At 32.8% G+C, this 124636-nt stretch overlaps 1 protein-coding gene across 1 annotated transcript; it reads left to right on the top strand.

Annotated features, from left to right (window-relative positions):
• Positions 1-24985: 24985 nt before the first annotated feature.
• Positions 24986-111649, top strand: LOC135955508 (uncharacterized). The gene is made up of 4 exons (XM_065505858.1): positions 24986-25228; positions 25343-26082; positions 72280-72420; positions 111500-111649. Exons 1-4 carry the CDS (start codon positions 25102-25104, stop codon positions 111647-111649), a joined length of 1158 nt encoding a protein of 385 aa, XP_065361930.1. The 5' UTR covers positions 24986-25101.
• Positions 111650-124636: the final 12987 nt, after the last annotated feature.

The raw sequence follows: 124636 nt of genomic DNA, 5'->3' as shown, positions 1-124636 counted from the left end.
ACCGGACATTGTGGTTTTAAGTATCACCAATTTATGTTAGGTAATGTCGAGAATGAACAGTGTAGGTTTTGTGGACTTCATGCAGAAACCTCTGAACATGTTCTTTGCGACTGCCCAATGCTGGAAATACGCAGAACTAAATGGCTCGGAAGGGCCTTAATGTCTGTTAAGGATGAAAAACATAAGGCTGCACAAAAGATCTTATGGGTCGCAGTGCGTAGCGCCTCAATAATAATAATAATAAAAGCCTATATCAATGTTTATCTATGTTTTGAAGTATGAATTTCTATATGGTAAAACAATTGAGATATATGTAATTTAGTAAAGCAGCAAAATATTAAAAAACTTTAAGGAAAATATGATTCAAAATTGTTTGAACTTCTGGCGCTTCTGTCGAGAAAACGAAATGTCCAATTGAAAAACCCATTTGTATTGAGGAGAGCAGATTGTCAGTTTCCGAAAAAACTTCGTTTTTCCAAATTCTGAAGATACCGATTTTTATAATTTTGTCCACCCAGATTTTGATTTGGAACCACAGTGTGTTGGTACAAAATTCGACATTTTCGAAGCAAGAGAATAAATGACAGATATCTACCCTTCAAAATGGCATATATGTTATTGTAAATCCCTCATATTTAAGTCATACATCCAATATTCTTGTATAGGCCGACTGTATTAAAATATTCTTGCCTGACAATTCAATAAATATTAATAAAAACACTTACAAATTATAACTATAAAACATTTAAACAGGTGTTTGCTTCCAAAAAAATTCCCCAAACACATCTTTTAAACAGAAAAAAACTTCTGTTTAAATTTTATAAAATTCGTTACAAGGACCCGGAAATACAAACATATATTGAGTGTATATGAAGTGTCAATCAAAATGACTCGCAACACATAAATGCAAATGTCAAATGAAAGTGACATAATCCCACTTGGGAAGTAAACTAATCTCAGCTAAGCTGATGAAATTCCCAAAAACAAAACAAATAAAAAGCGTGAAGTAAATTCCTTAGAGAATTAAACACTATGACCGCACAAAGGAAAGAAACAAAAAAAAATACCATAAGGTTACCAAATAAGCGCTCAAGCAAACCCAACAAAAATCAGAAAAAAATATATTGAAAAGAAAAGAGGGTGAAATAAAAACAAAATTAAATCTCTGACACAAGGGTAAATCTCTATTAACATCAGCTTCCTCTACCCCTCACTATGACTATGCAAAGAGAGGCAACAAGGGCCGCAGCAGTAAATTGCATTAAACGGCTCTGGTTGTGCCATATTTTGATTATTTATTTATGATGGTTCATTGACACCACACTGCCTGCCGCAGCCTGTGCCAGCGATACCCAAAGAATATTGTTGTTTAATGTGTTGATAATGATGTTTAAATGTTTCTGCCAGGAGAAACACTCATATACTTATTTAGTTAAAGGACTTTATGTGTGGCTTTTGCATTCTATTCTATACAAAATTTAATAGATTTCAAATACATAACATGTGTGTAACAGATAGAGACAGAGGAGGGTGGGAGTTTGAAATAACAGATAAAGATTACGCTAAAGAGCCGTAAATTGAGTGTGGAAAATGTAACACCTGAGTCTAAAGATGTTGTTGCTGCTAATGTTTCCTCTAGTGTCATTAAAGTATTAAGACGAGCTGTGGCAGCAGCAGCAAAAACAACAAGTGTATCAAATAATTATTGGGGTTACAGATTATTGGATTTAATTTCGAAAATCGTCGTCTAGTATGGAAAAACATCATAAACAAATTAACAATGTTTGGAAACAAAAAAATTATACACAAAACACTTTAAGTCTTAACAGCAAATATTGTAATACAAATACTACTTAAATATATGTAGAAATAAATAAATAAATAAATAATGAATACAAATACATTTAGTTACAAATCCGTTCATAAATATTTAATTCTAATTTGATTTATAACCAAATATAAGTGAATGAATTTCAGTGTCTTTAAAGGAGATTGTGATAAAAATTACAGACATTTTCTTTTATTGGATTTTAAGTTGACATTTTAAATTGCTTAAATAGTCACACTTTTCATTTATGCAGTGTAATTGTGGAGTTGTAGTACCTTGAGATTTTAACACGTGATCTTAATTCCTCGTTTTATTCTTCTACGTCCTAAGACAATTGCCAATTATGCAGTGCCCAGTACACAGGAATACAGTGGCAGACATTTTTAGACTTTAAGCATTCATTGATCACATGACTTGATCATTTAATAGTCTAAATGACTGGTTGAAAGCAGAGAAGGGCAACAGAAAATCATTTCGAAATTATAAATTTTACTTATCAGGAATAGAAATGTTGGAATATTTAAACTGCTGGGATTTCATATACCCTGGGCAATTTACTTACTGGTCCACTGATCCTAGGAAAATTCCTGATCCCCATAAATGACTTTGTATTGCAGGAACCAGCTATTCGTACATTAGACTCTTGAATAATCGCAGTCAGTCAAGAAGATGTTCAGGAAACTATAAAAAACTATCAAAACCCAAAATAGTCACAGGCTATGATTTAGTAATACCATCAATGATTATAAACCTACCTAATATGGCAATTATTATGGTATTAGTAATGCGATCTTAAAACTAGACGTTTTTCCAAAAGATTGCTAAATTTCCCAAATTATAATGATACATTTTACAGTGCAAATCATGGCATTTAGAGAACTGTATAATTATCTCAGACGTGTGGAGACATGACAAAAAAACAGGATCAAAACCAGACTATCCCAAAGTCTGATCATGTCACATTCCTTGGCATACACTTGTATAAACAACTTACTTGGCTGCAAGCAATTCCTACATGATCAGTAACTGGAAGGTTTCAGATGATTGTTCCTTCTCAGTTCATCGTTATTAGGTTTTCTCGATCAAAAGGAAACCGGATAGGGTTGTATCCATTTTGAATAGAAAGAGGACAAGATGGGATGAGCATCAACGTATCCTATCGGAACTTCTTCCCCAACTCGTCTTGATAAATGATATTGAGGACATTGTAAGGGCTGTGAATAGACTTACAAATTCTATAAATGAAGCTACTACGCTTCCTCTGTCAGAAATAACGGACTACAGGACGAAATGTCGCAGACTCTTCAATGAGGCTAAGAGATCAGGAGACTGGTCAACCTATAAGTCATCATTGAATAAATTTAAAATTCTGGTCATAAACGCAAAACGGAAGACAAGGAGGCTACATCCAAAACCAAGACCGTAGATGGACCACCAGTGGACATGAGACACTTGAAGTGCTCATGGATACTCATTTTTCAGGAAGCCTGCCAGTTAATATGGCATGTGTATGATAGAATCTAATCCTCAATTGAGATTAACGAGGATAAGGTACTTTGGAATATTCGGAGCTTCGATTCATATAAATTTTCAGGCCCTGATGGTATCATACTGGATGACCTGCAAAACAATGAAGAATTAGTTACACCATGGCTGATGACAATCTTTCAAGTCCATCATGGTCCTACATACCGAATAATTGCACCAAATGCACCCGAAGGGTGGTAAAGCTTCACATACCAAGGTAAAGGACTTCAGGCAGATAAGTCTATCATCCTTTTTGCTAAAGACTCTGGAAAGAATCATCGACACTCATATTTGAATGTCAGTTGATCAGGGATTATTATCTACCTCTCAACATGACTATACCAAGGGAAAATCTGTTGAGACGGCACCTCACTCACTAGTGGGGTATATCGAAAAATCTATCGAATTCCGCAATTACACTCTCGTGGTCTTTCTGGATATAGAAGGAGCCTTCAATAATGTGAAATCTGCAATCATAATATCAGCCCCATATTCACTAGGACTCAATCCATCCGTAGTAAGGTTCATTAGGTACCTAAAATTGGAACGACTATGATCTCTAGATCTGCCAAAAGAGGCACTCCAAAGAGGGGTGTCCTATCTCCACTTTTGTGGAACCTGGCCTTAAATAGTCTGCTTAGGAAATTAGATTTCCAAAACTTTGAGACTTTTGCCTACGCGAATGTAATAGCGGTGGCAGTTTCTGGGATTCATCTGGGTACGATATCGGAAAGACTGGAGATGGCACTCGAAATATTAAATCGATGGAGTATCGATAGTGGTTTGAGTGTAAATCCCAGCAAAACTGAACTTGTACTGTTCTCATTATGGACTAAGATCCCTAACTTTACGTTACCCCGACTGAGCGGACAATGCAAAGAACCTGGGTATCATATTCGACAGGAAATTATCCTTGAAACTCAATACAGAGCAGCTAATGCCATGACGGCTATGTATGTCTGCAAAAAGGCTACAGGCACGAGATGGCGTATTAGACCATGGAATATGAACGGTTACTAAACCTATATTATTCTATGGGGTCTCTGTCTAGTGGAGAGCAATGGATAGGGCCTCCAATTGCATACTCTTTAAGAGTGTATTAAGAAGCATGTCAATCATGATAACAGAGGCATTGCGAACTATCTCGACAAAGGCGCTCTTCACTCTACTCAACTGGATTCCAGTAGATCTAATGGCCAGGAAATTGACACTAAACACGGCATAACGCCTGCAACTCAGGGAATTATATGTAGATCTTACGGACATGCTTGCACAATAGGAAGTATACAAAATCTTCCTGATCATATTGATTACTGCACTCCCAAACCCTTCTTCCTGAAAAACTTCGGTTTCTCAATCCCATCCAGTATGGAACCTGTTGATGGTCTCTCCGTTAATGCAATGATGCTATCCATCTATACGAATGGGTCCAAAAAGGAGGATAGAGTGGCAGTGGTGTATACATTCCAGAATTTGGAATAATAATGTCCTTTAGACTCCCAAATGGATGCAGTATTCTTTAAGTCGAGGTATCGGCCAGTAGAAGAGCGATCGACTGGTTCAGATATTACAGTTGAGATATCCGTATATATACTGACTGCAAAGCCGCCAGGACTGCCGGACATCCTTAAATGAAATGGCGAGAAATTCGACAGTTGTGGATACATGGACACGGTGACAATGAAGGCAATTATATTGCTGATTATTTGGCGGGAATAGGAGCCTTTATGTCGGAAGACAAAATAGACTTCCTTTGTGGAATTCCGTTGTCAACTTGCAAGAAACTGATACATGGCATATTACGAACTTTCTGAGAACTTACAATTTTCAGGGACATATGTAATTCAAATTTCTAGATTTAAAAAATGAACAAGACATAACGTACTATTAACAAATACAAAGCTACCATATTCAGTTCAGTAATTAACAAAACAAAAAACAAGTAAGAAAGTATATACTCATTAAAATGATTTTCGGAAGTGGGCATTATATGGGAGCTATGACTAATTATGGTCCGATCTTTATAAAATTTAGTGACATGACTTTTATATATACATATGTATATATATATATTAATTTTATTGGAATACCAACATTTTTAAGAGATTAATGCTAGTTAAAGTGAATTTCGGAAGTGGTTCTATATGGCAGCTATGACTAATTATGGAGTGATCCTCACTCCATATATGAAACCTATTTTTGCTGAATTTGGTTTGTATATCTATATAACTAAGATATTTAGCTTAACTATTTTCAGATGGGACAATCGTATGGGGGCTAGAAGAAATAATCTACCGATTCTAACCAAATTCAATAGGATTCGTCCTTTGGGCAATTGAACATTTTGTACCAAATTTTGTAGAATTATCTTTGAAATTCGACCTGTAGTTTGATTACAAGGTTTACATGGACAGACAGACGGACGGACATCGCTTAATCGACTTAGAAAGTGATTGGTATACTATAAGATCGGTGTTGGGGCAATATTTTTGCACGTTACAAACATTAGCACTAACCCAATATACCCTCCCCACTATGGTGGTTTAGGGTATAAAAACTACCATTAGGTTAATCTTGGTGTATTTTTACATAACTCTCAAAGATTTTAAATCTTGTGTATAACACAATTTCCGTATAACAGTATTTTTACAGATTTTTTGATCGTAGGACTTATGTTATACAGCATTATTGATCTATTGTTTTTAAATTTGTATCACATGATGATCGCTCCTGAAAACAAGTATAAAATTCCCACCAAAAAATCTACTTCAAAATAACCAAAGGCCCCCAAGATTTCTCACCTCCGTTTATTATTGCAATTATTTACAAAAACAAACGAAATAGCATCCTTTTAGAAACGAAAAAAATGATGATGATAACAAAAATGTACTCGTACTCATTTCTGGGTGCTACATGGACAATTGCCATTTCTCACCATTGATCATTTTTCTGTTCATTCGTTCGTTTGTTTTTTGTTTATTTGTTTGTGTTGTTGCTGTTTTTACCTTCTTATTGGCCAAACATGAAATTCAAACGTAGAGTTAAATGAAAAAATAAATCAAATATCAAAAGAGCGCCATTTTAAGACAAGCCGTTTAAACTTGTTGTATTTCGTTGTTGTTTTTGTTTCATTTTTTCTAGACTTTTAACTGAAGTTGGTGTTTTTTCCTTGATTTCTGCACTTAATTTGATTTGTTTCGTTACTATCAGGCGCCAGACCATGTTGTGATCTTTTTTTTTATTTTTTTTTTTTTTTGTTTCAGCTTTATCCATTTTAGTCCAGACTCTTTATACCTATATGTATTTTGTTTTGTTTTTAGTTGTTTTTTTTTTCTTTGACCAAACTGCAATTGTAACATGTCATAGAAATAATGAAGTATGCCCGCTACATTTTTGAAATTATTTAGTGTCTATTTTATAATGTTTTTTTTCTGGTTTTTTGTAATAGAAGAAAAAGGCGCCGAAAAAGGTTTTAACAATTTTGAAATTAAAAAAAATTTAATGGTGGAAATATGTTCATCATAAATTGGGCATTACTTGTGCTATTTACTTAAGTTATAACAAACTTATGTTATATCATGTTTCTTATATTTTTCTATTATAATATAAATAATCAAAATCGTTTTGAAAATATATAAGTTATTACAAATTCTTTCAAGCTTTATTAGTCTCAGAATAAAATCTCAAATACTAAACAACTTATTCACAGGCCAAATTACTGCACTTGAATGCCTTGAATATTCATTAATTCATTACACAAGTTTACAAATATTTTTTTTGGATTTCAGATCTCATAAAAATATGTTCGTTTAAATTATCGTAATATTTTTTTTAATTTTAAAAAGATCTGTTACATTTTTAATGAATAAAAATAAGTATAGTTTTTATGCAATTGAATAAAATACTACTGAAAATTTGAATGACAGATCTATCCCAATAAATTTATTAAAATTTGTAAAGAAATTTGAAAAAACTATATGCAACATTATTTTATTTAATGATAAATATTAGAATTTTGTTAAAAAAACACTATTTTCTAACACTGCCTGAAGTAGGGTGCACTTTTATATCGATTTAAAAATTTATTAAGGAACCATTATCATTTCACATATTCACAAACGCTTAAGAACAATGGAAACTTTGGACAGATAGAGTAACTTCGGGTAATGTGGACTACCGTTTTGTTTTTTCTAAATTTTGGCCACAATATATATGGATATTAAAAAAGTTGTGAAGCAATAAATTAGCTAATGTATTCTCTAATTGTTTTTGCAGTTGAAAATTGTTTACGTCAAAGGATAAAAAATGTATGTGAAAATATTGAAAGGAACCCAAAAACCAGCATTAAAAAAATTGGAGGGTAATATGGACCACTATATGAGGGTAATGTGGACTAGTATTTGATACATAAAATTCATGAATCAGCTGATCATGAATGATTAAAAAATTTAATTTTAATATATTATTATTAATACAAACTAAAAAGTCGCGTTCTTGGCTTAGATAGATGGCATACAAAGTACATAGTTATTGTCGGGTAATGTGGACCAGTAGTACATAATCAAGTAATTTAAGTGGTCCACATTACACGAACTTGGGCTACAGTGGTAAACAATTATTTTTACCTAATAATCTAAATGTGCTTAAATTCTTACCAAATATATGCAAAACTACGTGTCCACTTTAACTATATAAAACAACCAAACATTAAATTCTGCCAAGTAACTGTACCAAATTTTGTTTCTTACTTGAGCCGAAAAAAATGTTGAGCACGCGCATTAATTTCAATACAAGAATAAAAAGCCAATATATCAATTACTCATGAAAGCAGATGTGCAATTGTCGTTTCAAACAAATTGTAAAATGTACGACAAATCAGTTTTATCATACCTTCAATAGTTTCTGAAAAAAGACACTGGTCCACATTAGACGCATAGTCCACAATACCCGAAGTTACTCTAATATTACTCGTCGTTCAGTGGCGTCATTTGAGTTTTTTCGTTGCAAAAATCATAACTTTTGAACCAAATTTAAAAGGCATATGATGATAGATAACACAGGTGAACAGCAAAAAAGGCTTCACTAACAACTATATAGATTTCATGCATCATGGTTACCTAAATACAAAAATGGTAAATTTTTAAAATTCTATGGATAGATTTTTTTTAACATTTTTATACCCTTCACCATGAGTGGCAAGAGTATATATAAGTTTGTCATTCCGTTTGTAATTTCTACATTTCATTTCCGACCCTATAAAGTATATATATTCTGGATCGTTATAGATAGCGAAATCGATATAGCCATGTCCGTCTGTCCGTCTGTGTGTTGAAATCAACTTTCCGAAGCCCCCAAATAACTTACATTCACGATTCATACATCAATATCTCCGAAATTCTTCCGGCTCGGTCGCTATTTAAAATCGACCACAAATGGCTGAGATATAAGGAAAAAACTAGGACAACCTCAATTTTTTACCTATTTTTGACCTATATCTGGATTACTAAGTCATTAATATAGACAATATGGACGACATACAATGGTTCAAAATCGGAAAAAAATATTTTTTAACCCGAATTTTTTTTTCATCCAAAATTTTTTTTTTGTCATAAATTCTTTTTCCAAAAAAATTAATTAAATAAATAAATTAATTTAAAAAAAAAAATTGAAAAAACTTTTTTTAAAAAAAAATTAAAAAACAATTTGGAAAAAATTTTTTTTTTTTAAATTTTAAAACATTAAAAAGAAAATTTTGATTTTGTTTAAATAAAAATATTTTTAAGTATAATTTGGTGAAGGGCATATAAGATTCGACACAGCCGAATATAGCTCTCTTACTTGTTTTTTTCTAAAATTGTAAATTATTTTATATGTTTCTAAACATAATTTATGATAACTCTAAAAAGGTTAGTCCGATATTACTGAAGTAAATTTAGAAAAGTTGAAATCAAATATAACCTTTAATCTGTTTATAAATTTCGTTTTAATGGGCTCAGTAGTTTCCGAGTTATAATAACAAATTGAAGCAAAAACAAGTAAGAAAGTATGGTCGGTCAAGCCCGACCATATAATACCCTACACCAAGTAAATGAGTAAAAACAATTTTCTTTTAAAATTTCAATAATTTATATTTTTGAGTGATTTTCGGAAGTGGGCCTTATATGGGGGCTATGACCAATTATGGATCGATCACCATGAAATAAGGTCGTGTGATTTATGTCTATATGAAAGTTATTTATGGTGAATTTTGTGTGTATACCAACATTTTTAAGAGATTTATGCAAGTTAAAGTGATTTTCGGAAGCGGGTCTATATGGGAGCTATGACTAATTATGGACCGATCGTAACAAAATTTGGTGACATGAATTTTGTATATATAAAACTTATTTGGAGCGCAATTTGTGGAGATACATTTATAAATTAAACATTTATGACCGATAAAGACCAATTTCGGAAGGACATTTGTATGGGGGCTAGGTGAACTAATTGACCGATTTCAGCCAGTTTCAATAGGCTTGGTCCTTGGGCCGAAAAAATAATATGTACCAAATTTGTTCAAAATATCTTCAAAATTGCGACCTGTACTCTGCGCACAAGGTTTATATGGACAGCCAACCAGCCAACCAGACGGACGGACATCGTTTAATCGACTCAGAAAGTGATTCTAAGTCGATCGGTATACTTTAAGGTGGGTGTTAGACTAATATTTTTGGGCGTTACAAACATCTGCACAAACGCATAATACCCTCCCCACTATGGTGGTGTAGGGTATAAATATATTTTTTACGTGAAAATACCTAATTTTTCTGTTTTAAAAAACTCATGAGAAATTGAAAACGGCAGAACTTGTTCAGGTTTATTACTATGTCGCAAAGTCGCGTTATGTAAATTTGAAAATTTTTTAGTTTACTTCAATAATATCGCACTAACCGTTTTTGAGTTATCATAAATTATGTGGAGAAACATTTGACAAATTTCACAATTTTAGAAAAAACATTTTAAAAAAAAATCTATCCATAGAATTTTAAAATTTTACCATTTTTGTACTTCTGGAACCATAATATATCAAAATTGTGTAGGTGTTTAAAAAGCCTCCAAAATTTTTTTCCATTTTGTTGCCCTGTGTAATTGATCAGCCTATGAAATGAGTGTTTGAAAAAGGGTTCTACGCCTTTCAGTTGCCTACTTATGGGCTAGCAAAGTTGAAATTTGTGGAAAAATCAATTTTATGGGAAATAAAATAAAATATTTTTTTAAAATTTTTGATTTCTTTTTTTGATTTTTTGAAAAAAAAAATTTTTTGATTGGTTTTTCGCGGTTATATGTTATTTTTGTAACCAAGTCTTTTTTCAAAATTTTACCTCTAGCAAAAAATGGGTCATGAAAATTTTTGAATTCGTTAAAGGAATAATCAAAGAACTTTTTGAAAATATAGTAAATATAAAAATTTTTAGTTTTTTTTATTTTCCATCAAAGTTGAGAAATATTGAAAAAATGGATAGATGGTAAATATTGATTTACCTGGACAAATACAAAGCAAACAGTAAATACATCTATCAATAGAATAAAAAATAATGACCATCCGTTGCATACTTTTCGATATATTGTATCTGAAAGCGGACCAATTTACATAAAAATGGTCTGTTTTTTTTTTTTTGAAAACTGAAAATCAGTCAACTTTGAAGTGATATATCTTTTGAACCAAAAATCTGATTGTAATACGAGCAGCATATTTGAAATCGTTGGACATTTTACTGTACAATATGTTTATTCAATAATTTTAGGGGCACATGAAATTTTTTATTTTGGCAACCTCACTTGTTGTCGTTGTTGTAACAGCCGAAAAAATTTTGAATCTAGGGATTCAGTATGTAGGTCAAGTCCAAGGAATTTGTTATTTCATAAATTCACAAAGTGAAGTAATGTTGGCTGTACAGCAATTGTGCTACTGCAATAGGTATCCACCATAAATTGGCGCTACGAACAAACTCCCCAGTGAACAAAGTCCCCAAACCACAAATGAATTAAAACCCCAAAATTGGGGGCTTAATTGAATTAAAACCCAAAAGTTCTAAATAAAATAAATCCCCAACCAAAGGAACTAAATCCCCAACCAAAATGAAAAAAAAAACATCTTCGCATACTAAAAACTTTTTGCATTGCCGGCATTCGGCCGGGCCCAAAGGATTTCTCCTCTGGGCGAAGCCATTTTTTGATACACCCCAGAGGAGAAGACCTTTGCGCACGGCCAAAGGCCGGCAATGGAAAACAACAACAATTTTTGATACACCCCAGAGTAATTTCATTATGAATTAAATCCGCAATTTTAGAAATGAAATAAATCCCCAAAAAAATTAACTAAGTCCCTAAATTTCGTTGTTGGTGAGGGGACGATAATATTTAGTTTTTCCCGCGATCTATTTATTTTTTATTTCTTGTCCTCATTTACCAATATGAATCCTAGGATTATCAAGGCCGTTTGCGGATTGATGATTAGCAAAAATGAATCGAACGGCAGCTGGGGTAACAGTTTCATAAAACTTTGTCTTTGCATTGTGTTCCTTGAAAGATTATTGAATATGATGTCAGTAAATTCTCTGAATCCGTGCCAGTATGCTTCCAGTCTGATGTAAATTAGGCATTCATGGTTAATAATCAAGATCTATCCATTTATTTTCTGTTCTCATTTACTGTGTCACAATTCAGATGGGAGATCCTTGCGAAACGGAGCGCATTGAGCGATTTTCGATTGCTATAGATAGCAAAGTCGATATAGCCATATCCGTCTATTCGTCTGTATGTTGTAATTAACTTTCCGAAGCCCCCAATTAACTTACAAACATGCCCTCAAATGACTGAGATATTAGGAAAAAACCGGGACAACCTCGATTTTTGGCCTATTTTTTTATCTATATCTGCATTACTAAGTCATTAATATAGACAAAATGGATATCTAATGATAGATATTTCAAAGTCCTTTGCAAGATGTATATAAGGTTATAGTAATTTGGACCTAGAATTGGTCAAAATCGGGAAAAATATTTTTTAACCCGAATTTTTTATTTTACAAAAACAATTTATTTCAATAATAAATTTAAAAAAAAATTTGGAAAATAAAAAAAAATTAAAAACTTTTTTTTAAATTTTTGATTTTTTTTTTTAATTTTCAAAAACAATTTTTTTTTGTTGGAAATTTTGTATTTTAAAGTATTATTTGTTGAAGGGTATATAAGATTCGGTACAGCCGAATATAGCTCTCTTACTTGTTTTCTATATAATTAAGTAGGTCACTACAAAGCGACGATTGCTGCAAAGGTATCTGTAGTCGTGTAGCTGGAACAAAGAGAATCTATCTTTCTAACTTTATTTCAGTTTCAGTAATAGGTAGATTTAACTTCTGGTCTTTAAAACACAAATTAACAATATTTTAATTAATAAATTGTTCTAAAAAAAAAAACTTAAATTTTCACGTTACCAACGTTTATGCGTCTCAATTTTAAACAAGGTACAAACGAGTATTTATTTAAATGACAGAAAAGTAAAGAAATTGTTATTAAACAACAAAAACGAAGAAAAAAAATAAAAGATTTTTAAACATAGAATGTGTAGTACTCGTATTTATTTGTATGAGAATTGAAATTATTCTGCTAAGATGCAATAATTCATTTGCATACTTGGCTACTACCATTCATTCCATGCCATTTCAATCCAAACCATGTACGACTGAGTATAAAAACAGGATAAGAAGATTTGTCTCTGAGTTGTTAGTTGGTTGGTTTGTTCAATGTTTAGTTTGTTGCTAGAATGTCTGGTTGGTTAGTTGTTGTTATTGTGTTGTTGCTGCAGTTGCTTAATACGAGTATGTATTGTTGTCTGTCTCTCATATAGAGATGACGACGACAACACATGACATTTTGCAACAACTTGAAATGCAACTGAAAGATACAATCACAATCAATGAATGCAGAAGGCATAAACCAAATACATTCATACACACATCTTTAGATACATTTATACGAAACTTAAAAGATACATACACTCATATATCAAATACATAAATATGGTTGCAAACATCCAATTCAATATAAAATAGAAAAATTACAAGTTTTAGAATAAAATATCATCTGCACACATGTACACTACACTCGTATGTGATATATGCATTCGATAGTGTATGAGTAAATCTTGAGAAAACACCCTGCAGTTCATAGAACTAGTTGCTCTTTTACGAAATTATTAACCACTAAGAACTAATTACCTACAGATCTACTTGTAAGTTTTTTACACTGTCATAAAGTCAATAAAACAAGAATTAATTTAAGATCTGAAATATTAAAACTGCTTTAATTGGCAATATCGGATACTCTGTTCGATCGAAAGGCGGGTGTGGTAAAACTTCCCAAACGCTTCTTTCTAAATAGTTTTTAACATGTATTGCAACATGTGTTCATGATGGAATATTACAGTTTCATGCCTAGCCGCATATTCTGGGCGTCTTTCGGCCAATGCTCGCTTCAAACGGTTTCAGGTTTCCTGTGATGGTCTGGTCAGATTTCAGCAGCACATAATAGATAGACCAACCACAGAGAATTACCTTAGCGTCATGAATATTTGGCTTTGGTATCGATTCGGATGGTTGGCCGGGCTTCACATACGATTTCTTACACTTCGTTTTATCGTAATGGATCCATTTTTCATCGCAATTAATGGTTCGGTGCCAAAATGAATTCTTTTTATAGCGTTCAAGCATAATTTCGGACATGTAAAACCTTTTCAACTCGGTCGATGTCAGACGTAATCCTTACCTAATATCCAGGGGGTAGTTTCCCACAGCCTCCTACATTTTTCTTCGTACGCCACATCCATTAACCAGAAGGTGAAAAATATAAATTAGCTCTCTTCTCAACTACGCTGTCTCAGTATGAATCTCATTCATCAGACACACCTAAAGGCGATGTCTCCAAATGACCCAGAACAATAAACTCCGTTTCGAAACTGATCGGTTGCGAACAGTTGATCCTGATATCATCTCACCACACTTATAACCCCAACCATCAGATTCCGATGCATTATCCAATTTCTCAACCAAATAAAAAACAGACTGGTCGAAATAGATAATTTACCGACCGGATTTTCAGTGAACTTCCAAGAACCTTCCAGTAACTATCCCTCATATTCTTTAGAAGCAGAGAAAATCGCAGACATCCCAACCCTAAAGATCCAAGGATCTCCCATCTGAATTTTGACACATAGCATCAGACTGGTAAATGAGAACAGAAAATAAATGGATATTTATTTTCCATGAACACCGAATTTTCATCAATCAAAATAAAGCAGACTGTCACGGGTTCTTACATCATCTTCAATGATCTTCCGATTGCCCTCAAGGAACACGAAGCGGGGACGAAGTTTCATGAAACTGTTACACCAGCTGCCGCTCGCTTCATTTCTGATAATCGTCTATCCAGCATAATCGTCCAAACTATGACGACCAGCTTGGCAAATGATCACAAGAGAGAAAATATAGATAGACAACGTTAAAAACTTACGATTATCGTCTCTGAACTCAGAATTTACATCAACCAACAGAATGAAGACTGATACGAATTCAGAGAAATACATGAAGAGTACAGGAAGTGCCAACTGTCACCGCAAAATCCGCTTGTTTCATTTCTGCAGCAAGAGAAGAATCTTCCAGTTGAATTGTGATACATATCACCAGGTTTTTAAATGTGGAGAAGCTGGAACAATGGATAGATAAGTTGAACAACTGAAATTTGAGTTCAGGAGTTGGCAGTTCTGTTTCTCATCAAAATGACGAAGAATGATGATAAGGTCTCGATTAAATTTGCAGACACCGTCATATCTAATACTAAACAGCTCTTTCAAACGAATCTTGTTGGGCACCCCGATAGAGAAAAGGCTGAAGTCATCTAAGGCTATGACAAATACAGATTATTCATGCTGACATTTAAACAACGGTCTCAGTGAGGAGATTGATAGTAGCAAGCACCTGGAAAATGGGTTAAATAATCCAGTTGCTGAAACCCTGCTGAATTTTGGCACATAGCAGTAGGGAACAATCGTTTCCTTCATGTCACTCGTCATGAAGACACTCTAAGCTCTTTTTCCAACTGACAGCAGCTCGTCACTAGCATGAGTTTCGCAAGATGTATAATCAGCAGAGGCCTTGTGAACAGACCACTAAGTCCAACAGTACGAATTATCTGCCTTGATGTCAGTTGTTCTTGGTATTTACAGACAAATGCCTGAAACACTAAAGAGTTAAGCTAAAAGTCCATTTGGGTAGGTCCTGCTGATCACATATGCGGAGGGCTTAACTGTATGGTAAATGATTATCTCAACGAAATAAACAATTTCTTCAGTTATCTTACCCACCTAGAAGTAGGTGAATCTAAATATGCTTAATGGGACTGGTCCGCATTGACCATACCGTTCCCAAATTATACCCAGAATATGGTCAAAGTTCCCTTGACCTCAACCCTATTGTACTACGTTCAACCTCCTTGGGTCTTGTTTGGACATCTTATTGAAGTTCCAGGTTCCCTGGGTGAAGTTCCGGGGCCCTGAGGTGCACAGACTCATTCCTGGTAAGAATTTAATTTTTTTAAAATTCGCTGCTAACTAGAGTTCTTTATATAGTACAGTGGGTATCCAGTGAGTCCAAGCACTTTGTCTTGTATGGATCATTGGTGAGGTCACTTTTGTGAATACGCTGTGATTGTGGTTTAAAACCCAAAGCGGGAAGAAGATCGTTGGTTTAAAGACTGATATTTGTGTTCGTGTCAAATTTCGGGCTACCAATTGTAGCTTACTAGGTGCTGTTAGCCGAAGCAACATAGCCGTTGAAAGTAACAGATAGCAATTGGCGACGTGCTCAGGAAACATATTGGGGTGATGGCATTCGTGATATACTGATCGTTGGACTTGGTTCTTGGTCGAGGTCAAATGTGCGTGGTTTCAGAACACACACTTTGACTTTTATCGGCCGGAGCTTCCGAAGTCAGAGATCATATATCGGACAGGGTTATCAAGCCGGATGTTGGTGCTCTGATAATTGTCCTGGGCTTGCTAATTGACTAGGTTGCTATGGATGGCATTACGATTAGATAGCCCGAGCTCTCGAGCAAGGGGTTTGTGCATTAATCCGTACAGTCAATGTTCAAGAAGATGCCAATTGTGTGGTCCTTACAAGTCACACAATGGCGGTGTTAGACGCAATGATTCTATCCAGTGTTGAGAGCACTGTGAGGTTGGGCCATCATGACATGTACCCAATTAAATCTTAGACACATTGAACTACGTTCAGTGGATTTATGGTGGATAACTATTGTAGTAGCACAATTGCTGTACAGCCAACATTTCATCACTTTGTTCAGTGAGTTTATGAGATAGACAATTCCTTGGACTAGACCTCCATACTGAGTCCATAGATGCAACACTGTATCATCTGTTACAGCAACGAAGACGATTAATATTATCTGGCTATGTCCAAAGTTTCCATCGTTCTTAGGCATCTGTGAATCTGAGGAATGATAATGGGTCCTTCCAGCTCAATTTCAATTTCAATATGGGAGAATTTCATGACAAGTGAACCAACTTTTGAAATCCAACTTTTGAAATCGATGTCTTCCGATCGAAATTTGCGCCAAGGTTAGTTCTATTGGATAGTAATTCAGACGCAATTTTTCAACAAGATCGGTGGAGAACTCTCTAAGTTAGAGGGTAAAAATTTACATTTTGGCCAAATCCATGTAACTTATTACCTCTTGTTCTTAGCAAATTGTGTCCCAAATAGTTTAGATAGCTATTTCTTGAAATTTTCCAAAAAAAAAAATGTTTAATTTTTTTCCGAAATCATAAACTTTTTGAAATTGTTTCTAATCAAAATAAATCTTAGATATTTATCTTGAAGACCTGTTTGGTCGCAAAGTGGGATGCGAGTGAGATATCTATCAAAATAAATATTTTCTAACTCAAGACGTACAATTTTGACTTTTTTATTGGAAAATCAAAAACTTTGTGGAATTTTGTTTTGCTGAAAATAAAGCATAGGACTTTTCCTTGAAGACTTTTTTGGTCACTTAGACAAGATGAAAGCCCTGACCACTTCTTTCATGATCCTTTACCATACTATAAAACCCAAACTTTTGCTAACACTAATCGCTCTCCATTTTCATATTGCATTTTCTCAAAAACTTTGGAATGAGTTTGAAGAAATCTTTTGGTTTTGCAAAATCCAAAAACCAGATGAAGTATAACTGCAGCAGCAGAATTGCAAATGACTGCAATTGAGTGTTAGTTGAAAAGTATCTTTGTATCTAAGTAGCTACACAGTACACACCACTTTAAAACAAGCATTCATTCATTCGTATGTTATAATATTTGTTATTTGGTTTTAGATACATATTTGTGCAAATGATAAATGACGACATCTCAACAATTTTCACATTCATATTGAAAACAAACCAATTCAATTCTATAGACCAGTCATGCCCAAGCCCTATACTCTTGGTACTCTTTTGTTATTGTAATTGCTCTTAGCTATAGGCTGTGTGTTTTGTATACTCACTAGAGCACTCAGCATTAGCAATACAAAATACACAAACAACTTTGTCTTATTATTTTTTTTGTCGTTCTTCACTGAATACACGCATGTTGAAAGCAACAACACTTTCGTATGCTTGCTGGTAAACATTGACGACTGCGATCATCCATGTAGATTTTGTTTTTGTTTATCGTATGATATTTTAAAAATGTGTGTGTTGAAAGTGAGTTTTTTTTTTTCTTTTTTCTTTGTATGAATTGGTTTTAGCAACAACAAATATTGAATAAAAAGTAGATTTTCTTTAACTGTATTGGTGTTTACTCTTCCATAAGGAACTTGTGGGCACCCCTGCTATAGACACACAAGCACACATGTGGCAAATCGAAAATGAAATTAACACACAAGTTTCAAGATGATTTCAAAACCAAAATAAAATATTGAAAAAAAATAACAAGGGATTTTCTATTGTAGTGCATCTGTAAGTGACTTAAACTTCTAGAGCAGAGTATTTAAGCAATAGTGAGTGTATGGATGTAAATTGGGCTGCTGCTGATGATGATGGTGACAGTAGACACAACATTTTATATTTATTTAGATTTAGATACATATTTGGCAATGAGTGTGTGTGTGTGAGTTTGTATATCTAAATAAACAAATGTATCTAAAAGTTAGTTTATTATTATTTTATACTTTCATTTTATTTAAAACAAATTTATTTTGTTTCATGTTATTGACTGACTGCAGTTACAACACAAAATCGTATAAAAAAATAAAAAAGAAAAATGAATTTGAAAATTTGATTGTGATTAAAATGTTTGCAATTTGTAAATGTTTGTCAAGTGGAAAACCAAAATGCAATACATGCGAAATATTGAAATTTTACAATAGATGATACATCTGTATGCAAAAGATATACACAATTTATTGTATATAGACGATTTGTTGTTTATTCATGTTACAAAAGTAATTGGAAATGAAATTGAAAAGAACATATAGACATACATACATACGTACTGCATTTAAACAAGACAAGACAGTTTATTAAATACAAGTGAAATAAAATTTAGTTTTGAGAAAATTAAAAATTTCTAAAATATGTTCATGCGTATTTTTGGAATATCAATAAATTAGGAATAAAACTTTCGGAATATTGTTTATAGAGATCTCAAATTTGAACATACAAGTACGGTTTGGGGTTTCCCGGATATTTTCATTTCCCGGGAATCCCGGGAATTTTTTTGCAACTTGAAAAATAGTAAGTTATTTTATAAAAAAGTGTAATTTAAAAAAAAAAAAAAAAAAAAAACAACAATACATTACAATTTCATTGAATTAACAAATTAAACAATTGGTAAGAATATTTGGATAATAAAATATTATTTCATAGAAATAATGTTATATGTTCGTCAAAGATCTTTTTTTTTTTTAAAAATGTGTTTTCAAAATAACTAATGTTTTCAATAAGGCATCTGACATCCGATTTCTTATTTTAGTGGCAAAGTTTCCAGCCACCGATACACAGTGGGGCAAAATCGAAATTTTTTGGAAATAAATCTGACATGGGCGTAGCCAAGGAGCATTCGAGTTTAAGTTATTAAAATGGGCCATACAAATGCTCCAGGGGCGTCGATATGGTGGCTCAAAGTAGGGTACCTTCGACATGTAAAATTTTTAAACACGTGCCATTTTTTTGTTTCACATCCGATTTCAAAGATTTTAACATCTTTGAAAAGCGCTCAGCTAGGTCTTGAAATTTCGAGTTATAGGCATTTAAAAATTTAAATTTTAAAATTTGTCCATACCTTGGCCCGCTATTTTAAAAATATAGGGCGTAATTTTGGACCGAATGGACTCGAATTATTGTTAGTTAGACAACTAAATTAGCAATAATATACAAAAGATTTGAGGTCAATATCTATTATGGATCCAAACATAAACGATTTTCAATTTAAATATTAAAAAATAGTAGATTTTTGCTGTTTTTTGGGCGAAAAGGTGACTTAACTCTTTTTTTATTAAGAAAAAACTTTATTTAAGAACATATAACAATTTTATGTTTTTCTGTAAGGTATCTTCACGGAGAACATTTTGGTATAAAAAACATGTCAAATTTTTCAAATATGTCGCCCCTATGCCTTTCGGAATTTGACCTATTTTTTATCAAAAATTCAAATTTGTGCCACATGTTCTAAAATCCCAAAGCTGGGATCAAACCTTGATGTGTTCCCTATTTATCGCCAAAGTATTGTGGACCCTATAGGCAAAATTGTAAAAAATACCATTTTTGGGATTTTCGCTCCAATTTTTAGGAATTGCGGGATTCCCTTTGACCTTTTGACAAGTTTTTTTAAACCTTGACAAACTTAAAAATTGAGTTTCGTTAATAAATAAAGATTTTATTACATATTCACTGAGTTTCTCAAACTAAAATTTATATAAAAATTTTAAGCTAAATTTTTGTTTAGATAAGTTAATTTTTGGTGTTACAAAACAAATTTCAAGTCAATATCTCAATTAGATTCAAAAATATGCCACTTTAAAACTCCGTCCTTGAAAAATATTGCACTTTTTATACCCTTCACCTTCGTGAGAAGGGTATATATAAGTTTGTCATTCCGTTTGTAATTTCTACATTTTTCATTTCCAACCCTCATCATCAAAAAATTTTTTTGTCATGCATTTTTTTTCCAAAAAAAAAAATTTTAAAAAACTTTTTTTAAAAAAAAATTAATTTTTGTTTACCTAAAAATATTAAAAAAAAAAAAATTATTTTAAAGTATAATTTGGTGAAGGGTATATAAGATTCGGCACAGCCGAATATAGCTCTCTTACTTGTTCATACAAAATTTTTTTTTATAAATTTTCTTAAGTCATTAGTTCTGACTCAGCACATTAAGAAAATTTTTTAATATGAAAAATTGCAATATTTTTGAAGGACGCAGTTTTAAAGTGGCATATTTTTGGCTTGGCTACGTTCACTTAAAATTTTATCCCGATCGGATCAGCGTTTAGAAATGTCAGATTTATTTCCAAAAAATTTTGATTCTGCCCCACTGTGCGATATAACTATTTCGCTTTCGACTGATATTGGCTTTATCATTAGTAAAGCATTATAAACAGAATCAACGATTGCTACTTGATTCAAATATAGCTAACTCCCGTCTAAAAAAACTTTCGCCAATTGATTTTTAGGGTCTAGGGTTTCCTTTGGCAATATACATTGCATATTCTAATTTGTTTTTAAAATTTTGCTCCATTTGTATTTCGGAAACATTATCATCATCGCTTTGAACAGATGAGGGAACATTGTGGTCAAATAGGCGTTCATACATTTGCTGTCCATACATTTGTATGCCCTTCACCTTCGTGAGAAGGGTATATATAAGATTGTCATTCCGTTTGTAATTTCCACAATATAATTTTTCGACCCTATAAAGTATATACATTCTGGATCGTCGATTAAGCCATGTCCGTCTGTCTGTCTGTTGAAATCAATTTTCTGAAGACCCCAAATATCTTCGGGATCTAAATCTTCAATAATTCTCTCAGACATGCTTTCGAGAAGTTTCCTACTTAAAATCAGCAAAATCGGTCCACAAATGGCTGAGATATGAGGAAAACACCAGGACAATCTAGATTTTTGACCTATATCTGGATTACTAGGTCTTTAATATAGACAATTTGGAGATCTAATGATAGATATTTCAAAGGCCTTTGCAATGACGTATATAAGACCATTGGACTTACAATGGGTCAAAAACGGAAAAATATTTTTAACCCGAATTCTTTTATTCACCAAAAAAAATTAAAAAACCCAAAAATTTTTAAATTTAAAAAAAAAATTTAAGATTTAAAAAAAAAAATTTAAAATAACAATTACAAAAAATGTTTTTTCCAAAAAATGAAAAAAACAACTTTGAAAAAAAAATAAATTTTGTTTACCTAAAAATATTAAAAATTTTTATTTTGAAGTATAATTTGGTGAAGGGTATATAAGATTCGGCACAGCCGAATATAGCTCTATTACTTGTTTTTCTATACCACTGTGTGTCGCTAACGATAAAATTCGTTTACAGTAAAATGTAAACATTGACTTACGATAAAATTTTACCCCTATAATTTTCAAGTTACTAACAATTTGATATTCTGTCGGACATCAGTCGGTCCATAAAATTTTAGTTTCTGCAATAAAAAAAAATTGAAAATGTCGCTTACGATAATTTGGCGCTAAGGGCTCGATATGTTCACATCATGAACAAAAACCTTGCAAACTTATGTTAATTTATTAAATTATTATTTAATTCTGTTCTTTCCTTTACCTTGGATTTTATACATTTCAAACTCAACATTTTATATTAAAATTGTCAAAATTTTAAAAGTTCTTTGGATTTTTAAGTTAAAAAAAAAAACAGAATAAAGTCAAAAGTTTTAATTTCCAAAATTGAAAGTTGTACTAATTGCACTACAAAACGTTAAAGTTGGTTTTCCCGGTTGTGATCAGACCAGTAGTTTTAAAATTTATAGGTTATGCCTGAATAAAGTTTAATACAATTTATTTTATTTTAAAACTTATAATTTTTCATAACATTTTTTACCGTTTTTTTTTATTTTTATAAATATCTCCAAACACGTGCATCATATTCGAAATATATTCCCCCCTTTTTTGCATTATTTCCTAAGAATTTTGTTTAATTTGTCACAAACGTGATAAATTTGTATGAATTTTGTTTTATAAAGCTGAAAATTAATATCATTACAATAATTTAACACACGTAAATATGCATGATTTGCTGTATACTATCAATTTTTTATACATTTTTTTCCTGCTGGCAATTTTAATGCCAAAAGATTTTGAGTCGAACATCGTCATACTATTATAGTACCCTTAATTGAAAATGTGTGTGGCAAAAATGATAGCTATTTTTAAAGTGGATCCGCTATGTCTCTGTAGCTCATAATGAGTTTGACTGTGACAAAATAAATAATGAATATATTTACATTGAAAAATTAAGTAATTTACAAGAAGATTTACATGTTTTCTGCTGTTTTCTCTAATTATGATAAATTGTTAGGAGGGGTTTAGGGAGAGGAGAATACATATATAAGGGAAAATTCTTAAATGCTGGTAGAACATTGGAAATTGGGAGAAAATATTTATATTTGAAAATTGAATCGAACAATTGAAGAAATTATGAAATTATTACAGCAGTCAGTTTAACGTTTGTCAATAACAACTTATCAATGAGAAATGTAGGATTTTGAGGTTTTCGGAAAAAACTCAACATTAGGACAATATATTTTAATCTAGATCATTTACAACAAATCATGCGATTTCAGAAATAAAACCTGATTAAAATAGTTCTAATCTGTATTTAACCCATATTTTACTTGTCAAATATACGCGAAAACATTAATTTTATTTTTATTATAAAAAAACACTCTGACACAAAAAAATATTGACTTTTGTGAAAACTGATAAAACTATATGAAAGAATATAGTGATTTTTGGAAATTGGTCCCTCCTTTTGGTATTTTTTTTACAAAAATATTTAAAACAAGAGATCTATATTCGGCTGTGCCGAATCTTATGTACCCTTCACCAAATTATACTTCAAAATAAAAATTTTAAATATTTTTAGGCAAACAAAATTTATTTTTTTTCCGGTTGTTTTTTTACTTTTTTGGAAAAAAAATTTTCGAATTGTTTTTTTAAAATTTAAATTTTTTTTTTTTAAATTTAAAACATTTTTTTTGTGAAAAAAAAATTCGGGTTATAAAATATTTTTTCCAATTTTGAACTATTGTAGGTCCAACTTACTATGGCCTTATATACGTCGTTGCAAAGGTCTTGGAAATATCTATCATTAGATATCCATATTGTGTATATTAATGACTTAGTCATCCAGATATAGGTCAAAAATCGAGGTTGTCCTGGTTTTTTCCTCATATCTCAGCCATTTGTGGACCGATTTTGTTGATTTTAAATAGAATACTTCTCGAAAGCATGTCTGACAGAATTATTGAAGATTTGGATACCGAAGATATCTGAGGTCTTCAGAAAATTGATTTCAACAGACAGACAGATGGACATGGCTTAATCGACTCCGCTATCTATAAGTATCCAGAATATATGTATATACTTTATAGGGTCTGAAAATTATATTGTGGAAATTACAAACGGAATGACAAATTTATATACCTTCTCACATAGGTGAAGGGTATAAAAATATGTTTTTTTCTACCGAGGTACAAAAAATGTAACAAAACGCGTCAATTACGCATAGTGTGGTACTTTTTGAAACATAATGGTTCCTGGACTAATTTTTCTTATTAATTCGTAAATGGATTTTCTTAAACTGACAAAACTTGTATTTTTTTAACTAAAAAAAACAAACTATTTTCTTTTTTTATCGTAGTAGCACACGTAGGGTGACCTAATTTAAATATACCAAATTATTTTAAGATATGACTTGGTAAATAACGGCTGAGCGTCCCCTTTTACGATAATCCATTTTCCCCGTTTTAGGAATTTCGGTATTTAAATAAAGTCATTGTCAAAAGTTATCAACACATTGATTAAAATATTTTTCACTCTATATATGTAAGTTCCAAACTTTTATTCGAATTTCTAATTTTTCTTTACGAAAAATTATTACATCATAGAATTTCAAGTTTTCGTAGTAAATTTTATTTTAAAAAGTAATTGGAAAGAGTTTTTCTTTAAAATCTTAATCCTGAAGTTCTAAAGTATTCCATAATATCAACAATTTATATTTATTTATTTATTAATATATAATAATTATCTAATTTTATATAGAATTCTTATTTATTTTTACTCAATAATATAATTTTTAATACAAAAATTATTTTTATTCAACAACTAATCTCAAAGTTCACTTTTCATACATATTTTATTTGCACATCCACTTTATCATAAAATAACACACCTCGCTGTTTGCTTTTCTCGTTATTTCACCATTCTGCATATCTACTCGTTACTTTTTCTCATACTCTCGCTGTTTTTCATACAATTTGACAGTTCGCTCAGCTGTTTCATTTGTTTGGTTTTGTGTTGTTACTCGAAAAAAAAACAATTGTGTGTAATTTTGTTAAATTCTGTGATTTATTTGTGTGTGAAATTATTTGTGATTAAAAAAAAACAATAAACTATTGCAAAATGGAAGGACCCAAAGAGTTATCAATGAGTGAAATTCGTAAATACATGCTGGAAAATGGTTGTAAAGTAACAAATCATGCCTTAGTGAAGCATTTCAAACGTTTCCTTACACATCCCGAGACACAAAGTGAGTCATGTTTTTGTTGTTGTTTTTATCAAACAAATACAATATAAACAAACTAACTTGTTGAATATGAATGAAAAAATAAAGAAATTTAAATGGAATTTTTTTTTATTCCAGATGAAGCTCGCAAAGAATTTAAAACGTATGTGAATATATTGGCCACCATTAAAAACGAAAACAATCAGAAATATTTAATTTTGCGCAAGAAATACTTGAATGAATGTCCGTCTGAGGAGGTGGTGCAACGTGCTGTTTCACAGGCGGGTGGCTCTGATTCAGTGCCCAGTAGCCCCGGTGGAGTTTCACTCACTTCAGATGTAGCTGCTGGTTCGCCCTATCGTCAACCACCACCCTATAAGCCACCTCCAGAGGTGTTTTCGTCTCCCCTTGCTAAACTTTCCCAGCCACCAGTTGCCGCCACTGGTGTTGCTGTCCACACGGAAAATGTTGATAACTATCGTGAGTGTGTTAATGAATTTACCACGGCCATGTCACGCATTGACCCCAAACGTCTAGAGCGCCAAACTTCGGACAATGAACCTCAGACCCCTACACCGCCACAGGCTGAGGATAATAAACGCAAAGAATTGGAAGAAAAAGCTAATCGCGAAAAAAGTGTTTCAAGAGCTAATTCTGTCGATGAGTCGGGCGGTAATAAGGAGAATATACCACGTTTTTCTTTTTCGTCGGGTTCTTCGGGTACTTCAACTGAAGGTAGTGGCGAGAAATCTTCGGGACCCGATGTGGATACTGAAAATCCGATGAGTGTTAAAGAAGCTACGCGCAAATTTAATCGCATGGCTTCGGAAGAAGAAGCGAAAATTATTTCACCACCATCGAAAAAGAAGCCAGAAAAGGTGAGTGGTTATTATTTTTTATTTTTATTGGTGGGGAGGGTTTGATAAGATTATTTTAGAAGTGGAAATATTGAATGAAAAAAAGTGATGAATTAAAATGCCATTTTGGTTTTGTGAAATTAGATTGTTTATTATTTTCACTAAAATGTTATTTTTCAGTACTATTCAGATTTACAAAACTATTTCATTTAAAACTTTGAAATCTGAAGAATGGTTTAAAAAGTTAATCTTTTTATATAGAATATTAAATCAAAATCATGAAGGAATCGTGTGACTTTATACATAATTTTTATTCATAATCGTGGCACATTTTATACGGTTTTTTTATTCGGAATCATGATTCATTTTATTATTAATTGTGGTTCTTTATACAAAATTTATATTAAAAATATTAATCGAAATTTTGGGACTTTTTGTAAGGAATTTGTAATCCGAATAGTTTGTCGTTTTATACAAAATTTTGATTTAGAATCGTGGCTAGTTTTATATAGAATTTTTATTCGGAATCCTGGCTCATTTTATACAAAATTTTTAATCAAAATTATTAGTTTTATATAGAATTTTTATTCGGAATCGTGTGTCGTTTTATACAGAATTTTTGTTTGAAATCGTGGCTGTTCTACTGAAATTTTATTCAAAATCATGTTTCGTTTTATACAGAATTTTTATTCGTAATTGTGGTTCTTTTTATACAGAATTTTTATTGGTAATTGTGGGAAGTTTTGTTGGGAATCGTGGTTCTTCTTATACAGAATGTTTAATCACAATCGTGGCTTTTTTATACAGAATTTTTATTCGGAATCGTGGCCAGTTTTATACAGATTTTTTATTTGGAATTATGGCCAGTTTTATAAGGATTTTTTTATACAGAAGTTTTATTGGGAATCGCGGCTCTTTTTATACAGAAGTTTTATTGGTTTTTCTTATACAGAATCGTGACGAGTTTTATTCTGAATTGTGGTCAGTTTTATACAGAAGTGTTGTTGGTAATCATGGCACTTTTTATACAGAATTTTTATGCAGATTCGTGGCCAGTTTTATACAGAATTTGTATTCGGAATCGTGGCTCTTTTTATACAGAATTTTAATTCAGATTCGTGGGAAGTTTTATACAGAATTTTTATGCAGATTCGTGGGCAGTTTTATACTGAATTTTTATTTGAAATCGTGGCTCTTTTTATACAGAACTTTTGTTGAGAATCGTGGCTCTTTTTATACAGAATCATGCCAAGTTTTATAGAGAATTTTTAATGTGAATTGTGGCCAGTTTTATACAGAATTTTTATAATTCTGAATCGAGGACAGTTTTATACAGATTTTTTATTTGGAATTATGGTCAGTTTTATACATATTTTTATTCGGAATCGTGACTCTTTTTATGCAGGATATTTATTCAGATTCGTAAGCAGTTTTATATAGAATTTTTATTGTGAATTGTGGCCAGTTTTATACAAAATATTTATTCAGATTCTTGTCCAGTTTTATAAAGAATTTTTATTCTGAATTGTGGCCAGTTGTATACAGAATTTTTATTCGGAATCGTTGCCAGTTTTACACTGAATTTTTATTTGTAATCGTATCTCTTTTTATGCAGAATTTGTATTCAGAATCAGGGCCAGTTTTACGCAGAATTTTTATTCGGCATCGTGTTTCTTTTGGTATAGAATACTCTTCCGCAATCGTGGCTAAGAATTTACATTTATTTGGAATTTGGGTTTTCTGAAGAATTTTTATTTGAAATAGTGACTCGTACTAAAATGTTATTTACATTTAATTTCCATTATTTAAATACTGTAAAAATCTAAATTTTAATAAATTAAATTTGTTTAATTTATCTATATTTCAAACAATTTCTAAGCTGTTTTTTTTTTGCTTCAAAATCCACCAGCATTTATCTTTAGAATGTTTAGTTTATAACGCTGAAAGTTTCCTCTTCCAAAATGCCAAAGAAAAATGCTGCTGGTCTAAAGACTTAAGACGATATTATTTTTGGTCATATATCTTTCTATCCCTGATGTAGATTGTAAGTCGTCTGGTTGGTTATTTTAGCTGTGGTTCTTTGTGTTTTTTGGCTGATTTAACTATGAGTACTTGTAAACTGTCACTTGATGTCACGTAACAATTTGAAATTGTTTAGCTTTTATTATTACCACACATTTTCATCTTTCAACTGTTGCCCTTTTCATGCATAAGTCCCCTCTTCCTTTATACTTGCTTCTATTTTTTTTATCATGTGTCTTTTTGTTTAGTTTATTTTAGCAAACTTTAGCCAACATAAGAAAAGAAAAACCAGCAGTTTTTCTTCTTTTTTGGTGGAAATTGTCACCATTTATTATATGGTTGTGTGTTTGTTTTGTAGCTTAAACGTGAATGTATTAAATAAATCCATTTATTTTATTAGCAGACAATAAAAATAATGTTCTTACATACACTTTAACATAAACACTACTATTGCAGATACTGATATACATCCACAGTTAGATACTTAGTTACAAACATAAATAAATATGTGCTGACTATCCATAGCTGTATGTTTTTGAGCCAATACAAGTTGGTATGGATTTGTTAAGAAGACTAATTTACAAGTGCATTCAATGTCTTACTATAAGCATAAATATTATAATGTTTTATTTCTGTAGTTTTTTCCTATACACTGAGCGGCAAATATATTTTTGAAACCTGCAACTGACAAATATATCGACCTAATTTTCAAACTGAATTGTAATTCTTTTTTATACCCTTCACTTTCATACCTGATGCATAAATCAATATATTGGGAAATCTTTCGGTTCTGTTAATATTTAAAATCGAGTCAATCGGCCCACAAGTGGCTGAGACAACCTCGAGTTTTGTCCTATTTTTGATCTATATCTGGATTATTAAGTCATTAATATGGACAATATGGATATCCAATAATATACATATATTTCAAATACCTTTGCAAGGGCGTATATAAGGTCAAAGTAAGTCGGACCTACAATGGGTCAAAATCGGGAAAAATAGTTTTTACCCCGAATTTTTTATTCACCAAAAAATTTTTTTCACAAATAAATTTAAATTAAAAAAAAAAATTAAAAATCAAAAAAAAAAAACAATTTTAGCTATAACATTTTGTTCAGTAAGAAAATAAAAAAAAAAAAAATTTTACAAATTTTTTTTTAAATTTTGTTTACCTAAAAATATTTAAATCTTTTATTATAAAGTATAATTTGGTGAAGGTGATATAAGATACGGCATAGCCGAATATAGGTCCCTTACTTGTTTTATATTGAATTTTTAACCCAAATCGTTTCTCTTTTAATACAGAATTTTCATCCTGAATCCTTACACTAAATTTACAGAATTTTTTTATAGAATTTTTACACAGAATCATGGATCTTTTTATACTGGGTTATTAACCAGAATAGTGGCTCTTTTTATACTGAATATTTAAACTTAATCGTGGCTCTTCATATACTGAATTTTTAAACTTAATCGTGGCTCCTTTTATACTGAATTTTTAAACTTAATCCTGGCTCCTCTTATACTGAATTCTTAAACTTAATCGTGGCTCCTCTTATACTGAATTCTTAAACTTAATCGTGGTTCTTTTTATACTGAATTCTTAAACTTAATCGTTGCTCCTTTTAATACTGAATTTTTAAACTTAATCGTGGCTCTTTTTATTCTGAATTTTTAAACTTAATCGTGGCTCCTTTTATACTGAATTTTTAAACCTAATCGTGGCTCTTTTCATACTGAATTTTTAAACTTAATCGTGGCTCTTTTAATACTGAATTTTTAAACTTAATCGTAGCTCCTTTTATACTGAATTTTTAAACTTAATCGTGGCTCTTTTAATACTGAATTTTTAAACTTAATCGTGGCTCCTTTTATACTGAATTTTTAAACTTAATCGTTGCTCCTTTTATACTGAATTTTTAAACTTAATCGTGGATCCTATTATACTGAATTTTTAAACTTAATCGTGGCTCCTTTTATACTGAATTTTTAAACTTAATCATGGCTCCTTTTATACTGAATTTTTAAACTTAATCGTTGCTCCTTTTATATTGAATTTTTAAACTTAATCGTGGATCCTATTATACTGAATTTTTAAACTTAATCGTGGATCCTATTATACTGAATTTTTAAACATAATCGTGGCTCCTTTTATACTGAATTTTTAAACTTAATCGTTGCTCCTTTTATACTGAATTTTTAAACTTAATCGTGGATCCTATTATACTGAATTTTTAAACTTAATCGTGGCTCTTTTAATACTGAATTTTTAAACTTAATCGTGGCTACTTTTATACTGAATTTTTAAACTTAATCGTGGCTCCTTTTAATACTGAATTTTTAAACTTAATCGTGGCTCCTTTTATACTGAATTTTTAAACTTAATCGTGGCTCGTTTTATACTGAATTTTTAAACTTAATCGTGGCTCGTTTTATACTGAATTTTTAAACTTAATCGTTGCTCGTTTTATACTGAATTTTTAAACTTAATCGTTGCTCCTTCTATACTGAATTTTTAAACTTAATCGTGGCTCTTTTAATACTGAATTTTTAAACTTAATCGTGGCTCCTTTTATACTGAATTTTTAAACTTAATCGTGGCTCTTTTAATACTGAATTTTTAAACTTAATCGTGGCTCCTTTTATACTGAATTTTTAAACTTAATCGTTGCTATTTTTAAACTGATATTTAAGTTTAATCTTGACTTTTTTTAATACTGAATTTTTAAATTCAATCGTGGCTCCTTTTATACTGAATATTTAACTTAATCGTGGATCTTATTATACTGAATTTTTAAACTTAATCGTGGCTCCTTCTGTACTGAATTTTTAAACTCAATCGTGGCTCCTTTTATACTGAATATTTAACTTAATCGTGGCTCCTTTTATACTGAATATTTATACTTAATCGTGGATCTTTTTAAAATTAATCGTTGCTCTTTTTATACTGAATTTTTACACAGAATCATGGATCTTTTTATACTGGGTTATTAACCAGAATAGTGGATCTTTTTATTAATCGTGGCTCTTTTTATACTGAATTTTTATACTTAATCGTGGATCTTTTTAAAATTAATCGTTGCTCTTTTTATACTGAATTTTTAAACTCCTTTTATACTGAATTTTTAAACTTAATGGAGGCTCCTTTTATACTGAAATTTTAAACTCCTTTTATACTGAAATTTTAAACTCCTTTTATACTGAAATTTTTTAACCGGATTCTTTCTGGTCGTTTTAAAAATTATTGTTTGTCATTGAGTGTACAAGACACGAGCATAATTTAGGAGGGGGCAGCCCAACTAAAACGTAAAAGTTTAGTTAGTTTAAGAAGGGGAAAGAGAAGTTCGTAGACCATAAAATATTTACATGATGATGTTGATGATGATGATGATGATGGTAGGAAGTTTAATGTATGAGCATGAAATCCAACGTACGTTTTTTTTATTTGTTCTGCTTTTCTAAAGATTTGTTACTTTTTGGAGTTGGCCTAATTCAATGAGAAAAGAAAAGATACGGCTACAAACAAACAAACAACAACATTGTTGTATGTACATTAATGCTAAGTAGTGTTGTTGTTATTTCTTTTTTTTATTTTTATTATTACTCTTACAGTTGTTGTTGTCATCGTTGTTTATTGTAATGTTTGAAATGTTGTTGTATTAGTTGTTTATTTACAGCAACAACAAGTTGAAATTACAAAAAATAAAAAAACACATCTAATCACTTGTTATACACTCACTTGCTCACTCTAGATGCCAGACTCAGCTAAGAGGAAGAGTAGTTTCCCTGGATGGCTGGCTGGTTGTAACAAAACTAAAAATCTTATTTGGTTGGTTGATTCACGTACTCTATTTAAATGTCTAGGAGTAGAAATGAATGTTTAGTTGGTGTCTTTTTTTTTGGAAATTTATTTGTTTTATTTTATTACGGTGATGGTGGTCCCACCAATATGCCAACATGAGTTACTGCAGCAGCCTTGAGTATCAGCCAAAACAAAAAATATAAAAAAACACCAACAAACATAAATAAACAACTACAATAACATTTACATTGTTGTAATGTTATGTTAAGTACATTATTTTCGCACTTTTAACATTTTGTGCCATTTTTTGCTGCCCCAGTCCCTGTCCCAGTCTCTCTATTTTATTGGGCTGATTTCTGTTGTTGGTGTTGTTGTTTGTTTGTATTCCTGTTTGTTGTAAATTGTTAATTTGTGTTTTTTAGCTGTTTTACATGATGTACGTGTAGTTTGTCTACTATTATTTTATTTTATACTTTTTTTTTCCTTTCAGTTTGTTGTAATTGTAGTTTCTGTTGTTGTTATTCATTTCATATGTTGTTGGTTTCAATGTTTAGGTTGTAGTTAAACATGTTGTCGTCGGTTGGCTGGTGGTGTTGTTGTTAAATTTTGTTAATAAGTTTGTTTATACAACACAATTTACACACATTTTTTTCGGGAACTTTAATTTGTTTGTTACACAATTGGCGCAATTACATGATGTCAATTTGATAAGTAGTTCAGAGAGTTTAACACTTTGAAACATTTTGTTTAAATTTTAGTAGTAGAACGAACATAGATTATAAATTGTTGTTACATTGCAGAGAGATCATGGTTGAAAAGGTGTTTAAGAAATAGGTATTCAAGTGGGAAAATGCAATTTTTTTAAGGTTTATCGTTGCTGTTTTCATATTTAATTTTTATTCTGAATCGTTTATTGTTTTATGTTGGATTTTCTATAAGAATTTTTGATCCTTTTATACTGAGTTTTCAACCAGAATAGTGGCTCTTTTTATACTGAATTTTTAAACTGAATCGTTGCTCTTTTTATTCAGAGCTTTCAACCAAAAAAGTGGCTCTTTTTATACTGAATTTTTAAATTTAATCATAGCTATTTTTATACTCAACTTTAAACTTAATCGTCTCATTATATACTACATTTTTCAACATTTTATACTGAAATTTTTAACTTAATGGTGGCTTTTTTTATACTGAATTTTTAATCGGAATCGTTGTTATTTTTAAGTTTAATCGTGACTTTTTTTATACTAAATTTTTAAACTGAATCGGGGTTCCTTTTATACTGAATTTTTAAACTTAATCGTGGCTCTTTTTATACTGAATTTTAAACTTAATAGTGGCTCCTTTATACTGAATTTTTAAATTGAATAGTGGCTCCTTTTGTACTGAATTTTAAACTTAATCGTGTCTCTTTTTATACTGAATTTTTAAACTTAATCGTGGCTCCTTCATACTGAATTTTTAAATTGAATCGTGGCTCCTTTTGTACTGAATTTTAAACTTAATCGTTTGTTTTTATACTGAATTTTTAAACTGAATTGGGGTTCCTTTTATACTGAATTTTTAAACTGAATCGGGGTTCCTTTTATACTGAATTTTTAAACTGAATCGTGGGTCTTTTTAACCAGAAAATAGTCTCTTTTTATACTGAATTTTCCAACTGAATCGGTGCTCTTTTTATGCTGAATTTTAAACTTAATCGTGACTCCTTATATACTGAATTTTTAAATTGAATCGTGGCTGTTTTTATACTAAGTTATCAACCAGAAAAGTGTATCTTTTTATACTGAATTTTTAAACATAATCGTGGCTCCTTTTATACTGAATTTTTAATCTCAATCGGGGTTCATTTTATACTGAATTTTAAACCTAATCGTGGCTCTTTTTATACTGAATTTTAAACTAAATCGTGGCTCCTTCAATACTAATTTTTCTACTAAATTTTTAAACAAAAGAAACTTCTTAATGTACTTTTTTGGTACTCGAGGATTTTTGTAATTGTAAAGTAGCTCTTAAGCTTCCATCGAAGGTCTTTATAAAGTCTTCGTTTAGCTTCAATCGTAAGTCTTTATATAGAATTGGCTGAGTCTTAGTAGAGCTGCAATCTAAGGTCTTTCTGATGTCTTAACTTAGCTTCAATTAAAGGTTTCTATAAAGTCTTAGTCTAACTTCAATCGAAGGTCTTTACAAAGTCTTAGTTTAGCTTCAATCGATGGTCTTTATAAAGTCTCACCAAAAATTGGAGGTATTACTCCATGAATATTGTTGTAGAACTCAACAAGAGCTTGTAAAATCATTGGAAGCTACTGAAGCAGCAATGTCAAAACATTTTCCAGCAGCAGGATTCATCTAAAAGCACAGAATTTCGGTACCATACAAATGGAAGCCGAGAAACCTTGAAAGACGATTTTGTATGTCTGAAATTCAGCTTAAAGCTATAAAAGAAAATAATTTTTCCACCGAATCATTACTTGCGATGAAAAATGGATCCATTACGTTAATCCGAAGCGTAAGAGATCGTATGTGAAGCCCAGCCATCCAGTCGAATCGACACCAAATCAAAATATCCATGGCGCTAAGGTAATGCTCTGTATTTGGTGGAAGCAAAAGGGTCCTATCTATTATAAGTCTGATCAGGCAATCACAGGGAACTGCACCGAACGCAATTAATTCATTTGAAGCGAGCATTGGTCGAAAAACACCCAGAATATGCGGCCGGATATGAAACCGTAATATTCCATCACGAAATCGCTCGGTCATATGTTGTAATAGCTGTTAAAAAGTATTTAGAATGAAGTGGTTGGGAAGTTTTGCCTCACCCGCTTTATAGTCTAGACAGTGCCCTCCCGACTACTATTTCTTTCGATCGATGCAGAACGTTCTCTCTGGGATACGCTTCACTTTGGAATATAGTATCCAAAATTGGCGTGATTCGCTCTTGCCCTCAAAAGATGAGCAGTTCTTTTGGCTCGGAATCCATATGTTGCCCGAAGCTTAAGAGATCGTATGTGAAGCCCAGCCAACCAGACCAATCGACACCAAAGCCAAATATCCATGGCGCTAAGGTAATGCTCTGTATTTGGTGGGAGCAAAAGGCTACTATCTATTATGAGCTGCTGAAATCTGGCCAGACCATCACAGGGAACCTGTACCGAAAGCAATTGATTCATTTGAAGCGAGCAAAAGGTCAGACATGGAACCGTAATATTCCATCATGAAAACGCTGTCACATGTTGCAATACCTGTTAAAAAGTATTTAGAATGAAGTGGTTGGGAAGTTTTGACTCATACGCTTTATAGTCCAGACAGTGCCCCCTCCGACTACTATTTGTTTCGATCAATGCAGAACATTCTATCTGGGATACGCTTCACTTTGGAATAGAGTATTCGAAATTGGCTTAATTTGTTCTTGGCCTCAAAATATCAGCACTTCTTATGGCTCGGAATCCATATGTTGCCAGAAAAATGGGCTCTAACAATAAAGTATTAAAGAAAAATCTTTATTTAAACTTTAACTAAAAAAACTCTAGTTTTTCCTAAACTTCCTTTCACTTAACCATAAAGAAATAACAAATAAAAAGCCAACTAATTTACGAGACCTCTATTTGCAAAATTAAAAAAAGGAAAAAACAAATAAAACATTAAAATACTTCACAAATAAATTCCAAGTATTTTCGCTAATTAATCAACATGTTTTTTAAAGCACTTTTTTGCTCTTGGCTCTTGTTTTTCTTTTACGATTTTAGTCTTCATTATATTATAGCTGAGTCTACTATACAGCTCTTGTCATCAGTGTCTTATATGGGGAAAATAAAATAAAAACTGCTATGAAGTTTATGATTTACTAAACAAATGGCAAAAGGAAAGGAAGATGGGTGAAGAAAACTATTTTGCATTAGAAAACAGCTACAAATCAACGGTAAATGACACAAGAGACAGACGATTTTCTCCCACACATTTATGTTTTATTAAGGAAAATAAATATTTTTAGAAGCAGCGGAAAATAATGATAGTTGTGTCAATATTGAGAAGATTTTTTTTAAATTTCTTTTAAGACATTTTTATGCAGTGTATGATGGTTGTAAAAAGTGGCAATTAACTTTAGTTGGTTTACATTTTACAATGACAAACAGAGCAGCAAAACCTTTTCTTTAATGAGAAATATAAAGTTTAGGTAGCCCTGTGGAACAATTCGAAATTTGCATATTTCCTCTGTTTATTTCTTTATTTACTTAAAGTTGGCCTAAATACTGTCAAGTACTGTAAGTGTTTTAGAGTTTCTTTTAAGATGAGGGTTCTTTGTTTTAGCAAATCCTCTACGTATTTATGCAGGCTGCATTCATTGCCCAGTTTTTATAAACAAATTTTCTTGGGAAAAATACAATACAGTTTATGACATTAACTATTGACCTTCTAAACTACTTACTTACATTTAATACTTATTTTCCCCGGCTGTCACATAACAATTTCCTTTTAAACAGTTTTTGAAAGAAAATGATGGAAATTGCAGCAAATCAGCCACAAATGCAACATGAAAAAAACATCAATACATCAACAAAAATAAAAGCATATTTATAGTTTTCTGTTGCATAGTGAATGGCCCAATTACAATCTTCCTTATCATTTCACTTTATTATTTGTCATCTGTTTTATGGAAAAAAAAATCGAAATGAAAATCAAAAGCTGTATTTTGATGTATTTAAACGAGAACATGTTTCAAAAAATTTGTCAAGCGTTACGAGAAAATCGTTTCAGATCAGTGTTAAATGAAATACACGAAAAAAGATACGAAAAAAAAAAACGGAAATGTGGATAGTAGCGGTATAAATGGAAATGCATCAAAAGTGTAAATTGCTGTTCATCATGTTTGTGTTTGTTTGTCAGTCTGTCTGTCTGTTTGCCCATTATGCCCAATGTTGTGAATTGTCAAACAATTGTCAACCACTCAGAGCTGTCAATCAAATGAGTAACAAATAACAACAACAAGAACACCAGCAAAAGCAACATCAAAATAAAAGATACATGAGACTAAAAACACAAATGTATCGCACAAAACTAAAAGACCAAATTCGTAGAGTGAGTGGAACAAGAATTAAAAAGACAAAGTGTAATAAATGGGAAATAAATCACAATTCTACAAACATCAAAGTGTTACAATGTACAAAAGGCCAGATATTTAAAGGTTGTTTTTATGGATTTGGATTTTTGCATTTAAAGATTTAATTTCCGTAACTCGTAAGTTTCACATTAAAATTTGGAACTTTTTCGATTCTAGAATCTTATGAAATTCACAAGAATGAATATTTTCTTAAAACCAGCTGTTAAACCATTCCAGGTTTTATTTCTTTACACGCTAACCCAATAACTTACAGAATTTTGTACAAAATATTGGGGCCAACGCTCAATGTTCTTCGATCTTCCAAAACTTTTGAACAGACGATTTCTGTTTACAGATGCTTGGCTAAATACGCGAAAGTTAAACAATGGAGTTGAATCAATAGAATGGAATTCAATGCTCTTTGAGCAATCCACCTGTAAGGGAAGTCTGCTTATAATATCCAAAACCATTAGGTTTTTTAATGGTCCAGTGTGTTAACATAAAGAGATAGTTTCAATCTCTGTACGCACCATTGAAACAGTGGGTGCTTCTGAGAAAGCTTTAAATATTCGGATTTGATAAATCCAAAAATCTAATTGAATTAGGATCTTTCGTTGTCCGGATAAAAAATTTGTTTAAATCTACTGTAGAAATCAGGGTAATAACACCCATGTGGAGTGCAACTATCAAAACCTAGATTTTTTTTGAAAATGTTATCATTTCTAAAAGATCAATCTGATATATTTTTTGTTGTAACAGATCTGTTGTTGTAGAAAGTTCTTCCCTGAGAATGAAACGTTCGGTCGTAGATTTGAAAATGCTTAGACGAGTGTAACTCATTTCCACAGAAGATCCAAGTGTCTTTGGGATGATGTCGATCTAGCAGTTAACGCATTCAAAATACAGAGACCTCAAGGTTTCATAGATCTCGTAGTACTTGACATTAATAGCATTATTTTTGGGCATTCTTAAGCCCAAAAATGGCAAACAATGTTTAAAGACCTTTGCTTTCCAACTTTTTTAAAACTTAAGTCATTCTGAGTCTTTGTTCTCCCGAACGGATCAATGATCTAACAAAAAACTTGAATGTTCCAAAAGCTTACTTCATTTGTGATGGAGCAGAACCCACTAGACTCGTAAATGATTTATCCCACGATCATCGCTTTGTTGAATCCCATATCCCATATGGTAAGGGATGACTAAGGAAAATCTGAAATTTGAAAACTGAAATTATTTAAAAATCTAAAATTTCTGAATGAATGAGTTGGTCAGATATATCTCTATAATCTAACGAAATGGTCGGAGAAGGTCTTTATTTTATTCAGCATCCAGAGAGAGAGATATATGTGGCGCAGGAAAGGTTGTTTATTCCCTAACCCAATGAAATGGTTGGAAAAGTATACGCCGTCAATGTATTGAGCATTCGTATAGAGTTCGTAACCAACAAAACGATACAGAGCTTCTAATATAATCAATCCCCCAGTGTCTAACACACAAGATGATGTTAATTTAAAAAAAAACATTTGCATTTTGAAAGCAATTGTTGTCGAATATCCATGCAACTAGCACTCTTCACATTCTACACCAGTTGCGCGAATTAGATAAAGCGTCGTTAGTGGATGGGGACCGAATTCCTTAGAAATTGTGATGCTCAACTTTTGACAGCCTCTTAATCTCTTCAGTCCATGTCTGTGTAACCACGCACAAATTTCGAAGTAGAAACAAGGTTCGGAAAAGGGATCAAAGGCTTGAAGCGCTAGCCAGCATCACATGGAACATGAATAAAGAAACCTGGTTGTCCATCTGCAAGAGGATTGTTCAGTCAGTGTTCAAAACATTGCATTCAAACAACATTGTCTAAGCTGCCAAAATAGATCTTTAAGGACAGTAACAGGCTGCAAGTAAATTATCTCAGAATATCATATACGCAAGAAAACGAAGGTTTTGACAGTAATAGAGCAGCCATAGCAGTTTCTCTGGGAACATTGTATTTACGCCCTTAACTTAGGTATGTTCAGGATACATTGGATCAGAGCTCTTACTCGGCGGCTTTGAACGACATAAGAAACTTTCGTATGTACGAGGAGAACATACGGAGGTAAATCCAGGATTAATTGAATGGGAGCTTTAAATGACATTAAGATAAGTCATCAATTGCGCGGTCACAGGATAACGTAGCAAAATCTTGGTCTTGACCTCAAAAATTGTATAGTTTTAGTTGTTATAATAACAATTATCCATGCTGGTATTAAAAGACCTCATAGAGAAGTGTACAATGCCTGCAAAAGCAGGAAACGTTGGAGAAAATCGGGAAAAATTGAAAACTGATTGCTAAATGTCTCAACTGACAAAGTCAATAGATGCACTTTTCTTCATTGAACTAGAACTAAATAAAATAATCACAATGCTGAAACGTGTTCCCTATTCACTCGATGTTCTTCTAAATTAAGCAGCCTTGCAACAGTTCATTATCAATATGAACCGTAACATCCCAATAATAATTCCCAGGTCTCACAAATCGCAGACAATCGCTTTCCGTAAAATAAATCTTTAAAGAGCAGGAGTGATTCCAGTACTTCAGAGATTAAAATTTTTTAACAACTTTTAGTTCCGTGCCTACAGAATCCGTGGATTGAAAATAGAATACGTCCAATAGCCAAAAGAATACCAAAGTACATAGACATTTAAATCATTTGCAAAAACCAAACAAATTTAGTATTTTTGAGTAATCCAATACATCGTTCCAGCATAAAACCAAATGACATTTGAATGATGAAGTTTTGCTTTACTTGCGATAGTTTGTTCGGCTCAGAAGTGGTGATTTTGACACTGAAGACAAAGATCGCGCAGGCCACCCAAAAAAGTTTGTAGATCAAGAATTGGAGGCATTACTCAATGAAGATTGTTGTAAAACACAACAATAACTTGCAAAATCATTGGGAGCAGCAATTTCAAAATGTTTGCGAGCAACAGGATTCATCCAAAATCAGGGAAATTGGGTACCATACGAATTGAAGCCGAGAACTTCAAACACGCTATAGAAGAAAATAATTTTTGCACCGAATCATTACTTGCGTTGAAAAATGGATACATTACCATCACCAGAATCGTAAGAGATCCTACGTGAAGCCCGTCCAATCAGCCGAATCGACACCAAAGCCAAATATCCACGATGTCAAGATAATTATCTGTATTTGGTGCACTGAGGGAAAAACGACGTTGCAAAATCGACAACGGTTGGTGTCATTTTGGCACCATACGGTGTCACTTATTTTCGACACCGTACGTTTACAATTTGTAAACAAATGGGTACGAATCGACAACGCAATGTTGTTAAATTAAACGCCGACGCATCTTAACGTGAGTTGCTGACAAGTTATTGTCAAAGTGTTGCGGCGAAACTTTTTGCTCTGCTTTGTTTTTATAAGTGAGTTTTAAATTTTATTTACATTAAAAAAGTTAAAATATTTACAAATGAAAATATGTATAAAAGAAAGTGTAATTGTGTTTAATAGTGAATTTGTGTTGATGCAGATGAAGATCCAGGCAGTGCAAGAAATGAGAAGATCACCGAATCCACTGACGACATACAACTTCAAAAATTCCTGGAAACAATAAACATACATTTTTTGTACATTTAAAAGGAAAGTAGAGCTATATATATAATTATCAGCAATGTAGAATACAATAAGTATTTGTTTTATTTTTTAGAATGATGACCTGTGGAAGCAGTGCCACAATTAGGGATGCTATTTGAAATTTCACATACAGGAACTCCGACAATTGCCACCAATGTTTTGCCAAATTTAAACATGAAATTTATATGTATTTTATATTTAAGTATTTATTCGTATTGTATTTAAAAATAAATGTAAAACATAAAGGAATTATTATTTATGTATTTCAATTACCAAATCGTAAACGAACGGTATCAAATCCACAACATATGGTTTCAAATTGACAACGGTGCGGTATCAAATTGACAACGGTCTGGTGTCAAATCGTACACGAACGGTGTCAAATCGACAACGGATGGTGTCAATTCGGCAACTGAATGGTGTCATTTTTTCGTTGTCAAATTGACACCGTTCGTGTACAATTTGTGCACATACGGTGTTGATACACTATTGACACCGAATGGTGTCAAGATGTGTTCATTTTTTCTCTAGGTGTGGGAGCAACATGGTCTTATCTATTATGAGCTGCTGAAATCTGACCTGTACCGAACGCAACTGTTTCATTTGAAGCTAGCATTGGTCGAAAAACGTCCAAAATATGCGGCCAGACATGAAACCGTAATATTCCATAATGACAGCGCTCGGCCACATGTTGAAATACCTGTTAAAAACTATTTAGATAGAAGTGGTTGCTAAGTTTTGCTTCACCAGCCTTATAGTCTAGGCCTTGCCCCGTCCGATTGACGTAGAACGCTCTCTGGAATACACTTCACTTTGGAACAAAGTATCCGAAATTTGCTTCATGCTTTCTTGGCCTCAAAATATGAGCAGTTCTTTTGGCACGGAATCCATATGTTGCCAGAAAGATGGGGTAAGGTCATAGCTAAATTTATGTTGTACAAGAAAATTTTGAAAAATCTCGCAACCCAATAGCATTTATTTACAAACATTATAAAAAAAATAGGAAAAATCTCACTCCTTTAAACTGCTGTGCGCTCTAGGTAGTTAGGAACTTTCAAAAATATCTATTTATGATTTGTATTCTACTTTTCTTGTCACTATCTCTCTAGCTATCTCTTTCTAAAAGAGGAAAAACCGACTGAAAAAAAAACATTCGTGTAAGTCTCACATAAAAAGGGGCATAGAATGTAGGAATGTGTCAAAGTCAACTTGTCAACTGTATGTCAAATTGTTAAAATTGCCAAAAACAACAACAGAACAACAGCAGCAACATCAACGACCACTACCAATACTACAAAGAACATGGCATGGATTGGATTGGTATTTATCCAATGATCTATACAATTACACCAACAACAACAACAGAATAAAATGCCGACAAAAGGACTTAAGCGATTACAAAAACAAAACAATGTTATTCAAACATAAACAAAAAAACAGCAACCGATTTGATTTTATTAGTTAAAATATATAGAAAAAACATTTCAAATACTTTATACAGTTATACAGTTATATTCATTGATACTTTAGTTGTTGTTGTTTTTATTGTTATTGTTAGTTGTTGTTATACCTACCCACACATGCTAACACATGAATGACACCGTATTTAATTTTCCAGCAACAATGTATCTGTTGAACTTACAACTAATTTGAAAATTCTCACGTTTTTCATGTTTTTCTTTTTTTGTTTGGATTTGGTTTTGTTTGCTGTGGATTTATTTTTCGATAAAATTACACAGAAAAAGCATTTAAATGTGATCAAATGAGTCCACAAATTGTCGATGTGTTTAACATAAAAATAACGCGTGCCATTTCCTGTCATTATGTGTTAAATGTACTCGTTCTTTAATGTGTTACTTGTAGCTGGGTCTGAGTTTTTTTTTTTGTTTTAAATAACATGATTGTGAATGATAGTGTTTAGCTGGACCGAATCGTGTCAATGTTTCGATAGAATAGCAATGATATAATATCATAATTTTGCTCTAGTGTTTCAGTATTTACAATGATTTGAGCACTGTTTGCTGCTAAAACTTTCTGAAGCTTCCCGAAGACTTCTTATACTTACCATGCTTCTAACAGCGCCTGATTTTTCATTTCAATCAGATCAGGATGAAAGATCTTCCTTGCATGGACAGGGTTATACAAATCAGGCTTAATGCCAAATATATATATAACAATTCTAATGATTTGTTTGCCCAATCTTTATAATTGCACAATATTTATCATAAAATGATCACCTTAGTTGGCCAATAATTGCAAATTGTCTCCAAGATAACTAGAAATGTTGTTTGCAGGAATAAAGCAATTAATGATTCAGGAAGGGTTTGGAAATAGCTTAATTCGAATGTCCGAAGAAGGTTAGGTTAAATTAACTGTCCAAAGAACGAAACTTCCCTGTCATTTCAATTGTAGTAAACTTTTTGATCTAATAAAGAATAAATTTGTATTTGGTATCCTAATACCATTGGCCTTTTGTCAAAATCATATAGAGTTTTTCGCAGTATTCTCCTTCTCCATATTGTTAAAGTTTCTGCAGAGGTCAGAGCCCAAGAGCCATGCCGAGTCAATTCTTCAAGAATGAAACCAGAAACCATTTTAGTCCGAGTGTGGGTGAAAAAGTCCGTGCCTTTTTAAATGAAACACAGGGTTTTGGATAAAAAAATATTTGATTTTATTGTCCAACGTTTCTCCATTTTTTTTTTATCACTTGCCAAAATAAGTGAAATGTTTTCATCGTTGAAGTCAAATCTCTTTCCGCCGAGAAATTTCTTCAGGTTTGGAAACAAGAAATAGTCACTCGGTCTAAATCCGGAGAATAGGGGCATATCGTAGCATAATTCATGGATTTTTTTCCATGGAAACTGCAAAGAAATAGTCACTCGGTCTAAATCCGGAGAATAGGGGCATATCGTAGCATAATTCATGGATTTTTTTCCATGGAAACTGCATATGTGTACCCTTTTGTGCACTCGATTGTTAGCAACCGCGGCAGCCATCTTGGGGAAACCTTTCTCATACGCAAGTAATAACTCAAAATCTCGCACTTTCAATCTGCGATCGCCCAACCATATTGTGATTTTTTCTATTGTTTTGAGTGAAGAGAACTTTCGGCGTCTTCCACTTTTTTACCATTGAAATTGATGGTGCAGAGTTCCCATAGTATTTATCAAACCTAGCCTTTATTTGATGAGCAGACGAGATTCACTTTTTTCCAATTTCTCCTTAAATCACAAAGTAGGCTGACATCAATGGCTGTCAAACACAAACTAAAGGACGCTGCTTGTTCAAATTTTGACAGGAGTCAATATCGACATAAATCTAAAAAAAATGTATGGTATTTCAAATTCGTAGTTCTTTTCAAAACGTTTCAATATGTAACTCTTCAAGGTAAATGAAGTAAATTATGCCTCTTAAATTAGAAAATACAGGTGAAAGTTAATTTACTAAAACCAACGGTCCTTTGTTCCTTGGTCTCTGATGTGTACCTTGGTCCACAGTTCTATGTTTCTTTGTTTTTTTTCCTGCGATAATTAAAGTAAGCTTTACGTATTAATCTTAAGACATTTTTGCCGATATAACGAACAGTATCCTAAGATGAGATATATGGATGCCTGGACACAGTAACAATCACGGTAACTGTATAGCAGATTGGGCAGACGGAGTGTGACGATGGATGAAGAGGCGATTGACGCATTTTTTGGTATTCCTCTAGCAAACTGAAAAGTAATGCTCCAGAAGGAACTGTTTGTGTTTACACAGACCTGATGGTCCAATAAATCCCTTTATGCGTCATTAGGTGGATCTGCAAGGACGAATTTACTTATTGGAGGTTAATAATATCAACTACTACAAGAAACTGCTTCATTGGAATGTAAGCTATGAGACTAAGTCGAATGTTTATCGACTACCGTAGAAGCTGTTATACTGAAGAGTCTGTGTTTCACTTATTCTGGCCTCTGGCACTATGAGGCTGCGTATATTTTGTAACCCCATTCTGTCATGATTGGAGGAGCTGTACAGAATCTGTTTATGGAAACAACATCGCCACATATGGTCGGTTATCTTTGAAAAACGTTTGAAACGGTGCAATAGTTTACAATTACACTTATTTCTCTCATCCACCAAGGACGTGAGACCCTACAGTATGCACAAATGATCTATGTAACAATCTCTTTCCTATAGAATAGGAGATTTTATCGTAATCTGAGAAAGTTAAGCATTTACGAGCTAGCTAAAAATCAACCATAAAAATGGAATGGTTTTACGATAAAAAGCCTGAACACAGCTTACAAAAGACAGGAATAGTTCACGTACTATTCTACATCAGACTGAAATATACCCTCAGTTGTAATTGCCATACATAATATGTAAAGTATTTCGCCCTTGAAAGTTTTCCTTTGTCATTGTAAAACTTATGCTTTTATCTTTTCCCATTGTTCCTTGATTCCTATTGTGTGCTATTAAATTCATATTATATCTACATTATCTTTTATTCTAAATAGTCTACAAGGGCAGCAAGATCTTTCGGTTAGCTTAACTATCTTATATAACTTTTCGGTCATTTAGAACTATGAAATGAAAGTCACAAAAGTTGTTATATCCCAGGAATAAACTTTACTGATTGGGACGAAGGAAGAATTGGTACAGCATCGATTTTGCTTTCAAACTGCTTCCAATACAGCTTTTCCCAATATTTAGCATACAAATATTATGAAATAAAGTAGTTAACTAAGGTCAACACCTGCCTACTGCTAACTGGAAGCACGAAGGCAGATCCTCTAGGCGACGAAACTTGTATAAAAATCATATACTACGAAGGTGGGTCAACATCCATCAAAAGCAGACTACCTCATGTCTTGAGGAGAAATTGGAAAAAAATTAATTTCTTCTGCTCTTAAAAAGCTTTATTTTTTACGGAAAAAATCATCACTCAAATAAAGGCTAAGCTTGATAAATCCTATGGGAATTCTCCACCATCAATTTCAATGGTAAAAAAGTGGGTTAATGAATATTGTTGTGGCCGTACAATCACGGAAGATGCCGAAAGTTCTGGGGTCTCGAAACCCGAAACCATTGAAAAATAATTATAGGATCTTGGCCTATCGGAGATTGAAAGTGCGAGTGATTGAGGAAGCCATTTGCATCTCACATGAGAAAGCTTTCCGCAAAGTGGCTGCCGCATTTGCTTACAATCGGATGCACGATTGGGTACCCATATGCGCAGTTTACATGACAAAAATCCATGAATTATGCTACGAAATGCTCCCTCTTCCACCCTATTCACCTAGAGACTATTTCTTATTTCCAAACCTGAAGAAATGTCTCGGCGGAAAGAGATTTGACTCCAACGATAAAATCATCTCACAAAAAATACCTATTTTGATGACCTCGATAAATCTTATTTGGAAGGGATATAAAAAATTGGTGAAACTTTAGAGAAAGTAGAACTCAAAAAATAAAATAATTTTTTATCCAAAAATGTGTTTCATTCACCTTGTAATGCATTACAAGCGGGATTGCTTCTCAAGAAGAGTGTTCAAGATTCGCCTAGAGGTTCTGGGATTCAGGGATTCCAAGAAACAACTGGATTTGTTCACCATTACTTTAAAATAATATGAGAAGCTATATTGGCAGCTGTAAGAAAGGAACATAAATGCAGCTTCCACATTCAGAATAATTTCTGCTGGGTATCTTGCAATTGCTCAAACACATTTAAAGTTATGTTATGTACTTCATTAAACACAACTTCGATTTCTAACGGAATCTTTTTGTATCAAATTCAAGGCTTTGTGATATCACTAAAAAATTGGTGATAATCTGAATCTCTAATAAAAACTTACTCTAAATCATAGCAAATATCCTGAAAATGTTAATATTTCAACCATTTAAATATTAGCTGAATAATACACACAAATAGCTTAAACTGATTTCCAACATTTACAGCCTCAGGTAGGGTATAGTAGTGTAAAATAAACTTGTCATCCGTAAAATGTTGAGTTTAATTTTTGTTTTAACTTATTAGCATCACATCGTACCATAAAGTCCATGTTAATTAGCATTTAAATGTATGAATAAATGTATCCATGCATCCACTAGATATTTTCCTGTTTGTTAGTATCTAAATTAGCGCGTGACTGTGTGTGTATTTTGCTATACACTCACTGGTTATTTTTAGATTTTATAAAATTTGAAATTTATTTGAATTGTGTCTGTGTCTAATGTGTCCACAAATAACATTGACCAACCACATAAGTACATGTCATGTCTAACATGCGATAGATACAAATTTCAAAAAAAATACAAATAAAAACACGACTAAAACAAAATCAGCAAAATAACTAAAAAAAAAACGAAAAAAAACTCATTACCAGTATCTATGGATGTGAGTACACAAACTGCCCTGCCCTCCACACAACAGCGCTAAAATCTCCCCCTCTCCCTAACTCAACATATGTATTTAGATTGGGAGTGTGTTTGTGTTATAAGGATAGAGTTAAATATTTATTTATAAAATAACAACAAAAAAGTCACACATACAAAATCTATGCCAATATTTTAGTAAAACAATGTATGTTGTTGCTTTAGTTGTTGTTGGTGTTTTTTTGTCGCATAATAATATTGTTGTTGTTTTTGTTGTTGTTGGATTTGCTGTAGTTGTAGTTGTATTATTGACCAATAAACCAAACCCAAACTAACCAAAAACAACCAACCGACCGCCACCTCGCGTCATGTAACCAATTTGTACGACATTAATTTGCTGTTGTCAATTCATATAATAGCAGCAACAACAACGACTACTACTACAACGGTAACAACAACTATGGATAATAATATCGACATCAACAACAGAAATAGCAGGCAGCAACAGCAGCAGCAACAATGTCAACATTAACGACAATGACAACAACAAGAACAACTACAACAACCACTACTGGTAATACTTACTTACACTTACGTGTAAATATAATAGTTCTTAATATTGTTGTTGTTGCTGTTGTTGTTGCTATTGCTGTTTTCGTTTTAATGGGTTGTTGTGATAATTTTGCAACAATAACAAAATTTAACAAATAATAAGAGTATTTTAATTGTATTTACCCGGTGTGTTTTTGGATATTAAACGAATATTTGAGTGCCCTTTATAAGGGTAATTAGTGGAATTCATTTTACTTCGGGGGGACAAGTGATGGATGCAAAGATACAATGTAATAGTAGACAAAAACTCATACTACAATTGCGAAAATCTTGAAATAATATGGATTCTAAGCCATCATGGCATAATCGGAAACTAAAAGCAGACAAGTTATCCAAAATGGTATAATGTGTTGTCACCTAGGTTTGACGATGAACTAAAGGTGTGTGCCAAAACCAAAACTAAAGAGAACTACAGAGATTCTGATTATAAATAGGTCAACACTTAGAATATTAGTAAATGTGTTAACTGGACATTAGGGTGGCCCTTAATAAACGAAAGTTGGATTTTGGCCATTCTCACCCCCCAGTTTGGTGAACATTAGTAAAAAAATCATCCTGAAAAAATTTTAGGTAAATCGGTGTTATATTTTTGTTAAATTTCATCAAAATCGGCCCAAAAATATACAACATTTCGAACATTTCGAAATCTTTCCAAGAGAAATTCCAAATATTGAAATATTGGACCTTTGACCTTCACGATTTAAGGGTTTACGTTTTCCGATTTTAGTAAAAGTTTCAGAGTATATTTAGAATTATCTGGACTATAATATTCTGAATAAGGTTTGCTTAAAATTCATAAGAGTAAGGAAATAGAGCTCATTTGACTAAAAATTGCCAAATAAGTGGTTTTTCTCGAAAATTTCAAAATTTAAATCGCAGGTACGGAAAAACTATAAGAGATATTTTCATAATTTTTTCACATTTTTATTCCCTATTATATTCTTAATAAATCCCATGATGATCAAAAAATTCTGAAATTTGTTTAACAAAATTTTTAAAAATTTGAAAATAGAGTATTGAAACTGCCGTTAAAAAAATTTAATTTTCCTGGTCATACCTGCGAATAAGTTAACGGTATCCTACGAAGACAATAACTCATATACAAGTAAATATGGACATATTTTAAGTAAAAATGACCTTTTATTTTAATATTTCTCAAAATATGTTAATTTTGTTCCTACATTTCTTGTTCTAGTGGCCTGAGACACGTTAATGGCCTGGCGAATTTTTAATAACTTTAACATTTTTTGACCGATTTCTGTTTTTTATGTCTCATTAGAACGACAATTACGTACACATTTCTATTATTTTAAATTAAATTACAAAAGTAATTTTTTAATGGCAAAATTTTTACAAAAACTGAAAAAAATGCATTTTTTCCCCTTGTAAATGCATCGCAAAACTTCAGAGGGCTTGCGGCACGTCTTAACCCCAACCGATTTACCTAAAATTTTTTCAGGATGATTTTTTTACTAATGTTCACCAAACTGGGGGGGTGAGAATGGCCAAAATCCAACTTTCGTTTATTAAGGGCCACCCTAAGAACCATGTATGGCAGACCGAATATATTCAAAACAACTAGGATGTAACCAAGTTCGTATTATGCTGAACTTTATACATAAGTGATTTCATAATGAATATTAATACCTCAATTGTCAAATAGCTATAGATAGTTTCCTTAAGTTTTAATTATGAGGTCGAACATGTCGAAACCTGACTTACGCGATCGGAGAGTTCAGATCATTTTGCGATGGATAGCTGTATTTAAAGCGTTGACTCTAAGTTACTAATAAACTCTAAGAAATGATTCCTTTCCAGTTTTTAATTTTTTTTTTTAACTTTCTTGTTAAATATAGGGGATTTATATAGTCGGACTTAATCGTTTTGAAAACTGTATTAAATACTTCTTAAAATTGCAATTTTGTAATGCCCACCACCTTCATAAAAAATATCAAATTTCTTTTTAATTTTTTTTACTTATTAAAACTTTAACAAAATAATCAGTTGTGATTGCGATTTGCTTTAAGAAGCAACGAGTGAGCAAAAAATATTGTATTAAATAATAAGTTGCAATAAAAAAGCGGTTAAAAAAATAAACAGAAAAACAAAATAAAAACATTAAAATTAAATTAAAACCTATGTTCGTCAGCAATTTTGTATTTAATGGAAAAATTAAATAAAGAAAATAATAACAATGGAAATAACAAGAATAATAATGAAAATAATACTAATAATAATAATAAGATAGTTGTAAGTCATAAACTGTAAACATTAAAAACAGTTAAACAAACTCACGCAACCTCCAACTCAATCCACACAGTCAGTCAGTCAGCCAACCCATCATCCATCCATCCATCTCACTATTTTTTATTTTTTTTAATTTAAATTCAAATTTGTATGAGTGTTTTTTTTTCTTCTAATAAAATCGTAATAAAATTTACTAAATCATGCAATGATCATCACAATAATCAACAAAATGAAAATTTTAACAAAACTAATACTCATTCCCCCCATCACAGACACAGTCTAGGAGGGATGGACTTACAAACATGTTCAATGTTTGTAATATTTTGAATGCTCCTGTCTGAGAAAATCTTTGCTGGAAAGAGTGAGAGAGTAAATGTTTGAAATTAGCTTGGCGCCATCTCAGCGAAAAGTCGATCAATTAAATTCGTTATGATCGTTTGTAATTAATTCGATGATTTGCGATTTGTTAGTTTTCAATGTTTCTTGGAGGTTTTTTTATACTTTTCAAATAAAGAAACAATGGAATTAAAAAAAAAACTAAAATATTTATAAATTTTTTACAATGATTGATTAGTTTTTTATAAAAAAAAACAAGGTTAAATTGTATTGAAATTTAAAGAAGCATGAAAAATATTATAAGAAGTAAAAGTGCTAGAGTGGCCAAGACGAATCTAAGTTTATTTATGAGAATAACTGAAGGACTTAGATCTCTAAAACTAGGTTATGATCCACTATGATCTACTTGCTTTGTATTTAAAATTCGCTCTGTGAATTTTTATGACGTCATTATTTGTTTTTTCCTCCTGCCTTCTGTTAATCTCAACTATTTTAAATATTTCTTTTCATCATTGGTGGTCTTTAAATCATAGTTTATCTATCAAGTTTTAAAAACACCTTAAAAAAACCTTTTAAATTCATGTGTACTTTAATTCGAAAATTGGATATTGAATGAAAAAAATGAAAAAAAAAATTCAATCTATTATTGGGTGTTAAATTCCATAAATCAAAATCGTTTTTATGTGAGTCTGTCTACATTCATGTTGTTTATATGGTCAATCATATTTAGACCTTCACAAAGTTGTTAATTTGTTTTTTTTCTCTCCTCTTCTTCCATCATTTACAATTTCATAAAATAAACAGTTTTTTGTTCTTTTAACTTTGTTCCAATAGTTTGTTATGGAGTTGCTGGTGGTTGTAGTTTAAAAAGAAAAAAAATCTGCTGAGATAACAAGATTTTGACATTTTTGTTTAGTCCAAAAATAAATGATGGATTGTTTAAATATTGATGAAGTAGTTGTCTATCTACCGGCAATTGCTCACTCATATTCATTCATTTCTCATTTTGAGTTTTTAGTTGTTTTTGGCTTTTGGAAATTTTATTAAATATTAAAGGTTTTAGGTAACGAAACTGTGGCAATTTAATGCCAGTAATTTTCTTCCAATTTTGCAAAATGAATAATGAAATTCAATGTTTATGCAGAAAATTTGAACAATGTTTGTTTTGTGTTGTTGAAAAGCTTTAAATCTGGTGCTAAAATGGCTTATAATTTATACAATTCACCATGAGTTTGTCATTCAGTTTGTAATTTCTACATGTATATATATTCTGGATCGTTATATATAGCTGAGTCGATAGATCCATCAACTTTCCGTAGCTACACAGAGAAAACAGATTCGTGATAGCAACCGAATTTGTTGCCAATCGAATGATTCGGTTGCACACATATAATTTTTCGGTTCTATCAACAGAAAGTTAGTTCATAAAGAAGAATTTTGGTTGAAGCAACACAATAATTGTTACCCCTTCTAAAATATTGTAACCACAACTGTAAAATTTGGTTACTAAGGTAGAATCATTCGATTGGCAACAAATTCGGTTGCTATCACGCATCTGTTTTCTCTGTGCACCCAATAGGTTAGGTTAAGTTCCATGGGTAGCCACTCTTCAAGCAGCTCACTTGGGTCCATTCAAAACTGATCCCATTGTGATACCCAAGGGGCAAACATCCGTGCATTCATTATATGTCCGTTGTTTCCAGGCTAAACCAACCAGATTCTCTGATGAAAGAGTAGATTCGTCTAAGACTCATCCTTGATAGCTCCTCTAAGCATGATATGAATGGTATTCCGATAATGCGTTCCCTCAGGTTTATCAGAGCCGGGCATTGGCAGAATAGGTGTGACACCGTCTCATCCTCTTCCTCATTATGACAGCTCCTACAGTAGTCATTGCACCGTAGGCCCAATCTCCTAGCATGTGTCCCAATTATACAGTGTCCTGTAATGAAGGAGACAATTAGTCTTATTTGCTCACGACGAAATTCCATAAGTAGATTCGTCCTGCTGGCATCATATACGGTCCAAGTAGACCTCGTTATAACACAGGAAGACTCATTGGTCCACCTGCTTTGTGCAGATTCATATAGTGTCCGCTGAATAGCCATCTTGCATTTAACAAGGGAAATACCAGAAAACTGGTCGATCTCCTCATCATTCATCATCGCGCCCCTTTTGGCAAGTTCGTCTGCTATACAATTATCCTGATTTCCATTGTGACCAGGGACCCATATAAGCGTTATCCTAGAATGTCTCGCTATCTCATAAAGGGATACCCGGCATTCCTCGGTTAATCTAGATGCCGTGAAGACACCCACTATTCCGTTAACGGCAGCCTTGCTATCAGTAAATATACAGATATCACCAGATATTCGATAAAACCTCAGCCAGTTGGATGCACGTTTAATGGCCGTAACTTCCACCTGAAGAGCCATACAAAAGTTAGGTAGCCTAAAGTAGGATTTAATCCCATAGTTATCAATAAAGAAACTATCACCGACCCTACTGCCTTATGACATCGTCCGGGGGTAAGAGTCCGCGCTGGCATAAATCCCTATTCGGGATATTGATATGGAAATGCCTATCGAAAAAAGGTTTTGCAATGCAGTAATCGACATTACTATGTAAGTGCCCATAGTAGTTCAGTATCTTAGAGTGCCCATGATCTTTGCCAGACCACGAACATCCAGCATTCAGTCATTCAGCCACCCAATAACTTACATATATGATTCATACATCAATCTATCTGATATAGTCCCGGTTCGGTTGCTATTTAAAATCGAGAATATCGGCTCACAAATGTCTGAGGCATCAGGAAAGCTTGATTAAAAATCAATTTATGATAGAGAAGAAACAAGTTTAAAAGATAAGGCAAAGCAAATGACCATCGTTTTAAAAGTGCACAGGACAATCCTGTCAGAAAAGTTTCAGATCTCTGAGAAATGTTAGACAAAAAAAATAAAATGATTAAAGACAAATGCAATTTGAGTGAAGAAAATATTTTATGAATTAATAAATGAATACTAATAAAATAAAACCCTTTGAATGAAGCTAAATAATTTGTTTTGTTTGTAATGGATTTTTGATCTTTTCCCATTTTTCTGGCAACATATGGATTCCGCGCCAAAAGAAGCGCTCATCAATCAAGCCAATATCGGATACTCTGTTCCAAAGTGAAGCGTATCCCAGAGATGGAGTTATGCATCGATCGAAACAAATAATAGTCGGATTGGGCACGGTCTGGACTATAAAGCGGGAGAGCTAAAACTTCCCAAACACTTCTTACTCCTTTGGTTCCACTGAATACACAGTAATTCTCCTTAGCGTCATGGATATTTGGTGTCGAATCGGCTAGTTGGCCGGGCTTCAGATACGATCTCTTACTCTTCGGGTTATCGTAGTGGATCCATTTTTTATCGCAAGTAATTAATCGCTTCAAAAATGATTTTTTTTATAGCGTTCAAGCATAATTTCGGACAAGCAAAATCGTCTTTCAAGGTATTTCGGCTTTAATTCGTATGGTAGCCAATTTCCCTGATTTTTGGATTAATCCTACTGCTTTGAAATTTGACGCTTGAGTAGCTCCCAATGATTTTGCAAGCTCTATTCGTTTCTATATTTGTTAAACAAATGTCGATGCTTTTAGATTTTTTTTTCCACAATTGCAAATTGAAAAAACTTCTTAAAGAATTTAACAGTAATATAAAAATTGTAAGCCACAAACTGTGAATTGTGCCAGGAAGCGTTGACTACATAGAGAGTTTCTCGTTATGTGGTCTTAAGATGTTTATTGTAATTGGTTATTAATTATGTCGAAATGTTAAACATTCATCTTAAAATTGTACCAAGTGTTAAGCCAAAGTATCCATCGCCAAAGCTGATACTTAACATCAAGAATATTTCCATTATTTTATTGCTGTTCCTTCTTTTAGGTCCCCTTTTAAGACTGACATGATTATGGGGAAATGAAAATTATCAAGCGATACAATTTGTTGGTCGTACTTCGTGTCCAGTTGGATTATCTTGACAGGGGGCATTTCATGTCAAGTCAACAAAGTTTTTGATTTTGCAAAAAAAAAATAAAAAAATCGCATCCCACTAGGCGACCAAATAGGTCTTCAAGGAAAATATTTAAGCTTTATTTTAAGAAAAACAAAAACAGGACCCATTTTAAAAAAAGTCAAAAAAAGTTTTTGATTTCAGAAAAAAAAAATTAAAATTTTTTATTTTTTTTCGAAAGATTGAAGAATTAGCTATTTAAACTATTTGGGACACATTTTGCTAAGAACAATAGGTATAAGTTACATGGATAAGAAAAAACACCTTCTTGGCCAAAATGTCAAATTTTGACCCCCTCTAACTTAGACAGTTCTCGACCGATCTTGTTGAAAAATTGTGTCTGAATAACTATCCAATAAAACTAACATTGGTGCAAATGTCATCCCGATCGGAAGACATCGATTTCAAAAATTGGTTCACTTGACATGAAATCCTCCATATTCTTAAAACCCAATTATGAAACTAGTTTAACATGTAAAAATTATGTCTATCGTCTACCCTGATTAAAATAAAGGGATACATTAAATTAAATGATTTATAATTTGTTGTGTGCTGATCGGTGTTTTGATTAAGGTGCGTTGCATTCGCTGAGTTCTCATCTGAGTTAAGTGTTTAAATCAATGTGAGTGTATAAAACCTATAACCAGTGGTGCCGTTTGGTTACATTTGTTACATTTTTCGTATCTTTTCAACCCTCTACGTAACATGTACAATTTTCTTGTTTTGGACCTTATTTTCGTAACTTTTCAGACCTGCGTCTAAATAAAGTACAATATGAAAAACTAGTCATCATTTTTAGTACTTTAAATTCATGCAACAGATGTTTCTAAAACTTATTTGTAAATTATTACCAACTAGGTTTATACCATTTTGAGACAGACTCTGGAAATGCGAATGATCATTGTAATGTACTCTTGAGCTGTCTAATATCCAATTTTGAGCATTTGGAAAATTTCGCCAGATACAAAAATTTTAACTCTGTTTTTAGACACTTAAAGAAGTCTGTGGAAAATATCGTATGTAATTAATGGCCTTAAAATTATGCTAGAAGTTAGAAAAATAAAATGGATGTATGATGTGAAATATCGCGGTATATTTTTGTTGAAACTCAAAAATCTATATATATAAAAGAGTAACGTTACTGACTGACTGACTGACTGACTGACTGATTCATCATCGCACAGCCCAAACGGCTGAAGCTAGAATCACGAAATTTTAACTGTGGGTTCCTCCCTCCCCAAAACGATCCGATAAGAAGGGATTTTTGGAAATTCGAACGTTTAGGGGGTAAAAAAGGGTAAAAACGGGTAAATTCGGTAACCTTATATCTTCAAAACTAATAAAGATACAAAAAAACTTAAAATAGCATGTTACTCCATTTAAAAAATAAGCTGACAGGTGTTTCGTACTTTTTGGAAATTCGAAACTTTTAGGGGAGAAAACGGGTAAAAACTGTATTTTGGTACTTTTTTTGCACCCTATGTATCTTTTAAACCAATAAACATAGAAACAAATTTTAAATCGTATTCTTTAATTAACAAAAAATAAAAAATATAAGTTTGGTACTTTTTGGAAATTCGAACCTTTAAGGGATAAAAATTGTGTTAATTTTTGGTACTTTTTCATAAAATATGTTTTTCTATAATTTGACATAGACATACGAATATTTTATTATGAGCTCCCACTACGTTACAGAAATTTATTTGAATGAAATTGTACCACCTCAATGGGGATAAAAAAGGTACCAAAAAGGGGATAAAATCGGGAAAATACATTATATTTGAAATTATTAAGCCAATTTTGATAATTTTTTTTAACGTTGGTTCCTGGATTCATACAAAAATTAACTAACAGCGTGTTATTTGGAACTCGAGTACCAAGGTGTATATTGGGCCAAATCCGGGTAAACAGTTTGGTACTTTCTTTAAAACATATTTATTCTTGGGCACATTAACACAGATTTTAATATTTTGATACATGCCTATAGCATAAACAATTTTGGCAAAATGGAATATTTTTAAATTTCAAACTTGAGGGGTGTTCAAGTAAGAAAATGGAAATTGGTACTTTTCTCCTAATGGTACTTTTTTAAAATTTTAAATTATTTCAGTTATCGACATTAAAGTTAGCTGATATTTATTTGAGTGAAGTTAGTGTTAGGAATAGGGGATAATATTTAGGTACCAAAATGTGTGAACTGTACTATAGGTACTTTTTTGTTCATCTAATGGTACTTTTTTGAAATTTCTATAATAATGGACTTAGAAACATGAAATTAAACATATATGGTCCTAAGTGAGTGAGAATTCTAGCGGGAGACTTTTTGGTACTTTTTCTTTATTGGAATGGTACTTTTTGTAATTTCTTCACCAATGAACCTAGAAACATGAAATAAAGCTTATATATAAACCGAGTGAGTGGTAAACCACAAGTGTGGGTTTTTTGGTACTTTTTCTATATTCTAATGGTACTTTTTTGAATTTTCTATAACTATGGACTTAGAAACATGAAATTAAGCATATATGGTCCTAAGTAAGTGATAATTCTAGGGGGAGACTTTTTGGTACTTTTTCTTTATTCGATTGGTACTTTTTGTAATTTCTTCACCAATGAACCTAGAAACATGAAATAAAGCTTATATGGAACCGAGTGAGTGGGAAACCACAAGTGTGGGCTTTTTCTATATTCTAATGGTACTTTTTTGAATTTTCTATAACAATGGACTTAGAGACATGAAATTAAGCATATATGGTCCTAAGTGAGTGAGAATTCTAGGGGGAGACTTTTTGGTACTTTTTCTTTATTCGAATGGTACTTTTTGTAATTTCTTCACCAATGAACCTAAAAACATGAAATTAAGACCGGAGTGAGTGGGAATCTACAAGTGACTGCTTTTTGGTACTTTTTCTATATTCTAATGGTACTTTTTTGAATTTTCTATAACAGTGGACTTAGAGACATGAAATTAAGCATACATGGTCCTAAGTGAGTGAGAATTCTAGGGGGAGACTTTTTGGTACTTTTTCTTTATTCTAATGGTACTTTTTGAATTTTCTATAACTATGGACTTAGAAACATGAAATTAAGCATATATGATCCTAAGTAAGTGATAATTCTAGGGGGAGACTTTGTGGTACTTTTTCTTTATTCGATTGGTACTTTTTGTAATTTCTTCACCAATCTACCTAGAAACATGAAATAAAGCTTATATGGAACCGAGTGAGTGGGAAACTACAAGTGGGTGCTTTTTGGTACTTTTTCTGTATTCTAATGGTACTTTTTGAATTTTCTATAATATAATGGACCTAAATATGAAACTAAATTCAAGCGGATACCTCATGGTACCTTTTGTTTATTCTAATGGTACTTTTTTTTAATTTTCTATAGCAATGGACTTAAAAACATGAAATTAAGCATACATGGTCCTAAGTGAGTTAGAATTCTAGGGAGACTTTTTGGTACCTTTTCTTTATTCGAATGGTACTTTTTGTAATTTCTTCACCAATGAACCTTGAAATATAAAATAAAGGTTATATGGACCAGAGTGAGTGGGAATCCGCAAGTGGCTGCTTTTTGGTACTTTTTCTATATTCTAATGGTACTTTTTTGAATTTTCTATAACAATGGACTTATAAACATGAAATTAAGCATATATGGTCCTAAGTGAGTGAGAATTCTAAGGGGAGACTTTTTGGTACTTTTTCTTTATTCGAATGGTACTTTTTGTAATTTCTTCACCAATGAACCTAGAATCATGAAATAAAGCTTATATGAACCCGAGTGACTGGAAAACCACAAGTGTATACTTTTTAGTACTTTTTCTATATTATAATGGTACTTTTTTGAATTTTCTATTACAATGGACTTAGAAACATGAAATTAAACATATATGGTCCTAAGTGAGTGAGAAGTCTAGGGGGAGAATTTTTGGTACTTATTCTTTATTCAAATGGTACTTTTTGTAATTTCTTCACCAATGAACCTAGAAACATTAAATAAAGGTTATACGGACCCGAGTGGGTGAGCAACTACAAGTGGGTGCTTTTTGGTACTTTTTCTATATTCTAATGGTACTTTTTGAATTTTCTATAACATAATGGACCTAGAAATATGAAATTAAGCGTATATGGTCCTAAGTGATTGAAAATTCAAGCGGATACCTCATGGTACCTTTTGTTTATTCTAATGGTACTTTTTTTTAATTTTCTATAGCAATGGACTTAAAAACATGAAATTAAGCATACATGGTCCTAAGTGAGTTAGAATTCTAGGGGAGACTTTTTGGTACTTTTTCTTTATTCGAATGGTACTTTTTGTAATTTCTACACCAATGAACCTAAAGCCATGAAAACAAGTGGGGGATTTTTGGTACTTTTTATATATTCTAATGGTACTTTTTTTGAATTTCCTATAATAATGGACCTAGACTTTCCAAAAAATCGAAGAATTTCAAAACCGCGGTTTCGGTTTTAAAAAATTAAAAACCGATCGGTTTCGGTTTTGTGATAATTTATTAAATCTTAAGTATTATAGAAACAAAATTAGTTGATAATATAGGAAATGATATACAAATCTAAAATTCAAGCTTGACGGGTTATGGTTTAGTGAATGCGAATTTAAAAGTGATAATCAATGGTACTATTTCCTTATTGCAATGGTACTTTTTGAATATTTTATAATAATAAACATAAAAATTTAAAATTAGGAACACATTTTGCATTTTCTATAATAATGGACCCGGAAATATGAAATTAGACATTTACAATTAGATTCACAAAGTGAGACTTGATAGTACTATTTCTTTCTTCTAATTGGGGTGGCGAAGCGCACCGGGTCAGCTAGTGTTATATAAATTTCAAAATACCAACATTTCTTTTAATTCGACAAACATAAAAGTTTAAGATATCTTTCATTTAAAACAAGTGTAGACGAAACTCTAGAGTCTAGAGCAACACACAGATTTAAAGGAATATTTGCGCTGAAAATCCCTACTGTCTCGAAGAATGGATTGTTCAAACATCGGCATAACAAAAATTTATTTGTTCGTTTCATACACGATTTATAATAAAATTTACTATATTTCTAGTTCGATATCGAATGCCATAATCTCGAATAAGAAAATTACTATCAGTTTTACTCGATATCGAATGCGTTAATTCGGACAAAATTATTATTGTTAGTTATATTTTATTAAACCTAATTGTACATACATATATAGTATTTATTTGGGAAAACTCGTAAATGTAACTTTTTATGAAAAAATTTAACTTTTAATAAGAAAAGTTGTAACTTTTTCCAAGCTACCCTTGGCAAAACTGCCTAGGGTAGTTTACTAGATCTGCCTAAATCCGCTAATGAGCAGATTATCTGCTTGAACGCATGTTATTGGAGAAACAATTACACATGTTGATAAAATGTAATGATATATTTATTCGAACGAATTGAGATAAATTTAAGTAACATTTAAAAATCCATGAAACAATATTCAATAAAATTCCGAAATAGAGATGAAAGACACACAAAGACCATATTTGTGTTGGATAAATTTGGAATTTTTAATTACACATGCTTTCAATTACATTTCAACTACTGATCCACGTTAAAAAAATTACACAGATTTTGTAATCGTACCTTTATAAATAATTGGCATCAAAACTGTCACAATGTACGTTTCGTTATTCGCCACACAATATTACACTTAAATTTGTTAGAAGATCTTAAAAGGCACTCAAAAGGCTTTAAATGTCCAACTCTTCAAGATACTTTGTGTTCGGGATTATTCTAAAGAGATGCTCATTAATTTTGCCTTTACATTATATGTCTTGCCCTTTTTGCCTCTTGATCCTGGTTTTTGGCCAAGTCTTTTTGATTATGTTCTGATTTAAGGATTCAAAACAATTTAACGATTTTACTGTTTCAAATCCTTGAAAAGCTTATATTTCCTTTAAGACGATAATTTTATTTTAATGTCCATTATTTGTAATAAATCTTGCTAAGGCTCCTTTATTTTGTATTCAAACAATACCTGAAATTAAGATTTCCCAAGGAAAGTATTTAAAATACAGTTTAGAAATTTATTTAACTTTTTATCATGTTTTCCTTTTCATTTTTTTTCTTCCTTCTTTTTATTTTGTTGTTTGTATAAAGAAGGGGAAAGCTCAAAAATATTATTCCCCAAACTCTTGTAATAACAACCAATAAGTTTATAGCTTTAGAAATACATGTAAACCTCCTGTATAATGTCACATTGTGTCCTTTTTATGTTTTTCTGTGTTCTTTATTTTTGTCCATTTTTTTTTGTTCCTTATTTATGTTAAACAACCACAAAGGACCCAATTAGAAATGTTCGAGTTAACAAAACCAACAAAAGAATGGAGAAAAAAATATGTTTGTAGAAAAACCTTTCACTTGTTGTTGTTAAAAAAAGAGGGGAAAAATATCCTTGATGTTTGTTGGCTGTCTTTTAGGTAGCAAGTGAGTGTGTCCCGAAGCGGTTAATTCTGACAAGTAAAAAAAAACAACATTTATGTACAACAAAAAAACAACAAAAACTACAATAACAATATGACTTAACATTAATTCATTCATAAGGCCAACATAAGACAGCTACTGCTTTTTTCTAAACAAAATTGTGGGATTTTCTTTGTATTATTTTGTCAATAGCATGAATTTCATCAAAGATTAAAGAAATAACACACGTTTTTAACCTTGGGTCTTCCGATTTTTAATGAATATAACAAATAACATTAAAGCAGAGCTTAATTCAGAATTCAAAACGTTAGTCATTCATTCTATAAATCCATTCCCAACATCTAATTCTTTAGCTTCATTCAAAAGCTTTTATTTCAGGGACCGTTGTTATTTACGGTCATAAAAAACTCATTTGAGGAGTTTTATTTTTCCCGTCATAAAAAAAACAAATTTGAGGAGTTTTATTTTTTCCGTCATAAAATAAAACTCTTTTCGTTTATTTTCTACTTTTTTATATTTTTAGGGTGCCCCGATAGACCAGTCGATAGTGCGCTGGACTATTAATCTGAGGGTTGCGGGTTCCATTCCCGTCATAAACTCTGGGAGTATCTGCAGACAAGCGAAACGCTTCGCAGTTTGTGTTTGTTTTTTAAAAAAAAAACTTTTTTTCAGTACCTTTCTCTATTGAGTCTATCCGATATAATGTGTGACTGGAAAAATAAAACTCCTCAAATGAGTTTTTTTTCTGACGAGAAAAATAAAACTCCTCAAATTAATTTATTTAATAATTCTTTCAAACCTTTGCATTAAAAGCAAATTTAATGCAAGAAAAATGGCCAATAAATATATCCGCAAAATCAATATAAACTCCATTTTTTTGGTGGTGGTTAAACAAAATGTAGACAAAGGTAAAGAGAGTTTTGTGCCAACATAGTTTGCTTGAATACTTTTATAAATGTAATAAAAATTCTACTAATGGAATTTGTTTTTAACAACATCAACACTATTACAAGAATTTCCTTATACATTTTGTTTCTATTTTATTTCCTTTGGTTTGTTAAAGGCTTAATGAAATTTAAATGTTTTTTTTTTCTTTACCATGTTTTTTGATTCTGGCCAACTGTCGCTGGTTAAGAGCTTCTGTTAGTGTTATTTTAAAGGGGTTGTTTTTGTTGTTGTTTCGTCATTTGAATGGCAGCAAGAATATTTGCAATTTCGTACTCGTACAATAGCAGCAGTAGTAGCAACATTGAATGGGCTTTTTCGTTAGAAAGACAATCTCGTAAAATGTTGTAGTTACACTGGCTTTTGTTCACCATTAACATGGCCATTTTGCCAAAAGGGTTTGGTTAAATACAACACACACACTCTCTCATTTGTATTGTAGAATAATTTTAACATGTACTACTTCAATTTTATTTGAATTTTTCATTTTCCAATTTTACCTTCTTCATGCTGCATTTTCTGTAGAAGAATTGTTTGCAAATGTATTCAATACAACAATAATTTTCTCATTTATTTTGGTATTGAATCAATGTTTTAATGTTTTTATTTGTTCTGATGTTGCTGTGTGTGGACTTTACGAATTTCGACTGGTATTTGGGCTATTGTTTCTGCAAAAGTCAGTGGGACAAATATTAATGCATACAAGAATAGTAGTAAAATTCAGCGTTTTGCTTTGATCACAACAAATAGTAGTCGGAAGGGGCTAGGTATGGACTTCCCAACCACTTCATTCCAAATATTTTTTAACACGTATTACAACACGTGTGCGAGTGTTGTTATGATGGAATATTACGGCTTCATGTTTGGGCGTTTTTCGGCCAATGCTCGCTTGAAACGAATCAGTTGCGTTCGGTCCTGTATTGGTCTGGCCAGGTTTCAGCAGATATGACCGTTTTGAGACCAAGAACAGAGCATTACTTTAGCGACATGGATATTTGTCATTGGTGTCGATTCGGCTGATTGGCCTGTCTTAACATACGATCTCTTACGCTTCGGGTTATCGTAAACCTAGTTATCGAATATAGTGTAAATAACAAAGTTTTTTTTCTTCGAAAATATCGAACTTTGTACCAACGAAAGTTTAGCTTTACTTCTTTAATTTGAAAAAAAAGTGTAGCTGACGAACACCGATTGCTCACCAAAGCTTATGGTGAATGTGTTCTATCGGTTTCAACGTGCGAGAGATGGTTTGTGTGGTTCAGAAGTTTTGATTTTGACACAGAAGACATAGATCGCCCAGGGCAAACAAAACAAAAAAAAAACAAGTTTGAAGACCAAGAATTGGCGGCATTACTCCATGATGATTGTTGTCAAACTTAACAAGAGCTTGCAAAATAATTGGGAGCTATTCAATTAGCAATTTCGTAATCTAGTTCTCTACACTCGTTCCTTTATTCGTTTGTCACACTGTTGAATTTTTGCGATTGTTGTTAAAATGTTACAGTAACAATAATACTAAACAAGTTGTTGCCATTTTGTAAACGCATTGTTATAATGTTCTGGTCGAAATTTGTGTAAAAATCATCTTATTGAAATTGTAAAGATTTAAAGCATGTTTCAATTAATTAATTATTTTTAATACGATTCATATGAAATGTAATTAGAGCTCTTGTAACGAAATTAATACTTTTGTTTAAATACATACATAATAGTATTTTAAATAATTTATTTAAGAAGTTTTACAATTTATTAAAAATTTTTAAATTAAAGAAAAATTCATGCAATTTACGATAAAAAGATGTGTCAGTAGCTACTGAAGGAACCTGAAATACCTCTAAATTTCAATTAAGCAATCTTGGCTGATTTTTTTCGTCTTGTTACTTGAGTTTCTCTTACTAATTTATCAATAGAAAATCAATGCCAATGATAAACTTCCTATAGAAAATAAATGATACATTTTCTATAGAAAATCAATCTTATAGAAAATTTTCCTATAGAAACTAGCAGTTATCGATACATTTTTTATAAAAAATCAATGTTATCGTTATATATTCTATAGAAAATCAATGTTATTGATCAATTTCCTATAGAAAAAGCAAGTTATCGATATATTTTCTATAAAAAAACCAATGTTATCGATGAATTTTTAATAGTAAATCAATGTCAACGATAACTTTTCTATAGATAAATAAAAGCTTCTATAGCAAATCAATGTTATCAATAAATGTTTCCAAATGTTAGCGAAACAACATCAGTAGTTTGTCAATAGTACTTCGGAACTAAGTTCGAGTTTTTTTTTTTATCGCAGCTCCATAAATATAATAATATAAATCTGCGGGTTGTCAATAGTAACGATTTGTTATAAAATGCAAATGTAATGTTTCGTTACTATCGACCACCAGCTGATTCTTGATAACACTGTTCAACAAATTGAGACTTTTTGATTGGAACAGAACAGCAATAATTCTGAAAGGGCATGTTGAGTAGATCATTTTTGTAGAATAAACTTATAGTCTAGCTGGTCTGAATTTTTTTTTTGCAGTGGGTCAAAGTTTTAATTTTTTGATCGAAGGTAGCATTATACTAACTGAAAAAAATGTTGTAAGTTAATATCTGAGAGAATTCTTTTTGTCAGAGTTATATTGTGGATTTTTATGGGGATCGTTTTTGTGGAAGGTCTTAACCCCCTATCACCTACCTTTAGGGGTTCGAGAAAATCGAAAAAAATCCTTTCAAAGACGACATTTAAGGATTAAGATATTCTACGAAACTTTTTGCCGTAAAATTTCACTGGGCGGTCACCAAAGACACAAAAGTTGTAACACCATACGTTTAGTTAAATTCCAATATAGAAAAAGTTGACCAAAATTAAAAAAAAAAACATATCGATATAACGAATTTTTCAATTTAACGAATGGGCCTGACAACTTATTGTTCGTTATACTGGGATTTGCCTGTATGATCCGAATGAGCTGAAATTTAAAATATTTAAATCAAATCAAAATATATGAAAATTATGTAAGTTATCTCTTTTAGTTAACGAGATATTTAGGTTTATTTAGTTATTTTTTTTTTATTTCTGTTCGATCTTTTTTTGGTTTTTTTAGATATGGCGGGCCTACGAAGGTTCGATTTTTTTTTTAAATATTATCTATATTTGCTATAAAATTTCGAAAACAATAAAAATAACATGCTAACAGTTATCTCATCCCTATAAAAAGTTACACGCATCCAAAGTTGAAACATGAAAAATGGCCATATTTTTTAAGTTTTTTCCCAAAAAAGTCCCTATATTTTTTCTTTTGTAGAAAAACATTTTCTTCGGGACTATATAACATTTGTATATGACCCGAAAAGAGAACCTAATGCAAAAGCGTGTAAAGTAAAACTTGGCTCACTTAAGTGGACCTGATCGCCTCCAGACTTTTACCATTTAAAAAAAAAATTGGTTTCAGTAAAAAATTATAAAAAGGCTTATATAGCCCGATATATTACTCAAATATGTGCAAAGTTATTTTGCCATCACACGGTAAATAACATGGCAGTAGGGTATTTTCTAAAAAACTTAGTTTTTGGAATACATTTTTCCCGTTTTAGGAATTTTGGTATTTTAAAATAAAAAGTGTCAAAAATTGTAACGCCATTGATTTAAGGACACAATTTCCAAATTTTTATGTATTATCTTTAACCGTTGAAATTTTAAATTAATTCAAACTTTATATTTTTTGTTCATGAAAAATCCCTATATTATAATTTTTTAGTTTCTAAGGTAAATGGCGTCCGAAAAATTCATAAAATTATTTCACTTCACCAATCTATTAAGGTTAAAGTCCTAAGGTTTTCAACAATACTAACCACTTATACAAAAAGCTTATATTTATTCAACAGGATCTCCACAAACCTTGCTCCCTTTTGAAAAATTTTAATTTTTTTTTTATACATTCCATGCAAAATATGTTTTTGAAAAACCGTAAAAAATATGGCGTGTAACTTTTTATAAGGATGAGATAACTGTTAGCTTGTTAATTTTATTGTTTTCGAAATTTTATAGCAAATATAGATAATATTTTAACAAAAAATTTCATACCTTCGTGGGCCAAAAAACCAAAAAAAGATCGAGCCGAATTAAAAAAACCTAAATATCTCTTGAACTAAAAGAGATAACTTACATACATATATTTTGTAGATCTCCTTATGGACTATTTACATTTCAATTTGACCCCTAAAGAGAGATCCACAAAAATGATCCACATAAAATTCCACAATATAACTCTGACAAAAAGAATTCTCTCAGATATTAACATACTAAATTTTTTTCAGATCAAAAAATTAAAACTTTGACCCACTGTAAAAAAAAATTCAGACCAGCTGTACTATAAGTTTATTCTACAAAAATTATCTACTCAACATGCCCTTTCAAAATTATAGGGACGCTAGTCTGTTCCAAAAATGCTGTTGGACAGTGTAATTAATATTTAGAATTACAAATAGTTTGTTTTATAAAATCTAAACGCAGGAGACCAGGAACTAATCAAGCAAATTTTGGATACTCTGTTCCAGAGAGAGCGTTCTGCATCGATCGTAACAAATAGTATTCGGACGGATCAAGGTCTGAACTATAAAGCGGGTGAGGTAAAACTTCCCACCCACTTCTTTCTAAATACTTTTTAAAAGGTATTTCAACATGTGACCGAGTGTTGTCATGATGGAGTATTACGGTTTCTTTTCTGGCTGCTTACTCAGGGCGTTATTCGGCCAATGATCGCTGCAAACGAATCAATTGCATGCTTTACAGGTTCCCTCTGATGGTCTGGTCAGATTTTAGCAAAAATCAGATCAAAATAGATAGGACCCTTTAGCTCCCACCAAATACAGAGCATTACCTTAGCACCTTGGATATTTGGCTTTGGTGTCGATTCGGCTGGTTGGCCGGGCTTCACATACGATTTCTTACTCGGTGCAAAAATTATTTTCTTTCGAAATTGCTGCTTGTGTAACTCTCAATGATTTTGCAAGCTCTTGTTGAGATTCACAACAATCTTCATGGAGTAATGCCTCCAATTCTTGGTCTTTAAACTTTTTTGGCAGGCCTGAGCGATGTTTGTCTTCCGTGACAAAATCAGCACTTCTGAACGGAACAAACCATATCTCGCACGTTGAAACTGATAGAACACATTCGCCATAAGTTTTGCTGACCAATCGGAGTGATTTAGCTGCACTTTTTTCCAAATTAAAGAAGTAAAGCAAAACTTCCCGCATATGACGATTCATTGGTACAAAAATTCGGAAAAAAATACTTTGTTGCTTACACTATAATGTTCAATAAATAAGTGAGAATAAATGACATATATGTACCCTTCAAAATCAGTCATACACCCAATACTTTCATGTTTCCAAGAAATATTTCCATGACTTGATTGATGAAATTCAAATAATAATTTTACGTTTTTTTTAACCACTTTGCCGTTATTAATTTGTTTGCTAATAATTGTTCTCACACTCCAAATTATTAAATTTTTTTTAAATTTTTTGAAAACTCCCAAGCTTATTACCAAAATATTGATATGAACTCTTATTGTTATTTCATGGTTTTTGATTAAATTTACCCGGAAGCCGCTACTGCAAATGTCAAGTGGCGTAAATTTCCGCACGTGCTAAACAGGGTACTATGGATAAAATCGCTAATTCATATAACAATGATGAACATTATTTCTTTTTATAACTTATTTTTCCCTCAGCAGCAGCAGCAGTCGTTGGTCGTCAACAACGCTTTCGTTGTAAATAGTAGTAAACAGCACGTGTAACATCTTACTATTTTGTATTTGCCATTGTTTATGTTCGTTTACTATTTTACTGCACTGTATTACAAGTAGAACACACTCGCATTGTAGTACTGTATAATCTATTGTAGTAGAGAACACAAAAACTTACATGTTTTAATCTCATATAAATATTATTTATTAGAGCGCTAATTGTTGTTGTTAAAAAAAATAGTATACACACACTCTCAGATACATACAATGGCTAAAAACAACACACAGCCATACAATTATTAACATCCTCATGCACCGTGTGTAAATACCGCTAAAAGGTGTTACAATTATTTATAACCAAAGCTGCATGTAGTATGGAAGTGTGCGTATCTATGTGATGAGAATGTATGAATGTATTTTCGCTTAATAGAGGGTTAATATTTGTATCTTGTGTTCGTTCCCATTGTTTTCTTAAGAACACATTCTATAACATTGTGCCGAAATAATTAGTTGCCCCTCTACCCAAAAAAAAAGAAACAAAATAATATTTTTTTTATCATAAATAAAAAAGCACACATGTTTTTCAAAAAAAAAAAGGAACACAAAGGAAAAAATAGCTGAAATTAACAAGATTTTTGTCGTAATAAGGAAGTAGTGAAATTATGGTTCATTAAACTTGACTTATTTAAGCCCTAAATACATGACTGTAACTGTGTAATTAAAATGTTTTTATAAGAAATAATCACCATACAGAATTATGTTTTCTGTTTAAAAATTATTTAAGCTTTTGAAATATGTCCAGGTTGAATTAATTCTGAATTTCTTTAACAAGTTCTTATTTATGAGAGTATATATATATATCAGTCATTACCAAACTAATTCTAAGTAATACATATCGTAGTTAATGGAATGTAAGTTGGTTAATAGTTGCATGTCATTACACAGAAAAAAACTATTTTTTAAATCGTTTCAATTCAAATATTTGTCACATATTGAACTGGTTTCAATTATTTCATAATTAAATCAAGTATTCATTTGCTCAAAAACAAAATTTCTTGATATTTTCTATTGAATTTAGAGTTTGGAATTTGATTATTTTGACAATTGAATATACAATTTTCGTTATTGGTTGAATTTCAAATACAAAAATTATTTGAGCAAATGAATACTTGATTTAATTATGAAATAAATGAAACCAGTTCAATATGTGACAAATATTTGAATTGAAACGGTTTAAGAAATAGTTTTTTCTGTGTAGCCATTTTGGTCCAATTGACTTCTTCCTGTTGACCAATGACTTTCCGGAAGTATTCAATCACCCCTATCGCGAATCAAAATTTCACATGAAGTATGTTCCCATTTCCCATTTTTCGTTCATAAACTTTGTTCACGTGAAAAAATTCCCCATGTTGTGAAATTTTTAGATGAAATTTTGTAAACAATAAACAGCTGCTACGAACAAAATCAACTATTGTGAATGAAAAGTTTAGGGAAATATAACGTTAGCAATTTTCCCTTCGAGGGAAATGAATATTTCATGGGAACATAAATTTCACATGTTTTTCACGATAGTGGTGGATTTTTACAACATTCTAATGTTTGCGGATGATGTTAAAATCTTTTGGAGCTTCTCTCAATATGTCGATCATTTATATCTCCAATCCGATCTCAACAATTTATTTTTCTGGAGCAGTCAAAACTTAATTTTAAAAAATGTAAACTTATGCAATTTTCTAGAAGTAATTATATAATTATATATTAACTATACTTTGGGTAATTAACAGCTTAAATCTGTTGAAAATTTCCTTGATCTCGGAATTTTACTATATCATAAATTGAAATTACTTTTCAATAACTATTGGGTGTATGACTTACATATGCAAATTTTTAGTTTTTATTTTGAAAAAATAAGGATTCCGTGCCAAAAGTTCTGCTCATATTTTGAGGGCAAGAAAAAATCAAGCCAATATCGTATACTCTGTTCCAAAGAGAAGCGTATCTTCATCGATCGAAACAAATAGAAGTCGGGCAGGGCAATGTATCTACTATAAGGCGGGTGAAGCAAAACTTCCCAACCACTTCTTTTTAAATAATTTATAACAAGTATTGCAACATGTGGTGGAGCGATGTCATGCTGAATTATTACGTTTTCATGTCTGGCTGGATATTCTAGGCCTTTTTCGGCCAATGCTCGCTTCAAACGAATCAGTTGCGATCTGTCCCTTGTACTGGTCTGGTCAGATTTCACCAGCTTATAGTAGATAGGACCCGTTTGCTCCCACCAATACAGATCATTACCTCAGCGCCATGAATATTTGACCTTGGTGTCGATTTGGGTGGAGGGCCTGGCTTCACATACGATATTTTACTGTTCGTGCTATCGTAATTGATCCATTTTTTTATCGTAAGTAATGATTCGGTGCAAAAATTATTTTCTTTTATAGCGTTCAAGCATATTTTGGGCATGCAAAACGTTCTTCAAGGTCTCTTGGATAAATCTTGCTCGCCGCAAATGTTTTGAAATGGCTGCTTGAGTAGCTCCCAATGATATTGCAAGCTCTTGGCTGCCCTGGGCGATCTTTGTCTTCCTTGTCAAAATCACCACTTCTGTACCGAATAAACCTTCTCTCGCACGTTGAAACCGATGAATTACATTCACCATAAGATTCGGTGTGCAATCGCTGTGCTTCAGCTGCACTTTTTTATACCCTTCACCTTCGTGAGAAGGGTATACATAAGTTTGTCATTCCGTTTGTAATTTCTACATTTTTCATTTCCGACCCTATAAAGTATATATATTCTGGATCCTTATAGATAGCGGAGTCGATTAAGCCATGTCCGTGCGTCTATCTGTCTGTTGAAATCAATTTTCTGAAGACCCCTGATATCTTCGGGATCCAAATCTTCAATAATTCTGTCAGACATGCTTTCGAGAAGTTCGCTATTTAAAATCAGCAAAATCGGTCCACAAATGGCTGAGATATGAGGAAAAAACCAGGACAACCTCGATTTTTGACCTATATCTGGATTATAGACAATATGGATATCTAATGATAGATATTTCAAAGACCTTTGCAACGACGTATATAAGACCATAGTAAGTTCGACCTACAATGGGTCGAAATCGAAAAAAATATTTTTTAACCCGAATTTTTTTTAAACAAAAAAAGAAAATTTTAAAATTGAATAAAAATTGTTTTTAAATTTAAAAAAAAAAATCAAAAACAATTAAAAAAAAAAATTTTTCCAAAAAATTAAAAAACTCCAAAAAAAAATTAATTTTGTTCACCTAAAAATATTTAAAATTTTTATTTTGAAGTATAAATTATATAAATTAAAGAAGTAAAGCTAAACTTCCCGCATAAAAAAAACTTTGTTGTTTACACTATAATGTTAAGTAGCTACGTGAGAATTGCTGTAATAAAAAATACATAAATGCGTCGATGAGTACTTTACGTCTTTACTGGTTTTGGCTCTCGATTATTCAAAGTTCCAAATTCCCCTGGAACCGATTTTTTTTCTTGATAAAAGATTACTTAGAGGATAGTGGCAGCAAAATAGATCATTTGCTGCTAAGTAGAGGCTGTCTACCAGAACCAGAAGATGATCGCAGAAATATAACTTACATTGAAAGTTTGACAAATACAAATAGTTTGACATAAAAATGTTCAGCTAACTGGCAAATTGTCCAGATTATTATGAACCTAAGCCAGGAATGGATTTGACAGTACAGTCTTCCTAAAGAGCTATTAGCCTATTACTTTATATGTCCGAGTTATTTGAGAAAATGTTTCAGGGACAAATTTTACCGTACTTAGCTGATCGATATATATTACCCCAGCCTACCAATGTGAACATCATGGAACTATAGAACAAGATAATCGTTTAACTGGAGAGATAGGAAATACTTTTCAGCTACTTTTTTTCCTGTACAGTCGGTAGCTATTTATTATACCCTTCACCTTCGTGATTACTAAGTCATTAATATAGACAATATGGATATCTAATGATAGATATTTCAATTTATATATAGGAATGATTTTCTATAGAAAATTTCTCAATAACTATTATTTTCTTTGGAAAATATATCCATGACAATAATTTCCTATAGAAAATATATCAATAGCAATGATTTCCTGTAATGATTTATCGATAGCAATTATTTTCTTTAGAAAATCTATCTATAATCGTTATTTTCTGTATAAAATCTAACAGTAGCAATGATTTCCTATAGAAAATGTATCGAAAGCAATCATTTTTCTTTAAAGAATTTAATTTTTTGTTCTCGGTGACAAATTTTGTTTGTAACCAAATTTTCGATAGAATTTAAGTAGAGTACAAAAAAGTAACAACTAAAAACATATACTTGCTTTATTAAGTAAAACTCACTACAAAGAATTATGTTTACCCAAAAAAAGAAAAACAACTTTATTAAGGATTTTTTTTCTACAAGGGAAATATCTTTAGAATGTGTTCACTATTAAATTAAGAATATACAGACATATGTATGTATGTAAATGTAACTATGTATGAATGCAGCTTGTTCTATTAAAGAAAAATACACGAAAAATCTTTACGTGTAAGGGTTGCTTTCCACATCCTTTAACTCATTTAAATAAGAGATTTCATATGTGGCCCCTTAAATCTACTCATATGGCGGGATTCATGTTAATAGAAGTTGTGTTTCCTTTTACTTTAGAGGCCTAATAAATTAAAATTATTTAAATAAAAAAAATAAGAGTAGTTACAAATGCAAGATAATTATAAAAATACGCTAATGTGTTGAGACAATGTTATAAAATACTCTTGGGTTTTTTTTTAAATTATATTAATGATTTATTATAATCTTGTTTTTTCCATCTTTTGTCTTACTTTCAGCAGTTAATTGAGGAGAAAGAGTTGCCCGAAGTTAATTTGTCTCATCCCAAAGCCAAAGAATGGATTGTTTCTATGGCTAAGGCCAGTTATCAAGAATTAGCCAAGTTGGCTAATGAATATCCGGAATTGGTGAAATTGCATGTAAGTTTGAGAATTTTTTTTATTTTTTATTTAAAATGCTACAAATGATTGAATTTCTCTAGGAAATGTTGGTTATCTATAAGTTTTCTTTAGGATATCATTGATATCGATCAGTTTTCTATAGAAATGTATTGATATCGCTCCGTTTTCTTGCTATCGACTAATTTTCAATAGGTCATTATTGATAACCATAATTTTTTTCATGAAAATTATAGTTATCGATACATTTTCTGTATAAATTTAAATTTTCTATAGAAAATCAATGTTATCGATGAATTGTTTATAGAATTTATAGTTATCGATAATTTTTCTTTAGAAAAATATTATCTATAACTTTATTATCGAAAATTATTGCGATCGATAACTTTTGTATTAAAAATTATTGTTATCGAAAAATTTTTTATAGAAATAATTTTCTATAGAAAATTTTATCGAATTTTATTGTATAAAAATATAAGTTATCGATAAATTTTCTTTAAAAATTTATTGTTATCGATAATGTTTTTCAGACATTTGTAGTTATCGATAAACTTTCTATAGAAAATTATTGTTATCGATACAAATTCTATAAAAATATAAGTTATTGATCAGTTTTCTTTACAAATTTATTGTTATCGATAATTTTTTTCAGACAGTTATAATTATCGATAAACTTGCTATAGAAATTTATTGTTATTGATAAATTTTCTATAAAAATATTGTTATCGATCAATTTTCTTTAGAAATTTTTTGTTATCGATTATGTTTTTCAGACATGTATAGTTATCGATAAATTTTCTATAGAAATTTATTGTTATCGATAAATTTTCTATAAAAAATTATTGTTATCGATAAATTTTCTTTAGAAATTTATTGTTATCGATCATTTTTGTCAGACAGTTATATTTATCGATAAACTTGTTATAGAAATTTATTGTTATCGATAAATTGTCTCTAAAAAATATTGTTATCGATCAATTTTCTTTACAAATTTATTGTTATCGATCATTTTTGTCAGACAGTTATATTTATCGATAAACTTGTTATAGAAATTTATTGTTATCGATAAATTTTCTAGAAAAAATTATTGTTATCGATCAATTTTCTTTACAAATTTATTGTTATCGATAATTTTTTTCAGGCAGTTATATTTATAGATAATTTTTTTACAGAAATTTATTTTTATCGATAAATTTTCTATAAAAAAATTAATGTTATCGATAAATTTTCTTTAGAAAATTATTGTTATCAATCAAATTTTTTACAAATTTATTGTTATCGATAATTTTTTTAAGACGGTTATAGTTTTCGATAAATTTTCTATAGAAATTTATTGCTATCGATAAATTATATTGGGTGTGTGACGTAAAAATGAGGGATTTTTTTTCACAGTTTTAGCATTTAGTTTGAAACAATAGTACAATATAAATTAATTGATAGTATTGGTCATTGTTAGCTATGACCCTTTCCCATCTTTCTGGCAACATATGGATTTCGCGCCAAAATAACTGCTCTTCTTTTGAGGCCAAGAACGAACCAAGCCAATTTCGGATACTCTGTTCTGAAGTGAAGCGTATCCCAGAGAGATCGAAGCAGAACGATCGAAACAAGTAGTATTCTGACGGGGTATGGTCTGGACTATAAGGCGGATGAAGCAAAACTTCCCAACCACTTCTTTCTAAACAGTTTTTAACAGGTTTTGCAACATGTGGCCGAGCGTTGTCATGATGAAATATTACGGTTTCATGTCTGGTCGCATATTCTGGCCGTTTTTCGTGATGGTTCCGTATGATGGTCTGTACAGATTTCAGCAGCTCATAATAAATAGAACCTTTTGCTCCCACCAAAAACAGAGCATTATCTAAGCGCCATGGATATTTGGCTTTGTTGTTGATTCGTCTGGTTGGCCGGGCTTCACATACGATCTCTTACGCTTCGGGTTATTGCAATGAATCCATTTTTCATCGCAAGTAATGATTCGGTGCTAAACTGATTTCCTTTTATAGCGTTCAAGCTGCATTTCAGACACACAAAATCTTCTTTCAAGGCATCTCAGTATCAATTCGTATGGTACCCTATTTTGGATGAATCCTGTTACTTGCAAACGTTTTGAAATTGCAGATTTAGTAGCTTCCAATGAGTTTGCAAGCTCATGGAGTAATGCCTCCAATTCTTGGTCTTCAAACTTTTTTGGCTGGCCTGTGCGATCTTCGTCTTCCGTGTCAAAATCACTACTTCTGAACCGCACACACTATCTCATGCACGTTGAAACACATTCACCATGAGCTTCGGTGAGCAATCGGTGTGCTTCAGCGGCACTTTTTTTCAAATTAAAGAAGTAAAGCAAAACTTCCCGCATATGACGCTTTGTTGGCAAAAAATTCGACATTTTCGAAGCAAAAAAGATCTTTGTTATTTACACTATAATATTCAATAATTAAGTGAGATTAAATGGCCCTTCAAAATGACATATAAGTTATTGAAAGCAAAAACCGAGTTCAAAAGATACGCTCTCTATTGTAAATCCTGCATTTTTAAGTCATAAATACACCCAATATTTATATATTTGGTCAATTCACAAGGTCTCTTATCAGTCATATTGTCATAATGTCCTAATATATCACGACTCGGCAGCTCGGCATGACCGACTCCTAGGCATTCGGCGCAGGTTGGTTACGTTAACACAATAAACATCGCATACAGAGTAGTATTATTTTAGGACATTTTCTGCTTGAAAAGCAATAAAAACCATTGTGAAATATTAGGACATTACGACAATAACACATGATAAGAGACCTTGTGACCTCAAAAGTGAGTAAACACCAGTGATTTTTTTAATTCTTTTAAGATCATAATTGTCCGACTTTCATCTTTTTTTCAGAACCGAATCTATTACTCATCCGAATCTCCAACAAACCGAAACTTTAAAGTTTTTATCGGTGGATTAAAATGTGTGGTGTTTACTCACTTTTGAGGCTGTGTGAATTTCTTATAGATAACTATTTTTATCGAGAACTTTTCGATAGCAAATCAATGTTATCGGTTAATTTTTTACTGAAAATTAATGTTGAATTTTCATAATAATTTATAATTTTTCTGTCGCCTTGTTTTTCCCTTATTATTCTCTTATATTACCTTCTAAGGCAATAAATAATATTCGAGTCTCCTAAAATATCCATAAAAACATCAAATTTATTTCAGCTTTCAATATTTATTATTTAATTAGTAAATAATTCTTAATGGCTTTATTGAATATGCTTCCAAATATTCATTTAAAAAACACCACCTTTTTTAATGTTTTTATATTGTATATTTTTTTATTATAAAATAACTTAATATTTTTTCCAGCTATTTTTTAAATATCTTAAATGTCTATAAATCTTTTTACACATACATAAAGTGTCATAATAATGTAACCTCGCCTCTTAAATTTATTAAACAAAATCAAAAAATCTCTATATAAATTTACACACATTGATGTGCCCTGCAATCCAAACGATCCCAACAGACTGCTACATACTCACCACACACTGGAAAATATTGTCTCTCAATTATAATTTTGAGATTTAAAAACTGTGCGCTTTAACAAGCGCATAATTCATTTTTTTATGCCCACATTTCAATCGTCATCATTTTTTTTTTGTCTTCTTTTGGGTTGTTGTGGTGGTCGCCCTTAAACTATCTCTGGGATGCTCAATACCCTATTGTGGTTGTTGGTTGGTGTTTTTTTTGTTCTTGGTGGCTGGTAGTCATCATGATTTATAGCTCTTTAGTACTGATCTTTAAGGAATTTTTGGTGGATCGTTGGTTGTATTTTAGTTGGTTGCTGCTGCTAAGAATGAATCTCTTATGTGGGAAATTAGTTAATCACATAAACTAATTGGATCGTATTATTATTTTCACTTGATCGTTTTTGTCCGTCTTGGCTGTGTTCCCGGAAATATTTCGTTGTGTCTTAAGGCATTCTCATTCGCAGCATATGTGGCATGATTGCGCTGTAATTAATTTGTATTTTCCAAATAATTTCTCTCTTTCACTTGAAGTAGTAGAGTAATGGTTGGTGGAGTTGTGATGCAAATTATGCACCCACTTATTTGGCGCTTGCAAATTCATCGTTTCATTTGAATTTGCAACGAAACGGAAATGTATATAAATCACATCACATAATAACATCATACATCGAGGCATGCCGTTGAAATTGTGGCAAGTACATATACGTTTGTTCGTATGAATGTGAGCCTTGATGGGGCGTTCGTTAGTGCAGTTAATTCTTTGGAGTTGCCAACATAAATTCCTGTCACATAGTCTTCGGTTTATTTTTTTGTTGCTCTTGTCTTGATCACATTAAGGCTATGGTGATTCTGTTCCAAGATTATTATTAAAATTTGTTATATGTCAGAGAACTGTTAAACAGATTGATATACTTGTTCAGGGAAAAAATCACACAGGATTATTAATGGTGACAAAATTGTAAAAACATAATAATGTGTTTTAAATGTTTGAATTCCAGGAAATTGTTATCGAGTATGAGTACTTATGTGTTAGATTTATAAATACAGCAAACAAGAAATAAATGAAATAAAATTATTCTCAATTTAGGTACATAGATGTTCAATTATATCACTGGAGTTTAAATGTTAACTGGTGTGTATTATACAACTCTCTGATTTCCACTATTGCTTTGAATCTGGCTGGCTGTCCATGTAAACCTTGTGCGCAGAGTACAGGTCGCAATTTTGAAGATACAGTGGTTGACAAAACAATGGAAACTTTTCCAAATATTTCATTAGTGGCCTAAAATCTGAAATAATTTTTTAAAAAATTTTAACATTTTTGTAGTATTTTATTTGTATGCTTTTATTAACTTAATTTAACAAAAAACAAAGGACATAATTAATTAAATTCTAAAAATGAGAAAACAAAATTAAAAGATTTCTTTATTACGGCATTGACAAAACAATGGAAACTTGGGTATTATTTTAACAAATATGGTTTAAACTTTGCAATAACTCAATATTTTGTTGGGTATCCCTTATTTTTTATAACTGCTACACATCGACAATGCATTGAACCCATTAAAGAGTCAATGGTCTCCTTTGAAATATTTTGTCATTCCCTTATAACCGCCTCCGATAAATCTTTCTTCCTGGTGTAATTTTGGGTCCTTATTTTACGATCTACAATTTCCCATAGATTTTCTATGGAATTGAGATCTGGCGATTGGCCAGGCCATTTAAAACACGTACCTCGTCGGATTGTAACCACTCGGTTACAACCCTAGAGGTGTGTTTCGGGTCGTTGTCGTGTTGGAATCTCCAAACTAGGGGCATATTTTCCTAAGCGTATGGATACATAACATCGTTTAATATGGTTCTGTATCCTATACCTGTCATGGTATCTTTTATAATATGAATTGGGCCCATACCTTGTCCCATACCATAATATTGCCACCGCCAAACTTTACAGTTTTACTAGTATATCCCGGTGCACTTCGCTACCCCTATCCTAGTAAAATTAAACTACATACAATGGTATGAAAATAACACATGCAAAATATTGAGAATCTCTCAATTACTGTTTACTTGATATTCAAACATTAACTAATTTGGTATGGGAGATATTACTTCACTGTTCTGATCCCACCCATTTGTATGTATTTTATGTAAAAAAAATAACTCATATTAAGCTTCACTTTAACTTTCCTTTATATGGGAGGCGTCATTCCAACTAAGCCGATCATGTTTAGCTAAACTTTGTAAAAGGATCAAGAATAAATTCGTTTTTAATATGGAAATAAATTGATTGATATACATTTTAAATACTTTTAGAATTATAGTTCTCCAGATATTCGAAATTAATTATTTACTTTGTATGAGAGGTGCCACCACTAATGCAATCCCGACCATTTTCAGCCAATCTCTGTAAAATGGTAATAGAGCTATGCGGACAAAGTTTGAAAAATCATGTAATTATAACTTTGTATGGGAGGTGACTCACATCCTTTTCCGACCCTCCCCATTTTGGTTCCCCAGACATTCGAAATTAATATTTACTTTGTATGGGAGGTGCTACGTCCTCTAATCTAATTTCGCCTATTTTCAGCTAACTCCGCACAGTAATAAGAAATTAATTCGTAAAAAGCTTAAACACTTTTATAATTGTAATAGTTCTCCAGATATTCGAAATTAAATATTTACTTTGTATAGGGTGTGCCACGCCCACTATTCAAATCCCGAAAATTTTCAGCGAAACTATGCAAAATGATAAAAGACAAAGTTTGAAAAATCTTGAAATTATAGTTCACAAAATATTTAAAAATAACTATTTACTTTGTATGGGAGGTGACTCGCCACCTATTCCGATCCATCTCATTTTTGGTTAAACTTCATGCAGTGATAATAAATTGATTCGTATATAGTTTAAATCCCGTCACAATTATAGTTCGGCAGATATTATAAAATAACTATTTACTCACAATTACATATTGAGAAAATAAAAAAAAACCTTCAAAATATTTCTTTCAAGCGACTTTAAATTATTAAAATATTCTTCTTCATTGTTTTCTATAACAACTCTCACATAAAACAGAGCGAAATCAACTGTCTTATTTATTTACAACAACAACCACACGAATTGCTTTGTTTACTTTTTAGCTTAAGGTTCACATGTACACGTTTTTGCATATGTGTTAGTAACATCTTTAAACCCGTATAACTCCTAAAAAACTAAACCGATTTCAATAAACATATATTCTGCACTTCTGTGAATAAATCCCTTTAAAATGGTTATTTCTTTCCCAAATTGAATGTATAATGTGAACGTAAAAGGGGTCTAAAGAAATCGACTTGCCTATTAATATTATGATTTGTTTTTTTTTTGGATCTAATCTTTTTCCCTTTGGTCGTCTTACTAATGTTCTCCCATCACTGCCTCTTAAATTGTATTTGGATTCGTTGGAAAAGAGGACAGTATTCCATTTCTGTATTGACAAGTTTAAATGATCCCTGGCAAATTGTAGAAGAGCAGAACGGTTCTTTTTAGAAATGAGTGGTTTTTTCACTGGACGATAGCAACCAAGACCAGCCTCATTTGCCCTGCGACTAACTGTTCGGGTACTTATTTCTAATTTTAAGCTATTAACAACCTCTCGAGGAGTTATTTTTGGGAATTTCTTGAACTCTCTCGCTATTAAATTATCTTGTCTAGGAGTAGTCTTACGAGGTCTTCCATCTAAATGTTGAGTTTTTACAGAACCGGTCTCACGAAATTTCTTTATAATTTTTGAAACTGCTGATTTATTTATTGAATATTTGTCACAGATACTTATTTGTTTTAAACCAGCTTTAAAATCGTTAATTATTTTATTTTTTAAGTCTTCACAAATCTTAACTTTAGCCATTTTCGTTAACTTTGAAAAAAAAGCAATTATGCGAAAAACTTAGAAAAAGAAATTGTGAAAAATTACCAGAATTTAAAAATAAAATAAAATAACTGTAAACAGGATGCTTTTTACATCGTTCTTTTAATTATTACTAGGATCGCCCGGTGGCCGAAATTCGACCACTTTTATGGAAAGAATTTTTAAATTATGTTCTGCAAATCTAGAGAAAATAACCTTTTAAACCATATATGTTTCATCAATATTGGTGGACAATAACATACTTAAAAGTGTACCACAAAAAAACGTGTGGCCTATTTATATATAAGATTTTCGTTTTACACTTCTTTCTTGCTGAAGTTTAAAAGTTTCCATTGTTTTGTCAGTAGCGAAATAGTGAATATTTTTAATTTTGTTCCCTTTTTTCAGAATATAATTAATTATGTTGTTTGTTTTTCAGTTAATTTATATAAATAAAACTATACAAGTAAAATACTAAAAAAAAAAAAAAAATTATTTTAAAAAAATATTTTAAATTTTGGGCTACATATCGAATATTTGGAAAAGTTCTTCCGAAATTGGACCTTATCGGTCATAAATGTTTAATTTATATATGTATCTCCACAAATTCCTCTTCAAATAAGTTTTATATATACAAAATTCATGCCACCAAATTTTGTTACGATCGGCCCATAATTAGTCATAGCTCCCATATAGACCCGCTTCCGAAAATCACTTTAACGTACAAAATCATTAAAAAATATAAAATATTGAAATTTTAAAAGAAAAATGTTTTTGCTCTTTTACTTAGTGTAGGGTATTATATGGTCGGGCTTGACCGACCATACTTTCTTACTTGTTTTTTGTTAAAATTAAACGATACATTTACCTTTTCAAAACATTAATCGCCCATTAACTCAATTTTGGATTTTTTTGTTGCTTGACTGGTTTTTGAAATAAACGATTCAATTATGGACCATAATGTAGATATAAAAGTAGATATTTTTGAAGTTTCTTTAAATATATTGCAGATAATACATTACAATTTTGCACACATTATTTCTATTTATAAAATAACAATTTCTGTTGAAAATTTCTTCCCGGAATATGGCTCTATGATTCATTAATGTCTATTGAATATTGGTATCCATAAAAAATTTGCCATTGAAAATGGGCAAAATATGATAAAAATAAATGTTTTTTATACGAAATCGTTGACAGTATTATATTGGTGATGGGTATATAAAATTCGGTACAACCGAGTATAACACTTTTATTTGTGTCTGTTTGTTATTTCTTTTCAAATATCTACATCCTTTGGATACATCCATGTGGATGATCCTTTGTTATGGATTGTTTCAAAAATACGGTCTGGTATTGATTCCACTGATTTTTTATGCTGATTGGAATCAATTTCCTCCCAGACTTGTTTAATTCTTAGTTTCAGCTCTGTTACAGTCATTATGCTTTCATTCTGGGTATTATTTGCATAAACTTTATGGGCCATGTTTCCCCACAAGTTCTCCATCGGGTTTAAGTCCGGACTACAAGCCGGCCAGTCCAACAGAGGAATGCTATGTTCATTAAACCAAGATTTCGATTGCTTAGAAACATGGATTGCAGCATTATCTTGTTGGAATATGCAATCTTCATCCATAAATGAGAGAAGAGCATCTTCCAACAGTTCGTTATAAATCGCACTATTCATTTTTGTCGGAACAAAACATATTTTCGACTTGCCAACTGCATAAAACGCTTCCCAAACCATAACACGCCACCACCGAAATTACGTTTTGACATCCGACCATCGTTTTATCTCAGATCGTGCCAATAGCATGAGTATTCGTCAGAGAAAATTACTTTTTTCCACTCATCTGTCCATTTCATATATTTTCTTGCGAATTTTAGACGATTTTCTTTATGGTGCTTTTTTAGCATTGGTTTTACATTTCGGCTTTTTCCATTTTATGTTGTCATCGTTTCGTAAAATTTGTGCAACGTGTTTGGAAGTCACTGGAAGATTCAATTTATTCTTTATTTGTGTGGAATTCAATTTGTTGCGGGTTGCTTCTTGTTTTATTAGATTAAGTTGTCTTCTTGTTAGTTTTGTATTTCCCTTTGTCGGTTTACGAACTCCATAATTTTGACCTTTCTTCAATAAATTTCGCACCACACATTCCGAACGATCGATTTTACGTACAATTTTTCTATTGGAACATCCTTGGTCGTGAAAAAATTTAATTTGAATGTTTTCTTGATCGGACAAAAAAATTCCCTTGGGTATCTTTAAAAGTTATGAAATTTATTGATTCAAATAGAAAAAGTTGCAGTAAATTGAGATGTTACTGTTAGAAACGTACCTTCGGTTGAAAAATCTAAAATTGATAATATTTTATTTTTGGTAACTTAAAAACAAATTTCAAGTCTGCGTTTATACGAATCTTCCACTTAAAATAGCACCAAGAACATTTGATCGCATAATTAAGGCAAACAACAAGAATAAGAAAAAAACTTGTTTACTTTCAAAAAGTACCGTTATGTTGTCTCTCATTAAATAAGTTAAATTATGCTTTTGGATGAGAACAACAAAGATATAACAAAAATACAGAAAAAAATTAAGTGCGTTTATAGCAATATCCACCAGTGTATATTTATTTAAAAAAGTCTTAAGTTATCTAGAAAATCTTTTTGGCTTTGAAGTATTATAGATTTAAAATAATTTGCTCATTTCAAACCCACTTAGATTTTTATATTTAATATTAAAAAAAAAACAAACAAACAAAATACTCGTACACTAAAGTTTATGACAAATTAAGTACAATATTCATGTTTTTCGCAATGTTTAACATCTAAGAAAATTATGTTTTAACAAGAATTAACAAACGAATAACAAGATAATAAACATCTAACACAAAACGTATAAATAATAATGACAATAAAAATACTTGGCAAAAATATCTTGATGACGTCTTCCGAATGCTTTACGAACAGTACAAATATTTAAAAGAACTTTTTTATCTATAAATAGTTTGATAATCCTAAATTTTCCTCATTAATTGTAAAATAAATGAAAATTTAAATTTGTCTTTGAAAAGTATTTTTTTATTGAATGATTATTTAATTGTTAAACAATCATATCATTAAAACATTAAAATTGTTTTTTGGTTTTTTAGAAATTTCTACCCATTTCATTTTTACTATTTTTATACTTACCATTAAAAAAGATAAAATTAAAATTATGAAGATTAAGACGATCTAGCTATGTCCGTCTGCTTGTCTTTTGAAAACACGATAGGGCTAGCTGGCAGAAATGTTCCCTGTTTGGTATTGGAAATGAGCAATATCGGTCGAGAGAGTATTTGTGGAAAATGTCAGACAGCTAGCTCCTTTCATTTGCTCCCTAACGTGTTTTCAAGTCAAATCGAATTAAAAATTTTATTGTTAAAAATATTTGTATGTACAAGGTGGCGCAAAAGTAAACTTCCGATGTTTTTTGGCTGTAATTAAAAAAAAATGAAAAACTTTGATTCTTCTTGTGGATTATTTTTATTTGGTCTTTTAATTTTTTTAACATCAAGTCGAGAATATGATGTCATGTAAATGGCCGCCGCCACAGTTGTTTGCCATTTGAGCCCTTTTTATGGCATTTTCCATCACTTTGGCCAAAACTTCCGGCGATAGGTCCTCACATTCTTGACGGATATTGTCTTTAAGATCTGCAAGAGTCTGAGGCTTGTTGACATAAACCCGCGGCTTCAAAAAGCCCCACAAAAAGAAGTCTGGAGCGGTCAAATCAGGCGATCTTGCTGGCCAGTGCAGATCGCCAAAACGGGAGATTAGGCGCCTGGGAAATGCATCCTTCAGCATATCGGTTGGGGCACGTGCAGTGTGTGCCGTTACACCGTCCTGTTGGAACCACATGTTTTCCAATCCCAATTCATCAAGTTGCGGCAAAAAGAACTAGTTGATCATTGCTCTGTAGCGCTCACCATTCACAGTAACCGTTTGGCCCGCGACGTCTTCGAAGAAAAAAGGTCCGATGACTCCTCCAGCGAAAACAGCACACCATACAGTGACTTTGAGGGGGTGTAATGGGTCATCGTGGGTTACACGCGGATTTTCAGTGCCCCAGAAGCGTAAATTTTGCTTATTTACGTACCCGCTAAGATGGAAATGGGCCTCATCACTCATGATTATTTTTGATGAAAAAACCGACCGATTATTGGTCAAATAAATAGTCAGCAATATTCCGCGTTCTGGAGCAGTGTAGCGTAACATTGTTTATTAACGTGTATTTCGCATGTGTTTACTACACAAATGTCAAAACAGAACTGACATTAGGGGCCAATCGCAAAATTTATAGCATTTTCTGATAGGAGGATCACTTTTACACCACCTTGTATTACATAAATTGCTTAAGGTAAAGTAACATCCTGCATTTTGTGGGAGTCATGGAACCTGCTACCCGTTTTGGCCACCTAGAATATCAAATTTCTAAAAACGTACCAGAAACCTGTCGGCTCTTTTTTTGATTAAAGGCGGACACCCTTAGCGTTCGAATTTCCAAAAATCCCTTCTTAGTGGATATAAATGATGTAGAAGGAACCTATTACCCGAATTTCAAGTTTCTAGCTTTAGATGTTTGGGCTGGGTGTTGATAAGTCAGTGAGGGAGTGAGTCAGTCCTGACTTTTTTTAAAACAAAACTCAATCCATTTGAGATATGTATTTCCAACACATGGATCGACTTTGTTGGACGCAATTTTCGATGACTCAGTCACACATTTCGGCCGTAACGACATAGCCCCAAATGAAAAAGTCTAGAGGCGTTGAATCGCACGAACGAGGCGGCCAATTGATTGGACAATTCTTGAGATAATACGCTCACCAAAGTTACTCTTCAATAAGTCGATTGTAACGTGTGCTGTGTGATTTGTGGCACCTTCCTGTTGAAACCACATGTCGTCCAAGTCCATGTTTTCCAATTCGTTCCAAAAATAAACGGTAATCATGGCGCAATAACGATCGCCATTCACAGTAACGTGACGATCGTTATTGTCGACGAAAAATATGGCCCAATGACGCTGCCGGCATGCAAACCTCACCAAAAACAGTTATTTTTTGTGGATGAAGTTGTGATTCATGAAGCACATGTGGATTTTCACCAAATCAATAACGCATATTTTGCTAATTGACGAACCCATTGAGCCAAAAATTAGCTTCGTCACTGAAGATGATTTTGCGATGAAATTCATCATCTTGGCGCATCTTCTCCAGAGCCCAATCGGAGAACGTACGTCGCGTCAAATGGTCCATCGGCTTCAATTCTTGAGTCAGCTTGATCTTGTATGGGTGTAAACCAAGATCCTTACGCTAAATTCGCTAAAGTGGTCTTGAGAACGCTGCGGAATCGACTGATTTGGATCGTTTCCTACGGACGTCTGAACGGCAGCGATATTTTCGTCACTTCCACCAACCCGTTGTCTCACTGGCATGGCAGCATCACACAATGACTCAAATTGTTCACTAAACTTGTTATTGTTTGTCTACTAGGGCGAGAATAACTACCGAAAATTGCAGTTAACGCTCTTAAAGTAGCGTTCACCGACTCCGAAATAGTGCGTTCACAAATTAAATTCAAAATTGTCAAGTACCTATTGGAAAACCCTTTATATGGGGGATTTTATGTCAAGTGAACCAACTTTTGAAATCGATGTCTTTCGAAGAAAAAGTAAAAAAAAGTTTTTGATTTCGGAAAATAATTTAAAAAAAACGTATCGATCGTTTTAAAATGTTTTAAAACCGAATCCACGGTCAGTCAGAAAGTCGTAGCTATTATTGAATACTAGTTAACAGCCCCGGCTTTGCGTGGTAGCACTCACTAATGTTAGTTCTTCAAGTTTCACCAAACCGCATCCTGCCTGTTCTTATTTATTTGCAAATAAAATATCTAAATTTGTACTGCATACTTTAGGGAGTTTTTTTTATTATAGTTGACTGGACTCAAGAAAAAAATCCGAGTTTTACCCGAAATTTTTTAATTTTTTTTTCTTTACAAACCATCTCCTGAAAATTTCGAAACGAATAAAAAAAATCAGCCAAATCGCTCCAGCCGTTCTCACGTGATGACATTATATACATGGATCATTTCATTTTTATATATATAGATAAGCCATCATTACATATCTGGGGATCTATTTTACTTCAAATTTGTTGTTGTAACGCAGTTGTGAGAAGGGTATATATAAGTTTGTCATTCCGTTTGAATTTCTACATTTTTCATTTCCGACCCTATAAAGTATACATATACTATACATATATTCTGGATCCTTATAGATGTCCGTCTGTGTGTCCGTCTGCCTGATTGTTGAAATGAACTTTCCGAAGTCCCTAAATAACTTACATCAATATCTCCGGAATTCTTCCTGCTCGGTTGCTATTTAAAATCGAGAAAATCTGTCCACAAATGGCTGAGATATAAGGAAAAAACCAGGAAAACCTCGATTTTGACCTATATCTGAAAATATCTCAATTATGGACAATATGGATATCTAATGATAGATATTTCAAGGAATGGGTCAGAATCGCAAAAATTTTTTTTTTCACAAAAAGTTTTTTTTTCGCTAAATATTAAAAAAAGTTTGAAAAAACAAAAAAAAAAAAAATTTAAATTTAAAAAAAAAAAAAATTAAAAAACAATTTGAAATTTTTTTTTCCCAAAAAATGTAAAAGCAACTTTAGCAAAAAAATGTTGTTTACCTAAAAATATTTAAAATTTTTATTTGAAGTATAACTTGTTTTTCTTGTAGGGTGTATCATTATACCCTACACCACCATAGTGGGGAGGGTATTATGCGTTTGTGCAGATGTTTGTAACGCCCAAAAATATTGGTCTAACACACACCTTAAAGTATACCGATCGACTTAGAATCACTTTCTGAGTCGATTAAACGATGTCCGTCCGTCTGGTTGGCTGGCTGGCTGTCCATGTAAACCTTGTGCGCAGAGTACAGGTCGCAATTTTGAAGATATTTCGATCAAATTTGGTACATATTACTTTTTCGGCCCAAGGACCAAGCCTATTGAAACTGGCTGAAATCGGTCCATTATTTCACCTAGCCCCCATACAAATGTCCCCTCGAAATTGGACTTTATCGGTCATAAATGTTTAATTTATCTATGTATCTACACAAATTTCGCTCCAAATAAGTTTTATATATACAAAATTCATGTCACCAAATTTTGTTACGATCGGTCCATAATTAGTCATAGCTCCCATATAGACCCGCTTCCGAAAATCACTTTAACGTGCATAAATCACTTAAAAATGTTGGTATACACACAAAATTCAACATAAATAACTTTCATATAGACGTAAATCACACGACCTAATTTTATGGTGATCGGTCCATAATTGATCATAGCTCCCATATAAGGCCCCTTCGAAAAATCACTCAAAAATATAAATTATTGATATTTTAAAAGAAAAATATTTTTACTCATTTACTTGGTGTAGGGTATTATATGGTCGGGCTTGACCGACCATACTTTCTTACTTGTTTTATTATGTAGTTTGTCTAAATTGTTAAATCGGATCATGGATTTAAAAATTTATGTTCAAAATATTTTTTTTTTATTATTATTATTGAATCTTTCTTTTGAGAAATTTACAATAAGTATTAAAATCTTAACCTAAACTAAAACTAAAGTTTTTATTGCCGCTGCAATGTCCAACATGAGTGCTCGTTCAAAATCTTGAATACTTTTCATTTATTTCCTAAAATGACAGCAAGTGGGTGGTAACTTATTTCGAGTTTTTTTATTTTGTTTAAAAATTAAAGAAAAACAAAAGACAACTACATTTGATTACTCATGGGGCCCATTTATTGGCGTTTTTTTTAATTATTTGCCGCGTTCACATACAATTGCCCCGGCAACAAAATGTCCATAAATTAAATTAATTGAAAACTTTGTTTTGTTTGCCTACAGAAAGAAACAAAGATACGGTGGCAATTAAGACAGTATTTATGCATCAGTATGAGGCAGTATGTGGTCGAGTAATGGTGATTCAGTCAATAATTGAATCAGTCACTCATACAGTACCCATGGCTGTCTGTCTATCTGTCTGTCTATCTGTCTCTCTATCTTTTTGTGTGAATGACTGTTAGAACATGTGTTTACTATTTGTTGCAATAAAAATTCAACATGCAATACTAATGTTTTCAGTTTTTCCTACTGATCCTCATTATTTAGCAACAATTTTTAATTTTTTTTTGTTGCTGCTGCTGGCTTCTAGTTAGTAGTGTTACTTACTTGTAAATAGATCTAGTTGTTATTTAGGAGTCAAATATTTTGAAAAACCATACAAAGACACGTGTCTTTAATACACGTTTTATTTATTTTTTTTTATTTATTTTTTGTGTTGTTTCATTCCGACATTTACTCTCTTGTTTAACATTTTGTTTTACATTTTGTCTCCCACAATTGTAAAAAAAAAAAATTGTTCTACTAAAATCAACCTACAAAATCCAACATTTAAATAAATAAACAAACAGACACAGGAATTAACAACAACAAAATGAAGGAATAAAAAAATTTACAATTAAACAAAATGAAAAACACATGTTTTACATTGCGATTGTATTGTATTGTATTTTGTTCGTTTTTTTTTTTGTGGTGGCACAACAATTTTCCTCTTTGTTAAAGGAACCTTAAAAAACAAACAAACCGAAAGTATTCATCTACATACAACGTACATACATGAATTTGAATTTTATTTAAACAACAAAAAAATAACACAAAAAAACAAGCTACAAAAGTGTACTTGCCGCATAAAGTATCTCTAAGTACTTGAAAATATGTTGGGATGCGGTTGGTATAAAATGGATCGTTTTAATTTGTGTACGACTGACTGTTTGGTTTTCTATTTGTATTTAAGAATCAAATTATTTCATCAGAGTGGGCGTGTTTCTTCTTATTTTTGTGAAAATTGATGATACCGCCAGGTAACGCCCCCTGACATGTGTAAAAGGAAACTTAAATACAGACGTTTTATGATGTATTGCCAGTATTTTTAGACGACTGTTAGTTTTTTTTTACATTAATTTAAAAGACATTTTTTATTTTCAGTCTTTTTTATGATTTTACTTCCTTCATTAAAAGAATTTGTTTGTTATTAGGGGAATGCTAAATATGTTTATTAGACTGCTTTGGAATTTGACGAAGGAAATAACTTATTGCTGTAATCCATATATCTTCTATATATATTAAAGAAGAGTAACGTTACTGAGTGACTTACTGATTCATCATCGTCCAGCCCAAACGCCAAAAGGTAGAGACATGAAATTTGGACTACATGTTCCATTATGCCTATGTAGATACACTATGAAAGGATTTTTGGAAATTCTAAGGTTTACGGGGGTAAAATCGGTAACCTTATATCTTCTAAAATATTACAGATACCAAAAAACATGCATCTTTATCAAATTAAAACATAAGCAGACAGGTGTCTAGTACTTTTTTGAAATTCGAAGGGGAGAAAAGTACTTTTTTGGCTCCCTATGTATCCTTCAAACCAATAAGAATATAAATACATTTATATTATATTATTTACTTTGCAAAATATACTAAATATAAATTTGGTACTTTTTGGGAATTCAAATCCATTAGGGTTAAAAACGGGAAAATTAATTTTATTCAAAATTATTAATTCAAATTTGATAAAATTTTAACCATTTATTCCTATAGTTATACAAAAATTAACTACCATTATTTTATTGTGAACTCGAGAGTGTAGGTTCCGAGAGGGTCATATCCGGATAAACAGTTTGGTACTTTTTATACCCTACACCACCATAGTGGGGAGGGTATTATGCGTTTGTGCAGATGTGTGTAATATTGGTCTAACACCCACCTTAAAGTATACCGATCGACTTAGAATCACTTTCTGAGTCGATTAAACGATGTCCGTCCGTCCGTCTGGCTGGCTGGCTGTCCATGTAAACCTTGTGCGCAGAGTACAGGTGAAGATATCTCGATCAAATTTGGTACATATTATTTTTTCGGCTCAAGGACCAAGCCTATTAAAACTGGCTGAAATCGGTCCACTATTTCACCTAGCCCCCATACGAATGTCCTCCCGAAATTGGACTTTATCGGTCATAAATGTTTAATTTATATATGTATCTCCACAAATTCCGCTCCAAATAAGTTTTATATACACAAAAATCATGTCACCAAATTTTGTTACGATCGGTCCATAATTAGTCATAGCTCCCATATAGACCCGCTTCCGAAAATCACTTTAACGTGCATAAATCGCTTAAAAATGTTGGTAAACACACAAAATTCAACATAGTTAACTTTAATATAGACATAAATCACACGAACTTATTTCAGGGTGATCGGTCCATAATTGGTCATAGCCCCCATATAAGGCCCACTTCCGAAAATCACTCAAAAATACAAATTATTGAAATTTTAAAAGAAAAATGTTTTTACTCTTTTACTTAGTGTAGGGTATTATATGGTCGGGCTTGGCCGACCATACTTTCTTACTTGTTCTTTCTATATTATAAAGAATTTAGAAATGAATTGGATTCACACAATACTGCGCGGCGGTTTAAGAAATATTTATGGTATCAACATCAAATATAACCGCCGGAAATCTTAATTAACTTCACAATAGGGTATCCTTAATACCAGCTACATCAGGCCTGGCACTGTGGAAGAAATAGGTACTGACACGAACATCGAAAATCAACTTGCTACTAGAATAATTGTCAAAAATAATTTATTTGAATTTTAAGGATTTCGGAAAAAACGCGATTTTTGTTAATAATATCGTCAATATACATAATTTCTTTATACTGTTTTGCGCAGTTTTAATAAAACCAATTCATAATAGTACTACCCAGTGCATGGAAAATAAATACTGAAGGTTTTATTGAAATAAAAAACATTAATCTATTCCTATTGAATGTAGTTAAACGTTTTCAAAATTCCATTTCAAACTTCTTAAAATTTGTTAAACAAATTTTGAAAAATTAGTAATTTTACTTTATGATTTAATTAAGGATTTATGTGAGAATAAAAGCCAAACAGAATTAGCTCAGTACTTCACAGAATATATCAGAGCTTTTCTGAATTCAATAATTCAATCTGATATAAATTTTCGTCTAACTTTGACTGCCCATTTCCATCAGTGGCCGAAGAAGTTCAAAGTTCTCCAAATCCATTTCCAATTTTTTATTTTTTTTTTTTTAAAAACCGTTGTTAGCTATGACCTTTTCCCCATCTCTCTGGCAACATATGGATTCCGTGCCAAAAGGACCTGCTCTTTTTTGAGGCCAAGAACGAATCAAACCAATTTTGAATACTCTCTTCTGTAATAAAGCGTATCCCAGATAGAGCGTTCTGCATCGATCGAAACAAATAATAGTCGAACGGGGCAAGGTTTGGGCTATGGCGGGTTAGGCAAAACTTCCCAACCTCTTCATTCTAAATACCTTTTAACAAGTATTGCAACATGTGGCCGAGCGTTGCACATTGGTTGAAGTTCATACAACGAGCGGCTAAAAATAGAAGAAGTTGTCCAAGGACAATGAATCTTGGCACATAGGCATTTTTTGTTTGAATCAAGAAAAAAATTAAAAATCAAAATGATCCGCCTGCTTTTACGCCCACCTCCCATACAAAGTGAAAATTAAATTTTGACCTACGGCATTGATTTTTGGCACATAGCATTTTTAAGCACTCAGAATCATTTGTGTGAAATTTAAAAAATATCCGCCCACTTTTACGCCCACTTCCCATACAAATTGTATTGAAAAAGCTTCATAACTCCCTTGATTTTTAATGCATCAACACAATTTTCTCAAAAAAGAAATATTATAATTGTAGAATGGGCTCCTGAAAATATATACCTGATCCGCCCACTTTTACGCCTATCTCCCATAGAAAAAACATGAATAAGTATTTTTTTTAAATAATAAAAAGTAATATTAAAAAGGACTTATTAAGACTTTTATAGTCCGATTTGTCCCTCTAAACAAATAAATAAATAAAAATTATTACCCTGATTTGACGTTGATCGACGGCTTCTGTTTACATAATAATTTAAGTATAAAAAATAACAAAACACCCAGGAAAGGAGATAAATTTCTCCTTCCTATAACTAAAGAATTATGGCAACAACAACATGCATGAACGAAAATTCATGTTTTGTTACTTTATCACTATTTCACTTTATAGTCTTTACTGTTTTTTTTTTGAAAAGGAGCAGGTAGGAGCAGCTGAATCTTTTTTTAACTTTTAGCTGAGACTTCAAGCTGTAATTTGACATCTTTCGTTAAACAGCGCTCCACAGCGCTAAAAAGATGCAGTCCACTGAAGTTGATGAACATTGAAATTTTGATGTTGTTTATATTTTGTTCTACGAAATTTTTTATATGGCACTTTTTCCAACTTTTTTTAATGCAAATCTCATCTATGGCAATTGTCATTTACGAAAATATACAACAAAGTCAAATGATAAGTTTACTGTGATTGTACCAAAAAACTGAATATACAGTAAATTTGCATGCCATTTTAAACAAGCGAACATATATGAACTTCGATCGTGTCTGTCCAAACAAATAATAAATATATTAGCCTAATATTACGGAATCATAAAATTTTGATATCTGACAACAAATTACCAAAAAATTATCCAAATCGGCGAACATGAAAAAAATGAATTTCGGCCACTCTTCAACCATTGTGCGTTGTCGTGATGGAATATTACGGTTCCATGTCTGGCCGCATATTCTGGGACTTTTTCGAGCAAGGTTTCCTTTGATGGTCTGGCCAGATATCAGCAGCTATTAATATATAGGACCCTTTTGCTGCCACCAAATACAGAGCATTACCTTAGCGTCATGGATATTTGGCTTTGGTGTCGATTCGGCTGGTTGTACGGGCTTCCCGTACGATCTCTTATACTTCGGGTTATCGTAATGGATCAATTTTTCATGGAAAGTAATGATTCGGTGCTTTTATAGCGTTCAAGCATAATTTTGGACATGCAAAAACATCTCTCGCAAACATCTCTCGCACGTTGAAACTGATGGAACGCATTCACCATAAGCTTAGGTGAGCAATAGATGTGCTTCAGCCGCAATTTTTTTTTTTCAAATTAAAGAAGTAAAGCAAAACTTCTCGCATATGACGCTTTGTTGGTACAAAATTCGTCAATTTCGAAGCAAAATAACTTTGTTGTTTACACTATAATTTTCATCAATAAGTAAGTAAGAATAAATGACAGATATGTACCGTTCAAAATTACATATAAGTTATTTAAAACAAAAACAACATTCAAAAGACACGCCATCTATTGTAAATCCCGAATTTTTAGGTCAGAGACCCAATACATTTCACACGGATGCACAGTGGGTCATCAAAATATTTTGGACATATATGAGCCATTTCTATTTGGCTATTCCGATTGACATACAATTTCACATGGGCGTAGCGGTGGAGTATTCAAGATTAAGATTAAGCGGCACTGTGGGTCTTTAAGTGAGGTGTCTCAGATATGTAAAATTGTTAAAAGCTTGGCAGTTTTTCTAGTATCGGTCGATTCCGAATATATATTATGAATATTCTTATTGAGGACTTAACATGCTTAAGCTTCTATTTGGACGTACTTGAGCATAATAACATTTATAATAGATTTCTTGATTTTTGATCAGGACTGCGCGGGTTGAATGAAATACTAGGATCCTAGATAAAAGCATGAATTACCTTTTTGCCTCGCCTTTAGGTCTCTTTCAGCATTGACAACTCTATTTTCATACTTTCTTTCGATTTACAAAGGTACATTCAAGTTTTTTATAAGTTTTCTTTTAGTGAGATATGATAATCAAACTTTTTTCGTTTTCCCATAGAATGCCGACGGATTTTTTTTTATTTTTACTTAAAACTAAATTTAATTTAAACCTCAATATTTTTAATATTAACAACAATTTATATTAACAAATTTTAAATTCTAAACAAATAAGCTGCCAGTATTTTGAACAACAAACTACTTTTTTTCTTTTTCTATTTATGAAAATGTGTGAAAAACATTTGTCGTCTTCGAAAATACTAAATAGACAAATGTAAGAATTAACAATTTAACACAATGAACGATGTCAACAACTGCAAATGCAGACGAGACAACAAATTTCTTGACAAGATTTCGTTATTATGTTGAGATTTTTCTCAAAATCAAATCTAAAGAAAGACACTACCTAAAGCCAAGCAGCAGTTGTAGTTTTCTATTGTGATGTTTGGTTGGTTGGTAACACATTTAATTGTGATTAATTTCATAATTTCGAAAACAAAAATACACACAAACTATGACTGACTGACACTTTCTGATTTTGAATAAATTTGATTTTAAGTGTTTAAGACAACAGATGATTGACAAATGAAATTTCTATGTAAAAAGAAAATTTTTGTTTTGAGGGATTTATTAAGTTAGTATATAAAGGGGTGTAAAATGGAGTAACTTAGGGAGATTGTGTTTTTAAATAATAGAAATCATTGCTTTTCATAATTCTTTATTTGAAAAACGGCAAAAGTAGGGAATTTTAAATATCGAATCTCTAGGAGAGCGACATAAGATAGTCCATTGAGAATATTTCCTCGACTTCAAGTGTAACTCGCTGTCTATACTTGGCAAATATTTATCATAACAATTAATGGCGTTTGTTGTCAAAACAAAGTTGTCTGAGCAAAAGCACTAACAATTTTGTCATAACGAAGCAATAATACAAATAAATGGAGATTATACCTATCTTGACGACCATTTTAACGTTTATCATTACAAAAATTGATCAGGATAGGGAGGTTCTAAATAGTTAAAGGTCTTAATTGCCTACTTGATTAATTAAAATAAAATTTACGATTTGTGCAGGCTCTTCATCGTATATCAATAGATAGATATTGTGTACATGTAAATAGCCGAACTCTCTTCGCAGCTGGAGGCTATAAGAACCGACTACTGACTTGAATACCAGTTCTATTTGCTCTCTTTATTATCTTGAATCAATACACTCGATCTTTGTTAAGGAATTAATTGGATTACAAACAATCTTACCAGACATTTATTTCATAAAATAATATTTGGTTTTAGATTAATTGAATATTAAAGTTATTTAAATATTTGTACAAAATTTGAAAATTTACAGAACCCATAACGTTTTTTTTTTATTCATTTTATACTCCTTTTTTATTTTTAAAATTCCAATCAGTCGCCACAAAAAACATAAAACATTCATCATATTCATGTTTTCTGTAATAATTCGAGACTTTTATTTATATGTTTTTTAGTTGTTTTGTTTTGGATAGAAAATGGTTTAATTAAGTTTTTACATAACATGGCGACAACATCAGCCAAACAGTCTAACATACTCAAACAATTATTCATCTGTCAAATGCAATTCTGTGTCTGCAGGTGGGCAGGCTTAACCATCAAACACACATAGATAAAAATAGCCAATTGAAATATGAAAATCGAATGTATAAAAAATGTTGCATTCTTAAATATTTAAACAATTTAACTTTGACCTCTACAGTTAAATGAGTTAAAGCTTGAAATACTGGACATTTCAGTAATGACAATCGCTGTTAATACTGCAATGAACACAGGAATTATGGACATGCTTAAATTATTTATAAATTGAATCCAGGTATAAAGGGAATACCCGAATAAAGATACCGAGTAGATGGGAATGACATATACAAAACGCAGAAAGACATCAACATTTTCACCGACGGCTCGAGATTAGCCCAGCTTATTTTGAAATTGTTTTCTACCAGATCACTTTAATATAAGTGATGTCTATAAGCACTGGCCCGAAATAAGGAAATATTGGGTAAATGACTTAAAAATTCGGGATTTAAAATAGATGACGTATATTTTGAACGCGGTTTTTGTTGCTAATAACTTGTATGCGATTTTGACGGATGCATATCTTTAATAGTGTAAACAAAAAAGTTTTATTTTGCTTCGAAAATGTCGAATTGTGTGCCATCAAAGCGTCATATGCGGGAAGTTATGCTTTACTTCTTTAATTCGAATAAAGTGCCGCTAAAGCACACCGATTGCTACCCAAAGCTTATGGGGTCTGTGTTCCATTGATTTCAACGTGCGAGAGATGGTTCGTGCGGTTCAGAAGTAGTTATTTTGAAACGGATGACAAATATTGCCCAGGCCAGCTAAAAAAGTTTGAAGAATTGGAGGCTTTACTCCATGAATATTGTTGTCAAACTCATCAAGAGCTTGCAAAATCATTGGTAGCTACTTAGTCAGCAATTTCAAAATGTTTGTAAGCAGTAGGATTTATCCATAAGCAGGGAAATTGGGCATTACAATGACTCGAAGCGTAAATAACGTATGTGAAGCTCGGCCAAACAACGAATCGGTACCAAATCCAAATATCCATGGCGCTAAGGTAATGCCATGTATTTGGTGGGACGATAAAGGTTCTATCTATTATGATCTAACCAGACCATCACAATTGATTCGTTTGAAGCGAGCATTGACCGAAAAACGCCCAGAATATGCTTCCAATATTCCATCATGACAATGCTCTGCCACATGTTGTAATACCCGTTGAAATTTATTTAAAATAAAGTGTTTGGGAAATTTTTGCTTCACCCGCCTAATAGTCCAGACCTTGCCCCGTCTGAATACTATTTGTTTCGATCGAAGCAGAACGCTCGCTCTGGGATACGCTTCACTTTTGAACAGAGTAGTCGATATTGGCTTGATTCGTTCTTGGCCTCAAAAGATGAGCAGTTCTTTTGGTTCGGAATCCGTATGTTACCAGAAAGATGGGAAAAGGTCACAAATAACAATGGCCAATACTTTGAACAAATTTATATTATACAAATGTTTGAAAATAAAAGCTAATAATTTGAAAAAATCCCGCATTTTTGGGTCAATATCAGGCAGGGATTAATTCATCTTTACCAATTGTAAGACAGCAATTAAATTTCTAAAGTACATGGAATATGTTTACGAATGTCGGAAGGTCCTTTGAGAAGATATCAAGGGATTCGTCGGTCATCTTTATCTGGATACCTGGACATATTGAAGCTTATTGTCTGTCTGGTTGGATTGTGAAGGCAGGAATTAAACTGGATCTCATTGAGAGAAGTTGCCACATACCTTTATCTACCCATTAGGGTGAACTGATTGATAATGGCTTAGAATCTCTCATTGCCAATTTAAGATGGGAGAAAAACCCCCTTGCATCGTAAATATGGCCCCGTATGAATGAACAATGAATGAGAATTGTGACTAAACTGTCAAGACTCCATTCAGAGAACTTAAAAGCTACAGAAGTTATTATAGCGAGTAGGAGGACTTGGACAACGAAACGCCTACTAATTCTCCACTAGTAATTTGAAATTATCCACTAGTTCACTAACTCGACAGGTTGGTTACACAATCTGACACTCGTTCGAAGACAGCATTGCTTCAGGCGGCAGCTAAATCAACCCATCCTAGTTAACATTACAAAGGGTCATTTACTCAGTCTATTTTCACTGGGAGACATCTAATGGTTTGAAACAATTTAGAGGCGAAATACACCAAAGGTATCCAATTGTCTGCCATAAAGCCAATTTATTCCCCTGATACTGCAAAATACATCGTTATTACGACCGATATATTAAATGTATCATGGAATTGTGAACCCAGCCACAGTATATATCTCATATTTGCCCCACACGCAAGTCAAGTCCTACCACTATTTGGGCAATGATCTGCTTGGACAATGATCTGGTACCTGCCATGTTCTATTTGGGCCACAAAGCTCTTGAGACTCTGCCCATCCATGAGTGGTTAGGTTATGTACAGCTCACGTGGGTCCATTTGATTGTTCACTTTGTGTTATCTGAAAAAGAGAAGTAAAAGAAGAGGGAGGCGATAAGTTAATAAGATAATAATTTAAAAAAAGAAATTTAAGGTAGAAGATAAGATTTAGAAAAACTAGAAAAGAGAATTCCAAGAGCGAAAACCATCTCAGAGTGGTCCCGCATATGTCACATGATCTTAGTAATCACCAGCTTCTCCTAATAAAGGCATATAAAGGAGCGTTTCCCTAAAAGCCTGGCACGCAGATCACCTAATCCCGGACAGTTGCAAAAGAAGTATAAAATGTTTTCTTCCTCCTACTCGTTTTGACAACTCCTACAGAAATCAAAGTAAGCCAGCCCAAGTTTTGCAGCATGGGTACCAAAAGTTTAATTCCCGGTGATCATCGCCGTCATATTGCTAAGTCGTATTCGTTGTATACCATATAGATACGATGTACGTTTACAGTCCATATCATCTTTGTAATAACACAAGTGGATTCATTTCCCCACCTTCTCTTGCGGGATTTTCTCGAATATTACCCTTTGGTTCAGGTCTCTCATACAGTCATATACATACTAGCTTGAATTTGACCCCGTTACTCTCCAGAGCATTTAATTTCGCGTGGATATGAACGTAGAAAGTCACGCAAAGTGACATTTCCTAACACATGATCTGAAGCCAGAAATTCCACAAAGGCAGTACATTCGACTTCCCAGTGTTCGTCTCCACTAGTTAGATAACACGTCGGTGCGTTTTTCTCATCAGTGAATACCTCATTGTGTAAAGCTTTCCTTTATCATGCAATCCGAGTAAACGGATTTCCGGAAATCCATGTGCGAAAACCTACAAGATCATCATATGACCCGTTTCCATTTCTCGAAAGTCTGAGTAAGACTATTGTTATTCCCTGCTTTGGACTATGGCCAGTACATCCGTAAGTTAAGTAGATCCAGTTCACTACATTCGGTCGCAATGTCCAAGTTGTATATATAGAATTTCTGGAGGAGTAGTTGGCGTTAAGTCCCAATTTAAATCTCTCCTTTCAGTATAATTTACTGTCCAAGAAAAGTACTAATCACTAGCTAGTGTAGGTTGATATCGTCATACCTCATCAGCGTAAGTAATTGTCTACCGGTCATTCCATTTTGCCATTCTACAATCGAATCACATTTAATGATTGTAACTCTCCCTAAAGTATGATGTAAAATGTGATTGTGTAATAAGTTTTTATCGTGAAACACATAAAGTAGAACTTGAATTAACAATTCCGAAAGAATTACGGGCCTTATTTCTAACCAATTTTACACTTTTCCCAACTTAGTTAAAGCAGCTTTTCCTGAAAAAAAAACTTTCTCCTATTGTATACATCTTAAAGATCACCGTTGAAGGCAGAATTGATAAAATTTTAAAATTAATTTTTGTCCAGCACAAAAACAGGAACAAAGAAAAGCGATATACTCAGCCACTCACAAGCACTTGATCATGAATTGATCACATCATTATCATCTGTCGATCAATTTGAAACATAAATTATGCGCATATTCTCGCTTTGAATATGGCACAAAAAAGGCAATAACTCCAATAAGTCCATGTAGACAGACGGCAGTCACAAGCAGATCATCAACCATCCGTCCATCCATCCATTCATTCCTGCGATCACAACAATAAAATGCAAAAATAAACAAAACGAAATAATAATAATATTCTCACAAAAACAGTCACCAACAAAAAGTAGGAAGGAAGATCTTTTGTTTTATTGTTTTGTTTTTTTGTTTATTTAACGATTTGAACTCAATTTAGCGCCATCGTTTTGCACTCGTTTCAGCCAAAATAAAAAAAGCATTTGGCGCTCAAAACAATCATTCAAACAGAAGATACAGAAGCCGGAGTTTCAAAAAAATAAAACAAACAATTGGCAATCAGACGCCACAAAATTCATCTTCTCGTCAGCATAAACCGCCTGAACGAACGAACATCTTTAGATGGTCGCAGAAATAAATGTTTGCACTGACTGACTGGTTGGCTGACTGACTGACTGGATGACTGATGGATGAATGTTTGCGGACGAAGTCAGGAAGGCAGGTAATCTACTGTTTAACATGGCGCCTTTGTGTGTCGTTTAGGGAATTGTCACCACAACTTTTTTCCGTTCCTAAAACGTTCACGTGTTTGAGGCTGTGTGGATTGTTTTCTAGTTGCAGTTGGAAACAGAAAACACGTCCAAGTGACTTGACTTTAAGTTGTTCGTTCGCATACGAAATGCAGAAAAGGCCTGACTGATACTTTAAGCCATTGTGTTTTATTGGTTTAAGTTGATTTTGGTTGGCCGCAAAAAAATGTCAATTTCCAGAGCATGGCATGTCAATCATGTGCACATCAATTGTCTTTTTAAATCTGAATGATTTCCGCGCATGATTGTGAAATGATATTTTAAAGGATTTTGCGTTGCTTTACGTTGACAAAGAGCCACAGAAACAAACCAAACAAAAAAAAAAGTTAAAGGGTTTTTTGTCTTATTTATTTTATGCATTTTTACGATTTTCCATCAGTAACTAAACAAGTAGCAGTATGAGTGCGAGCAGAAAAGGCATAAGAGAAGATAATTGTTTTTAAACCAACGATTTTTGGGTGATCAAGCACGCGCAAAACAATTCAATTGGACATGTGAATAAATCACTTTAAAAAATTGGTGCTGATAACGACCATTATTTGATGGAGTTGGGGGAATCTGAGAATTTCCAACCAAAAAAAAATATTGAATTTTATGAAATGAAATTATTCTGGACACAATTAGATCAATGTGTATGGGAATTTTTATGTATGAGCATTTTGAGCAAATGATTTTGCTGGTGCATTTTCTGATTCATTCATTTGATGGGAAGGAAGTATGCATTTTTATGCGAAATAATGGAATTGTTTTTTTTAGTTAATTGTTTCACAAAGTTTATTGGAAGTTTTCTTCCTCACCACACCATCTGTAAATATCATCCATGTACAGTGGAATCTTGATTGGCAAATATCTAAGATCATTATGTCCTCTTGCTTAACGAGTAAACCTTTAATGTTCTGTTGCCCATAATCAAATGGCTTTAAAGTGTTTAGATCTCGGAGAATAATTCCACAGTGTGTCTGCATCAAGTCGAAATTGGTATTTTGCCGTCTTATGAACAAAGTTAAGTCCACAATCGTATAGATCACAATCGATCTGTATCAAGATCCGCACCGGTGCGTGTTAATTCATCCGCAGTTTCCAACCACAATCCAACAACGTCTGACTACTCGCGATCTAATAAATTAATTACCAATTAATCACCTTTATAGCAGCCTGATTGTTTATGAGTATGATGATGTTGACTGACCCAATGTATATTAGCCTAGCTGCTTTAGACATGGAAAATATTTCAGCTCGGAAAATGCTGAATGAGTTCGTCAGTTTATTCATGTATATTCCTCTACTTTTCACAGAAAACTCCACTTCCCGTGCCATATTCTTTCTTTGTACGGTTAGTAAATACTTCAATAGCTTCAGTGTTATGATTGAAGGGTTCCCAGCTTTCCTTTGAGGGATGTTTGTGCTGATAACCTTTTTCAAATGTTCTGCAAACGATATTTGTATTGGGCGTATGACTTCAGCATTTTTAGATTTTATTTTGAAACATTAGTACAAAATTTATTCAAAGTATTGGCCATTGTTAGCTATTACCTTTTACCATCTTTCTGGCAACATATGGATTCCGAGCCAAAAGAACTGCTCATATTTTGAGGCCAAGAACGAATCAAGCTAATTTCGGATACTCTGTTCCAAAACAGAGCGTTCTGCATCGATCGAAACAAATAGTAGTCGGACGGGGCATGGTCTGAACTACTTCCCAACCACTTCATTCTAAACACTTTTTAACAGGTATGGCAATATCTGGCCGAGTGTTGTTATGATGGAATATTACGGTTTCATGTCTGGCCGCATATTCAGGGAGTTTTTCGGTCAGGTTCCCTGTGATGTTCTGGTCAGATTTCAGTAGCTCATAATAGATATGAGCCTTTTGCTCCCACCTAATGTAACCAAATTTGGCTTTGCTGTCGATTCGGCTGGTTGGCCGGGCTTCACATGCGATCTTTTATACTTCGAGTTATTCGGTTGGAAAATGATTTTCTTTTATAGCGTAATCGTTTTTCAAGATCTCTCGGCTTCAATTCGTATGGTACCCAATTTCTCTGCTTTTGAATGAATCCTGCTGCTCGCAAACGTTTTTAACTTCCTGCTTGAGTTTCTCCCAATGATTTTGCAAAGCTCTTGTTGAGTTTTACAACAATCTTCATGTAGTATTGCCTCCAATTCTTGGTCTTCAAACTTTTTTTCGCTGGCCTGGGCGATCTTTTCCTTCCCTGTCAAAATCACCACTACCGAAACGAACAAACTAACTCTCGCGCGTTGAAACTGATGGAAAACATGCTTCGGCGGCAGTTTTTTTTTTTAAATTGACCAAACTTCTCGCATATGACGTATTGTATAAATGTGTAAAACATAACTGCGATTATAAAATGCAATCCCTAAGCCCCAGAAGTTGTCCTGACTGTTTGTTGGTTGTGGTACCTTTGGGGAGCACGTAAGATCTCTGGTTTAAACCCAAAATCGCGCGAAGAAGATTGTGCGTTAAATGGCTGATTCTTGTGCTAGTGACAAATTTGGCAATTGGCTTGGTACTTGATGAATGTTTTTCGGAAACAGAGTCTGTGGAGTCTTGTTTCGATAATTGTCTCAGGATTTGCTGATTGACTAAGGACTATGGACGGCATAGATTAGATATATCAAGCTCTTAAGCAAGGTGCTTGTACATTGATTCATTCTGTTATGAACGAAGAATTGCTAATTTTATATTATTTGCAAGTCCAAAGCGGTGTTTCTACCTGATGTTAAAAGCACCCTGAGTTTAGGCCTACGCGGCAGGTACTCAATATTCCATAGAGAGTATCCGGAAATTACCAACAATCCATTCGTTTACAACCAGAAGTGCTGAGTATTTTTACATTTTATTAAGGCTTTATTCAGAAACCTTCTGTATCCATGAAACATGCCAGTGTATATTCTACATGAGGCATATATTTACTTAGAAATAATACTTTGGTATTGATTTGGAGAGAAAATCATTTGTTGCTCCAAGTTTTCAAGTGTAAAGAAAATTATACTGATCGGTCTGTAGTTGATTTTTTGCAACTTTCGGAAGTTGAACCTACCATATTCTCTGATGAAGGAATAGATGCGTCTCAGATTCACCCTTAATAACTCATTTAAACATGAGAAGAAGGGGTTTCCAAGAATACGTTCCCTCAAGTTTGTTAGAGCCGGACAATGGCAGAATAGGTGGGATACAGTCTCTTCTTCGTTTCGACTGCTTCTACAGTAGTCGTTAAACCCTAGTCCACCTGCTCCGTGCATTCTCATATAGTCTCTGCTGTACAACCATTGTTATCCTAGAACGTCTCGCTATCGCATTTAGTGATACCCTGCATTCCTCGGTTAACCTAGATGTCGTGAAGACACTGGCGGATTAAGATCACGTGAAAGAGTTGAATGTGGTAGAATTCGGACCAGTTGAATTTAAGACCTTAGTTTGCCAGATATTGGTGGCGTAGGTTTAGGTTACGTGGGTTGCTCGCAAGTTAACGAGTTCACTCGGAGGCCCTGTGGCCCATTGTGGTACCCTTAGAAATACTATTCCCTTAAGCTGAAAATTCATACATAAAGTGAGAATAGTTTCCCTCCCTAATTTCGTTGACTATGAGATTCCTGTGGTCCCCGTGGTAACCAGCCGGTACTTCTAATAAATCTGATCATATTTACTAGTGACACATCTCTGAGACAGTCCAGATCATGGAAAAGAGCTCTACAAAGATGTAGTAGAAGGTGCTGTACCGATTCCTCCTCCTCTTTATCTAAACTCTACAATAGCTATAACGTATGTAACCCATACGTTCCGACTTATGTCCAATCATACAGTGCCCAGTAATTATACCCGTAAGAAGCCTAATCGAATTCCTACTAAGAAACAAAAGTTCTAGTTCTATCGTCTGTCAGATTGGGCCAGAGCATTCTGGATATTCTACAAATAATGATATTTGACCACCTGAGTTCCGTCTCGCTCAAAGCCCATTCATCTATCAATTTCAATACTGTCACCAAGAGAATGTGAATATCCCTTTGCGCAAAAGATACGTCCAGGGACGACCCGTTGGTTGGGCACTCATCAAATACTTCATCTTCCCGAATGCCCTCATGTCCTGGAACCAATATCAACTCGACGTGATGTTGTGTCAGATGTGCCAGTGATTTGATACAATTGAGAAGACATTTCGACCTAATCACGTTGGAGTTAAGAGCCTTGATTGATGCAAGGCTGTCCAAGTAGATTTGTATAGTCGAATTTTCCAGATTCAGTTCCCGGATTCTTCTCGCGGCTGTATCGATGGCAAAATCTCTGCCTGGAAAAACGTGCAGGTATCGGGTAATCGAAGAGACATCAAAAGGACCAGCTCATGTGAGAAGATTCCCGAGCCCGTGCCTCTTTCTGTCTTTGAACCATCAGTGTAGATTGAGATCACGTCATCCCTTAGGACAGAGTTCGTGGCCCAATCATACCTCGTCGGTATTCTGATCTTAAATGTTCTATCAAAATTCGGTGTAGGTATTATGTAGCCCGTTTCCCGCCCTATGATTGGCCTGCCTATCTTTTGTAGGATCAATCGTTGGCGTAAATTATACCTAAAATTATTAGTATCTAGGGATATAGAGCAGGAAAATCCACATATTTACCGATAGCAAAACGGCAATTAGATCTGTGTGAATAGAAAATGTGTATATAACATCGAAAATTGTTTCTCGGGCCGATTCCGTCCAAGTGCCAACAAATCATTGGCATTATTAAAAATTGATTACAGTAAATTCTTATAACTTAAACATAAATATGATTGAAATAGTATAATTAAATAGAACAATCCATTTCAAATACCATAAGCTGCCGGTTTTCCTAAATTTTTCCAGTTTTTCTCTTGCAACAAAACAAATTCATTAATTAAAAATTCACTAACTTCAAAACCCTCTTTTTTGTTACACGATTATCAATAAAATTGTGTCAAGTCATGTTAAACTTATTAAACAATTAATAATAGTACTTGTTTTCTTGTGTTTTCAAACCTTAAATTAATTATTCAACACAAAAATTGTAATGAAAACAAAAAATTCAATTTAGATGCATGTTGAACAAGTCTACGCCTAATCCCAAAAAAAAAAAAACAAATTTTAAAATATACAAATATGGGAAAAAACTACAACACTGATGGATGGATGGATGAATATGTAGATGGTTTCATAACGTGATGGCTAGATTTAATACCAAAAAACTAGAATAAAAAAAAACAAACTAAAATGAAATAAATGGACACAACCTTAAAACAATATAAAATGTAAAATAAAGTTAAAAATACACACTCTCTCTATCTCTTTTTATATTGATGTAAAAACAACTCAATGTTAAATTAATATTTTACTTTACATACAAATGAAATGAAAGATGGATACAATTTTGTGTACATTTTTTGATCAAAAAATTTAAAATAAAACATAAAAAATACACAAATATGAGAATTGTAAACAAATAGAAAACATGAAAATTGTTAAAAGTTTTAATTAATACTAGAGTTTTATGTTGTCGTTGTTGGTGTTACACTGTTGTTGACGTTATGTAAATTGGAAATTACTTGTGATGAGAGTAAGAGGACATTTGAATGAGCAGCAATAAAAAAATGGTATTTATTACAAAATTGTTGTTATATGTGGAGTAGGTACAACAGGGAAGTACAGTTGGAAATATGCATTAAAATAAACTATTATCTATAAATCATATAAAACTTTCAATTAAATATAGCAATCAGGTTCTGCTCTTCTCTAATTAAAACTTTGGAAAGAATCATTGATGTCTATATTAGATTATCTCTCAAACCAGGTATCTACTTGAATCTTAATAACAATACTCTGCTAAAGACCACGACAAAAACTTATTGCATTACAATGTCTTACGCGAACTAAATGGCGGCCATAGATCCTATGGCCAAAAATTATAAAATACTCGCAGAAATACTGGAATCTACCCCAATATTATTATGAAAATGGACTCAGGCTGACTGGGTGTTAATGCAACTTAAACAGAACTGTTACTATTCGCTAGGCTAAACAAAATCCCTCAATTTGTCACTAATATTATCCGACAATAGCAAATATCTTGGACTAATTCTGGGTAAAAAACTATAGTGGAACCTGCATACACAGTCCCGGCCATTTTCCTACACTTCAAAAACAATTCTAAAAAACACATAAAGGCTATACGATTTTGTTATCAAACCAATTCTATTATACTGACCAGCAGTTTGGTGGGATTTTTTTTAAATTTTTAGCTTTTATTTTGTAACATTTGTTTAATAAATTTATTCAAATTGGATATTGTCAGTTGTGACCTTTTCCCATCATTCTGGTAACATATGGATTACGAGCCAAAATAACTGTTCATCTTTTGAGGTCATGAACGAATCAATCCAATTTCGGATAGTCTGTTCCAAAGTAAAGAATATCCCAGAGAGAGCGTTCTGTATCGGTCGAAAGAAATAGTAGCCAGATGGTGCATGGTCTGGACTATAAGGCGGGTGAGGCAAAAACTTCCCCACCACTTCATTCTAAATAGTTTGTAACAGGCATTGTAACGTGGCCGAGCGTTGTCATGATGGAATATTATAGGTTCATTGGGCGTTTTCGACCAATGCTCGCTTTAAACGAATCAGCTTCATTCCGTACAGGTTCCCTGTGATGGTCTGGTCAGCTCATAATAGATAGGACCCTTTTGGTTCCACCAAATACGGAGCATTACCATGACGCCATGGATATTTGGCTTTGGAGTCGTTTCGGCTGGTTGGCCGAGCTATTACGCTTCGGGTTATCTTAATGGATCCATTTTTCATCGAAAGTAATGATTCGGTTGAAAAATTATTTTCGTTTATAGCGTTCAAGCAGCATTTCAGACATTCAAAATTGTATTTTAAGGTCTCTCAGCTTCAACTCGTATGGTACCCTATTCATACTTTTGTATGAATCCAGCTGCTTGCAAACGTTTTGAAATTGCTGATTGAGTAGCTGCCAATGATTTTGCAAGCTCTTGTTGAGTTTGACAACAATTTTCGTGCAATATGTCTCTAATTCTGGTCTTCAAACTTTTTTGACTGGCCTGGGCGATATTTGTTTTCCGATGCAAGGCGTTCTAATGCCGAAGATCTGGTTCAGAGAAAATCTAGGTATATGGCTGCCTTGAGTGCCTACAAGGACAGAATCGTGTGTTTGAAGGCGTACTTTTATACAGGACAACAGGGAGGACCCCTGGGGTAAGGTTTACCGTATGCAATGCACGGACGCCTTGCTTGAGACTTTCTTGCCGGGGGCGAAATCGGCTGATCGTCTTCCCTATGAATAGATTGTTTGTCCTCCTTCACTGGAGAGAATGGAAGTTGATGATAGCATATACCGCTTCAAAAGTAGGATATCTCCGGGTATTGATTGTATGACTGGAGAGATGTGTAAAAGCATCTGGAAGGCCATACCGTAATATCTGGAGTCAGTATTTGGGAGGTGTATTAGTGCGAGCTATTTACCAGGATAAAGTTGTTGTGCTCTGATGTCGGCCGATAAAGTGAGGACTGATCCTCGCACCTTCCGGTACTTGAAAGGATGATGGTGTATAGACTGCGAGAGTCCTACAATGAGGTGGCTTCTGAATTTCAGTTCGGATTTAAGGAAGGGAAATCCGTCGAGGACGCGTGATGTTGCTTTTAAGGGTGAGTTTGATTATATGTCTTGGAGAGAGGTTCTCGATAGACTACGATTAGATGGCTGTCATGAGCTAACCCTATGGAGTAGTTACTTCAGCGGTAGGAAAGTTTAATATTTGCAGGAATGTTGCCAGGGGCTGCCCTCAGGGGTCTATCTGTGATCTATTTATTTGAAACCTATTGATGAATCCCTTGTTGAGGTCTCTGGCGGCTTCCTGCCGACTCTGTGTGTACGCGGATGACTTGCTCATCTTAATCGAAGGTCATTCTCGTGCTGAACTGGAGAGAAAATGTGGGCAGGCCATGCGTGAAGTCATTGAGAGGGGGAACAGTGTCGGTGTTGTGGTATCGAGGGATAAGACTGTGATGATGTTGCTTAAAGGCAGCTTATCGAGGTCACGTCCCCCAGTTGTTCGATCTGTCGACATTAGTCTCTGATACGTGACTCAGGTCAAGTATCTTGGAATTACGATGTGATGCGAGAAAAGCTGACTATCGTTGCAAGTTATATCAGACGCATTCTTAGAAGTGACTGGGGCCTTGGCTGACGTGCTGTGCGTACTATATATGATGGTGGAACAAATTGAAAAGTAAAGCAAAACTTCCCGCAAATGACGCATTGTTGGTACAAAATTCGAAATTTTCGAAGCAAAAAAAAAACTTTGTTGTTTACGCTATAATGTTCAATAACTAAGTGAGAATAAATGACATATAAGTTATTAAAAACTATAAACCTCGATCAAGAGATACGCTATCTATTGTAAATCCCTCAGTTTCAAGTCATACACACAATTGGTCAATTCACTAGGTCTCTTATCAGTCATATTGTCATAATGTCCTAATATATCACGACTCGGCAGCTCGGCTTAACCGACTCTTAGCCATTCGGCGCAGGTCTCTGCTGGTTGGTTACGATAACACAATAAACATATCATACAGATTAGTATTATTTTAGGACAGTTTTTGCTTGAAAAGCAATAAAAACCATTTTGAAATATTTGGACATTATGACAATATAACATGATAAGAGACCATGTGAATTGACCAAATATATGTATTGTCCAAATTTATGTGCTTATTGAGAACAAGTACCATGTCTTCATCAGAATGCATATTGCGAACTTTTGGATTAGACCTCGCATAAGTTTTATAACAAATATATTCTCTTCATAGTAGTTTTTTGGTTTACTTGTGTACTGAATTAAGTTACTAGACTTTTTAGAAGGAAACCTTTTCCTTCCACTTATTTTCAATGCCATTCCATAGGCCTTGTTACGATTGCGTGATTGTATTTTTTGTTTCAGATTCCCCATTTAGTTTTTGTTTTAAAAAAAGATTTGCTGACAATTTCACACAAAAAGCCAGCAATTTCTTAAATGACATTATCGCCAAATTTTGTTTCGTTTAGTTGGGTCTTTTGCCTGCTGCTGTATTTCTTTATATTTTAGTTTTTTTTTGGCCAGCAATGCTGGTGGGCATGAAATCCAAATACCATTGATGATGATGGTTTTTGAGCAAGTCACGGTATGAAAAGGATGTTTATGGTTTAATTTTGTTTTTTTTTTAGTATTTCAAATAAGAATGAAATATTTTCCATTTTTTTCACTCAACACTAATCCAAAAAAAGCAGATTAAAACCACTACTGTTGTGTTCACTTGTGACGATGATCATGATGCTGATGATGGCGTCCAATTCTGCAAGGAAAGAAGAAAAAAAACATAACACAAATTGCAGTCAGGTTCACAGTGTAAAGAAAAATTCCCTATTTTTTATTTATTTTTTCTGCTACTCTGCGAAAGGATGCTGGCTACCATTCGTTTTGCGCTCGTTGTCAACTGAAATAACAATGATTGCGTTTAACTTACATGATCGTTGGAACGTGCAATCGTTGGCGCCAATAACGCCACCCAATAAATGCTGTTGACACAATATACAATAACAATCACAAAAAAAAGAAAGAAAAGAAACCCAAACTCCAGATTATCTCTCAAGTTTTGAAAGTTTTTAAAGACAAACATTTAAAGATTTTTAAAAACCATAAAATTTTGTATTGTTTTTTTTTTGCGATTCATTTCATGCCATAAAGTATTTAATACAATTTTTCACATTCCCAAGCTATTGGAATTGAATGTCTGAAATGGTCCTGGTTAACCGTTTTTTGTTTTCCTCTTTTTCCTTTTTTTTTTGTAGGCCAGTAACCACCCAGTGTTTAATAACATACGATTTAATTCATGTTCACTGTCATCTTGGCAATTTTTCATAATTAAAGTACGAAAAACACCACTAAATCCAATCATTCTTGGCTTTTACAAACTTCCTTTCCAAAACTACAAAAACCAAAAACAACCATCCCAGTAGAGAGCAAAAAACAGAAGGCGTTGCCTTAAAACAACCATGTTGCTGGTAAAGCAAGTAACCAACTTAAACTACTAGAAAAAAAGGAAGAGATCATTGCTTGCATGTCCAACGATCGCGAATGTTTTGTTTTTGTGTTGTGCCTGTTGATAGACCATTTTGTTTATGATTAAAAATCAATTTAAACTAGATGGATCTGGTAGTTTAACAATTACACCAAAGAAATATGTTTTCGTTACAATATTCCTTTTACTTCCTTTATCATTTATTTAATTTTTTCTTTCTTAAACCATGATCAATCAGCTATTGTATGTTATTCCAGCAGGTTACCTGGGCCATTACAAACAATAAAGTACACCAGATTGTTTGTTACCATATTGGTTAACATCTCTACATCTAAAAAAAAGATCGTGGCAAAAATTAATAAATCATCCCACTTGTTATCGTTGCTCAGTGAAATTGTAAGGAGCTCTCGTACAACACACAGTGCAGTACGTATTCATCATCTTACTGATGTGTAGTTGTTGGGCTTTCGAATTTGTTGTTCTCTTTTTGTTTTTTAAGGCGGTAGTTAGGTTTTCCTTTAAGGATTTGTTCAAGTCTGAGATTTATTTAACCAGTGTCAAACCTTTGACTCATTAGCTAAAAGTTATTTATTTTAGGCATTTTCCATTGTTGGTAAATTGGGGAATAAAGTAGTAACTCGAGTTAAACATTTTGTTGCATTTGTTGGCAAAGCACACTCTGAATAATGTGAATATTATTGTTATCGATATATTTGTTGATGCGGATTTCAGAAACACATGTGACTTCTAGAAGCTCATTTGGTATGAATGGAAATCTTATTTATGATACTAAGAACATTAAAAAGAAGGCATGTGGAGGCTCGGCAATATTAATAAAAGCTTGTTTGATCTTCATGAAGATTATCTTCAAGCTACTACGATCTGTGTTAAAGATTTTCACCCAAATTTAGTAATTTCACGAAAATATTCAACACTTAGATTTTCAAAAACTGAAAGTTAATAAAATAAATTTGTTAAATCACTAAATCACTGTATCACTGGAGACCATAATGCTAAGAACACATTCTAGGCAACGACTGATTAAACCGAATGATCATGTTTTGTTACCGGAAAATACCGCAAACAAAACCTTTTTACTGCGAAAGCGCGAAATAATATATTTGGCATAGTTGCTGATACACTTTCGAGCGCGGGTAGTGGTTGATTGCTTTCCAGTAAGATTTAATTATTTGAAAATAATTCAACCAAAAGGTTAGTTTTATCAACCGTATCAGTAAATGGTTGGTCATACCTTAGGAAATGAAGAACTAGCATTATTGCTTAGATTCCAGGTAATCGTCCAAAGCCTTTCGCCGTGTGTACACGTGGCTCCATTGAATGTTCCCTTTGTGTTACCTGTAAAGAAGAAAAATAAAGAAGAGAAGAGAAAAAATAAAGAAGAGGGTGGCGATAAGTTAAGTAAGAGTGTAGTTGTAAAAAAAATTATAGATAGAAGGGGAGAGGAGAATTCATGCGACAGATACGGGGCCGCTATGAGGTACCGTTTGCATGTCCGGTCTAAATAACCACTTGGTTTTCTTTTGAAAGGCATCAGACATCTTAATACCAGATAATTCGGAGAGGTTTTTAAAGGAGCGTACACCTAAAAACCTGGCACGCAGATCAACAAGTGCCGGACAATTGCAAAAGAAGTGCAAAATGGTCTCTTCCTCCAGTGATCATCCACCACATTGCTAAGTCGTATTCCTTATAAATAAAATATATACGACGCACAGTGGTATGAGATTAAAAAATAGGGAAATAAATCTGTAACTTCTAAACCTTTACGCCGATTGATTTGTGAATGAAATTTCTCATGCGCAAAGAGGAAGTGTAGTCGAGTTTAAGTTTTGAATTCGGACCTCATGAGCCCACCAGGAGCGGGACCAGGGGTTCCCAAAGTAGGACACCTCGGGTATGTTCAATTTTTAAAATGATCCTATTTCTTCGTTTGTGTTCCGATTTAAAAAAAATTGCACATATAGAATCTCCTGGTCGAGCACTACATAAAACCTCGCCGTAGCTATCTTATAGCTTAGGAGATATTCGCATTTGAAAATTTAATTTTCAAAATTTTTACCCACCCTACTCCAGTTTTTTGGTGACCGCGGTTCCAAATATTCCCCGATTTTATCGGAACACTTTACAAAATAATTAAGAACTTTAAGTTAAGTTACTATATTTTGATATCGAGTAACTTTACGATATCTCTTTCTCGTTCTCTTATGTTAATACCATAAGAGAAAAATGGATAAAATCGGTTTAAAATCGCGGTCACCAAAATACTGGAGTAGGGTGGGTAAAAATTAAATTTTCAAATGCGAATACCTCCTAAGCTATAAGAGATAGCTACGACGATGTTTTATGTAGTGCTCGATGAGGAGATTCTATATGTGTTTTTTAAATGGGAGCACAAGCGAAGAAATAGGATCATTTTAAAAATTGAACATACCCGAGGTGTCCTACTTTGGGAACCCCTGGTCCCGCTCCTGGTAGGCTCATGAGGTCCAAATTCAAAACTTAAACTCGACTACACTTCCTCTTTGCGCATGTGAAATTTCATTCACAAATCAATCGGCGTAAAGGTTTAGAAGTTACAGATTTATTTCCCTCTTTTTTATTCTCATACCACTGTGCGACGTTTAAAGTCCAACGTAAAAGCACAAGTGGATACATTATCCCACCTTGTTTGGGAAATGCTAAGTATGCATTATTTATTCGTTGTTTACACTTAGACAGCGGAATGCCACATGGGAAGTCTATCTCATCATCCGACATCGAGGCTCCTCTTCTCGCCAAGTTATCAGCAAAACAATCGCCGTCATTATCCCTGTGTCCACGTACCCAAAATAATAAAATTCTCACTTAAGGATGCCTGACATTCCTTGACTATACTTGATGTTGAATAAACACCTATCAGGGATTTGATTGTAGCTTTACTAGCATTCTCCTTTATCATTTTAATGAATAATCAAAAGCTTTTATTATCCCAGAGAGCAATAAGAAATTTAGCTCGAAGGCGCTGCTTGTGTAGAGATTTTTAACGCACTTTATCACACCACAATCTCGGCCTTTTGCATCAGTTTTGTCATTGTTATTATCACGACAGATTCTGAATGCTTCTGGATCTGACCATTTTCGCTAGCAATTACGAGCTATGAGAAGAATGAACTCTAATATGCCTATATATCTGGGAAACACAATCAAAATGAGAACAACCAAATAAGATTGTAAAGTGGGTCCCATATATAAAGACAGTCATTGAGATTGTTGCCATTCGTATCATTGAATACAACTTTTCGTTCAAGGGTGATGTGATAAATAACATGACAAATTCTCAGGAAATGCATACGTTCAATTGCTGAGTAAATGCAACAATTAACCGACCATCCGAAATCCGTCGCGATGTTCGTTTATAGTTGTTCTGGCAGGCTTTATAAACAATTGACAATTCGGCATTTCCTCCAGTTCCCAAATTCTAAGAAGATTCCTTTCATTCCACCAGTTCAAAAAATATAAGAAGATTCGTGCTGAGATTTAGAAAGTTTCGTAGTTGGTCGTAACGTTTCACTTATTGTGCAACGGAAATATGCGTTGCACAATAATTCAAAATATTGGTCTTCTGTAGTTGTATAACTTGAATAGTGAAGCCAAGAGGTTTAAGAATTAAATTGAATTTAACAGCAAGAACAATTTCACTGCTAAGACAACTCTCAAGAATCTTAGATATGTAATCGGAATGGACTTCGAAGCCAGATATAAGGACTACATGTTTGTACTCTATAGGGCTTCTATAGAGAAACCCAAAGTGCAAATAGAGTGCCCAGATTTTAACTTAACCCAGAGATAATTAAATTCTGAATCATACATACCTAAGGATTACTAGTACAAAACTTCATCGCGTATGTACAAGGAAATAACCTAGTGGAAATTAAAAAGCGATAGAATGTGATAGCCTGATATGTTAAAATCCTGAGGATCAGCCTTTTCAGATACCTAAGTTGCACAAATGGCGAAAATATCATGGTAAAAGACATCCCGATCGTGGAAAATGCACTGGCGCAAAGTTAAAGTGCTTTTTATATAACAATGATCGGCAACAATTTAAACAAAAAATCTTGTTTGGACATTACTGATCGTTTATGATTTCTTATATAATTTATAAATCGGCTTTTAATCAAAAGACCTTAAAATATACAATGCTCTCGCTGCCAAACGGAGGCTAAATAAGTGGCCAGTAATGCTTAAGAAACATGTTCTAAGTTGCGTGTTGTAAACAGTTAAAAATTCTTAAGAATGTTGTAAAGAATTTAAATTTTATTAAACAAAAACTATAAAATAAATATAAAATACTTTAAACTTTCTGCACTAAAAAATAAACAAAACCATGATACAACAACATAAGGTACACCCAGTAGAAAATAAATTCTCAATTATACAATTCTTGTAACGTCAAACAAAAGAAAATATAAAAAAATATGAAAAAATCAAAATCAAAGTTTGACGTTATAGGGCTAAATATTTAAAACTCTCCCTATTGATTCTACCTTCTACAATTATTGTATCATGAACAAAACTATATTTTTATGATACAGAAGTTTTTGTTCCCAGTTACCCCTTTTGGGAGCATATGACTTCCACAATTCATCTCCATTTTACTCGGTTTGCTGCTGCTATTTTCGCGCCTTCCCACGTAAGATTGCACTGTCCTAGTTAGTGGCAACCACGGCTTCATGAGCCTTGATGATTCCATTCTAGCGCCATCCTTGTAATACTATCGGTCTTCTTCCTGATGATATTGCCGATCTACCTCCATATTCTGCATTGAATCAGCTTCAGCATTGAATAAGTTCCAGAGATCCGTGTTGTTGATGATGTTGTGCCAGAATATACTGCATATGACTCTGCGGCACATATAAGTTTTTGCGTGATTGTGTTTGATATTAGGCAGGTTTCACTTCCGTACAACAGATTATTATTTTTTACATTCATTGAATATTCTGAGCTTGGTTCGTCTGCATATTTGCGAGCTTATCCATACTAATTGCAGTCGTCCTAATGCCGCTCTCGCTCTGTTGAGCCAGCTGATTGCGTTCTGCGACGCTATAAGTTCTTAGTGGAGAGTATCTCACGTTAACTCTCCAATATTCAAGCGAAACTAGAAGATCTGAAAAGATTAGCGCGTAATGTTGGACTTGAGATAAATACCAAAGCTTTGTGAATAGTTTAACTTGTATGTTGGAGAGTTGACATGAGTTACTCCAGGTAATTCCTTTATTCTCTAAACAGACTTGTGAATAGATCTGGAAAGATTACGGGCTGATCTTTCCAGATCTTCTAGTTTCGCTTGCATGTTGGAGAGTTGACGTGAGATACTCCATGTAACAGACTTACCTCATGATATCATCCAGCACGATGGTGAACAGTTGAGGTGATGCCCTTTCCTTATTTTACTCCAGCGTTAATACTGAGAGTAAAGCATTCTCGTACATAGCTCTGATGATCCGAAAGCATTTCCTACTCAATGCTTTCCATACTTTCCTAATCACCGCTTTCCATAAGTCTATGAACAGTAGATACAGAGGAGTACGCCATTCTATAAATTGCTCTATTATAATGCGTAGAGTATTGGCTTGATCTAAGCAGCTTCTATTTCTCTATATTATTATGAAGTCCTCCCTGTACTATGACAGCCATTATTGAACATGGTGTTAAGCAGAGTAATTCATCTCCAGTTGTTGCAATCTTTCAAATCACCACTTTTCGTTAACTTTACAATGAAGTCTTTTTTCCAAGTTGGAGGCCTCAAAGACTGATGTGATGCTGTAGTAGTTAAGCTGACGTTTCGATGTCAACTCATTTTTTTTCTTATAAACAAACACAAACTGCGAAGCGTTTTGCTTGTCTGCAGAAACACCCAGAGTCTCTGGCAGGAATCGAACCCGCAACCCCTGGATTGATAGTCCAGCACACTATTGTCTAGTCTATCGGGGCACCCAATAGAGCTGGTATTCCATCTTCGCCTGCTGCCTTACAAAACTTTTATTTATACTATATTTAAATAAAATTATTTAATATCATATTCTCCTCTTCCCATTCATTAATTTCTCTAAACTTGTTTATTTAAATTTATCATCTCTTTCCACATTTAGTTTTACTTAAAATTAAACTCCAAAACAAACTTTATTTTAAAATTGGCCACACAAGGGTCGTAGATTTAAATTATCCTTAAAACTTATACTCATACTATAATAACACATGCACTCTACCATAGATTTCTAAAACAAAACAGGTGAAATTAAAAACAAGCTATAAAATTTCAGAAAAAATAATAATAATAATGGCCAATCTAATAACTATGTGTGTATTGTATGGTATGTACCACTCTACACGCATTCCCATCTCACACTAAAAGACCAAATAAGCAAAAACATTGGCCAAAAAGCCATAAATATTTGGCCTGAAAAAACAAAATGACATCAAACATGTCCTGTGTCCTGTGATAATCTCCAGAGAGCAATTTTTAAGAAGTACAAACAAATTCACATGTTAAAGAGACAACAACGATTCCCCCCAGGGCAAGAAACACAAAATATGAATGAATTATAATTGTTATTTATGGATGGAATGTGGGAAAATATTTTTAATGATTTTAGGTTTTTTTTTTTTTTATTTTCTGTATTTAACAGAAATTTCAATAACTATTTGCAGGATTTTTTTCTAAAATAATGGTTAAATATAACTTGTAATAATATAAAATTCGTAATTTCAACTCTGTATTATGAAATAAACATATAAATTATTGGATGTATGACTTAAAAAACGCTGAATTTTTTGAACATTTTACCCTTTATTTTGAAACATTTGTACAATATAAATTTATTCAAAGTATTGGCCATTGTTAGCTATGACCTTTTGCAGCTTTCTGGCAACATATGGATTCCGAGCCAAAGGAACTGCTCATCTTTTAGAGCCAAGAACGAATCCAATATCGCACAGAGAATACAGATTCGTGATAGCAAACGCATTTGTTGCCAATCGAATGATTCGGTTGTACCCATAGAATTTTTCGATTCTATCAACAGAGAGTTGACAAAGAAGAATTTCGATTAAAGCAACCAAACTTTTGTTACCCCTTTTAAAATTCTATTGCCACAACTGTAAAATTCGGTCACTAAGGTAGAATCATTCGATTGGCAACAAATTCGGTTGCTATCACGAATCTGTTTTCTCTGTGCTGATACTCTGTTCCAAAGTGAAGCCAGAGGTAGCGTTCTGTATCGATCGAAGCAAATAGTAGTCGGACGGCAAAACTTCCCAACCAATTTATAGCAACATGTGGCTATGAATTGTTGAATTGAGCATAAACTCTACTCATTGGATCTTTGTTTGCATAATTTGAACGGAAATATTGCGACTTAAGAAGAATATAATTTCTTGTTGGACGATTTGGAACTATGTATTCGATTTTGCGAAGTAGGAGTTCCGAATTAGTTGTCCCATGGCCGAGCGTTGTCATGATGGAATTTTACGGTTTCCTGTCTGGCCGCATATTATGGGCGTCTTCTGGTCAATGCCAGCTTTAAACGGATCATTTGGGTTCGGTACAGGTTCTCTGTGATGGTCTGGACAGATTTCAGCAGCTCATAATAGATAGAACCATTCTGCTCCCTCCAAATACAGAGCATTATCTAAGCGCCATGAGTATTTGGCTTTGGTGTCGATTCGGCTGGTTGGCCGGGGTTCACATACGATCTCTTACGCTTCGAATTATCGTAATGAATCCATTTTTCATCGCAAATAATGATTTTTTCTTTTATAGCGCTCCAACATCATTTCGGATATGCAAAATCGTCTTTTAAGATCTCTCTACTTCTATTCGTATGGTACCCAATTTCCCTGCTTTTGGAGGAATCCTGCTGCTCGAAAATGTTTTGAAATTGCTGCTTCCAGTGATTTTGCAAGCTCTTGTTGAGTTTGTCAACAAACTTCATGGAGTAATGCCTCCAATTCTAGGTCTTCAAACTTTTTTTGGCTGGCCTGGGCGATATTTGTCTTCCGTATCAAGATAACCACTTCTGAATCGCACAAATCATCTCTCGCACGTTGAAACCGATGGAAAACAGTCAACATATGCTTTGTTGTGCGATCAGTGTACTACAGCGCCACTTTTTTAAATTAAGGAAGTAAAGCAAAACTTCCAACATATGACGCTTTGTTTGCACAAAATTCGACGTTTTAAGCAAAACAATTTTGTTATTTACACTATAATGTTCAATAACCTTCAAAATGACATATAAGTTTTTAAATGCAAAACCGGGTTCAAAAGATACGCCATCTATTCAATCAATTTCCTCATCGTGCAGAGAAACGGTAACATTCACAACGATATTGCTAGGTATTTCAGCATGGCCCAGCTCTAGGTTGAAATGTGTCTCGCCAGCATTCGCGAAGCAATCTAGATGTCACGTAGAAAGATTTAATCCGAGTTTGCTGTGGATATGTATTCGAATATTCTTATATTCACATCCTGTAGTATCTGCAGTACTACCGCCCTCTTCATGGCCAAGATCTCAGCCTGAATTACTCTGGTCCTCCTGCCTGGAATTCAACCCCTCTTCCTGAAGCGATTAATGTAAAAGCCAGCCGAAGTGGATGCATCACTATCGACTAGGTGACACATTCGTGATCAATACAAAAAATTGTCCTTCTTGATTTTGCATCCTGAAATTCACCCCCCTTCCGAAAGCGACTGATTCCAACTTGGATCCATCGGTATAGGTCTCGAACGTTCCATCCCAGAAAAAAGTATTTCAAGGAAGGGAGTAGGTGTATAATAAAGACTGAGACCGAAAAAACATTAACAAACGTTTATCATTAAAACTTTTAACCCAAGTATTATTTGATTTTTTTTTATCAAGTTACCTTTGAAAATTATGTCAGTTATTATATTTAATGTCAATTATATACATTTGCTGTTAATCTGATTAAAATGAGTGACGAGAAAAGAGTACATACGAAAATTATTAAATATTTTCAACAAATCTCAATTTGGTCCTACAAAAAGTTGGCCAAACAATCAAAGGTCTGCCGTCAAACTGATTCAAATGTTATTAAATAGTATCGGGAGAAGTTGTTCACTATGATAAGCAAGGTCTTGAGTTGTACAAGAATAATAATGTGGTATTTGTATCAAGAGATGCAAATCCTTCAAACTGCCAGGCCCGTGAAGAGATATTGGGCTCTTGTTAAAAGATAATTCAAGAACACAAAAAAGGTGTCCAAAAATGTGGTAGATTTTAAACGGAGATGGACTACCTGTTCAAACAAAGTGACAGAAATCACTATAAAAACCTTAATTTCAATCAAATAAAAAAAATCAAAACTGTAAGTTAAGTAGTATGTTAAGATTTTTTCGATCTTACTCCTAGTATTTTTAAAAAATTTTCATCAAAATCCAAAATATTTGAACCCTAATCTGAAATCGAAGAAGCCCTTACATTCCACCAAACACTCAAATATTAATAAAATTAAAAAAAAAACAACTTTAATAGTTTATGACTCTTTTGTGAATTACCGCATATTTTTCCAACGAACTAAAATGACAATTCAATCAACACCGCAATTACTCTTCCTACATACCTCCAACGTTGCGGTTTATGAGGAACTAGACAACAGGCCATAACTCCAGAAAAGTGTGAAATGATATTTGACAAATTTATCCTTTTTTTTAATAGTTGCCTTTTTGTCTTTCCCAAAACTATAAAATTTCATTTATGTCTTTGACATTTATTATTGTTGTATTATTTTTCATACTTCTTCAATTTTTATCCTTTTGCCAGCAATTTCATTGTGGCTGTCACTGTCACTGTGTATTATTGTTGGAATCACGCCGTAAAATTTAATTAGTGTGTTTCACATCATCAAAAATAGTTCTACAACTATAATTTTACCGCTTACAAAAAGACACACACACACACTCGGAAATACTCATTCACTACAATTCTGAGTTTTTCTTATAAGGCAGCAATTTCTTGTGGCACATAAATACTTGCAACATACACACACAATAATAATAACAATAATTATATCATTCGCAATTGCTTTGATGTCACATTGATGTCAAACGTAACAATTAAACCCCTTCATTTTCTGGGGAGCACTTTATTGGTTGCATGTGGCGGCTGTCTCTCTTGTATGGGGAAGTGTGTGTGTGTGTGTTTGTGTCTATTTTACGATGCCAATACAATAGAACTGTTGGTGGCAGTCAGCTCATAAGGAGTAGTTGTGGAGTATTTGCCCGAATAAAGTAGTGGCAATGGCGTCAGTAGATGTCAACACTTAAAAAATACTTAAAATTGTTTGTGGCTTGACATCTGAAACACACACGAATGGGGGTAGTTAAAATAGTGTGTTTAAGAAAAGGAACCGGCTAATTTTAAGATGTGCTATTGGAGTATGGAAACTATTGTAGAAACATGACATTTAAATGAATGAAATTAAAAATGGTTTCTTTTTATGAATTGAGAGTTTAATTGCGGTAATTTTATTTAACTAAGATCCCGTAATTCCATGAGGTAAATACTAAGGGGCTATTCAGTGGATTGTTGTTGTAACAGTTCCACTGCAGCCGAGAATTCTTTCCTGGGCAAAGAAACGTTTGGTTGATATAGCTGTTGCTGAGTTGAAATCGTTGGCATAACTCGGGTAGTTCCGGAGCGAAGATCCAAATATAGTGTGAACAATTCAGTGGGTGGATATTATATATATGTATGTGTTAAAACTGTTGTCTACAAATTTATTTAACAATACACCCTTTTAACTGTATGACTTCTTTGCATTATATTGAAGGTGTTTGTATTTTTGTTTAAAGCGAAATTTCAATCTAAATTATTTATTGCCCTATAAACTTGTAATGTTCCTAGAGTTCTTTTTTAAATGATTGTTTAAATGTTTTCAGTAGTGCAAATATAATTTATTATTTCTTTGAATTAAAATGATTTTGAAACTAGACAAACAATTAAAAATAGGATTGAGCTTTTAGAAAATGATAAAATTTAATTTAGATATTCACTGCACATCAATTCAATACTCTGTTCCAAAGTGAATCGTATCCCAGAGAGCGTTCTGCATCGATCGAAACATATAGTAAGTTAAGGTCAAGGTCTGGACTATAAGGCTGGTGAGGCAAAACTTCCCAACCACTTCATCCTAAACAGTTTTTAATATGTATTGCAACATAATGCCGAGCGTTATCATGATGTAATATTCTGTTCGCTTCAAACGAATTAGTTGCGTTCGGTAAAAGTTCCCAGTGATGGTATGGTCAGATTTCTGCAGATCATAATAGATAGGACCCTTTTGCTCCCACCAAATACAGAGAATTAGCTTAGCGTCACGAATATTTGGCTTTGTTGTCGATTCGGCTGGTTAGCCGTGCTTCACATACGATCTCTTACGCTTCGGGTTATCGCAATCGATCCATTTTTGATCGCATGTAATGATTCGTTGCAAATTTATTTTTTTTATTGCGTTCTGACATGCAAAATCGTCTTTCAAAGTCTTTAGGCTTAAATTCGTATGGTTTTCAGTTTTCCTGCTTTTGGATAAATCCTGCTACTCACAACTGTTTTTGCTGCATGAGCAGCTCCCAATGATTTAGCAAGTTGTTGTTGAGTTTGACAGAAATCTTCATGGAGTAATGCCTCCAATTCTAGGCGATCCTTGTCTCCCGTGTTAAAATCACCACATTTGAACCACACAACCGCAGTACGTTTAGTACGTTTTGCAATTCCCTTATATGATCCGGATTACCGGGATCCAAATGAACTGCTTAGTCATCTCTTCGATAGGCAAACGGTAGTCAAGGGTTATTTTTCTCTCAGTAACTAAGAATCAAAAGACGTAATAGCAGTTTAGCTATGGGTAGAGATATTGATATTGGCTGTTTTGAAAACAATTTACAACTTTCTTTCGCTAAAGAACGCAGCCATAATTCAATAGTCTTTGTGATATGCAGATTATATTTCATAGCAAGAAAAGTTTGCAGCAAAAGTCCAAAAGCTTCCAGTATCTAGCCCTCAGGTATTCATGCAGAGGTAAAGAGTGTCGGAATATATTCGGCGAATTATCAAGGCATTCTTATGTAAATAGATTTGTCAACTACATTATCTCCACGGACTTAGTTTGCAATTGCATTTCAAATGTAGCTTATCGGTCCTACCAACCACATATATCTACCTTAGATACTGGTACTAAAATAATTATGATGTTAAACTGATCTGCCTGCTCGTTGAGGTATGGCAATCTAGGGTTTGTTCCGACGAATGATAATTTCAGGCTTTAACAGCAGTTTGACTGTCAGATTAGATATTGAAGCCAATTATGGAAACAATGTTCGATCCCAAGCAATGATTTATCTGAAGAACGTTGCAGTACTCCGCAAATCTACATGATATAAGAACTCCAGCATATTCTGGAGTAAGATAATCTGGCTAGATCTAAGGTTTGGATTCTTCTAAAGTATCTGTTACCCTCAAATAAGAGCAATCTAGTAGTTTTATCATATTGTTCAAGTTGGAATATTTGATCTTTTCAAGTTATAGGGACATTGTGATCCCTATGGATAACACAATTTTGTATGTATCATGGAATACGCGTTATTATTTAATAGTCTTAACTGGTCAGTTAAGGGCTTTTTGAGCTTTGAAACGTTTTGCTAGTTTCTTCTCTTTCTGAAAAACCTAGCAGTAATCCGGAAGTATTCATGATGTAGAGATTTGGTTCATACTTCACCAAGGTTTTTCGTCATGTACTTCTCTACCAAATTTATAAGTTCTAGTCTATTCGAGGATGTATTTCGAAGGCCATCATTATAAGGGGATCCTCTGTACCTTTTGTATCATTAGATTTTCTACTCCAGACCAAGTGTTCTATTGAGGTTTTCCTTTTATTATAGAAAACAAGTTCCTAGGAACAAGGATTTGTGGCAATACTACAGTCTCCAACAAAGGAACTAATTTCTGTTTATAACTTTTTATTTATTTATTGAATCTGCCTTTACTTGTTAGGCCTTCTAAAATGTAATTAAATCCTTAACTAAAAACTATTTGCTCTCAATGATGATACGAAGCATTGTTGGAGTTTGGGTTATTGTAAGTTATCTTGCAAGCGGGTTCGAATGTTGTTTCGTGATGTATCTATCAAGAAAATTCCCAAACTCTGTGGATGTTCTCATTTGATGAGCCGCAGAACAAAAGGTACTTTTTCGAATTTTTTACAAATTGATTTTTTGGTATTTTTGTAATATTTGGGTTGAAATCTTCTAGAAAAAATCTATTTCCCAAAATTTTTAAATTTTCAAAAAAGTACCTTTTGTTCTGCGACTCCTCATTTCTTATTTACCACGATTCTCCCGTCATGGTTCTAAAAATTTTGGATTGGGACCTCTGTATAAGATCAATACTGATGTTACTTGCCGTTCCCCATAATTGGTTTCCGAATTTCCAAATTGATTTTAAAACAGTCTTACACAGGATGACTTTACAGTCAAGATTTAATTTGGATTGGTCGTTGTTTAGCAAGTGCAAATTAGTAGATTTTAGTCTCATATGGAGCCAATTGGCTTCTAGTCCTTCTATGTGAACATTAGGAAGGTTTCTAATAATGAATGGTGTTATTAAATCATAGCCTGATGACTTTCTTGGATTAAGATTGTCCATTATAGTTTTCTAAACATATTCTGAACTGACTGTGATTATTTCGGAGTCTGAATAGGAGGCTCCTCTAATACAAAGTCATTCATGGGAGGTTTAACGAAAATACATTGCTTAAATATTCAGTGTATACTAATCAAGCAAAGTTCAAATATATTTAAATCGCTCTGTTGAACTGACCGACTTCAAAAGCTTATATCTGAACTTGTACAAAAAAACCGGATGAAAATACATATTTATTATAAACGTTATAATGAACTATAATTATAAAAATAAAATAATAATTGTAGAAAGTACCTTCATCTTTCTTTCTTTGGCACACAGAAAAATTTATTGTTTAATTTAAAATTGAATTTATATGAAAATGAAATGTCCATGACACGCCTTCTCTTATTTGAGTTTCAATTGCTACTCATTGAAGGCATCTTCAATTCAGACTGGCCCAACGGTCGGCCGTTTGGCTGTCACGGCGCAGCGAATTGTTTTCCCAATATTTATGAATGTTTAATAAAACAAACAGAGGAGGTCTGACAGGCGTTAAAAAGCAAATTGAAGTTTTTTTTTTTTAAATGCAATTTTCATAACTAACTGCCTCTAATTTTTTTGGTTTTATTGTTTTGAACGTTCAATGAATGAATAAAGTTTAACTGCGGTAAGAAATCGATTAAAAACGAATAAATGTATGAATGTAAAATTGTAAAGAAGAGAATATTTACAATTTAGACGACCATATACAAGTGATTTAAAAACTCATAACACGTTGGCAACACCTTCTTTATGGCTTTAAATGGAGCCACTTTTTTATTATTGATTCCTGGTTTTGTGGATCTGCACAAGGAGGAGAGCGGCGTGTGTGGCTCAACAATGGTGGTAGTGGATACTTTGGATTGTGATGGTGATGATCTGCTTTGGATTCCTTAAGGCTAAAAACAACTCCAACTAGTATGAAATATTTTCAGCCGGGACTACA

This window comes from Calliphora vicina, chromosome 3, assembly GCF_958450345.1.
Source record: "Calliphora vicina chromosome 3, idCalVici1.1, whole genome shotgun sequence".
Lineage (NCBI taxonomy): Eukaryota > Metazoa > Arthropoda > Insecta > Diptera > Calliphoridae > Calliphora > Calliphora vicina.
The sequence above is the reverse complement of the archived record's forward strand: the minus strand, read 5'-3'. Positions and strand labels throughout refer to the sequence as shown.

Coding starts and splice junctions, on each gene's coding strand:
- LOC135955508 (XM_065505858.1), top strand. CDS start 25,102: ATGGAAGGACCCAAAGAGTTATCAATGAGTGAAATTCGTAAATACATG. Junction 26,083..72,279: donor CGAAAAAGAAGCCAGAAAAG/GTGAGTGGTTAT, acceptor TCTTACTTTCAG/CAGTTAATTGAGGAGAAAGA. Junction 72,421..111,499: donor CGGAATTGGTGAAATTGCAT/GTAAGTTTGAGA, acceptor TTCTTTTGAAAG/GCATCAGACATCTTAATACC.